The sequence below is a fragment of the Beta vulgaris genome, chromosome 9, assembly GCF_026745355.1.
Source record: "Beta vulgaris subsp. vulgaris cultivar EL10 chromosome 9, EL10.2, whole genome shotgun sequence".
NCBI classification, from domain to species: domain Eukaryota; kingdom Viridiplantae; phylum Streptophyta; class Magnoliopsida; order Caryophyllales; family Amaranthaceae; genus Beta; species Beta vulgaris.
In genome coordinates, this window is record NC_079210.1 from 31,267,390 (window position 1) to 31,407,524 (window position 140,135).

Genomic DNA, 140,135 nt, shown 5'->3' on the forward strand with positions numbered 1-140,135 from the left:
ACAGCCAAAACCTGCAAGGGTAAAGAAATGTGGGATTTCAACAACCAAATAACCATCGAAAATAAACAAGAACTCATTGCACACATCATTAAAATATGTAGCCTTGTTGGAAACTGATAAGCCTACCAATAGAATCTTTCCTAACATGAAATTTTTCACTAGAACCTGTATATTGTAAAAGTCAAATGAGAAAGCTCCATATACCCCTCTACGAACTATTGTGCTATTGCTATACATGTCAAAAGCAAGCTGCTCCCAAAAGATAGATTACATAATCACGCTCTCTTGGTTCTAAAAAATTGTGGTTTCCATCTAAAGAGAGTATAATTGATACTGACACTACTTGCTTTTGTGTTGAAGGAAGGGGATTAGAGGAGCAGCAAATCTTCAAGTAACTTGCAAGTCAACTCACAATTTCCAACTTCATAGAAAGTGGGAAGGATAGCATTTTGTCTTATGACAGTCAACAAGAACTACCAGTGGTGATTACATATTTGGTTTCTGGACGTCATGTACTCATGTACTCACAATTGAACATCATTTGTATATGTAAAAACCTAACCATGCCACCATCAATCTTGACAGTTAATTGAGCAGGGAGGGAGGTAAAAAACAAGAATTATCCCTGGAGCGCTAAATGAATAAAGTGGGAAGTCTGTATTCCCTAACTTATGGACGGGATAGGAAAAACCAAACTGCTCGTTACCCACCTGCACTCCTTCCCACTGCCACTGCCACTGCCCTACACAATCCTCCCCCCACTGCCCACTGCCACTCCCTGCACTCACTGCCTCCCTCTCCCTCAAACACCCCTCACTCACCCAACTGAACTCCCTGCACTCCACTCCCTACTCCCTGCACTCACTGCCTCCCTCTCCCTCAAACACCCTCACTCACCCAACTGAACTCCCTGCACTCCCTCCCACTGCCTGCACTCACTGCCTCCCCCTCCTTCACCCACCCTCACTCAGCCACCTACTTGTATTTTTAATAGTCTATTGTTGTATGTAGTATACTGGAACCATACTCTGTGTCCTTTTTTTAAAACTGAATGTCTATGACCTCTTTGTGCAGAAGCTAATCTCACATTAGACATTCAAGATGACAGATTATGAGAAATATAGAGAAAAGAGGATAGCGGAAAATAAATTGAAAATGCAAGAAATGGGGATTAATTCTGCCGCATATGAAACTCAATCAAAAAAGGGCACAAAACGCAAATGCAGGAGTAAGGAGGATGATATTGAGAATGATGATTTGGAGCGTGATGATGATGCCGAGTATGATCCAGAGATGGAGGAGGATAAAGGTGAGATGGAAGAGGATAAAGGTGAGGAGGAGACCGATACTACAACCCTTATACAAGAGGAGGATGAGACGGTGTCAGCTCCTCAAGCTCAAGGCTGCTTACAAGTGCGTACCGCAAGTGAAATTGTGAGTCACAATCCAAAAAAGACAAGAGGGCGACGTCCCACAAAAGGACTTAAAAACAAGGAACCTATGCACCTTGAATACGATAAATTTGGTCAACCATGTGGTAAGTGGCGTCATATGTATGGGCAACAAGTTGGACTTTGCATGCACAAACTTTCCATTTTGACAACATGGAAAGAGGTGACGGAGGGTATGAAGAAGGCATTGTGGGAAGATACAGTGGTAAGTGTATAAGAGTTCACAATTATTTGGCTGCATTTTGTAACATACTTTTTATGCAACTTTTTTGTTTTTCTTTTTGTAGAATTTATTTCATATTGAACCTGATGAAGCCAAGAAGGAAGTATTTTTATCAGCTGTTGCAGAGAGATTTAGAGACTTCAAGACAAAGCTAGTGAGTGGATGGATCACTTTAAGAAGAAAAAGAACCAAGTCTAAGAAGTTGACAGAAGGAATGGAAAAGGAGAATGAAGAAGGAAAGGAAAAGGAAAATGAGGAGGGAGGGGAAAATGAAAAGGCATCGGAAAAGCAGCAAGGACCGGTGGAGTTGCCTTATGAGATATGGGATCATATCACAAAAGAGGATTGGGAAGCATTTGTTGCCCAAAAAACTACTCCGAAAGCAGTTGTAAGTTTTTATCTCATATTTTCAACTCTGTTTAATAAGGTTTATAGTTAGAATTTCACCTCCAACATTAAGTCGCATATAAATAGTTTTGCCATAGAATCTCCATCAGGAAGCTGTTTAACATTTAAAAGATCTCCAATCCAAATGGTACATCCATCATGTACTGCTGTAGGCATAAGCAGTTTATGATCAATTGTTAAGCCTACCACTGACTAGCCTAATAAGTCAGATGTAAGATCCTACAGCTAGATTCTACACAATGGCTTTCACCTTATTGGCTCATTATTATTATTTTTCTGTTATGTAACCTGCTTAGGCTAACGAGTACAATTTCTTGAATTACTAAGCCAGTTTTGCAAAACATTAGCCTCATTATAAAATGATGTCTTAGAGAAGTGTCTTGATGTGTTTTGACTTTCAACATGGATTTGCTGTTGTGTTATGCATATAGTTGTTGTATCTTAGTGCTGCATCATGTTTTATGGTATGGTATCATTACAGGAAACACCAAGTATCATTAATTAATCGGTACTGCCACGACATGGACAAGTACCAAATTTTTCTTTGATGGAGGATTTTGGGTATACTATATTCTTTTTCTAGGTTGTAATTAATTAGTATATGAGCTTCTTTAGATAATCGGTGTTCATGGAAGAGTGGATATCAAAACAAAAGGAACCAATCACTAAGCTCTTCACTCAGGCTGTAAATTCTCCTATATTAAGTTCTTCAATTCATAGTTTTTCTTGTTTAATGAAACACATCAAACACTTATCAAAGAGAGAGAGTCTGATCTGTCTCAGAAAAAAAAACATGATTTTCTTGCCTACAATTGATGCCCTGAGCGTCCTTGAAGTTCATCAGTAAATAAAATGACATAGAAAGTATACTTATTCTCTTTCTGGACACAAGATTCACCACTTAAAAAATTACTTACAAACACTCTCCGTTTCCTTCTACTCTTCCTCACTAAACTCTGCAATCACTGAACTACATTGATGCAAACTTTCTAACAGATGGATTACCTCCCTCCACAGTCCACACACACACATCAAACACTTATCAAAGAGAGAGAGTCTGATCTGTCTCAGAAAAAAAAAAAACTGATTCTCACTAAACTACAAACACTCTCCGTTTTCTTCTACTCTTCCTCACTAAACTCTGCTACATTGATGCAAACTGTCTAACAGATGGATTACCTCCCTCCACAGTCCACACACACACATGAACCAAAAAAAAAAAGAGAGAGAGAAAGAGAATGAGAGAGAGGAACTAAAAGGCAAATTGTCTCTAGTGAGCAGATTAATTGCACTGTTTTTAATCATATATACTTGATTACAGCTTGGATGAATTGTGGTGGCATGTATATATAGTAGGTATTTCAGGCACTTAGCGTATTTCCACCCTCCTGCCAGCCCCCTGCCATCCCCACTGCCAGCCCCCCTTCCACCCTCCTGCCAGCCCCCTGCCAGCCCCCTTTCCACCCTCCTGCCAGCACCCCTGCCATCCCCACTGCCACCCTCCTGCTAGCCCTCATGCCAGCCCCCTTTCCACCCTCCTGCCAGCCCCCTGCCACCCCTGCCAACCCCCTTTTAACCCCTGCCACCCCCTTCCATCCCCCGTACATTTATGAAAATTGTGTTTGTTACCTTTTATTTATATATTTATATTGATCCTACAGGAAAAGCGCACTAAAGCTTATATAGTTCAAGCAAGAAGAAGTTTTATCATCATATGGGTCCTAAAACTTATGAGCAGAGTAGAAAGGGGTGGCTTCAAGTAGATGGTTTTTACCCGAGCATTAGCTCATCATCGGGGGGAACTTCTAGCTCTACAATTACGACAAAGAAGATTGATCGAGTTTCCGATTGGTATTGTTCACTTCATAGTCGAGATGCAAGTGGGAGAAGAACCATTTCTGATCCGGGAACGAAGAAGATAGCCGATGCTGTGATTAGTATTTAGTGTCACTTCATTTGAATTTAGTTTTCAGTTTACAACTAACCGTTTTCTTATGTGTTCTTTCTTTCACTAGCTTGGATGGAAGCACAAAGAGGTTGGAGGTGAGTTCGTTCCCAAAGCGAACAAGGATGCCTTATATATGGTACCAGGTAAGGATCATGATGGACGCGTGAAAGGGAAAGGAGGGGTACGACTAGGCTTGAAAAAAGCTTACGGTGAAGAGTACTCGGCAACAAGATCAAGCTCAATTTCTAATGCATCACAAGATATGGAGCGCAAAATGAAATCTGCAATAGAGGAGCTTGAGAAGAGGATGAAAAATCAATTCAATGCCATCTCGGAGCACATGGGATTACCTAGCTTTGACGAGCGCAACATCACTCCAGGAGACAAATTAAGCCAACAAGATCCTGAGACACCTAGAGAGACACCTAGAGAAGTACCTGGTTCGACACCTAATCCTCCACTACTTGATCCCCCGGTACCTAATTTAGAGGTAAATAAAGAATTACTTTTTCAGTTTCTTTTCTGACAATATATATTATATCATGTTGTTAAAGTTTGATTTAGTCATTATGGTTTAAATAGGAGGAGACACATTGTGATCTTTTACTTCCCAAATCAAAAGATGGTGAGTTGGTTGTGGTAGCTTATGGTCGGGCACAACCATCGAGAGTGGGCCAAACATCGCATTTGTTGCTGGTAGCAGATTTTTATTTTAATGTGTCCGTAGACACCATTATATATGGATTTGAAGATTTCCCTTTACCGGTCCCTAGGGCGGATTGGAGCCTCTTTGTTCTCAATGACGCAGAGGGTAGTTTTGTGATATGGCCACGTGCTTGGGTGCGATTTACAGATGAGGTAAAATATATGTGACTAAGCATGATGATAGTGATTTAAAAGTTTTGCCCAACTCAAAAATATATGCACATTATGGAGTTGATTTGTAGTTTTTTCCTTTATCTGTTCAATTTGTTGTTTATAATCATCATACGCTTTATAGCTATTTTATTTCCTCTCCTTTTCTCTTTACAATAAAACTGGCATGAAGACATACCAAATGATATTTTCAACTATGTTTTTTTGTCTTTTTCTAAATAGGCTACGCAGAAAACAAAAAAGGCAAAAAATGTGAAGAATTTGGATGTGAACAAAGAGGTTTCGCAAGGAAACCATTCAAAATCGAATGAGGTGGGCTCAAAAGCTAACAGTAACAAGGCGAAATCACAACCTATTCCTGCAATTGTAGGAAAGATTTCATCCAAGGGCTCATCTCCTGATGCGACACCAAAAGGAACGCCACTTGTGAGTGAGCAAGTGATCCAATCTCTTAGCAAGTCATGTCTTTGGCTACATGCTCGGGTTAGCAACTTGCCGGATTCTTCCCCAATAAAGGTGGATTTGGAGAAGTCTCAATTCCACTACCTAGGTGAAGATTCAGCTACTTGGGTATATAAAGTGGATATTCGGGAATTCCTCTGTGGAGCGATGTTAAATATATCTATATTACAAGTCTTCATGAGGTTATATATAATTAAAGTAACTACTTCAATATTTTATTAGTGGTTGATGGTTTTCATTCTAACTTTACTTGATTATTTTTTTAGTGCACTTTACGAAGATTTACTTGGATGTGATTCTGTTTCGAAAGTTGGGTGGTTATGCCCACAAGAGATTCGTGATGCCAATTGCTTGCACAACCATGCTGAAGCGAATGAGTACATTGAACGGAGTATTAGACAATGTGTTCGATCGAGAGATAAGTATATTATTGCTCCATACATTGAAGAGTATGTTTTAGTATCTAATTGATAATGTCTTTTCATAATAATGCTATTTTGGATAAATTCTATTGGTACAAATATGTATATATATATATATATATATAATTATATAAATATATTGTATTATATATATGTATATGTATATATATATATATATATATATAATATATATATATATATATATATGATATATATAATATATATATGTATATATATATATATATATATATGATAATATATATATATATATATATAATATGATTGTTGAATTTAAATTTTTATTATTAGTCTTCATTGGATGCTCTTGGTGATATCTCCTTCAAATAATACAATATACCATTTTGATTCTGTGCGTCGAGAACCACCCCGAAGCTTACTAGTCAAAAGCATATTGAATAGGTATTGTTATATTTTCATTTTCTTTTAGGTCTTCATTAACATGCATGACATTGTTGACACTATTATAAAATGTGGTGTTGTAGTGTGATGAAGAAACTGCGTGGTTCTGGTCCCAGAAGAGCCACACTTCCTCAATGGAAATCGGTGAAGGTAAGTAAATGATTTCGGTTGTTATCTATCTTTAAGTTATTAGTCTCCCTAGATTTATTGATCAGAATTTTGAGAATTATTTTTTGATTATATTTTTGAATTTAGTGTGCACAACAACATGACGGGGTTGCTTGCGGCTATTATGTGATGAGGTTTATGTACGATATAATTTCTTCTTGCACGGAATTTGATGATCTAGAGAAGGTTTGTAACATTTCATCCCCCCTTACAAACTATGACTTGGTTTTCTCCTAATTAGTCTTTAAACAACTTGTACCATAAATTGGCATTTACTTGCACAACATTGACCTAATAAATAAATTTTGACATATATATTATTGTCTTTGTTCTTAGATTTACAACTCGCCAAAGGAGGAGTCGTTCACTATTGAGGAAATCAATGAAGTTCGAGACAAGTTTGCTTCCTTCCTTACTGATAGTTGTCTTTGATTTTGATATTTAGTTACGTATGATGTAAACACATACTTTGAATTTAGAGTAGTATTTTGTAATTCAATTATACACTTCATATAATATAATTTTAATTTGAAAGTTAATTTGTTGGATTATTGAATTTTTGTGTGCAATTTGTTGGATATACTTTGGATGAATTTTGTATAGCAATGAGGAGGGCACGAGGTGGAGTATTGTCACAGAGCTGCTGTGCGTAATATATTTGTAACAGCTTTAGAAATAATATTGTAAACGGTGCTGATTTTTTTTAAAAAAAAAATTAACAAATGCTCCGGTTAAGCTAAAAAAACGGAGCCCTTGATACTCAAATGCTCCGGTTATCAGCCTAAAAACCGGAGCATTTGAGGAATTTTTAAGACAAAAAAACCACAAATGCTCCGGTTTTTCTTACAACCGGAGCATTTGTCAATTGTCCAATTGCTCGTATGGCTTTTGCTACGCGTTAAATACGGAGCATTTGATGGGTTTTTAACCGGAGCATTTGATGTTTTTTGTACTAGTGTGGGCACAAGTTTAACTTAGGCGCACAACATTAGAGTCTCTTAGGAGTTCCTAAATCAGTTTTAAGTCTTGTTTCCTAACCTTGTTCCTATAGTGCCAGATCTGTTCCTTTCATGGGAACAGAACCAAGTTCCTTTGAGAATTCACCACGAACTTTAATTAAGTTTTTACTTAACCTTAACATGAAGATAATAAATACCCTAATGTATTCTAATCTTCATTCCATGCTTGATTCTTCATCTCTCGAACATCTTTACTTCGATCTTGATTAATTCTCCGTTTTATCTTCAATCAAGTATTCTCTTAGCTCGAGCATGAATTACCTTGCAACAATATAATAAAATATACTAGTTTTTTGTGGTTAGGTCATCTTCAAAACTCAAGGGTCAACAATTTCCCCTTTTTGAAGATGACAACAAAAGGCAATAATATACTAAAATAATACACATAAGTCATATAAAAATAATTTTAACAAAGTATGTAACCAAGTTAAATTAATATTATAGACTCGTTATTTTATTTTGTAAAGAAGAAATATGAGAACATAACCATGACAAAAAATTTACTCTGATTGCCTTATCTTTCCCCCTTTGGCATCTTCAAAAACATAGTCCACGATTTCAAAAAGATGAATATTATCTACAAACACATCACACCACCAAACTTGTGAGAAAAATTTGGTTAGTATAAGCAAATAAAGCATTCAACTCTCAAAAACCACAATCCAAGAATATTAGCCATTCATTTAGACGCACACATGCAAAAAGATAAACTTAGAATTATCAAATTAACAGTTCCATTGTAGCATGATTAAGAGAGAAAGATAGAAAAGACAAATATTAAAAAGTTCATGTTCCACACACAAAAAAAAACAAACTAAAAGAAAAGTTTATGTTTAGGAGAGGGAGGTTGTCACTTCTTCCACCACATCATGAAGCTTAGCCATCACTTCTGATGATTTTCGGCCAATGATCATTCCCTTGAGCACACATCTTCCAACTTCAAAACCTAGAGTTCATTGCTTGAATGGAGGAAGAAAGTTCACCAAGTCGAGCCATGATCATTTGTTGTCCGTCCAAGGCTTTGTCAACTTTGTGCATTACCCCTTTTACTAACCCATTCAAATCCTTAGCTTCCGTAGCAAACTCCATCATTGCTTCCGAATGACCCATAACCAAGAGAACAAATAATCCAATCTTCTAGCATGAGCTAGATGTATTGTAGAACCAATGGTAGGATTTTGAGAAGACGAGGGAGCATTTGAGAAGGATTGGTGCGGCTGTTTGTTCCTTAGGTTTGGGAACAGCAGGTTGTTCCTCTGGAATGGGAACACACTGTTCCTTACTTTAGGAACAGAACAGGAGGGTTTTGAGGTAGAGGGAGGGATAGGATCATTTTGTGGTGCTAGGAGAGAGGTGAGGCAGATTTTGTGGAGATGGAGGAAAAGGAGGATTGGTTTCCATGGAACAGGAGTCGTTCCCTAGAAGGAGGTAGGTTAGATTCATAATCTTCCTATCAATCACCTAACTTCATCTTCCTCAAACTTTCCGTGTCAAGCAAAGGAAAATTAAGCACTTTCATGTTTTGAACTCTTTGACTATTCTAGTGCTTTTGTAACCGGTTTCACCACCTCTTCAACCACCTTCTTCCCTTTCTTCTTAGTTCTTCTTTTTCTTTTTCTTTTCTTTTCTTTTTCATTTTTCGTTTTCTCTCTTTAATTTCTTCTTCTTTCTTCTTCCACTCATCATATACTATCATCATCCTCATCATCATCAAGTTAGCCTCCTTGATACTTCTCCATTCACAACACAAACATTCAAGTTATTCAAGGCACGCACATTCAACATATTTCCCGTGGATACACAATGGCTGAGTTCCCGAAATTTTCAATACATTAAGAAGATTTCGGTTACTAAGCCCATAGCCAACAACAAATCCATTTTCAATCAATGACTAATGTTGAATCATTAAAGGGGAAAGTTTATGTGTTTTGAGAGGCTAAACAATGAATATAAATAAATCCAACATGCTAACTTGAGCACGTTTGAAAGACGAGGCAATAAGCTTTCTTAGGATGTGAAATAAAATTTTGTGTAGGGAGAAAGAAGATTATGATCAAGAAATGTTTTTCCCTTTTGACCACCATATTAACAATCAATTGATCAAAAAGATATCCGAAAATGGATAGGACCACTTGTTCTTTTAAATAAACATCAGTTCCTCTCACGGGAACACCAAGCATTTACCCAAATTTTAGCATTAAAATCAATTTGAGTTCCTTTACAAAGTGAACAATTTCCTTCTTCATCCATGGAAAAGTTTTCACAAAATTCATCATATTTAGGAATAAACTATTTCCATAACAATTTCACAAAAAGATTTCCCAACCTTGAAACTTATCATATTGAGCAATTGACGAAAATTTACTCTTTTCACCAAGAAACATCAATAAAAAGTCCATAACATACCTAGATGCCGTGGATTTTTTCGAGCAACTCTGTTGTTCCTCTCTCGGAACATCGATTCCCCCTCACTTGTTGCATGTGTTCTTCAACCTCCATTTCAACGTTTCTCATTTTCTTCCTTTTCCTTAGATTCTGTTGATGAATTGGGAGAAATATCCATGGGTAGGTGATTCAATTTGATGGAGGAAGGAGAGGGTTTTTCGGCTTTGTGGGAGGAGAGAGAGTGAGAAGTTTTTGGATCATATTTTGTGGAGTATTTTCGGTTTTATGAGAAGAAAAAAAAAAATTTGTTTTGGTTTAAGGAAAGAAAATAAAATATAAACCGTATTAGTACACGTTTTTGAAAAAAATCTTCTATCTAATTAAAAAAATATCTTCAACTAACTTGAGAGATATAGGAAAAAATCAGATTTTTAGGAAAAAAATCTGAACAGAATATTTTTGGTTTTTCGAATTTTGAAAAAAAAAAATCTAAACTTAAACGCTGGGAACAGCGTTTGGGAACAATGAATGGAAACAAGAAATTTTGCTACTTTGGAACACCATTAATTCTTTTAATCCTTTGTCATCACTTAAGGCATAGAATTGTCTTATGAACAATAAGGGGAATATTATTGGACATTGGTGAGCAGTTTTCAGACATTTTTACTTATATACATTGAAATAATCATATAAGATTGTGATGTATTTAAGCAAATAAAAACATGAATATGCACATCCAACATAATGCCAAAGAATTAACACAAAGGGGAATAATGTAGCAATCATTTCAACTTGATTAAGCCAAGTTCAAGTCTCAATTTCTCAAACCTATCTCTATTTAAGGCTTTGTCAAATGTTCTGCAATTTGACGTTCAGTCTCACAGAATTCCATTTTAATAAGACCCTTTTCAACATTATCTTTCAGAAAGTGATGCCTAATATGGATGTGTTTGACTCTTGAATGATGCACGGGATCTTTAGAAATACTAATAGCACTAGTATTATCACAATAGATGGGAACACATTCAAAGTAATTCCATAGTCACGTAGTTGTTGTTTTATCCATAGCATTTGGGAACAACATGCTGCTGCTGCAACATATTCAGCCTCGCTGTAGATAAAGCAACTGTGTTTTGCTTCTTGGTGCTCCAAGAAACTAAACTATGACTAAGGAACTGAACCATACCATGTCTTTCCTATTGACCAGATCTCCTGCATAGTCAGCATCCGCAAATCCTTTAATTCAAAGGTATCACTTCTCGAATAGAATAGGCTTAAATCATCTGTTCCCTTGAGGTATCTTAGGATTCTCTTCACAGCTGTGAGATGAGATTCCTTTGGATTGGCTTGAAACCTTGCACATAACCTTACACTGAAAGCAATATCAGGACGACTTGCAGTTAGATATAGTAATGAGCCAATCATACCTCGATACTTGGTTTGATCCACACTTGTTCCTATAGAATCTTCATCCAATCTGGTTGAATTCCCATAGGTGTATGATTTACTTTGGATGCTTCCAAACCATACTTTTTCAATAGTTCCTTTATGTATTTTGTTGATGGATGTAGATTCCTTCTTCTGTTTGCTTGATTTGCAACCCCAAGAAGAAGTTAGCTCACCCATCATACTCATTTCAAATTCTTTACTCATGAGATTAGCAAAGTCCTTGCACAAAGATTCATTAGTGGCACCAAATATAATATCATCAACATATATTTGAACAACTAATAAATGTTTTCCTTTTGATTTTAAAAACAAGGTTCGATCCAATTTTCCTCTTTTAAACTCATTTTCAAGAAGGAACTTAGAAAGTCTTTCATACCATGCTCTTGGAGCTTGCTTTAACCCATAAAGAGCTTTGTCAAGCTTAAAGACATGATTAGGAAATTCTTTATTTCAAAACCTGGAGGTTGTTCTACAAATACCTCCTCATTAAGATAACCATTTAGAAAAGCACATTTTACATCCATTTGATACAATTTAAAACCCATGAAGCAGCAAAAGCTATGAAATTCTAATTGCTTCCAATCTTGCAACTGGAGCAAAAGTTTCTTCATAATCAATGCCTTCCTGTTGATTGTATCCTTTCACAACTAACCTGGCCTTGTTTCTTATATGTTCCGAACTCATCAATTTGTTTCAAACACCCACTTTAAACCAATAACCTTGTTTGTTTAGGTTAGGTTCAAGGTGCCAAACTTTGTTTCTTTCAAATTGATGAAGTTCATCCTGCATGCTACGATCCAATCAGCATCAGTGAGAGCTTCTTCATGTTCCTAGGTTCCAACATAGAAAGAAAAGCATGAAAAGCACAAAATTTTTCAATTGAGATCTCGTTTGAGTTCCCTTTTTATGTCACTGATTATTAGTTCCACAGGATGGGAACGATGAGTTTTCCAAGGCTTTGGTTGGAAATCCTGGATGGAAACTTGGTTTCCTTGATCATCTTCATTTCCCTGTACTTGGGAACCAGGTTCAACAATGTGATTCATTCACTGTATGATCATCACTAGTTCTTCTTCTTCCTCATTGGGAACAGGAACAGGATGTTGTTCCCTTGGCTTTGTTCCCATGACTTCGTCTTCCAAAGTCTCATCAATAAGACTTAGATCTTTTGCAATCCTATTTCGAAGTCATCTTCAACCTGTGTGCTTGAATCACATTTATCTGTTTCATCAAAAATAACATGCACACTTTCTTCTACACACATAGACCTTTTATTATACACTCTATAAGCTTGCTACTAGAAGATATCCTAAGAATAAGCTTCTTCACTTCTAGCATCAAATTTTCCAAATTTTTGTTTCCCATTATTATGAACAAAACATTTACATCCAAATGTTCTAAAATATGTAATATTGGGCTTTTTACCAAAATACAGCTCATAGGGGGTTTTATTTAATAAAGGTCTTACCATGGCTCGATTTATAATATGACAAGCAGTATTCACAGCTTCTGCCCAAAAGTTTTAGGAAGACCACTAGCTATCAACATAGTCCTAGCCATTCTTCTATGTTCTATTCTTCCTTTCAACAACACCATTTTGTTGAGGTGTTCTAGGGGCGAGAAATTGTGATCTAACCATTGTCTCTCTAAAGTCATCGAACTTAAATTTTCAAATCTTTACCATGGTCGGATCTAAGGTGTAGAATTTTGACCACTCAAATTTTGACTTTCTTTGCAAAGACAAGGAACTCATCATAAGTCTCGTCCTTGCTAGAAAGAAAAATAACCCAAGTAAATCTAGAGAAGTCATCTACAATTACAACACATATTTCTTTCCACTCCTACTTTGTATCCTCATAGGTCCACATAAATCCATATGATTAACTCTAAAGGTCTTGTGGTACTTACCACATTCTTGGACTTGAAAGAGGACCTAACATGCTACCTTTGCGCATGCATCACAACATGATCTAAATGAAACTTAGTAGAGGGTAAACCTAAAACTAGTTCTTTAGAACAGTTTGTCAAGCAAGAAAAGCTAGCATGACCTAGACGCTTGTGCCATAAAAATGAATCATCATCAATAACACTAAGGCATGTGAATTGTTTTTGGGAACAAGGTTGAGATCCACAACATATGTGTTCCCTTTCCTTGTTCCTTCCAAAATGATATCCTTTGTGCTATTGTTGACAATTAAACATTTTTCACTATTAAACTTCACACAGTTCCCTCTATCACAGAATTGGGAAATACTTAACAAGTTATGCTTTAATCCATCAACTAGAAAACATTTCTATGGAATGTGACGATGACTTACCAACTTTGCCCATGGCAACTATGTTACCTTTCTTGTTGTCACCAAAAGTCACACTTCCACCATTTAAGGCTGAGAGTGAGAGAAATCTTGATTTATCTCCAGTCATATGCTTAGAACAACCACTGTCTAGGTACCATGTGTTGTTCCCCCTCACTCCAACCTGCAAGAAAACTAATTGTTAGAGTTAGGAACCCAATCTTTCTTGGGTTCCTTTCCTTCAGGAACAATAGATTTCTTTTTCCAAATTACTCTACTTGTTTCCAAGTTCTCATTAATGCGACCAAGTCTTTTAGGACAAGAGTTCCTAAAATGACCAGTGTTCCCACAAAACATACAAACTTTATCACTTGGTAAATCAACTCTCTTTTTAGGTTTTTCAAATTTCTTTTTGTGATTAAAACCAAGACCTTCGTTCTTTTGTTTGAGGGTTCTTAATCCAGTTTGGAATAGGTAGCATTTTCTTTTCATTTCTCATTTGGTGCAGTTCCCCTACAAGTTCATTATTTTCAATTTCCAAAAATGAAACATGATTTTTCAATTCGTTTATTTCAGATTTGAAACTTTGCAAGGGAACTGACTTAATGTCAAATGAACTTACTTCAGGAACAAACTCTTTTAGTTGTGATAACTCAAGACTTAACAAGTAGTTCTCATTTTTAAGATTTTCGAAATCCTCTTTTAATTTAAGATTTTTGTCAAACTCGAAAAATCTTTTCTCAATATCAATTCGAACACTTTTAAGCCAAGAGGTATGTTCCTTTGCTACACTTAAAGCATGTTGACATTGTTTTAGTTTAATGGTCTCATCTTTGCAATCATTTACAGCGTCAACAATAAACTCAAATAATTTTTCTTTACTTAAAGAATTAAGACGAGTTTTGATGGTGTCTAGACTTGCCTCAAGAGATTCAATCTCTTCATCAGATTCGGAATTGTCAAGAGCCATAAGACAGAAGTTTGCAGTCTCCTCATTTGGTTGAGGATCATTTCTTCTTCGAGTCAGAGTCTCCCCATGCAGCAACCATAGCTTTCTTCATGTCAGATCGAGTATAGGATTTTTGTATTCTTGTTCCTATCTCTGCTTCGTTCCCTTCCTTTGCCTTTTTCTTGTTCCCATTGGGGACAATCCTTGATGAAGTGCTCAGAACTGCCACACTTATGACAAACAAGTTTGTTAGAATATTTCTTATTCTTACCTTTGTAATCTCCTTCTTCATGTTCCTAAACATTCTTTTGAATTTTCGGACCATGAGAGCGGATTCTTCTTCATCAGTTTTCTGAGTCTTCACTTTCATCAGCTTTTAAGGCAATCGATTTTGCTTGGACATGTCTCCATTCTCATTGTCCAATTGCAACTCATGAGTCATAAGGGAACCAGCAAGTTGTTCCAAATTGAACTTAGTAAAGTCCTTAGTTTCCTGTAAGGCAGTTACCTTAGCCATCCACGATCCCTAGGAAGGCTCCTTAGGACCTTTCGTACCTGTTCCTCAGATGTAATCACTTTACCAAGAGATGTTAGCTCATTAATAATATTAGTAAAGCGTGTAAACATGTCTTGGATAGACTCTTTTGATTTCATTTGAAAAAGTTCATATTGGTTCATCAAAAGATCTATTTTTGATCTCTTAACTTCACTCGTACCTTCATGAGTGACTTCAAGAAGATCCCAAATTTGTTTTGCGGTTTTACATCCCATGACACGATTGTGTTCATGAGGTCCAAGACCACAATGAAGCAGTTTTATAGCAAGAGCATTAATTTCCATCTTTTCGAAATCAGCTTTATCAAAATCAGATATAGATTTAGGAATTACCTCATTCTGTCATTAGTGGTAGTGACTTCAAAATCACCTACCTCTATGACTCTCCATACCTGGTAATTGTCGGCTTTGATAAAGATCTCCATTCTGTTCTTCCAGTAAGTGTAAAACTTACCATTGAACATTGGTGGCCTCTGCGTAGAGTACCCTTCTTCCAGTTTCTCTCTAGTATTCATATTTTTCAAGATCTTGAACTCAACAGGGTTTCCTGAATATTAGAGTTCCCGCTCTGATACCAATTGTTGTATAATATGAGCACTATAAGAGGGGGGTGAATTATAGTGAGAGAATAAGCTATACTTTTTGCGGAATTAAAAGTAAACTTGGGAACAAACAATGGGAACACGAGAGATTTTACGAGGAAAAACTTCCTAGGCCTAGTAGGAAGAAACAACCTCGACCACAAGGGATTTTAAACAACTTTCCACTATAATAGGCCAAAACAACTCTGATTACAACCTATTACTTTTCTCTCGATTCTCAACTTAAGTCACTCAACTCAAGTTCCCAACGACAGTTCCCACAACTGACGTTCCTCTTAAACTTCACTCGAAGTTCCTTTCTCTTTCTCTTGCTTCACTCAAAGCTTCTCACACTTACAAGAGTTCACTCAAACCCTTTTCTCAAAAATACACTTTGTAAAATAATGGAAGAGTAATAAACTCGATTAATGTAAGTATGAATTCTCTTAAGGAAAAGGCACTGACACTTTAGATAACTTAAGACAAATTAGCTAAGTCAGACACACATTTGGTGTGACTAATAAAAGTCAGACACACTTTTGTTCAAATGAATTAGGCGCCTATTTATAGACAATTAAGACAAGACATATCACCACTAAGTTAGACCATTATCCCATGATCTCCATGATGTTAATTAATTTAATTAAATATATTAAATATTCTATGTCAAATCCACTAATCCACTTTTTCACTCCATAAGGAAGCAGTAACATATTACGTGGTTTTACAAAACTTGAAGAATAATTAAACTCATTTAATTTAATTAAATACTTGGAGGATAATTAACTAAGCCACTAAATCCACTAACTACATAAATCGTGTAGTAGTAGGTTTAGGCGTGCAATCCAATTTTTAGGAAATCAATAAATTAAATACTTTAGCTAGTTTTTAGGAAAAATATCTTTTTCAAAATATCTTTAATAAAACGGAAAAATAGTTTTATATTTTTAACATCCGAAACATTTTAAAAACCGAAAATATATTTATTTTTAAAAACAAAATCTTTTAAATAAAATATAAAAGATAAAAGATAAAAGATAATATTTGAAAATCGTTAATTAAAATCAGAAAATCTTTTTAAAATCTTTTCCTAACAAACTTAAACTAAATTCCTAAAATAGTGGATCTTAGTTAAAACAACCCTAAAAACTCTAACAACTATATTGGGCACAAGTTTAACTTAGGCGCACAATATTAGAGTCTCTTAGGAGTTCCTAAATAGTTTTAAGTCTTGTTCCCTAACCTTGTTCCTATAGTGCCAGGTCTGTTCCTTTCATGGGAACAGAACCAAGTTCCTTTGAGAATTCACCACGAACTTAATTAAGCTTTTACTCAACCTTAACATGAAGATAATAAATACCCTAATGTATTCTAATCTTCATTCCATGCTTGATTCTTCATCTCTCGAACATCTTTACTTCGATCTTGATTAATTCTCCGTTTTAATCTTCAATCAAGTATTCTCTTAGCTCGAGCATGAATTACCTTGCAACAACATAAATAAAATATACTATGTCTTTTGTGGTTAGGTCATCTTCAAAACTCAAGGGTCAACACCATATTTCAGCAAGCGAATGCCAAGGAAATAATCTGCAACAGTTTGCGCAAGAATATTGGAAGGATTCTCAAACTCGGTTTTGGCATGATTCATGGCTCTCACCTTCCCCCCTAAAAATAAAATTTTCGAGATTATTCTCAATTTCAATTGACCCGAATGCAACAATGGCATCGCATGGATTTCGGGAAGGTTTTAACTGGGTTTGGAGTTTTACCTGGAAAAGAGCCCTAAGGCCTCAAGATGTTGTAGAAAAGGCGAATCTGGATAGAATGTTGCAGTAAGTATGTCCATCACAGTAGGACCAAGATCAATCAATTTGGGCCCACACCAAATCAGGTACATTCTCAACCAAATTTGTTACAATGGAACTTGACAAGCTTTGCCCTCCTCGCACCACGATGCAATCAAAAGTGTATGGGTGGGGCTCGTGCCTCGTAGAATTAAGGTATTTGTATGGCTTGCATTAATGGGGAAAATAAACACCCGCAATAAGTTAGCATCTCTCGGAATCATCCCCTCCGAAAACAACTTGTGTCCTCTATGGTTGCTTGAACCTGAAACGAGTGAACACCTTCTACTTCACTGCGTTATCTCATCTCAGATTTTGTCATGCTGGACTGATTTATGGCAGATTAGTTGGGTGTTCCCACTTAACCTTCGTGATGCTTTCATTCAGTGGCATTGGCCAAAAAAATCAACTTTCTTCAAAAAGGTTTGGTCAGCAGTTTTTCATCATAATGTGGTCTTTGTGGAAAGAGAGAAACCAACGTATCTTTACTAATAATTCTTAATCTGTCAAGGACTTGAAAGATATGGTATTGCTCAGATTAGGGTGGTGGATATCAGGTTGGAAAGAGGAATTCCCATATAAACATATTGACATTGTGCGCAATCCGTCATGCCTTCAATGGTCAAGCAAACCGGTTTTGAGTCCGACTAACCTCACCTTCAAAAATGCAGTTGTATGGTGTCCCTCATCTTCTCATACTATCAAATGGAACGTGGATGCTTCTGTCCATCCCTTTGATTCACGCTCCGCAATCGGAGGAGTTTTAAGGAACCATTTGGGGAATTTCATGTGCCTATTCTCCTCTCCCATTCCTTTCATGAAAATAAACAGTGCATAAATTCTTGCAATTCACAGGACCGTCAAGATAACCACATCGAATGAAGCATTAAAACGTGCAAAATTAATCCTCGAATATGACTCGGCGAATGCAGTCCTCTGGTGTAACAGTGACAATGGTGGGTCGTGGAACCTAAACTTTCAATTAAATTACATCAGAAATGTTCGCAAGAGAGGGGTCTCATAACCTTCTTTTCCTTACCTTTATAAAAAAATGTTCACAAGAGAGGTCTTGATATCTCAATAGTTCATCGAGGGCGCAGCGCAAATTTCGTAGTAGACTCAATGGCCAAACAAGGTCTCCATCGCCACTCTGAATTTTTATCATGGCTGTGAATCATCTTCGAAAATTCATGATCTGCACATCAAGTCTTGATGTGACTCAAGTAGTCTGTTGAGTTTGAATTGCAAGTGTACTGTATGTTTTTTGTTTTGATTGGGTTGATGTAAGTGGTTTTGAAAACCACCCTTTACTTGTATTCTAAACAATGAATGCATCAAGATATGTGTAGTAAAAGAAGTCTTTCCTCATAAGTCGGGTGTGCTCGGCACTATAAAAGTTTTGTTCCTTGTGAAGAGATACTTTGCTTGAGTTGAAACTCTTCTCTTTACGGTATGATTAATAAGAATGCAAGTTTAATTATCAAAAAAAAAAATATGTAATATGTGTTTCTCTAACTTTTCAATAGTAGCTTATCAATTTTATCCCACAATCCATTCATAAACTTTATAATAATTTGATTGAGAGTGACTTATTCAAGGTTTTGAGTGAGGAGAAGCGTAATATTGCAGTAGCATTGAAGGGTAAAAAGAACCCTAAATTGTTAAAATCTAAAACGTTACAAAACTTGACGCACCTTAAAAAAGAAATTTCAAATAATGTGCGCCCATGGTCACATAAAAATAATTGTATTAAATAAAATATTACATTAAATTAGAAAGTTATCTTTATAAATCAAACAAATAAAATATTAGAGTTGTAAACATTTCTCTTTCCCAAATTATGTTTTTTTGATAGATTCCCAAAAATTCTTATATGTGACTATATTTATAGGTGTGTCGTCCCACATGTAAAACCCTTCCTCTTCTTTCGTTCCGATTCTCGTGATTTTATTATCTCTTTCTACTCTATCTTATTTATCATGATTTTCCATTTTCTTCGTCACTCGAATGCTCGATAGCTTTGCCTAAGATTCAAGGGAAACACTCATTATTTGCTGCCCAGATTCATACAGAATTAAAGTGAACTTTGAAACCGTCTATCTCCTAGCATGCTTCGAGTTTTTCAGAGTTTATTGATCCTAAATTGCACTAGTCCAAGTATATCTTAATTTATTAAAATTTCATATTGGTTCAAATTGATTTGAAACGGTGTTGAAGTGAAAATTTGAAGTTGGAATGAAATTGCTGGAATTGGACCAATTTGAGTAAAATGATAACTGCAATCTATTGGGATTGAAAATTTGTGTAAAATTTTGACTAAGTTCTTATAACATTTGTATCTAGTTTATGTCAATATTTCATATGATTTTGGGTTGTTTTTGTCGAGATTCTCACATAATTAAGGTGAACTTTGAAACCTTCGTTCTCTTACCATATTTTGACCTTTTTAGAGTTTCTTAAGCCTAACATGTACTATTCCATGTATAGTTTAATGAGTTAAAATTTCATACAATTACAAGTTGATTTGATATAGTTTTGAAGCGGAAGTTTAAAGTGGTATGAAATAGCTGGAAACAGGACCCATTGGAGTAAAATGAAAATTGCGAGATTGAATTTTACGTGAAATGTTTAAAAAGTTCTTATAACATCTAGATATATTTTGTGTCAAAATTTCATAGGATTGAGAGTTGTTTTCGTCGAGTTATAGGAATCCTAACATTTGGTGGCATAAGGTATCATTTCCGTCGGATGTAGCTCTATGTCCAATGCAAATGGTGCCTCAATTGCGTCGCGTTTTCAAACGATGTGACCTGTAGTGTCGAACCCAAGTCCGACGCAAATGGGGATCCGGATCCAATGCATTGTAAGAATATAGATGTACATATATTAGAATTTCAGGAAATAATTTCCTAAATCATAGGATCACATACATATAACTAGAGGTTGGCATGGGACAGGGAAGCACTCCGACCGACCCGACCCCGCCCGTTGTCCGCTACGTGGGCCTACCATGGTCAAGAAATTTTATTTCAAGCCCATCCCGATACGAGCCCGCCTATCTGGCTTGTGGGCCGGCCCGCGAGGTGAATGCCCCTTTTATTTGTTTTTTAGTCTTAAAAACAAAAAAAATAACATAGAACACGGGTCAGGCCCGTCGGAGGCACGAGCCCGGCCCGCGGGGCCGTGAACAGTCCCGGCCCGGCCCATGCCCATGTCTTCATATAACATAAATATGAATCATAAGTTATGGAAAAGAATGTACAAGCTTTATATATAACGTATTTTCTACCAGATTGTTGTCCCTCTACTTAGTCCACGAGCACCAATTGTAGCGTGTTAGAGATCTAATAACACCAATCGTTGTCCCTCTAGTTAGTCCATGTTTTCTAGAACGGAAGAGGGTGACCATATATTACTCTATTGCTTTTTAAGGATGGTGGCCGAACTTTCCTAGATAGAAGAATAGGGTTTTTCTCTTTACTTTTCAGTTTTAATTTTACTGACTAACTCAAAGCTCCTAGACCCTATTATTATCACCTTTTATAATAATAGAAGACTAGGTTAAGTAAGAAATCAAGTCCAACCCTAATTTTCCTTTTTTGCCGATTGTCTTTCTTCAATTGGTTACTACAAAGTGTGACCTCATAGGACCAGATTAGCTTGGTTGTGGGTCCAATCAATATTGTCCTATTAACCAACATTTATTCTCCAACAAGTAAATGTGATTTCTAAACAAACATAATTAATTATTTCTATGAAAATTCTATTATGTTAAGTAATTACAGGAAATGTCTAACGACGTATTTTTCAGCTTCCTCCTACTATAAATATATCTTTCCAATAATATAACGATTAATACCCAAACAATAATTCATTGTCCAAGGAGTAACATGAGAGGGATAGAATGGTAGAATAAGTATTTGAGACTTGTTGTGAGTGTTTAAACTTCAGTATTCGATACTTGTTGGGAGTGTTTAAACTTCAGAAAAGCAAACCACTGGAATTTTACAAACTTTGCTCAACTTTTATATTTGGAAAAATTGGTCTCAACACCACAAATTATGACGCGGGTGCATCCAACACCACCAACTTTTACTAGTAGCCATAACATCACAAACTATTGGCTTGAGTGTAGTGAGTGTCATAAATGACGTCCAACCTACCTTTTCTCTACACATGTTCACATGACTTGGGTTTCTAATCAAAGAAAACATAGGATAAATGAAAGAAAAAGAAAAAAAAATAAGAAACCAAATTAACACGAATCCCTCGCCTTGGGTAATAATTAGCTTCGGTCTCATTTATGACACTCTTTGCACCCATGCCAATAGTTTAGGGTGTTTTGGTTAATAGTTAAAGTTGATGGTGCTGGGTGCACCCTTGCCATAATTTGTGGAGTTGAGGCTAATTTTACCTTTATATTTTTATTCCAAAAAAATCTATTCTAACCACATTTCTAGTTTAATTTTATGAAGGGACGATTTTGGACAAGTATCATGTAAGCAACGGTATATTGTACTCATATTTTACGTTGGATAATGTAGATTTTGTACCTTACTATTGCTTAAGTGGCTATCTTTTTTTTGATAAGGACATCAGACTTAGGCTGACCCTCTAGTCCGGGGGGCCAGCCTAAAACATCCTTTCGGATGATAAGGGAGAAATCCATACAGTACGGGAAACACCAGTATAATAATAACGCAGGGTAGCGATGCGCCTTCTTAGCCATAAAATCAGCAGCCTTATTTGCTTCCCCGAAGCAATGACGAAACTGACACTCCTCAACCGACGAGAATCCACACCTGCATCATTCCCAATGTTAGAAATCTCCCACGAAATAAGCCAGGAATTCTTCATAGAATTTATGACCACAATATTATCTCCTTCAATGATAATATGTGAGATGTTAAAGTTGAGATACAACATCTAGTCCATTCAACCCATTGAGAGCAAAAGCCCAACTTTATGAGAGTAACTAGGATATAATCCCACTCTAATTTGTCATAAGCTTTTTCCATATCAAGCTTGATAGCTAACCAACCCTCAGACCCAGATTTCTTACTGAAGGAATGAAACACCTCATGAGCTATTAGAATGTTATCTTGGATAAAGCGCTCCGGAAGAAAAGCACCTTGAAGGGGGTGGATAATTTTCCCTAGTACCGATTTTAAATGATTAGTAATAACTTTAGAAATTATCTTATAAATGGTGGAACATAAGCTAATAGGCCTAAAATGATTAGCACTAGAAGGATTATCTATTTTACGAATAAGGGCCAAGAAGGTGTGATTAATTTCCTTCACAATATTCCTAGAATGACAAAAAGGCTTTCACCGCTCTAATAACTGAATTTCCTACTAGGGACCAGTACTTTTGAAAAAGAAAGGAGGAAGTCCATCAGGTCCAGGGGACTCATCAGGAGCAAAATAAAAAACAGCTTCTTTAATTTCTTCGGGAGAAACAATAGCTACAAGCAATTCATTATCTTCGTTGGAAATAATAGGAGAAAGAAGGCTAAAATCAACATCCTCATTAAAAGAACAACTTGGGTTTAAGAGAAACCTTTTCGCAAATTCCTTCGAAATTTCGCTAGTGATAAGAGGTTTTTAGTGTGTCGTTAAGGCACCAAAAACCGCTTTTCAAGCAATACTTTTAAAACCTAACAAGCAATTACTAAGAAAATAGTAAGGGCAAGTCAAGAGTCGATCCACAGGGAAAATGGGATTAATTAAAGTCTATCAAGTCCAGACTACCTAATTGAATGGTATTTGGGGGTTTGAAAAGGTTTGGTGACAATTATGACTAGCTAAAAACCAGAACTAGCAAATAACAAGAGTTTAAATATCAAATAGGAAAACACTAGAGTTAAGGTTACTAGTATGAATAAGAATGGACAATGATTGTTGATGCGATTGTGAAGAAATGGAGATGATCATGCAAGGTTTAGTTTCCCTCTAAAATACTCGAGTCCTCTCTCCAATGGTCCTCAAGAATAATCACTTAATCAATCAACTAAATCCTCTCTCGAATGGTCTTTAGTTAATTGACTAAGAGATTCAATAAATTCGGTAAACCCCTAATAAAGGATCCCCTTAATTTCTACCCAATATTTCGGCATAGAAATTAAGTTGATTCTTGGGGATGATGAAAGAGTTCAAATTTCGATTTAAGAATTTCTGAGTTCAAAATACCAAAGTATAAATGTGACCAATATCTATCCTAAGGTTTCAAAACACCAAGATCAATGCATAACTTCTTTAGAACATCACAATCTCATCAACAAAACATTTAAAACCCTAATTCATACTTTCACCCTAACCCTAGATATGAAACTACTCACTAATCATGGATTCCGTACAATTAAACATAAAATCTATAACTAATCTAAGGCTAAACATGATTAAAAGATAATTAAACTAATAGAAATTCCAATTATAAGAATATGAGAATGAAGATCTAAAATAAACTAAAAGCAAGAACAAACACGAAGGGAATGAAATAAAAACTGAAACTTCAAATTAAATTCAATGAAAAGTACCATTAATGTTAACGGAATCACAAACTATGATTAATGATCTTAAATTTCCATCAAATTCAAGTGTTTTCTCTCTAGTATAAACCCTAAAATACTCTCTAAAAACTATAATAAAGCATAAGTTTTTTACAAAATCAAAACTCGTTTGATGAAGCCACGAGCTTCATTTTCTGGAAACGACGGGTGCGGGCGCACCATTATGAGGTGCGGGCGCACCTACCTCTTCTGCCTCAGCATTTGCAGCTTCGTCAAATGGTGCGGGCACACCTTCATAAGGGTGAGGGCGCACCAAAGTGGTCCGGGCGCACCTTATGCTTGGTGCGGGTGCACCAATGTGGTATGTCCCTTTTGTGTTATGAATCTGCTGAGGTGCGGGCACACCGCCTGTATGTGCGGGCGCCCCATTGTGTGCGGGCGTCTCCAAGCGTACCATAAGCTCCATCGCATTCTCTAGCTCGTCCCCTTAAGCCATGTCTCGCATTATTCGGCCCCGAAAAGGGTCATACCTGCAATAAAAACATGAGAAAACATGGTGAAAGCATATGTGCTAGAAATTCGATCAAAATAGATCGAAAATCTAGCAAAATGTCATTTTGATCAAGTATGCTCAAGTGAATGAAATAGAAGAGAAAAGTGAGAAGAAAGAGGGAAGAAGGGAATAAGGGGGACCAAAACAAGCCAAAAGGAGGTCATAAAGTGCGTTAGAAACGCACTTATCAGCTAGCAATAATTTCCGGAGAGGAGGTAACTTGATCCGATTCGGTTGTGAAACTCTTAATTTGATTCTTATTTCTTCTAATAGTCGCATGAGTATGATAATATCTAGTATTAGATCCCCAAGATGAAGAAATTAGTCTTACTTTTTTGTTTCTAGAACTCATGACTAAGAGAAAGCAGTTTTTCTCTTTTCAGAAGAAAACGATCTTGCTGTAATTTAAGTGAAGGACACACTAAAAGCCGATCTTGAATAATTTACAGTTTAGCATCAACAATTCTAAGCTGACTTAAAATATTCCCAAATTACGACCTGTTCCATTTCTTTGATTCTGGCTTTAGTAATTTACATTTCTTTACAAGATTAAACATATGAGAGCCGTTATAACGAGTACGCCATATTTTCTTAACCAAAGTATAATAATCTTTTCGCTGGAACCACATTAAATGGAGGTGATTTTTAATCCTATGCTCTGTTAGATCAAGGGAGACTTGAAAGTGATCCGACGATGTGAAAGGATGATGAATTAGTTTGGCCTGAGGGAACCAACTAAGCCACATAGGACTAGCAACCCCTCTATCAGTACGCTCCACTATATTATTTGGACCAGCTCTTTTTTTCCGCCAAGTATAACGAGACCCCAGAAAAGGAAGTTCAAAAGAAGAAATACTAGATAAAATATTTTTCATATTACGAAGACGATTAGAGTTAAAAGAAGCACCTTCTAATTTATCTTGCGCACACCCTATGTCATTAAAATCACCAAATATATCAAAAGGGGACAATAACGAATTAACATAGGCAAAAACCTCATCACAAAATTTTGCCTTATGTTCATTTTTGGGAGGAGCATATACAAATATAATCACAAAAGATAGATTCTCATTTAGAAGAGTAACTGAACAAGCAATAGATCGAGAAGCTTTATTCAATACTACTAGATTAAAAAGAGACTGATTACAATCCTTCCAAAACAACCAGATTCCACCTGTTAATCCCATATTGGGCACATAATAAAAATACTGAAATCCACATTGGGTTGCTGTAATCAGGATGGGGGGCCTTTGGACTTGATTTCACAAACCATGAATACACTAATATGATTACTAGAACAAAAATCTTCGATTTCAGGAAGAGAGTTCTTTTTTAACACACCTCTTACGTTCCATAACCCAACAATCATAATGGAATAATAACCAAAACAGATGTTGGCTAGCAGCCAAAGACTAAGGAAGACACTAGATTGAGTAACAATTTGAGAAGAGAAATGGAACTCAACATTAACACTATACAATGCTTGAAGTTTTTCAAAAATCATACAATAAAGAAGATTAAAAAACCTGAAACTAGAACCACAATAACACCAGAAAATACAAAATAGGCACCAAAAAATAGTGCACTGCAACCTTAATCTAACAACTAATAATACACAACAAGAGATAGAATTCAAGGGCTTTATAACCGTTAGCAACAAAATAGTGATAAAGATTTCATTAATCATAAGAAACTGAATGCCATCAAATGAACCTTGGGAGGGGATACAATAATATATGAGAAACTAACCCTATTATTCCTTCACATACCATTACAATAACATTTTTATTTACATAACAAAAGGATTTAGCATCTTCTAATGCATTCTTTTTCTTCAGATCCCTACTATTCCAAAAGCCCAAGGATATTAAAATCCATAACTTAACAAGCATCCTAAAAAATCATCATCCATTAGCAAATACTTGCACTCTGGAGCTCTTTAGAACTGATGAAGTTGAATCATCCTCACTATTACCTTTCCTTCTCTTGGCAACACTAGAGAGTAGAGAGGTGGGTTCCATAAGGGGCTCTTGCTCAACACCCATGGCATTAAAAGCGCCACCAGATTTCTCATCATCATGAATCACCATAGTATCATTTTCAACATCAGATTCAAAAAAAGAATACCCACCATAGATTTGATCAGCGAAATGAGCAAGAGGGCCAAACTTATTACCTTAGAAGTAGTCCTCAGGATAAATGACTTAAATAGGAACATGATATACCTCAACTTCAGATGCGAAAAATGGAGCGAGAGCATGCCTTACACCCTCACCTTGCTCACTGTGAGAGTAATCAAGCAAAGCAGCTTGAAAGCAAGCATTGGAAGGTAACTTGGGGGGCAGCCACATTATCACATTCATCAGAGTCACTCACATTACCAAACTGAGGGGCAGCAACAAACACAACAACTTTACCTTTTCCTTTCCCATATACAGGGATAACAACTTTACTAGGAAGGACATTGGGATGTTCTTTAATTACTAGAACCAGATTCCTTTCTCTTATCAGAGTTAGCGACAGACTTAGAGTGATTCCCAGACTTATTATGCACAAAATTCTTATTAGCAGAGGTTCTATATACTAACATAGGCTTAGCTCGCACTACATTGGCTTCCATAGCCCTGATAGCAAGATGTTCTTGCCTAGTAGCCAGTAAGAGACTTATTATGCACAAAATTCTTATTACCAGAGGTTCTATATACTAACTTAGGCTTAGCTCGCATCACATTGGCTTCCATAGCCCTGATAGCAAGATGTTCTTGCCTAGTAGCCAGTAAGAGAATCTCAGCCAAATTCTTGTATTTGGGACTTTTCAGAAGGGAAATAGATATTTCTTTTTTCGGGGCATGCAACAAAGAGCAAGCATCAATAATATGCTCCTCAGACCCACAAAAGGAACAACCTGAATTGAAATCTTCATACCAGATAATATACCCACAGACTTCCCCACCAGCACGAGATAATTCAGCATATTCAAGAAGAGGCTCAGTAATATCAACAAGAATACAAACTCTAGCAAAATGGATCTTATTTCTCAAAAGAGAATTAGAGTCCAGATTGATTAATATCCCCACATTATTAGCAGCAAATAAATTTGCAAGAGACTCAAAGTTAAGCAACACAGTAGGGAACCAGGGTATACGAACCCATAGATCAACCCACTTGATCTCCTCAAGAAAAGGGTCTAAAGTAGGTCTCCAAGCTTGTAAAACAAAAGTTTCACCTTGAACATGCCAAGGCCTTTCAGAACAGACTAAAAACAAATCATTAGGATTAGCAAACTTGAGTAAAATACAGTGATTACCCATATCAAGAAATTCAATATCACCCTTCACAAACTTACATTTAGCTTTAGTACGTGAAATAATGGTACGCACATCTAATGGCTCACCCAACATCTTACCTATCAAACATGAATTATAGAGCTCCTGGATATCTCTCTAGACTTACGAGAGCTCATCTACTATAACAACTTCAGGAAAGGCTGCATCAGGGGGGATCTTTGACACAATCAACAATAGAATTAGCATCAGTAACCACCATAGGAGGGAAGCTCTCAGCAGGAGCCCTGCCAGACTCATGAGGGTTAGCCTCATTCATTTGAGAGGACCCAGAAACAAGGACAACGTCATTAAAATTCATGAAAAACAAAATAGGGTTAACACTTTTGCAACTGAAAAGGAAGCCAAAAAGAAAGAGACTAAAGACCACAGACAAACGAGAGGGAAGAAGATGAGGTGATAAGAAGAAAACAACCTTCCAGCCTTCATATAGGAACTAGAACGCATACGATCATCAAAGTAAACAATCTTCGTAACAAAATTATTAATGATACTTACCATCACCATATATAAATGCTAGCTTTCATTCTGTAAAATGCCTCTGAAAAATTGATGAACATCATGCCCAAATTCGACGAGATTTAAGAAAGAGACCACACCAGCAAGGAATGACAACACAACAAATTAATAATCTCTGACACACTCCACTCTAGTTCTCTGCCACTCTATCAATGTTAGAAAAACCAACACCCAATAGAAAGCCCCAAAACTCGGAGAAAACCCTAGCTCAAATTCATTACACTGCAAAAGCGGTACCAAATTATGGTACCAGCCTGGAAACCATCACAAAACGCTACAAAGAGTAGCTTTAATTGAGAACTAACCCTACTTTGATAAGGTAGGATCAAATGATTATTATTGTTATTAACCCATGCTTTAATAACCCTAATCCAGACTAAAGTAGAACTAAAACAACACGAAAATTGAATTGTACTATGGAAGCAACACCAAAGAAAATTAATTTGGGATTTCTGAAAGATTTGCAGAGACTACCTTAGAGAGATGGTAGTTGAAGATATTTTTTAGAATGGTCTAGGGTTTCTCGAATAATCTTAGGGGGCTTCTCCCCTCTTTCTTTCTCTTTCTCTTTCTAGCTTTCTCTCTCATCTTTTTACTATGATCACAAGCGATTTGTTGCTTCAGTGGCTATTATTGTGTGGTTCTTCTTTTTCTTTCTATTTTTTTTGGTATTCCATTACAAGAAGGGTTAAGAGGAGGGATCTTTTTTATAAGGGATGAAAATTGAACCCATATCACTAGAGTGAAATAATGTCTCACATGACAAGACTAAATTTGATCTTTTTCTATTATTATTATTATTATTATTATTATTATTATTATTATTATTATTATTATTATTATTATTATTATTATTATTATTATTATTATTATTATTATTATTATTATTATTTTATATTATTATTATTATTATTATTTTATTATTATTATTATTATTATTATTATTATTATTATTATTATTATTATTATTATTATTATTATATTATTATTATTATTATTATTATTATTATTATTATTATTATTATTATTATTATTATTATTATTATTATTATTATTATTATTATTATTATTATTATTATTATTATTATTATTATTATTATTATATTATTATTATTATTATTATTATTATTATTATTATTATTATTATTATTATTATTATTATTATTGCTTTATTCTACAAAACTCGACTTCTAGAATATATTTCAATCGACGTATATACACAAAAAATTGATATAGAAATAATACACAAGTTCAATTTTTTGAGTTTGGCTTCTCAATAGTCAATACTGCCAGAATACACAAAAAAATTGATTGTTTTTCCGAACTACTACATGCGTTTCAAAATAATCTACGCACTCACTTTGGGGGAAAACAAAGGAGAAAGTGCAAAAGTGTGAAAGATAAACTAAAAAGGTAGAGAGAGAAACCGAAAAGAGAGAGAGAGAAACTGAAAATTGAGTTAAAATATTAAAAAATGGGTTAAAATATTAAAAAATAGATGACATCGGTGGAAAAAGAGCAGAAAGTAGATGTGTCATGTTATCAAAAATAGAAAAAAAATAACACTGTGTATATTGAAAAGAAAAAGACTAAAAAAGAAAGTGGATAGATTAATTTGAAATGGAGGTAGTATATGCGTAGGAGAAAAATCAAAAAAGATTTCCAAAATCTCATAGCAAGTGTGTCTACTTGGGCCACTTGGTCGTTTGCAGCCACTCATCGTATTCTCCTAGAAAAAAGAAAAGAAAAAAAAGCATATGCATTTATTAAGATTTAAGACAAACTCAAGGAGACATCTTTGAAGAAAGTCTTCCCTCCTATTTCTCTTTTTATTTTTTCGGAAGAAACTTCCACACTCCAAAAATTGGTAAAATTATTTGTTTTGTAGGGAAAAAGACGAATTCAGATTCTCTAGAGTTTTAATAGAACTCTACAATTCAGACACAAAAAAGATATTCCCTCCGTCCTCTATTAGTTTACCCCTTATGGCACAGATTTTTAGGAGAAATAATAATGTTGTGGGTCATAGAAAGAAAGAGAAACTATTATTTTATATTAAAGTTGAATGTATGTGTGATGAAAAGTTTGTGGTCCCATTCCAAAAAAAAGGGGTAAACTAATAAGGGACACACATAAAAGGAATAAGGGTAAACTAATAGAGGACGGAGGGAGTATATTTGAATATATCACACTGTTATATCTGACTTTTATTTTTTGTATTAGGAAGTCGCTTAATTAAATCTTTCATACAAGCGAGATTAACATAGTCATACAAGGCATTATTTGACGACTAAATAATTCCAATAATGCAAAAGGTATATTTGAGGAAAAAAAGAAACAAATAGTGACTAGTGAGTAATGACTAATGAGTAGTAAATTTCTAATATTGTTAGTTAAACAACACTTTAACATTTGTACTATTTATACACCTTATTTTGACCGTATTTATTAACTATTATAGAAAGAAAAATGACATAAAATATATTTTGATTTATTTTATTGAATTTTTTCCTAATATTATATTTTATAACTTTTACAAATACATAATTAGATATATTAATGGTAAAGTTGTGCGTTGGCAAGCGTAAAAGTTCAACTATTATACATATCTAGAAATGGAGATTGTAGTTTTTTTTTTGGGCTCCCATTGGGGTGGTCCCCATACTAACATGAAGGCACGTATCAGATCGCCACCTCTAGCAGGTTAAGTTGACCTGGATTTGCGAGAAGACACTTTGAGATTGAGGGGATTGTAAGGAAAACTTTTTCCAGAAGTACCCCTTGCTTGATTCTTTCTTTATCACTAGGCACTAGGCCAAGCCTTGCTTGATTACGAAGGTTGTACTTGGTCATATTGGAGAAATCCTTCATTGAAAAATCTGTTTGACGTTCTTGCTTGAGAACCACAAAAGTTGCTGAATTTTCAACGCATAGAAAATTTTGCCTTCGTCCACACGGCGTAGAAATAGAAAATGTCACACAAATACAATCAACCCCTTAATAGCCACTATATTGACCCCAGAAGTCGGAGTGAAACACCTAACCGCAAGCAAGATGATTATTAAACGAACATGATTGAAGTTAGTTATAATATATACTTTCATAGTAGGAGTATCTTTCTATAGTTTTTTTGGCTTCTTAATGATACTTGGTCAACTAGATAAGGTTCGGAAAAAAGGAGATTGTAATAACTATATAAAGCTCAATTTGGCCTAAGCCCTAAAGTTTTCTTAGTGGGAACCTCATTATCAAAATAATCCACAGAAAGTATATATAAACAGGAGAAAAATGGCAAGATTTTTGAGAGCTGAAGATGGGGAGCACTTTCAGTTATTGGGAAGCTCCGGTGGGTTAGTATTGCTGATATGTTTGGTAGTCATGTCCATTTCAGTCATATCCATGCTATTATTTTCTTGTGCCGATGGTATTGATCAGCCAAATAAGCGCAGAGGTGCCTCTAGGCGGCATGTTCTTGTGCATAGCGCAACCGATGGCAACGTAGGTGGTTCTGGAGTGTATGGTGGTCATGGTGGTAGTGGTGGTGGCTATTATGGTGGAGGGGGATGTGGTGGTGGTGGTGGTGGTTGAAATGTATTATGTGTACCTCAATCTCTAGCTACTAGTTAGTCTTTGAAAGTTGTCCAATTTAATTTGTTGTTATGAGAATATAATTTCCTTGTTTTTTTTCCGGGCTACTCTCAAAATGAGATCTGTATAGTTTTGTATAATGTTCACAGCTACATGTTGGCTATATGTGTACCACTGATACAATTACACATCCTTGGATTTGTTGTCATCATCTTATTAAGGAAGTTTGAATTATTTTAGTTTCTTCCCCCTCCTATTTGTCGTAAGCTTTTACATAAATTATTGAATAGATAACCGGCCATGGCTATAAGATTAACTTTTTTATTTTTATTTTCCATGATTACAGAGGGTGACAATAACCCTTGCGAAGGAGATAGATTTAAAAAAGTCATAAATTCTTTTAGAGAACGTATTGTGTCGGACTCGTCCGACCATAATCTTTGGTCGGACGACTTTCAGGTGGTTCCAATTTTTCTCCAGTTAGTCTTAATTTTTTTTTCAGGTAGTCTTCATTTTTTTCAGGTAGTTTTCATTTTTTTTCAGTTAGTCCATTATTTCTTTCAGTTGGCCCATTCTTTCTTTCAGTTGGTCCATTTTTTGTTTCAGTTGGTCCATTATTTGTTTCAGTTGGTATACATATTACGAAACAAAGTCCAACTGAAAGAAAACAAAGTCCAACTGAAAGAAAACAAAGTCCAACTGAAAGAAAACAAAGTTCAACTGAAAGAAAACAAAGTCCAACTGAAAGAAAACAAAGTCCAACTCAAAAGAAAACAAAACACTAACCTCTGCTTTCTCTCACTTTCTCCTTCTTCTTCATTATTAAACAACCCTCATTCCCTTTTCACTTCAACAATTCTGACCACCAAAGACGTCCACGGGCACCTAAACCGTCCAACCAGGTGCGTCACCGCCGGCAAAATTAACCCGAGTAGTGGGCCACTTATCCGAAGTAACAGATAAGACATACAAAAAAAAATCAGCGTTCAACACACACTTGTTCTTGTCATTCTTGGTTTGTTTCAAAGTCCTCAACTTTTATCGTAAATCCTGATTATTATTCTATGAATGTACTTAATTTTGTGTTATCATAGCTTGTTTTAGATTTCTTTCGCATCAAAATTGAAACTATGATATCTATTGAGTTAGGACATATATTGGCAGGTTGCAGAATTAGGTAGAATTTTGTTTGAGAGGTGTATTTGGGTGCGTAAATGGTGTTTGTGGGATGCGACGGAGTTAGTGGTGGTTGAGTGAGAAGGAGGGAGGGGTAAAGGGAAAGAAGGGCGGCGAAGTCTGCATTCTCTTACTAAGGCCATTTGAGTATTGGGCTCAGCCCGTCTGACAGTCGTATTGGTCAGACGGTCTGACCCAATACTTCCACATTCTTTTAATGTAATAGGTGTCCAATTACAGAAAGAAGGTCTTTCGGTGGATATATATAATTGTCATTTTTACATATATAAACACTTATATAGTTATATTCTGTTTCTTTCGTCCTCGAAGACTAACCTCTTTATATAGATTATTTTCATCATTAATATAATTGAAGGACATATTAATCAAAAGTAGCAGATTTCAATTTATGAAATTATACATTGAGATTAATATAGTAAGAGTGAATTTATAGTCTTTTGATACTTCTTGTTTTGGCAACAAGAACAAATAGCACAAGAAAACGAGAATAAAAATCTAGGAAGGAATCAAGTCTCCTTTTCTTGCCTTAACGGCTAGGATATGAGCCTGATTCACATCATTCCTACCTAATTTTATTATTTCAATGTATTGCAATTGGAAGTTCTTACTATTTGAAATAATGTCTGTTATGATTTGAGATTGAACTCAAATAATGAAGATGATCAACATTATTATTCCAGAAACTCAGCTTAGAATAGAGAGAATTATATTCAGAAGGAGAGAAGAATTGTATTGAATTGAATTACTGTAAGAATATTACAAGTGAAGTATTTATAGTACAAAAGCTTAAATCTGATTGGCTAGGCTTATAACAAGCTAACAAACTAACTGACTTCATAACAAACTAACTAACAAACTGCCAGCTCATCATTCTGTTAACAAGCTTGTAGAGGAAGCTAATGCTGCTGTCAAGTAGGAGAAGTAGGAGGAGGATCCTCAACAGCCCCCCTCAAACTAGGTGTGGAAGAGACCAAACCTAGTTTGTGTAACAATAAATTATGCTGAGGAGAAGGTAAGATCTTAGTGAAAATGTCAGCAAGTTGGCTAGATGTAGGGAGATAAGTCAGCTGAAGCAACCCTTCTAGGACCTTGTCCCTAGTGAAGTGGCAATCAATGTCTATGTGCTTTGTGCGCTCATGGAAGACTGGGTTCTTGGCTATGTAAATAGCACTTTGGTTGTCACAGTGCAAGGTGACAGGAGTCAACTTATCCAAACCAATTTCTTGAAGAAGTCGAACAAGCCAAGTAACTTCACTGGCAGCTGAGGCCATAGCTCTATATTCTGCCTCACTAGAGGATTTGGAGACAGTACATTGTTTCTTAGACTTCCAACTGATAGGAGAAGTACCAAGCATCATAATGTAACCAGTGATAGACCTTCTGCTATCAGGACAAGACCCCCAATCGGAGTCAGAATAGGCCTGTAGAACTGGATCAGAACAACCATTGAGTAAGATGCCTTTTGTACCAGTAGAAGAGATGTACCTCAAAGTGTGAAACAAGGCTTGTAAATGAGGATCTCTAGGAAGATGCATGAACTGGCTGAGGTACTGGACTGTATAGGCAAGATCAGGCCTGGTATGAGTAAGAAAATTAAGTTTACCAACCATCTTCCTATAGAACTCAGGATCAGTGCAGGGAGCTCCTTCATGAGCAGATAACTTGAGATTGAGGGGGAGAGGAGTGACTGCAGACTTGCAAGAGGAAAGACCTGAAGCTTGGAGTAACTCTTTGGTGAATTTATGTTGAGATAAGCAAATTCCAGAAGAAAGGTAAGTGATTTCAATACCCAGGAAGTAGTGAAGCTTCCCTAAATCTTTGATACTAAAAAGTATCATGTAGATGAGACTTGAGAGAGGAGATACTGATAGGATCATTACCAGTGATGATAATATCATCCACATACACAGCAACAAGAGTGATTTTATCAAGAGAGTGCTTGAGAAATAGACTATAATCATTTTTGGATTGATAATAGCCTAGATGAAGCAATTCAGTGACTAACTTGGCAAACCATTGCCTAGAAGCCTGTTTTAGGCCATAGAGTGATTTTTTGAGCAAACAAACTGTGTTGGGAGGTGTAGGTAATCCAGCAGGAGGAGTCATGTACACTTCCTCTAACAAATCACCATGAAGGAAGGCATTATTGATGTCCAATTGCCAAAGATCCCACCCTTTAGAAGCTGCTAAGGCTATGATGCACCTAACAGTGGACATTTTAATAACTGGGGAGAAAGTTTCTTGGTAATCTATCCCTTCCTTTTGGTTGTAGCCTTTGGCTACCAACCTAGCCTTATATCTTTCTAAAGATCCATCAGCATGAAGCTTAACTTTGAAGACCCACTTAGAGCCAATAGGTTTCTTCCCCTTGGGAAGAGGAACTAGCTGCCATGTATTGTTGTGAGCAAGAGCAGTTAATTCTTTGTCCATTGCACTGACCCAATGTGGATGCTGTGAAGCTTCTTTGTAAGTAGAAGGCTCATCATATACACCCAATGTAGAAGAGAGAGCAGAAGAGAGAGTAACTAGATTGCAAAAGGAAACATTAGTGCAAACATAGTCTTGAAAATGAGTAGGTGTTTTATGAGATCTGAGAGATCTTCTAAGAGGAGGAGGGACTGTAGAAGAAGAAAGAATAGGAGATGATGATACTGAAGTAGGAGAAGAAGGTGAGTGTGAAGCTGAAGTAGATAAATTAGGGAATGAGAGAGTAGAAAGATCAGTAACAACATTGGATTGAGAGAGAATAGGAGGGGCAGAATCATCAAAGAATGGTTGAATAGGTGTAGCAACAGGAAGAAATATTTGTGGAGCAGGTTTTGTGGGAGAAAAATGATAGGGAAAATGTTTTTCATGAAAAACAACATCCCTGGAAACTGAGTGTTTGTGAGTAGTAAGATTGTAGACTTTATAGCCCTTTTGAGAAGAAGAGTATCCAAGAAACACACAAGGATCAGCCCTTGAATCAAACTTTGATCGACCTTGTTTTAATGTGGAAGAGTAACAAAGGCACCCAAAGACTCTGAGATGATGAACATTAGGTGGAACTCCATACAACTTCTCATAGGGTGTGACAAAATTAAGAGTAGCAAGTGGCATTCTGTTGATAAGATGGGCAGCACAAAGCACACAATCACCCCAGAAAGAAGCAGGCACCTTAGATTGAAAATAAAGTGCCCTAGCAGTCTCAAGCAAGTGTCTATGCTTGCGTTCAACCACACCATTCTGTTGTGGTGTGTCAGAACAACTTGTTTGATGAGTGATGCCATGTTGAAGAAGAAACTGCTTCATGTTACCTTCACAAAACTCAAGGGCATTATCTGATCTTACACCAAGTATAGAGGTTTGAAACTGAGTTTTAACAAACATGAAAAAATCTTGAAAGATTTTAGGAACTGCAGATTTGTATTTAAGAAGGAAAATCCAAGTAACTCTTGTATAATCATCAACCACAGTAAGAAACATAGTACTTCCATTGTAGGTGGCAGTTTTATAGGGCCCCCATACATCTAGATGAACTAATTGAAAAGGATGGGTTGATTTGATACTACTATGTGTAAAAGGAAGTCTAGGTTGTCTTGCAGTGTGACAAACCTGACAAAAACAAGAAGCTATACAATCTTTTACATCAACAAAAGGACAAAGTTTATTCAAATGCTTAAAAGACATGTGACCAAGCCTGAGATGCCATAGTTTGGCCTGATCAATAGCAGATTTGTTGTGTGACAGACTGGGACAAGCAGTAGAAACTGATTGAATGGCATCAGATGTGTTTGAAGGAGAATGCTCTAAGCAGTACAGACCATGCTTGAGCTTACCAAGAACCTGTGGCTTTTTCAGAAAATGGTCCTGAATATAGCAAGAGTTAGATGAAAAAAACACTTCACAGTTCAAGTCATAAGTCAACTTAGGAATAGAAATTAAGTTGAACTTGAAATCAGGTATGTGAAGAACATTTTTAAGGATAATGTTTGGTCCTAGCTGGACTGAGCCTTTATGATGAACTGTAGCATTACTTCCATTAGGTATAGTGATAGTATGATGATGATGCAGGACATTCTGATAATCAGTGAACATAGTAAGATCATGACACATGTGATCTGAGGCTCCACTATCAAGAATCCAATTAGAACAACTTGTAAGAGAAAACAAACAAGTACCTGCTAGCATGGCAGTGTGAGGAAGATCATCAATATTAGATTCAATTGCATCAGGTTGTGATGTTTTGCCAATGAGAGATAGAATGTGATTATAATGTTCCATAGTGAGAGGAGCACTAGGATCCATAGTAGGTGTTGCAACAGCAGCAACATGAGAATTGGAAGCTTGATTATGAGCTGGAGTAGTACCAGGCTTATTCTTCCAATTATCCTTGGGTGGATAACCATAGATCTTGTAACATTTATCTATAGTATGGCCAAGCATTTTGCAATGCTCACAGAAAGGTCGCTTTCCTTGATTATTCCCCCTGTGATTGAACTGATTTGAAGGTGGTTTGTTGTATGAACTATGCCTCTGATTATAGTGATATTCTGAGAATTTCTTCTTGTTTACAGCAGCAAAGGCCATAGGCTCAGTAGACTCATTATCACTAGTGGAATGAACAGAAGCATAGACCTCTCTATGTCGTTCTTCTTGAACAACTAGCCTATAGGCATGTGAAATGTTTGGAAGAGGAGACTGCATTAAAATTGTACCTCTGACTTGTCTATAGGCAGGTTTAAGTTTCATCAGAAACTGAGTTAATCTTTGATCCTCTTGAAGCTTAAGAATCCTTTTAGTGACATCACATGTGCAATTTGCACAAGTACAGATAGGAAGAGGATTTGAGGCATCAAATTCATCCCATAACATCTTCAATTTTGTATAATATTCAGACACATTGTCTTCACCTTGTTCTATTTCAGCAATTTGCTGTTGAATATTATAGATCTGAGTTCCTGATGTATGTCCAAACCTCTCCTCCAAATTGCACCATATCTCATGTATAGAATCATAATACAGAATACTACGAGCAATAGTAGTATCTAAGGCTTGTATGAACCAAGAAATCAAGGTATTATTACACCTATCCCAAGCTTTACAAAGAGGTGAATCTGGTTTTGGTTTCTCAATAGATCCATCAATGAAACCTAATTTATTTTCAGTAGACAAGCCTATTATGACTGACCTCTTCCAATCATTGTATCCAGATCCACTAAATTTTACAGAAACAAGCTTAAATTGCGAATCACTAGGATGAATGTAATAAGGTGAAGTTGGATCTTGAGCAGGATCAACACTAGTTTCAGTTTCAGGCATTTTGAGATTGAATTTCAAAGATTTTCACAAGATTTTAAGAAGGAAATGCTGAATTTCAAGAATATTCAGTAATTATAGCTGAATTACAGGAAAAGGTGAGAAGAATTTGAGAAGAATTTGAATCTTACTGAGGTTTTGCAGAAATTTCAGAGGTTTGATGAAGAATCTGATTGAATATCACAGCAAACAATTAATCGATGAAGAATTTGATTGATCTTTCAACAATTCAGAGATGATTGCGGAAAAATTTTGAGCAGGATCAAATGCTGCTCTGATACCATGTTATGATTTGAGATTGAACTCAAATAATGAAGATGATCAACATTATTATTCCAGAAACTCAGCTTAGAATAGAGAGAATTATATTCAGAAGGAGAGAAGAATTGTATTGAATTGAATTACTGTAAGAATATTACAAGTGAAGTATTTATAGTACAAAAGCTTAAATCTGATTGGCTAGGCTTATAACAAGCTAACAAACTAACTGACTTCATAACAAACTAACTAACAAACTGCCAGCTCATCATTCTGTTAACAAGCTTGTAGAGGAAGCTAATGCTGCTGTCAAGTAGGAGAAGTAGGAGGAGGATCCTCAACAATGTCCTGAACTAAACTAGCAATGATGAAAGGAGCGGAACCTCTTAGTAGCGACTCTAGGAGCTCAGACGAATCGGTAGCAATGCTGATGGAATTAAAACCAACTGAGCTTGCTTTGATGATACCTTTAAGTAAAGCATAAGCCACAACTTGAAGAGTGGAGGAAGCAAAGATCTTTTTACCACCTTCCAGAACCTTAAACCCATTGATAAAACCAACTCACCCAATTCCTGCTGAATGCATGGGATTCTTCTTTCCTCCCTTTTTCCAAGCCCCATCAACCATTATATGGCACATCGACCCACTGCAAACATCAAGTTTAAAGCACAACGAAATGGGGGGGGGGGGGTTGACCTTCCTCTCCGCTTGTTGAGAATCATCATCCCTTTTACTTCTTTGATCTTCAGACCTCTTGAAAACTGTGTTAAATCTGTGAACCCAGATGGACCATAGAGTGGCTATAAGCTCCTTTCCTCGAGCGGATTACACCCATCGTCAAAAGGAATTTGATAATGCTGCTGAACTCTAATTCCTAGATTTGAACCACTCCAGATCACCCTCGACGAAATCTTGTAGTCTTTGAAGAGATGTTTCTCGGACTCTTCTCCTAGATTGCATAGGTTGCAAAGCGGCTCCACTGGAACACTCCTTTTACGAAGATTTAAGTTAAGAGCGAGAGCTTTATTTAAAAGCCGCCAAAGGAAAAATTTCCATTTTGGGCGAATATCAACCCAAAGTTTATGCCAGAACTTAATATCTTCACTTGAAATACACATCCCACAACCTTCATTTGGAGGTTGCGTAAACCTCCTTGATTTTGATCTCACCTGTTGGAAGCACTCCAAACATAATCGTCTGTGACTATTTCAAATGGAATATGAGTCGCTAAAATTCTAACAACAGACTCACGCTTGAACATTTTCCATATGATGAAAGAGTTCTAACATTTTTCCTCTTTTAACATCAGGTCTTGAATAGACTCGAGGCGGAATGAGCCTAATTGTATCCCTTTCTTTACTACTAACGACGCTCCAGCAACCCATTTATCTTGAAGAATTCTGGTATGACAACCAGAGCCAATTCTTTTTTAAAACCCACCTCTGTAGTCTTAAACTGCTCTACAAAGACCTCTAAAGCCCCACGAAGCTCTATCCAACTTGTGATTGCTCAACACAAGATCAACAGGGGAATCCTTATATTTAGCACAAAGAACTTTGCTAATCAAGCTTTCTTTATTGTAATGAATTCTGACAGCTTGCTTAAGAAGAAGTGTGATGTTGAAGAAATGAACATTTCTGATTCCTAATCCACCTCCTCCTTTAGGGAGCTCTAGAATCTTCTTCCTCTTCCAAAAAACCGATCTAGCTTTGGAAGACCCTCCCCACAGGAAACGAGCAAACATGGAATTCAGCTTGTCAGCCAAAAGCATCAGGTGAAGGAATATTCCCAGCAGGGGGGGTTCATGGGTGGTTGACCGTCCCGAAACAATATTTCGGTTCGGCAACCGAAAGTTTCAGTACGCTCTTTTTGCGAACCGAACTGTAACCGTTTAAACTGGTTACCGCCTAAGCGGTTAGCTGTTTTTTTCGGTACGGTTTTTTGGTTAACCATTAACCGTTGTTTAAGTTATACTATTATGTTTTACTTAATGTACATATATATTTTCAATTTTTTTGTGCATATATTTTAATATTATATATACTCTAATATAAAATGTATTATAAAGTGGATAATAAATCAATTGAAAAACATAACTAACATTAAGAATTCACTTCATTTCCTAATTACAGAGTTTATATTAGTACTGGAGTTTCTAAATAATTACATACTTCCTCTAATTGTTGTAAGTTGGCAACAAATATTAGAATTAATGTAATTGTTTGAAAATGTTTCACAACAATTAAATAGAGAAAAAAAGATTTCGGTTAACCGTTTACTCAAAAATCATAACTGTAACCGTACCGTTTAACCGCTAATTTTTTCGGTTCGATAACCGTAACGTTCAAACTTTTTTTTGTCGGTATGGTAACCACCCATTTAGACCGGTTTTTCGGTATTTCGGTACGGCATTTCGGTTTCGGTTTTTTATGAACACCCCTAATTCCCAGGGTGTGCAAACAGAGGGATGTAAGGATACTATTAATGAAAAGGAGTTTACCAGCATGCGAACGAGCTAAGTTATGGTAGCTACTAACCGTAAGATCCCAAATTTTTTTACTATTTTATGAAATTTATTTTGTTATAATAAGATTTAATAAATATGAAATTCTGAACAATAAAATAAACTTATAATAACCAAATTTTTTTAATGGAAATTTGTTTTCTTTATAATAATACCAGTTTTTTACCCTTTAAAAATAAAATTTTCATAAATCTAATTTCGAAAATTTTAGTTTTGAAGGGTAAAAACCTGGAATTATTAAAAAAAACTAATTTCCATTAAATTTTTTTTGCTTATTATAAGTTTATTTTATTTTTCAGAATTTCATATTTATAAAATCTTATTATAAAAAATAAATTTCATAAAATAGTTATGAAAATTTGGGATATTACATCTACTCTCCCTTAAAAGAAAGTTCGTCCTCGAACTTTAACGTTAACTCTTGCTACTAATCTGCAAACAAAAAGATAGTATCACATTCTACCCTTCTTAAAGAGTTTCGTCCCAGAAACCCAAGCGCACCTGCTGAAAAAGTTTAGGATATCGGTTTTTTTATATCATCTTCGGCTTTCCATGTAGCCTCTTTCGAAGTTTGACTTGACCATAACACCTTGACTAATTTTACCACCTTATTTTAGGTACTTCTCGTTTTGGTATCAAAGATCCTAACTGGGTGTTGTTCAAAGGATAAAGTCTCATCTAGTTGAATGGCTTCAGGTGGAATGATATGGATAGGATCATGGGCATATTTTCGAAGCTGAGACACATGAAAGACGTTATGGACATTGGATAACTCGACTAATAAGGCTAATCTATAGGCTACTTCACCAATTCGCTCCAAGATCTCACATGGTCTAATGTAACGCGGACTCGACTTTCCTTTCCTACCAAATCTCATGACTCCCTTTGTTGGTGACACTTTCAGCAAAGCCTTCTCCCCAACCTCAAATTCCATCCCCCTTCTATTTTGATCTGCATAAGCCTTTTGTCGATCTTGAGCTGCTTTCATGTGCTCCTGAATAAGCCTAATTGATATAATATCCTTTGTAACTCCATGCAAGCTCACAAACTCTCGCACATATGCACTAGTCAACTGTTGCATACTCCAAGTATCCTTTATTGCTACTCTCATATAATACCATCATGTTCATCGTATGACTAATCTTCCTACTCAACGCATCATCAAATTTATTCGCTTTACCCTCATGATACAATATCTCCAAATCATAATCCATAATGAGTTCAAAGCATCTCCTCTGTCTCATGTTCAACTCCTTTTGAGTAAATATATACTTCAAATTTTTATGATCAGTGAAAATCTTACATGACACACCATACAAATAATGCCTCCAAATCTTCAATGCGAATACTTCAATAGCTAACTCTAAACCATGAGTAGGGTAATTCTATTCATAAGGCTTAACTTGTCTCAAAGCATATGCTACCACCTTATCTATGTTGCATCAATATACATCCTAACCCATTCTTAGAAGCGTCAATATACACCTCAAAACCTTGTAATCCATATGGTAACGTCAAAATCGGTGTTGAAGTAAGTCTTTGCTTCAATTCCTGAAAAGCTTTCTCACACTTCTCATCTCACTGATATCAAGTTGTTTTCTTCATCAAATTTATCAAAGGTTGAGCTACTTATGAGAAATCTCGCACAAACCTCCTATAGTAGCCAACAAGTCCTAAGAAACTTCTAATGCCTGTCACATTACTAGGTCTCGCCCATTCTGTTACTGCTTGTATCTTTGATGGATCTACATCAACACCTTCTTTTGAAATCACATGACCCAAAAATGCAACTTTCTCAAGCCAAAACTCACATTTTGATGACTTAGCATATAACTTTTTCTCTCGAAGTATCTCCAATACTTTCCGTAAATGACATTCATGCTCTTCTCAGTCCTTCGAATACACTAATATATCATCAATGAGCACTACCACAATTCTATCCATAAGGTCCATAAATGTTGCAGATGCATTTGTAAGTCCAAATAGCACCACTGTGAACTCATAATGCCCATACCTCGTACGAAACGTTGACTTTGGTATATCTTCCTCAGCAATTCTCAATTGGTGATACCCAGACCTCAAATTAATCTTAGAGAAAATTCCAGCACCCTTAAGTTGATCAAATAAATCCTCAATCCTAGGCAATGGGTACTTATTCTTTATTGTGACACTATTCAACTCTCTGTAACTAATACACAACCTCAAGGTTCTATCCTTCTTACGAATAAATAATACCGGTGCTCCCCAAGGTGAAACACTTGGCCTAATGTACCCTTTCTCCAACAATTCCTCCAATTGTACTTTCTGTTGTAGCCTAAAGATCAACGGCTCTAAAAAGGACACATGACTTCATCTATCCTCTACACATGTCACTTCCCTACTACAAGAAGTATAGGGTCCAAAAGGCATATGGCTGAAAGTACAACATACTGAATAAAGAGTTGTACTAGCCCACCTTTTTGGCCCAATTTGTACTTAGGCCCAGCATCTTTAAAGACAATAGTATAAAGTGGATGATGTGTACTCTCCAATCAATACTTGCCATGTGTTATAATTTCATTACTCAGCCAATCAAGTGCACCCAAATTAAGGTGACGTCAGGGTACAACGGTTATTTCAGACACTATAAATAGCCCTTGAAATCAGGAGAAAGGTACGTTTTTGAGGAGAAGGGTACTGTTATTCTATCATAAATTCTCTCTCTCTTCCTTTCTCTCTCTAAAAGTTTCCTTTTCTACTCCACCTGACTTAAGCTTCGGAGGGGGAACTACCACAAAAACCTCCAGGGTGTGTCCCTTTTTGTAGGTTTAGAAGCAGAGCTGAGGTTCGGGTTCAAATCCAGTTATTGTTGCACAAGTCTCCTATTTGAGAACCTATTGTTGGGGATAGTAGTATTTTACGGAGTTCTACATTACGTAACATTTGACGTCGTCTGTGGGAAGAGCAACAATAATTGATTGTCGCTCATCTAACGTTGCTAGAAACAGGAGTTTTGACATTCGAGTGGAAGATACAGTAGACGGTGAAAGGCCACCAAGAGGTAGAGATAGCCCCCGGCCGTTGTCAACCTCTCTGGACGAAGCAGGTTGCCTGTCATCAAGGAAACTCTTGAACATCCGGTGACAGCTGCCCATCTAGAAAACGTCTTGAATGATTTTCAGACTAGGATGGTTGTTGTCGTTGAGGAGCAAATTAAGAGTAACATTCTATTTTTCTAGTCAATCCAGATCTAGCTGCTGTAAATCTGCCGAAGGGACATTCCCAAGAGGGCTAGCCAGGGACAAGCAGGCCTCCTCGCCAAGAAGTGTTTAGACGGGTATCAAAAGGAAAGCAGCCGGCGGCAAGTGAGCAGCGGAGGAAAATGGACTGGAAGTTGGTGGTCTGACCAAGGGACAATTTACATCCTAGTGGTCATAAGATGGAAACAGACGCTAGGGAGTATCTAGAGGCAAAAAGGCAGCGGCTCTACAACGCTCAGCATTAGGGTCCACCCCCTACATGAGAGATCCTCCATTGAGGTTGCCATCCAAAACTGCAGGAAGAAGTCTAGGACCATCTGCTGTCTAACCAAGGCAAGAAAAAATTGTATTACAACCTATGGTGTATAGGCATCCAGGCCTGGCAAACACCTATTCTAATCCTGTGCTAAGGGAACATCGTTGGGGCACATACCCATCGAGGGACCGTCAGGGGCACTCAAGATTAACTGACCGACTCCATTCTCGGTCAGGATAATGGAGTCTCCATTTCCAAAGGTTAAGCTACCCACGATAGAACCCTTTGATGGAACTACTGATCCAGACGATCACCTGTCGGCATACAAACATCAAATGTATGTTCAGGCATTTGATGATGCTACTTGGTGTAAGAATTTTCCAACAACTTTGAAAGGGGTTGTAACAGGCTTGTTTTTAAAAGCGTTTATTAAAAACTAATTAAATTTATTAAGTTAATTATGTTCCGAAATTTTTTTTTAGTTTATTTGAGTTGGAGTAATTGTCGTGTTTGTAATATATTTATTAAATTAATTTCATGCGGTTATTATTGCTATTATTATTATTATTATTATTATTATTATTATTATTATTTTATATTTTGGATCTAAGTGTAATTTGTTGTAGAGTATTTGCCCAAAATAGAAACCCAAACCCAAATTACTTTTGTCGGTTATTTTTCAAAGTAACAAAACAACGCCCCTTTCCTATTTGTTTTGTCGATTTAAGGATGTAACCAACCAACCCCCCCCCCCCTTGTTATTTTGTCGGGCCATGAAACAAAACCCCAACTCCCTCCCTTATCTCGTCATTTCCTCACAAATCCCCAAACCTGTGAAACCCAAAACCCCAACCTCCAAACCCTGAAAACCTGAAACCCCAGTCTTCTCTCTCTCCTTGTCGTTCTCGTCAGAACCCCAAGCTCGCCGGAGCTTCGACGTGCTGCCGTTTTTCCCCTCCCTCGCGCGATACTGCTATGGTTTTATTGTCGCGTCTTCTTCCTTCTTCCTGTGGTGGTGCTATTGTCGGTCTTCGCAATTAGTCCGGTCGTGTTGTTTGTGTCCCGCCGTGAAATTGTTATTGTTGTGTCGTTGTTGGTGGCTGTTGCTGCTGGGTTGCCGTGGCTGGAGACCACATTTCTCCCTCCTCTACCGCTATTCTGTTCTTCCTCCTCTGTTCGTGTTATGTTGTTACGATGCTGCTCGTGTGCCACCGCAGTGCTGCTGATGTTTATGGTTGTTGGCGCCGCCGTGGTTTGTTGCTGCCAACACCTTGCTGTTGGTGGTTGAGGCAAAGTACAAAAGGTACTTTCCCTTGTGTTCAGAATTGTCGTTGGTTGTTATCGTTGCGGTGATATTGTTGATATTAATAAGTTGTTGATTGTTGGTGTTCTTCTGTTATGTTGTTGTATTGTTGCTATGTTATTGTTGTTGTCATGGTTAAGATTCTTTTACAAGCTTAATCAAATTTTATCTCAAATTAGTTGATCTACAAATAGAATCATGTGAAGAATTAGGTTACTTTTACTATGCTTAGTTAGGTTGCTAATGTGCAAGTATCGGTTAATGATTGGATTTGTCTTAGTTGATGCGGGATTATCTAAATGACTCACTTAGTATTCAATTAGAATTTGGTTTAAGGTTCTTGGAAGTTTATTGAGTTTAAGAACGGACATTATTCGTGTACTTCAGTTAAGTATTAGCAAAACAAGGTGAAATAGTTTCTATAGTAATGAGTCAATCAAGTTAAGTTTCTTTATTTGAAATTATGGTAATTTAGTATTATTGTTGTATATGGAGCTCTAGTTGAGTTATTATTACTTTATGCTTTAAGTGATGGTTGTTAGTGGTTACAGATAAGTTAAATATCGAATATATTAATGTAGGATATTGATCAAGTTCTTATCTTTGCTTCTCAAATTCCTGGAATCTATATTAATGGTGGGTTATGAGTTTTGGAGTATAGAATATTTAGTATAAAGTAGGAATAAGAACTATGAGTTGTTAAATTGTGAATGTCTTTATTATTGTAATATGTGAATTGCGTGGGTAATCTTTTGATAATGATTTACTCATAACTAGAATGATCTTCTACTATTAGTTTAGTAAAGCCCTAAGAAAGTGTCATTTCGATGAAAGCTTACAATAAGATGTATTAAAGGATTAAAATAATTAGTTTCGAAAATAGCAGAGTATCTGATTAGAATTGTTCAATGAGTTGAGTATCTTATGAATTAGACTTTAAAAGTGGATTGAATTAATTAGTAATATCACATGAAGTTAGAGAGAGGTTTAACTAATTACTAGTAATAGTATCAAGAGTACGAAAGTTAGATTACTTAACCATGGAGTAGATCAGTGAAGATGTGTTTGATAATGTATTTTAATTGGATAACTATAAATAGAATAATATAAAAAAAGTGATGTTGAATTATTAGAATTCGGAGGACTAAGTTGGTTTATGAGATTACTTAAATAAATGCAAGTTTGTGCATTACTTCAAAGTAGTTTGAGTTATATAATTAAATGACCTCTAATTAGAAGGGAGGTTGACTCGCCATACTAAGTAAGAACTTACGAGAAAACATGTCCCATAATTGATTAGGTCTAATCAACCTTTGTTTCATGAATCTCGAGTTGTCGAATCTATGCTAACTCTCTATAGTTAATTCTAAGAGAGAGATTTATTGAAATCGTTGATGGTGTTTGATAACGGTTATTATCATTGTTGAGATAAGTGTTAATTGATAACAAGGAAGTATAAAAGAGTATAAACAATCTATATGCGAAGGTATGCGTTGTATGGAATTAGTTTAGTAACTCTCGTTAGTTAATTCTAGCTGAGAGCTCATTTGCTTTTGTTGTTGGTATTGACCAGATATGATTGCTTATGAGTTGTGGTAATTTATAAGTTTATGATTGGATTGAGTTGAACTGAAATGCATATATATATATATATATATATATATATATATAATATAATTATATATATATATATATATATATATATATATATATATATATATATATATATAGAACTTCAAATACGTATGAAAGAACTATGACATGTGATTTATAGTTCTCTAATGTGAAGTCTCCTAGTAAGGTTGGTTGTGCAAAATTGCTAAGAATTACAAAGGTTATTGGATGAGTTATATGAAGAATCTGCTTGAGTTATGAACGGAAATGGAAAGAATCTAAAAGGGGAAAGTAGCCTTGTCTTAGTCGACGGATGAGGTAAGACGAAGAGTGCCCCATGGACTGTGAACCTTGGGGGCCCCACAAGGAAACCTGCCCATTGCTCTATGGGGCAATAATTGGGCGTTATATCAGGTAATATGAAACCTGTGGATGGCTGATTGAATCAGCGGAAAAATGTACTCCGCACTAGTCGCGGTTATTGGCCAAAAGTAAAGTGAATGGTTGGGTGACGACCCCTACTGTCGGAGTGTAAGCTTTGTCTCATTCGCCGTGTTCTCTTTCCCCCCTTGGTTAAAACGAATGTTATCGCAAAGTATGGAAATTCTTTCGATAATGGATTCCCGATAAGGAATCATATGGTGGTAAGTTATTTCGATATTGGATTCCCGATAAGGAATCATATCAGGTAAGTAATGAATGTTTATTCAGTATGTGACTATGAATATCTATATTGATTTCCAGATAAGGAGCCATATCTTGGTAAGCGATACTAATGTTGGATTCCCGATAAGGAATCGTATCTTGTTGTGTGGTTCTTGATAAGGAATCGTTAGAGTGAAAGTTGTTATGATATTTATTGCCTGATAAGAGGTTGTTTATAAAGTATAAGAAAGTGATTGATAGAGCATGAAAGCATAAGTGTGAATTTTCATTAAGAAATCGACTAAAGGAAATGAAGATATTGTTTACATCAAAGTTGGTGACCTCAAATTCCTAATATGGAATCGTGGTAAGTTGAAAGGTTGATTAAATGAGAATATATGAAACATGTTATTATTGGGAGTCACCTTATCGTGTTTATTACTATGCGATTAGTGATGTATTGTGAAACGAGGAATTGGATAGAAATATAATATGTACGTTCAACAAGAATTTTGCTGTTAAGCATGCTATGATGGATGTGATTGTTGAACTTATGTTGATTGCGTGAGAGTCGTTTTCAAGTAAAAGCCACCAAAGCATGTGTTACTCTTGTTTACAGGTTAGTACTCAACTTTGCTAATGTGTGTACGTTGTTTTGTCATTTCTATGGCCTGTCACTTGGTGGGTGGCAGTATTTTAAATGTTTCAGGTTAAAGCCGAAAGTAAAATTTTTGCAAGTTGAAGCTAATACAAGCTGGAGCAGAATTGTAGTTGTTATCGAAGTGAGGACGCTTGACTTTGTAATAGTTAGTCGTTTATTATTTATAATATATCTATCCATTTAAGAGTCATTAGTGCTCCTGATTCTCTGTTGGTTGTTGGTCCGCGAAAGCGTTGAGGTTTTTGAGCTTTGAGATTCGAAAATATTTTATAAATTGAATTTGCAAACAAGTTCAAATTTTTTCTCGCTTTAGCGTTGTCCTATTTTCAAAGGAAACTTTGTTGGATTTTCCATAGAAATTTATGAGAATAAAGTCTGAGAATCAGAGTGTTGGTGTAATAGCTAATCAATTTGAATAAGATTGGGAATTGAGTCCCACACTCTCCGATGTAGTTTGGTGAGTGTGATGGTAATAGTCCGGGTTATCTCGACTAGAGTCTCTTTCGCTGTGCTTAATCCTTTGTAAGCTGGTCGGGGAAATCTGGGTTGTTACAGGGGTAGGGCAAAAGTGGTTCAATAATCTTCCTCCAAACTCAGTGAGTAACTTCATGGAGCTTAGCTATCTGTTCACTAGCCATTTTCTAGCAAATCGGCAGGAGCAGAAAACAAGAATGCATTTGAGGAAGGTTGTCCAAGGACCAAAAAAGGCTTTAAGAAGTTTTGCAAGAGATTCAATCTAGAGGCATTCCAGATTCTGGATCCTAATGCGGGAGTGGCCTTTGATGCCTTTATTAGGGGATTAAGGCCAGGAAGTTTCAAGTTTGATCTAGTAAAGAAAAATATCACCACTCTAGCTGAAGCCCTTCGGGAAGCTAAACCGTTTATCAACGCAACAAAAGTATGTGCAGAGGTAAAGCACCCAGAAGCAAAAAAGGCTGAAGAGTCAGTTCAGCCAAAGAAGAATAATCCCAAGAAAGCTGAAACTTGGGAATTGACTTCTATGACGACCTCGTCAAGGAGAAGTAAAAGAAGTGAACCGGCAACGTCGATGGAACCTATAGGATTCAGTAAAGATCAATACTCCATTCTTATGGAGATAAAAGATCAACATGAATTAAAGGCGCCAGTTGGAATGAAAGCTCCTTATAGGAATAGGGACAAGAGCAAATATTGCCACTTTCATAGAGATTGTGGCCATGAAACAAATGAATGCAAACATTTGAAGAGAGCTCTGCAAGATTTGGCTCAAAAAGGGAAGATGAATTCATACCTGCCCCAATGGGGAAGAAAGTTTCAGAAAAGAGATGATTGTCAAAGCAAGAGAAAAGAAAGTGATAGTACTGACGAAGATGTAGTACTTGCGTATCTGGAGGTTTTGCAGCTGGAGGTCCAACCAACCGGGGACATAAAAATTACCTAAGGGAACTCAGCCAGATCATGCTTACAATCAAGCAGAGTATGACCCATTTCCTAAGGTAGTCGTCAATGAGCTGGATCGTGGGAAATTGAGAACCCCTCATGACGAACCCTTGGTCGTTGAGATGAAAATTGCCAATTTGAGAGTAAGAAGAATTTTGATTGACACTGGAAGCTCGACGGATATCAGAAGTGCGGACTGTTTGTTAAGGCTGAAGTTCAATGACGGCGATTTAGTCCCAGTACATCATCCCATAATTGGGTTTGGAGTAGGCATATGGGAACCGTTACCTTGTCTGTCAGAGTAGGGGATAAGGAAGCATCCAGAACGTTGTTCGTTAAGTTCTTGGTTGTTTGAGATTTAACGACCTACAATGTCATTCTTGGACAGCCCACCTTGAACCACATCAAAGCAGTGATTGTTACTCATCTGATACTAATGAAATTCGAGTGTGATGGGGGAAGAATTGGATCTCTATATGGGGATCAACAAGCAGCTAGAGAATGCGACCTCACCACTCTGAAGCCTTCATCATGGAGGGGAGAAAAATTAGAGCAGCCAAAGGCAACTGATAATGAGGCGGTCGAGATTGTGAAAGGACAGATAGACGCTCTGAGAACTGTGGTAGAAAGATCTGAGGCGAAGGTCCCCCCAATGAGCAAACTGTTCAGCCTCTTGCCGAGCAAGAAGCGGAAGTTCATGGCCATCAAGGAAGAAGAAGCTTCGTCATAAGAAGTGATGGCCATCATGGGAATTGGGCTAGAATGGCCAGAGCATGTAGAAGTACCAATGGAGGTTTGCTTGGATGATAAACGTCCGAAAAGGACGCTGAAGATTGGGTATGTTCTAAATCCAAGGATAAAGGTCGAGTTAATCAAGCTGTTGAAAGAATTTGGAGATGTTTTTGCATATACTATAGAGGAAATGTCGGGAATTGATTCCGTAATTGTTGTGGAACATAGATCCTAATCAAAAGCCAATTCGGCAGAAGAAAAGACACTTGGATCCGGCCAGGAATCAAGCCGTCGACCAAGAGGTGCAGAAGTTGTTGACGTCCAGATATATTCGGGAGACTTATTACCCGGAGTGGATAGCAAATGTGGTTATGGTGCCTAAGCCAAATGGTACTTGGAGTATGTGTGTAGACTATACTAATCTAAATAAGGCTTGTCCCAAGGATAGTTTTCCCTTGCCAAAAATAGATCGGTTAGTCGATTCTACGGCTGGGCATGAACTATTAAGCTTTATGGTCGCTTACTCTGGTTTTCATCATATTCTGATGTGGCCAGAAGATCAAGATAAGACATCATTCATCACTGAGAAGGGGCTCTATGGTTGGTTGAGGATGCCATTCGGCCTCCGCAATGCACCGGCTACCTTCCAACAGCTAATAAACATTGTTTTTCAGCCTCAACTAGGGAGTAACATGGAATCTTATATTGATGACATGATCGTCAAGAGCCGGGAGGAGCCGAGTCATATTGATGATCTTCAAGAAACCTTTATAACCCTTAAAAAAATGCAAGATGAAGTTCAATCCTCAAAAGTGTGTGTTTAGAGGGGTCGTAGGAAAGTTCTTGGGATTCCTGGTCGACCAGAGAGGGATTGAAGCAAACCCTGACAAGATTCAAGCAATTTAGAGTATGACATCACCGTCCAGAGTCAAGGAAGTTCAACGTCTGACAGGGTTTTTCGCAGCCCTAGGATGATTTCTTTCTAAGTCTGGGGGACAAATGTCATAATTTCTTCTCAACTATCAAGAAAAAGGCGAAATTTGAGTGGATAGAAGAAGCGGAGCAAGCTCTTCAGCAAGTAAAATAGCATCTCTGACAGCTGCCTCGCTTAGTCAGCCCGACCGAAGGGGAGAAACCGTTCATATACTTGGCTGTCTCGCCTCAAGCAGTGAGCACAGTTCATATACTTGGCAGAAGGCATTGGACGCTTATGGTAGATAGATCTTCCACTATCAATGGTTGTGTGGTTGGGATAATTTTCCAATCACCATAAGAGGACAAGTTTGAGTATGCTCTCAGATTTAAATTCCAGGCATCAAATAACGAAGCTGAATATGAAGCAGTCTTAGCTAGCATTAGAATGTGCAAGGCGGTTGGAGCCTTGGAGATTAAGGCTAAAACAGATTCTCTGTTGGTCGTCAGTCAAGTGAATGGAGATTTTGAGTGCAACGAGGCCTCCATGAGTAAATATATGCAATTATTTCAAGAAGAAGTCAAAACTTTGAAGCGGTTTGTGCTCGACAGGTTCCAAGGTTCGAGAACCATCAGGCCGGTGCTCTTTCAAAACTGGCTAGCTCGGCCGAGGGGGATGTGCCACGAACTGTGTTTTGGGAAGTGAAACCAACGAAAAGCATTGATCAAGAAAAAGTCTTATTTCTTAGTTGGGGGAACGTCTGGATGGACCCTATCATTGAATTTAAGACAACAGGCCAGTTGCCTGCAGATCCGTTGGGGCCAAGTATGTGAAGGCCAGGTTCAAGTGGTTTGAACTACGGGATCAAACCCTATACAAAAAAAGCGATTAACCGACCTTTCCTCAAGTGTATCACTAAGGAGGACGGGTTGGAGGTTTTGAAAGAGTTGCATGAAGGAACTTGTGCCTCTCACATTGGGGGAAGAGCGTTAAGCGTTAAGGACTGGGTAATACTGGCCCACCTTAAAGGAAGATGCCCTTGCTTATGCTAAGAAATGTGATAGCTGCCAACTACATAGTAACATACACCAGAAGTTGTCCAACTATCAGACCCCAATTTTGTTCCCACTCCCCTTCGCCAAATGGGGCATGGACATTTTGGGACCATTTTCTGTGGCGGTCGGCCAAAAAAAGTTCGTGTTAGTAGCCGTGGAATACTTCACTAAATGGGTTGAAGCTGAGGCAATAAGAGGGATCACCACTAATGATGTAAAGGCTTTATTTGGAAGAACATCATAACAAGATTTGGCATGCCCCAGTCTATTGTCTTTGACAATGGGCCGCAATTTGAGACGCCTAAGCTCAAAGACTGGCTGGCCGAGCAAGAACTCAAGGCCCACTTCGCGGCCGTTTCCCATTCTCAGGCGAACGGGAAAGTGGAGGCATTCAACAAGATTCTCTCAAGCGACATAAAAAAGAAGCTAGACAATGCAAAAGGCTTATGGGTAGAAGAACTACAGTTGGTTCTATGGTCTATCAGAACCACGACTAAGAACTCAAATGGGGAGACCCTATTTATGCTCGTCTATGGTTCCGAGGCTGTCTTACCCATTGAGATACAAGAGCCCACTCTTAGAGTCATGATATACTCAGAGGAGGCCGACTAGGTTGCCCTACGCACGACATTAGACCAGGTTCCAAAAGTCAGGGGCAATGCTCTTTTACGGATGCAGTTATATAAGCTTCGAATGGCCCGAGAGTTTAACAAAAAAGTTGCCAGACGACCACTAAAAGTGGGGGACCTTGTTCTAAGGAAAATGGAAGCGAGGAAGAGGAGCATATTGAGGAAGAGGAACCCATAGAAGAGGAAGAACCACTGGAAGAAGAGGAACCCATAGAGGACGACGAGCCTAATGAGGATGAAGCTAACATGGAACAAGGAATAGAGGATCCTGAGTCAAATGATGAAGCTCGCCGCTATAGTCCATAGTTTCCTATGATCACATATTTAGGTTTAGAATATCGTTTTATTTTTGTCATATTTTTCTATTTATTTCAGTGTTAATAAGGCTTGCATGCCGAGCAGTGAGTTGCATGCCCTATCTCGAAGAGAAAAAGGAAAAAAGGCGTAGTCGAATAGCATCCTCACTCACATTGTTGATTTTCACTGTATCACTTTCTCCAAGAAACTTGCAATATGACTCACAGGGCATTCATTGGGTAACCCTGAAAATGAATCGTTAGAGATGAACTCAATGAATTAGGGCTTAAGTTTGAAATTTGCAGCATTGACGGCTGGTCGAACAATGCTCGATAATGCACCAGTTGTAGTATCTGGTACACCATACTCCCAAAGAGTTTTAGTTGCTTCTTCACCCATTACTTTCTTCTTATTCTTATTTCTTCTCTTTGTACTTCCTTGCTTGTCTGCAATGGCTTCGACTTCAGGTTCTAGAGGAATCAAATTCGGTGGACCTGTACGTCGAGTTTGCATGCAACAAAGAAAGAACTAAAAGCAATAGATCAGATAAAAAAGAAGTAATAGCCGAAGCAGCAAACTAAAAAAAAAAACTTAGCAAAAATAAAATCAAAAATATAACTAATTTAAATACCATTAGTCCTTAGCAACGACGCCAAAATTTAAAAGGCGTGTCGCGTACCTAACAAAAAATAACCTAACTGTTCGTCCCAACTAATGTAGTCAAGCAAGTAAGGGTCGAATCTCAAGAGACCAACTGATTCAAAGTAGTTAAATTGACTTAATGAATACTAAGCAAGTAATCAAAACAAGTGATGAACTAATCTAATTAACTAAAGCAAATGAAATTATCAAGTGTGAATCAAGAACTAAAGACATCTAGGTTTAAGTATCCCCACTAACACGAATTAATGCCACAAACCATTCCTTTTCCCTTAATTAACTAATAGATAACTCATAAGATGGACGCGCCCTAATGATACTAAGGATTTCTTTCGATCAATCAATAGCTTCCTTAACAATGCAATCATGCCTATTTTCATGGAGTCATGCAGATTAAGGACTTTAGACATAGCATCCTAACATCCTAATGAATTCCATCAACTACTTTCGTGATGATTTTCTTTATCTTAAATTAGGGTTCTAGATTCGATTAAGATTCAACTTTCGTTGCAAAAATGATCACATTCAATATATACTATTTCTAGTCATATATTGATAATTAAAACCAAGCCTAAAATAAATAAATCATAAATTAATCAAGGTTTGGGAATCGGGAATTAAACATGTATCAATTCATGTTAGGGTTCAACCTAACCCTAGATTAGAAAACTACTCACACATGATGATTGAATAAACAAAATAAAGATTAAAAGAAAGCATGATTAACAATAATAATAGAATAGAGAAGAAAACATAATACTTGAATTAATAGATGAAATTGCAAACTTGAATGTTGAAAACAAAGACTTGAGGATAAAAATGGAGAAATAGCGTGTGAGACGTCTAAGAAGCCAAGAAGAAACTCAAATCTCACGTGATACTCTCCAAAAATCACCCCTTCAATTTCTATCCAAAACCTATTTATATCTATCAAAATACAAGGAGTTCGACTAGGATTTAGATTCCTAAAATACTCTAAATCTAGGATTACGTAATATTGAAATTGGAGACCGCCATTGCCTTGCGCTAAGCTTGAAAGGACCGTCAAAGGGTGGCGGTTTATGCTGTTTCTATGTTCTCTTGCTATCAAAAGTCTAATTTGTAGCTTCTCAGGCGCGGTAATTAATGGTTACCAACGCCATGTTACAATAGGTCTTCAAACTCATCGCAGGATAGAGCTATAAATCCATCTGAATGCTCCGCAATCATCCAAGCTTTCATGTAAATTCCAATAAACTCCAATAAATGTCATAATCCTACAAAAACAAAACAAACACACCCGAGAAGAGCAATAACGAAAAGTAACGAATACAAGCCTTAAAAGATTAAATATATGGGAAAAATGTGATGGAAACACATAAATATATCACATAAAGACGAGTATATAAACATGTTATCAGTCTTCCTCTTATTGGCGACTTCAAAACAATTTTCAGTAGAAAACCTTTAATGTGGGTTAGCTAATACAAATACACACTCATCCCGCGTAGGCGTCTAGGCGATATAAAAACACGACTACAATATGAGACAGCGCATGTGTTTAGAGCTTATTGAGGACTATGACTTAGACATACAATACCATGAGGGTAAAGCAAACATTTTTGTTGATGTATTGAGTCGCAAATGTAGCCCTAGCCTGAACACCTTGGTAGTTGCCGACAAACTTTATGAGGAATTTTCTGAACTCGAATAGAAGTGGTTGATGAAGGGGAAGTGGAAAACTTATTAAGTGCCCTAACCATCCAGCCCAACTTTCTAGATGAAATAAGAGAGGGTCAGCCTGGGGATGTGAAACTTGAGCGAGAAAAAGCACACCTTAAGGAGGAAAGAGCGAAATTGATCTTCTTGAGAAACGTTCTCTCCAAATTTTCTCTCAGTGCACGTTAATGTGCGTGCATTGTCGCCATGGCAAGGAAGGCGGCGGGGAAATCTCAAGGTGGAGCTCAAGGCACGCAAAAGGAGAAAGAGAAAGGTCCTTTATCTGATTCTCAAGATCTCAGAACGAGGTCTATGGACGAGATACTGGGCATTGAAGCGGTTGATTTTGGGTTGGGTGTGGGAGATGTTCTTACTCCTATAACTTCCATTCAAGAACTGCAACAAAGATCAAAGATGAGGCATACTTTTAATGAATGGTTGCAATCGATTCATTCTCAACATCCTAAAGAAGGTATGGTTGCTATCTATCATCCGATAGAAAATTCATTGCAGCATAATGTCGAGCGGGTTGATGCTGATAATTTGGATAATGAAATTTTGAATGCTGAGAATCATGTTCACGAAATAGAAGTTGAACCTGTTCAGATTGGGTTAGAGGATATTCAGGATGAAATATTGTATTGGAGATCATCTATAATCTGTCATGTATTAGGAGCTAACCCTCCAATATAGGTTATGGAGGGATTTTTTCGGAGGATTTGGAAAAACATGAATGTAGATAAGGTTGCTATGATTAAGAAGGGGGTGTTCCTAGTGAGATTCCATGCAATGGATTCAATGGAGAAAGTATTGGAGGGTCATTATTTCTTTGATAAGAAACTAGTCATACTGAAGGCATGGTCACCTGATATGGGCTTTGCAAAGGAGGATATTAAAACCCTTCCTGTTTGGGTTCAGCTGAAGCTAGCTCTGAAGTATTGGGAGGAAAGTTCATTACATAAGATAGTGACGCAAATAGGAGACCCTATAAAACGAGATGATGCTAATTGTAATAGAGAGAAACTTCAATATGCACGCATTTTGGTGGAAATCAAAGTGGATCAAGACTTACCTGAGTTCATTTACTTCATGAATGAGCATGGCATCAAGGTGAGTGTTCCTGTGCACTTTGAATGGAGACTAGTAAGGTGTGAACATTGCAATAACTTTGGTCATGAAGGCAAAGTTTGTAAGCTGCAAAGAGGTAGACAAATTTGGAGGCCTAAACAAGTGGCACCTGTAGTTCAGGAACAAAATCCAGAACAAGTGCATCGGGAGGTTCATCCACATATATCAGGGGAGAAGCAACTAACTCAATCCTCAATGTTGGCCAAGGCAGTTGATCTAGAGGGCTTTCAGAGGGCCTTAAAACCCATAAAGGTGAGGAGTACATCTATTAAACACACCCCTACAGACAATGTGTTTAATTCATTACTTGATTTAGCTGCAGATGAAAATAATATTGCCAATGCTCTTAGTGTGATAAATGGGGTGAATATAGAGGGGAGGGGAACCTTCCCTATTGGCAATGTCCGAGGGATAAATAATATCAGGAAGCAAGCGTATGTGGAAGCCTGTGTTCACAGCTTGTCATTAGGTATTGTTTGTCTCTTGGAGACTAAGGTCAAGGCTGCTAACCTAGGTAGCCTTTACCAAAGAGTCTTTACTGGGTGGTGTTTTCTTCAAATACCAGTAGTTATGATGGAGGCAGAATAATTGTTGCATGGAGGCCTGGAAGTTTTACAGTTAACATTGTAAAACGTACTAGCCAGTTATTGCATTGCTATATCACACCTCTGAATGGTGCTTCTGGATTCTTTTGCACGTTTGTGTATGCTTTTAATGAGAGAGAAAAAAGGAGAATGTTATGGGAGGCTCTGAACTATTTGAAAACACAGGAGCCTTGGTTGTTATATGGAGATTTTAATTGTCTTACATTCAGATGAGAGGATAGGTTCCCTGGTGGAGAAGGGGAAATACAGGAGTTTGGGGCTTGTGTGGATGAATGTCACATAACTGACATAAAAAGTTCAGGGAATTTCTTCACCTTGAACAACAAGCAACAAGGGAAGGCTAGAGTATTCTCTAAACTTGATAAAATGCTTGCTAATCAAGCATGGATCACTAATCATGATACTGTAAAAGTTAATTTTCAGTGTGAGGGAAATTTTGATCACTCACCTGCATTACTCACTGTGTATAAACAAGATAGAGGAGGTAGGAGGCCTTTTAGATATTTCACAATGTGGAAATCTTCCCCACAATTTGCCAATCTTGTTAGGCAAGCTTGGAACACACCTATACAAGGCTCTAGGATGTTTCAAGTGGTCCAGAAGTTAAAGAAAGTAAGAGTTATACTGAAAGAATTGAATAAGACTGGGTTCACAGAGGTTCAAGTAGCAGATTTGAAGCACAAAAGAAAATGTTGGAAGCTCAGCAACTAATGCACCTCCATCTTGGGTGTAGTGAAATAGCTGAGCAAGAATTACAAGCAGACAAGGAGTATAAAGAGAAACATGGCATTTATATGTCTTTCCTGAAGTAGAAGGTTAAATTAGATTGGTTGAGAGATGGTGGTGAAAACACAAGCATATTTCACCAAAGTCTAAAAGCTAGAAGAATTCAGAATCAGATTTATAGCATACAAGATGAGCAAGGTACTTGGCAGGATACACCACAGACAGTTGGCATATTACAAGAATTTGTTGGGGGAGTAATATCACATCCTTAATGCTCCTTACACTGAAGCTGAAGTCAAGAATGCCCTCTTTTCCATTCCTGGGTGCAAGGCACCAGGGCCTGATGGTTTTGGATCATACTACTATAAGGATAGCTGGGACATAATACATTAGGATGTTATAGCTGCTGTAATGGAGACCCTTCAGAGTGGAAGGATATTAAAGGAGCTGAATAATACTACAATCACATTGGTGCCTAAAACTAGGTATCCAAAGAGTGTGACCGAGTATAGGCCCATATCATCCTGCAATACTTTATACAAATGCCTTTCAAAGGTAATTTGCAGCAGGCTAAGGCAAATTCTCCCTGATATAATCATTGAAAATCAAGGGGGGTTTGTTCATGGCAGATTTATTGTGCATAACATCATGGTCATTCAAGACCTTTTAAAGCACTATGGAAGGAAGAGACTGCAACCTGGTTGTTTACTGAAAATAGACCTCTAGAAGGCCTATGATACAGTAAATTGGAGTTTCATGCAAGAAATGTTGATGCATCTTGGTTTCCCTGCACATTTTACACAACTAGTTATGCATTTTGTTACAACAGTAATGTATTCTCTGATGATAAATGGCAGTTTAGAGGGGTATTTTAAAGCTGAAAGATAATTGAGACAGGAAGACCCTATGTCTCCCTTATTGTTTGTGATATGTATGGAATATCTTTCTCGCATCCTATACAAGTTATGTGAGATAGATTAATTTCATTTCCACCCTAGATGTACAAAAACTCAATTAACACATCTGTGTTTTACTGATAACCTCATATTGTGCTGCAAGGGAGAATACTCTTCTATTCTATTGCTGCTTCAAGCTTTTTTCAGACTCTTCAGGCTTGAAAGTTAATAGCAATAAATCAGCTATATATATAAGCGGAATGCAGGAGAGAGACATAGTCAGAATCACTGAAGCATCTGGTTTTCAGAGAAGTACACTGCCATTCAGGTATTTAGGGGTACCAATCTGTGCAAGGAAAATCTCTAAAGCTCAACGTGAGATAATAATAGAGAAGAAGACTGCAAGAATTAGGCTTTGGAGCTCAAGGAATCTATCCTATACAGGAAGAACTCAGTTAATCAACTCTGTCCTGGTCAGTTTACATAGGGATTGGGCACAAGTTTTCATTTTACCTAAGAATGTCGTAGATGAAGTTACAAGAATCTGTAGGGCTTTCTTATGGAGTGGTCAAGCTTACTCTCACAAGCCAGGATTGATAGCTTGGGAGAATTTGTGCTGGAGCAAAGCCAATGGAGGATTGGGCTTTAGCGAGGTGGTGAGTTGGAACATTGCTTGTTTAGGCAAGTACATATGGGTAATTTCTTCAAAGCAAGATAATGTGTGGGTTTGTTGGATACACTCTGTCTACATAAAGGGGGAGACTGATGGAGTTACTCTCCTAACAATAGAGCTAGTTGGTATTAGAAGAAGTTATGCCAAGTTAAAGAGCAGTTAAAAACTTTGTTTATAGAAAATGAATTGAGTACTATGCTTGTATACTATATTCAAAGAGTGTATGATAAGCTCAAAGGGGATAAAGAAGCAGCCATATGGGATAAAGTCATCTGGAATAGGCTTAATATTCTTAAACATCGATTTATAGCTTGGTTAGCCATTCAAGCTAAGCTACAGACAACAGAGAAACTAGCACAAATTGGTATTTCAAATACTAATAAGTGCTTAATGTGTGATGATGAGGTAGAAACACACAATCATTTGTTTTTCCAATGTCTATTTAGCACCAGGTGCTTGCAAGGAATCAAGAGCTGGCTGGGAATTTCAACGCCTACAAAAACATTACCATAGCTTATCAGATGGATCAGGAACAGTGGCAAAAGTAAGTTCTAGAAGCAGTATATGAATGTTGGAATTATAGCTCTAGTTTACTACATATGGCAAAGTAGGAACAAGAGTTTTTGGATGAGCTATATGCCTACTAATAGTGTTGTAACTAAACTGATTAAGCAGGCTGTTAGGAGCAGAATAGGAGTTGTTCTACCTAAAAAAATAAGTTGGAGAGATTATACATGGTTCATGAGCTTGTAATATGTCCATGGTTTTGTCATGTGTTAGTCCTTCCCTTGGTTTAGAGGGGTTCAACCTAGTTGGTTCGCTTGTGCCTTGGGAGAGGGTATGATGTAATTTGATGCTTTATGGAAAGAAATTTTCTTACTTAGCAAAAAAAAAAGGAGGAAAGAGCATAAGGGTTTGAAATTCATGAAAATGGGAGTATACGCTACAAGGGTCGATGGTGTGTACCGCAAAAATGTGAGGAGATGAAGCAAAAGATAATGAGTGAAGGACATAATACGAACTATTCCATCCACCCAAGGGGGGGGGGGATAAGTTATATAAGGACCTCAAAAAGATGTTCTGGTGGCCTGGAATAAAGAGGGCAATAGCCGAGTTTGTCAAATGCCTGACGTGTCAGAAAGTTGAGTGAACACAAGAGACCTCAAGGTAAAATCCAACCTCTAGACATTCAAACATGGAAGTAGGATTCGATATCCACGGACTTCGTCTTAGCCTTACCTAGGAGTCGGGAAAGCAATAACACAATATGGGTGATAGTGAACAAATTAACCAAGACTGCGAGGTTCATACCCATGAATGATACGTAGAGTATGGAAGCCTTAGCTAAAGCATAAGTTAGACATGTCATTCGATTGCATGGAGTACCCACGAGTACCCTATTCACTAGTCAACCAATTTTCCCCAATTTTTTTTTCTCTCTCCTCCTCTTTTCTCCTCCCTGCCACTTTCCCTCTCTCATGCGTTCTTTTTCTTCTCTCTCTTGCACTACTCTCCTCTCCCCTTCCCCGGAGCCGATACCAGTTTGTATGTCGTTCGGAGTTTGCGAGTTCTGCCAGAGGTCCGGTGACTAGTGGTGGGTCGTGTCGTACAAATTTGTGGTGTTGCTGCAAGGTATCATGCACGAGACTTGAGTGGCTCGAGTTTCTTTCTTTCCTACTTAATTTAATTGTAAATTCTGCTTTCATAATTCTTATGTATGTTTGACTAAATTTTTTGATTAGAAATAAAGTGTAGAATAAGTAAAAGAAATTAGATTTACAATTATATTTTTTAGTTCTTATGATGATTTTATTTCTCAATTCTGATTTTTATAATACTTAACTTTATTTTTGTTTAAGTTTTGTTGTTATAAACAAAGCATATTATAAATTAAAAGAAATCAGAATTATAATTATACTATTAGTTCTTATGATGATTTTATTCTCAATTCTGATTTTATAATACTTATATATACTAGTTTAGGTTTATGTTGTTATGAACAAGTATGATATAAGTTAAAAGAAACCAGTTTTACAAACACTACCTTATTATTGGTTCCGAAATATGTTAGTTTCAATAAATTTTATGAAAAGAAAGTTTAAACAACAAGAACGACGAGTATTTTTCTTATTCAAAACACCATATTTTACATAGTTAGATAAGCTGATTTTTTTACTAGTATCATGGACTTAGAACTGAAATACTTTTATTATTCGATTAGGTCCCAATTTCATAAGCGGAACGTTTTAACTAGTCAGAGAAGATTCTCCGTCACAAGGTACGTACGCGTACTAGTTCAAGTAGTTATCGTTAGTATCATGTTTAAGTTATGAATTGTTTCATTGGAACCTAGAATCATGATAGGGAACAATTATATGATTATGATTGATGAGATTGTTTGTATGGTTATGATAGGGAACAATTGTATGGTTATGATAGGTAACAGACTATCAATTGGAAATTTGTATATACTTCCTTGTTGTATGACTTGTGAATTGGAAAAGATTATATTTTTGGAATGCATAATTATATCGTATCACAAGCATGAAATGAGAATTGAATTGAAATCCTATGATTAATTGTTGTAGCAAGGATGTTACAAGAGGTTGCCTGAACTAAAGACTTGAGCAATGTACCTAATAAGGAGAATTAAATAATCAATGCTTAATGTTGTATGAATGAATATCATTAAGAAGGATAGTTGGCGATAAACTTGTAGTTGGAATCCCTACAAGTAGTGAACAATGAGGGGGAGTGTGGGACATGTTCTACACTCCTACGCAGGCCTACTGTGGCGATAGTAGAGTCCTTATAATTTTTGAAACTCAAGTAGACGGAAGGTTCCGTACGATCTTGGGGGTGTGCATACTAAGGTGAAGAGTGTGAAGTGGAACGAAACCACATTTATATTCCATCTAATAAACCAAGTTATCAATTAAGTAGTCCATATGATTCTAGAAAGATGGTGCTCGTTCGTTGCCAATTAAATTATAAAAGAAATGAAATGTAATATTCTTGAAGTATCATGTTTAGGAATGTTATTAGTCTGATTATGCTTAGTGTATTATTAACTGTTTAAGTACAATACTGAGCATAATTGTTTGTTATTTGTGTTTGCTTGTTGACATGTGATGAACCATTCATATTTCAATGGGGAGCAGTTTAGGTATACTGATGATGCTGCATGAGTTCAGGCATACATAGGATACTCTTTGGTTTTGAACTTTTAAAATGTTTTGGTTGAACCTTATAGCGTTTGTTTATGAATTATTTAGTTAATGGTTTAAATAAAAAGGGGGTCAATGGTGATTCTCGAGTTGTAGTTAAGTTAACATTTTTTTTTTCACTGCAATTTAGTTTTCATAAGTTAATTATTTATTTTCTAATAAGCCTTGCGTTTCAACGCGGCGGTAACAGTCCTAAAGCTGATGCAACATAGTTTAGACTTATGTGAATTTTGGGGGTGTTACATTCCTACTTGCAATCTTAGCAGTATTTATAAATACTTAGAATCTTCTAAATTAATTTTAACATATAGAAAAGAATTTTTATTAATAAATAAAAACAATCATGGAAAGTCTAATTCATCATAAAGTATACCGCAATAGTATTCAAAATTCTATTGTGCTCCCGGAAGCACGGTGCACACCATGCACCCAGTAAATTTGTTCCATTTCCGATAACTAAATGTTCTATTTCAACAAACGTTCATTTTAAGCATATTTTTCGACAAAAAAATATGTTCTAGTTTTCGTAAAAATTGTTCTATTTTCAATAAACAAATGTTCTATTTCAACAAATGTTCGTTTTAAGCTTATTTTTCAGCAAAAAATTATGTTTTATATTTTGTTGATCTGTTTTTATCTTTGATAAGCAAATGTTCAATTTTAAAAAATATTCTTTTAAAACTTATTTTCCACCAAAAAAAATATGTTCTATTTTCACTGAAAATATGTTCTATTTTCACTAAGCATATGTTCTATATTTAATAAGCATATGTTCTATTTAAGTAATTGAATTCTAGTAATGTTCCACTTCAACCAAAAATGTTCATTTTCGTATTTGGATTCTGGTAATGTTCCACTTCAACAGTAAAATGTTCTTTTTCATAAATGAATTCTTGTAATGTTCCATTTCAACAATAAAATGTTCGTTTTCTTAAATGAATTTTGTAACGTTCCACTTCAACAGTAAAATGTTCGTTTTCGTATTCGTAAATGTTATTTTTCATATTCGTAAATGTTCTATTTTGTATTGTGGGAGCACAGTTCTCATTGTGCTCCCGGGAGCACAATGCACGCATTACAATAGTATCAAAGTTCTATATTATTTTTACTAATGACATATATGCAAATCAAACTACAAACATCAACAAGGAATGAAGGAAGTAGTCAAAATATTTTTGTTAAAATTTGCTAAAAGTGTGTAACCAACTCTTCGTCCCTTTCTTTACCTGCGTCCTCCAAATTAATCAAACCTCGCTTCATCCTCAATGTTTTTTCAGGCCTGCATTGTGAACTCTAAAAGAAAGGAAAGAGGATTTGGGACCCAGTCCATCCAACTCCTGCCAAAAAAACTGGTTCAGGAATAGTCAAATTGACAGCAAAAAAAACCAGGCCACTCCAAAGCATCAAGTCACCCATCCACCAAAGCGTCAATGTAAATATTTGCTACATACACACTTCAAAATCAGATCCTGAACTGCATGGTTAATAAGAGAAAATACAGGAAATTTAACTCAAAAGATGATGAAAATTAATCATATCACAACATTATAATTGCAGAAAACCCAGTACCACAGCTTTTTTACATGATCACAAACTAAACGTACAAAGTTCCTTCAGCTGGAAAAGGAAAATTGACACAGAATCACAGGGATAAATTAAATAAACAAAAGAATCCCAATCAAAAACATAATGCTCCAGGGAAAAAAAATATAACTTTGAAATATAAGTTTTAAAGTTCTCAGATGTTACATTTTGCTTACAATCAGTTGATAACTTTGGATCTCAGGAATTAAATTCATAATGCTCCAGAAGACAAGGTTTTTCAATACTAATATAATAATCAACTCCTTTCCCAGCTTCAGGATCACCCATTATTATTTACAGAGGTGACGCATTGCTTAACATGCTCAGTGGATCTATCAGATTCAGCATTAGACCATGCTATCTTCCTACTTGTATGATATTGGACCAGACCTTGACACAGCAAACCTTGGAAGAGGACTAGGCCCTGTGCTTCCTGACGTTGATCCTTCATTGAACTTTACCTTACGATTTGAACCATAATCTAAAGGGCCAGAACCTCGAATATTTCTGTGTCTCCGATCATTGCTGTGGACACTCCCGCTATCAGCATCATATAATTGGCCTGAAGATTGTTTGAAATAACCTGACTGATCAGAATAAGGTTGACTTGAGTCACTCCTGACGTGTCGGAATGCAGGAGAAGAATGCATGAGAGAAACTCCGGGTGAGCTGCGAGGTGATTGCAGACTCCGTAAAGTCAATGGCATTGAGGAAGAGTTCCCGTAGTATTGATTATATAATGAGCGAATAACAGAATACGGAATACAGGCTTCCAGTGAACTTCTTGGGAGATGAGGAGAAATTTCACACAGCTGGTCCAGGAATACAAGCTTAGGTGCTAGATCAGATCTGCACAAGAAGCACAAGAAGCACGAGAAGTGCCAATCACTTAATCAACAATGTTTCAAAGTCTTAGTCAACTGAGTTGTATGAAAACTCTAATAAAACAGTGAAACTTTCTGCAAGCAGGTTTTAGAGGTTCACTACTGCCACCCGAAACATGAAATTTGATGATGATATGGCACAGCTTTTACATAGGAGTAAAATCAAAGTCCAAGCAAGCAGACTTTGCTGGATAACTGTACACAAGTGATCTATCGGTGTTTGGATCTTTTCTGAAGTCAATTGACTGGTCTGGCAACTCATAAAACAATAAATATTTTTGCAAGCAGGTTTGAGAGGTTCACCATTGCCATCCAAAACTTGAAATTTGACAATGATATGATAAAGCTTTTACATTTAGCAAGGTACTGGAACAATTTAGCATCTAATTGGTGGGACAAATTAAAATTACTTCCCTTCTTCCTCTAATTGTTTTTTTTTTTTTTTTTTTCTGGTTCCAAAGAAAGTAAAACTCCAGTCAGAATTTAGAAGTTCAGAAAACAGGTCTTTTGGTACAACCTCCTCCACACTTGTTAACCAGAGCTTATCAGAACCACTTTATTTTGAATCATGGTAGTACCATGGGCTTAAGTTGATCACTTAAAAATTTTATCTGTCTTAAAGCAAAGAAGTGCAAAGGAAAGTACTCTCAACCCAGGTCATACATTAATGGCTACAGTTCTGCTCACAAAGATCATGTTTCTGCAACTTCAGCAACGTAGAAGCATAGAATTATTTGAAGAGGTATCTTCTGTGATTGAGTACCTCACACAAATTTATGAATAGGTCTAGCTACAGTGAAAGAGTAAGGCCCAGAATCAATCAATATTAGAATTGCTTTGCACTTGAAATAAGATAAATGTATTAATGAAAATAAGGACTCAACCACAAGGTAGTATTACGACCAGACCTGTTAGCTTCGTTCCAGCAGTCCAGGATAATCCCAGTTGACATTTTTACAAAAAGCAGCAAAGTAGACTTTGCACTTGCTTCAGTTGTTAATGTGCTCTGCATTTGACTTTGCAAATTCTCATCAACATGGCCATTTGACAGCTGATTTTCCTTTTCCATTCTGACGTATTCATTTCCAGCAATCACTGCGTTTATGCATCTGTAAGCAAAGTAGCATAATTTAAGAAAGAGATCAATGCAGAATCTAATTGGCTTGCAATAAGAAGCTAATAACTCAAAATTGGATCGCTTTAGAATAATGATCTGTGTAGGGAAGAGGGACAGACTGATAGTGGTAACCATCAATCAGCAAAGAACTCCAAAAGCAACACTAATCGAAAGGATCCAATAAGCATGCGTGTTGTAAGGATAAAGAATCACCGTGAGAAAGAAAATCTTGAAATGATCAAAATAGAGGCAATTAATGCTTGGGTTAAGCATGAATACCTTGCCAAACAATGGATGTTATTGTTGAAACCCCCTGTATCAACATTGAACGTTGTTGCATTCCACACATTTGATGTCATGAAAGCAGAAAATAGATAAGGCAACAAGTTCCATGAATTATCATTTCCAACGCCTATGTCTTCCATAATTGCTCTGACAAATTCTGTATCATGATCATTCATGACGCCTATGCTATTGGCCACCTCTTTCGTTCTCGTGATGTCCTTCTTTTCTGGGACTTCCTTCGGTAAGTGTGGCACAAGACCTTCCAGCAAAGAGTATATCAAAGGAGCATCTTCCTTGAGAACATCACCAGCAGCCTTTGAAATAAGCAGATCAAAGGCCAGGGCTTGCCCTGCTTGAATACAAAATTCTACCACTGTGTCTAAGTCTACAATCTGCTTTGTGTTAACATCACTTTCTAAACGATCACCAGCGTGCAAGCTTGCTGCAATAGCCTCCAAGATATCACGATTTGACCGCAATGAAGTGCCAATACAATTTAAAAGTGCAGCAGTGTGCTCTTTCATCATTCGCTTCAACCTGTCGACTCCGTAGCCACCAAATAGACGGACAAAAGCCTGTAGTTCCTTCGTGTCACTCACAGACTCAGCAAAGTATCCACCTATGGGTCTTGTGCTTCTAAAACATTTGTGAGACGGCACAAAGAGGACGCCAGCACCTGATACATCTTTGACAATATTTTCAACGTACCAGTTGCACATGGTTTCAGTGGCTAATCCAGTATTTAGGTTGGTTGGTTTGTCAAACAAATGAAGGGAAGAGATCGGCCCAGTGAAGGATTCTGCAAGTAGAACTTCTCTGATACCCTGGGTCAGGTCCATGCTGACGTGCTGCTCTGCAAGATGGATAATATTCATTTGTCTGCGAACTAGAGATTCCAGGATCGAAGGACGCTGAAGGTCATTATCAGTCTTCAGCACTGAAAGCAGTCTCCTTCTGAAGTTCCCAAGGATACATTCCCTCATGTACTGCATTTTACGAGAATGACTTTAGATTTGAAGGACACCAAGACTCCACATAGGATGCACACACAACCATCATCAGTGAGGTATCCACCAAAGCAAGGAAAAGTCAGATTTGTGCAGATAATTTGTCTTCTAATATGTGATGTTTGTATTATTATATTCAGCATATTTTTTTTTAAATTTACTCATACTGAAGAGTCAAAAAGACCTTCCAAAGACACTTCTATTGTTTTCTCATGCACCCCATCTTATAAAGGAATGCAAGACCCCTGATATGTGCAAATTATTAGCTAAGACCTGGGTGCAGCTTCCTTGTAACAAAAACAAAACATAGAGATATTATATAAAAAACATGCAGGTGAGATGAAAAGAATATGCACGTGTGTCAAAAATAACATATAGCTACACTTAAAAGAACATGCAATCTACACTAAAAAGAACACGAAAGTGCACCAATAAGATTATGATAATATGTTAAAATGAGCATGGAGGTGTTCAATAAAAGTAAAAAAGAGATGTAATTAAGGAACATGAAGTGTAACGAGAACTAAGAGCACATGACCAACTTCGTCTATATGGTCCAAAATCTAGAATATAACGATTGATACTACCTCCGTTTCTTTTTTAACTACACAATTCGTGTTTTGGCACTATTCACAAACTTTACTTTGACCATCGTTTGTGATATATATAACGAAAATTATAGTCAGGTGGAATCTTGTCGGATTATATTTCCACATATTTACCAAATATCAGCTTTTTATAATTTTTATTTGTCCATAATTAAAGATATTAATGATCAAAGTTATGCATTGGCAAACATGAAAGTCAAACTGTGAACTAAGACTTTCAAAAAAGATAAAGGGTCCAATTTGAAAATAAAATGGAACATTGATATAGCCTGGTGCTCTTGCTTACTCTATGAACTAAGACTTTCAAAAACAAAAGAAAACATGGTGTATATCCTGTTCTAGGGTGTGTTCTCTTCCTGTAAACTTATCTCAACTGAACTTAGTAGACTTGATTAACCAGATTTTACTTTAAATTTGCACCTAATTGGACCTAATTTGGAGCTTATTTTTTAGGTGATAACACACCCGTAATCTATACCTACTATTCAAAAACGATTACACCCAATAACACGTCATTCGCACAAAAAATACTTCCCAATTTTGGTTTTTGAATAAAAACCAATAAGGAGAGTAATTATATCTACAATCATCTTTCATCTAACGTAATCCCCATACCATTGAGTAAAACCTTGCTACTTTGTCTTCATTAAGTTTCTAAATAAATCAAGCTAAGCATATAGATAAGGATATACGCAGAGGATTAAGTAAGACCTTAAATTATATTCCAAATATTCGTTTCATTGTCCGTAACTCTCCTTTGCGCTTCCCCTCTCAATTTACCTTTTTTCTCCTACCTCGAAGGGAGGAAGGGGAGGGTTTGAAATAATTAGAAGAGAATTAACATTCAAAATTTGGTTGTCCAAATCTTCCATAACCATTAATGATTTCTTTACCGATTTTTGTGAAACATTGAACAACACATGAATATTGAGCTCGACTACGCTGTTCGTCCTTAAAGTGTCTTCCTTTATTTAATAACTTTCCTATAGTTGTTTTGTTTCATTCACTTTTTGAATTTATACAAGGGGTAAACAAGTTCTCCATCTTTAATCAATAGGATTTAAGTTTTTCAGTGAATCTAATGGTGTTTCTTATGCATTTTGTAAATTTTAAACTAAATTTATGATGCATTCTGTCCTTTGCATGGTTAAGGATCTAGTCTAAACAGCACATGCTGTCTTCTCATACAAACTCACTAGTTTTAATTTTTAAAATTATAAAAAAACCAGTTCTAATTTCACACTCTTTCCCCACCCTAGGTTTTATGTCATTCCCTTCCTTTCACTTTCCCCTTGTTCACTATTACCCATCTCTCCACCTTCCCCCCTCCTTTACTATTGTGTCTTCTTCCTTCCCTTTTAGCTTCCCCTTTCTCTTTCTCTTCCGCTCCCAATTCCTCTTCCTCTAAGTAATGAGATGTTTTATTGTATATCTTAACATCAAACAATCACTCTGATCAGACAGAAAGAGGTAAGCTATCTAAGAAGTACATCAAACTAGAAATCAATGCTATTCAAAATTGCCGAATATATACAAGCTAACAAAATTCAACCAACATCGCCAATTGAATAAAACCAACCACATAAATCGAGAAAATAAACCATATCTATTAACATGTCAAATATATTATTATAACCTTTCATGGCCGAATAATATGATTGGAGTTTTGGCCACTTATAAATTTGGTTGCTTGGTAATTTTTAATTTTATGCTCTTTTTCCCATTTTCTTCGACTCAAATGATCTCAGAATTCAGCACTCAATAAGATTAGAATAAAATCTAATCAATTATGGCCGTGAATTGCTCCTTTCAAAAAAAAAAAAAAAAAATGGCAGTGAATTGCTGATGTTTTTGTTATTAGAAAAGAAAAGGCTAAATATTAGAGAAACAAGTTTCGTTACAAACAAAATCCACAGGGCGTATAGTTCAACCAGAATTATTGCACTTTCAAAAATGAATCCCATTATCAGGACAACATGCTAACCCAGCTCAAAATCCCATGCACAGAAACACTACTTCGACTTGCATTCAAATATATTCACATCAAAACAAACATTTTGAGTTTGAATTATTGCACTGAATGGAAAGATTTTATTAGAACATCCTACCCACAACCAGGCCCCATTGACTACCAAAAGGAACGGAATATCTTCATTCTTCCCTATAATTATTTTGCTCCATCCATACAAAACAAATTCAGGTGCTTTAGTACATTCACTTTATACATCAAGAAGCTGATTTGACACTATCTCCAAATTGGAAACATGAAATAGATAGCTTGCACATGCCAGGCGGTGGGGGAGAACTGCAATTTCTAGCATATAGAAAAGACAAGCACTATTGTGATGCCATAAGCAAGAAAGAACTGAAGGAGCAAGAACATGCCTCACCTCTCTTAACACAAATACATGGTTCAATACACATATGGGCTCCATATCATTCAGAACAGAGCAGAGATTTGTCAACCTCTGCATAGCAGCTTCTAACCTGAAGCAGAAGGGATTAGATTTCGAAGTGTCGTTAAGCATTAATAGTAACATATGAAAGAGACCTTACATCTTAATAGAATTATTATTTTCAGGATAGCTCTCATGACCAGGCATCCCAGATAAGCCTCTAGGCGATTTGCTTGCTGGAACAGAATGCATTGATGAAGAATTCAGGTAGACAGCTGCTTGCTCTGGAAGTAGCTGAAACATATATCCCAATCATTTTACAAGCAATTTTTTTAGCACAGTTTTAGAAAGATGAGTATATGGTACCAACCTGCACCTCTAGAGAACCCAATCCTCCTTCCGAATCAAGGATATTAATTAAACCTTCTAGTCCACCCATAATAGATTCAATCAGAGACTCAACATAGAGAACTGCATCTCGTCCAACTTTTGTAACCTGAAACCCAGAAAAAAATATTGTTAATTTATAACAAACGAATTCCTATTAACACTAACATCCACCCCAAGAGACTAGAGTCTAGAATCTAGATCTATGCTAGATGCACAAACTGGAAAAGTATAAAGGGCTTAAAAGGCCAAGAGTCCGCCACATGCTGAACTTATAATGTTTTCATACAACAAGAAATAACGGTCAAGAGATCGTACACACAGGATCCACACTTTTGACACATCCCATCCTGCACTGACGTGTACAAAGGGCTTGAAAAGTTGAATACTATGGGCTTAAAAGTTCAAAGGCCAAGAGTCCGCCACATGCTGAATTATAAGGAACTTGTAATATTTCATGCAACAAGGAAGAACGGTCAGGAGATCACATGCATAGGAATGCATACATTTGAACGATCCCATCCTGCACTGATGTAGACACCTCGGTCGCCCAGCCAGAGCAGGCTGGTTCACTCTGGTGCCAGTCCATTCATCCAGGGACCAAGACAAACACATGAGGCAAGAAAGCTTGGGTCCATTTGGTTTTGGTTCTATGAGGTCAAGAAACAGCCCACCAGGGACCAGGTTTGATCCAGATCAGTCTGGGTTGACTTCCACTTCTTGGTTGGATTCGGGATCCCGTCGAGTTCACACATTGTTCAAAAAAGCTCACCTGGTGGGGTTCTTTTGGTGTGAGCCAGGCTGGACCTTGGACTCCTACATCAGAAGGATGGACTGCCAGGGCTGGACTAATTTAGCCCACTGATCATGTTTGCCCTGAGGGTTATTCAGCACGAGACTGGTTTGTAGCCATTTCTGGGGACAGCTTGGGGGGATGTCCCAAGGATATCTCTTAAGGAGAGGAGATGACTAGTGGTTTCATGGGTACATTTTAAGGTGGAAGACTGGACTTGATGTGTGTCTCCACTCTCCAATCGTCAGACCTAAGATCTGTCAATGAGGTATAAACTCCAATAAACTGAGACGCGATACTGGGAGTTCTCTTCCGGGATCCAGGGCCCACTAGTTGGTGACTTTACTGACCGCCGGTAATATGCAACCCACTTTTCTGAGTACACCATTTGCTGTTCTCACTTCTCAATATCAAACGAAACTGAAAGTATTCCTAGATCATCCAAAATTTTAGAAAAAAGAATAACATCACGTCACTTGTAATTTGATACAAGAAACAAAATTTTCAATGTAATCTTCAGCCTGTAATACAGGTAAACAATTGAGAAACTCTTAAGACAGCCTCACGTTAACAAGGATAAAGAAACAAGCGGTAGAAAGACAATATTTAATTAACCTACGCCTAGTCAAACATGAAAACATCTTTTAAGGACCCAGCGGAAGACCAATTCAACTACATTAAGCACCTAATGCTATCCACCTTGAATACCACACTCTTGCTCCCCCTCCTAGTATCATCTACCACCTTGAAAATAAACAAGGCTGTTTCCAAATTTGACATCCCTTTGTAGAAGCACTTCATATAGAAGCAGGTTACTAGAGAGCAACATCCTAAATCTCTAGCAAAGTACTTTATTCCAAAGAAGTCTCACCGATATAGATCAACATCATATCCCTTATACATGCTGCAGATCTGCAGATTCACAAAGAATATGACAGTATTTTATACTTTTTGTGTCATAGGACAAGTTCTCAGTCAGTAGAATACCTCCTCAGGTACAATGTGAGAAGCACATTCTGGGAAACTGCTTGCAACACCTAACCATGCACAGCAGTGCTGAGGACGTCCTTCAGGACCAAACATTGTGTTCCTGAAAACCTATGGCAACAGCACATCAGTTACATTATTGCAAATAAGCTACATATCTAAATGAGATTGAACAAGCTGACCAAACAAGCTTCTAGTTTCTCCAAGAAAAAGGTTGTTATAACACATTTTTTATCAAAGGAAAAGCAGAATACTCACTGATGTGAGATGTTGATGATAAAAATACAGTTTCTTGAGGCTTCCATGCTTTGCAAGCTGTAATTCAAGTTCATCAACACATCTGCACAATGTAAGTAGATATATAAGATGTTAATGCACAATGAATACGTATAACTCCAGGACACCTGCATATGCTCCATCCTCAGTCATCCTTTGCTATTGGCAATGAATTTCACGGAAAAGACCCAGTGACATCTAAAAACAAGATGAACAGAAAAAAATATGTATAGAATCAGATCTCACTTCAGAACATATATGCACCACCAGATATATCATATATTTCACATCCAATATTGATCTCAAAAGTCAGTTACATGGTCTGAAAAGAAAGCCAAATAAAAAAAAAAAGGAAAAATTCACGGGAATAATCCTAATTGGCGGTCTTTTAAAATCCCAACTATGGTTTATTCTGGTATAATCCCAACTTAATGGTACCTCTTCCCAGAATGGTCCCATATGACCAGCTACCTGTTAAACAGGTTCAAAAGACAAATTTCTATTTTTTTTTCCTTTTTATGTCACCCTTCCTCTCTCTTCCTCTCTTACCCACCACCTGACCACCCCCTTCATCCAGCCACACCTGCACCACCTAGTGTAAAACCACCTAGACCGACGCCCTCACCTCCCCAAACCATCCTATTTGATTTTAAATGACTCCAAACCACCTCCACCACCTGAACCGTCTCAACCTCCGCCTGAAACCCATCCCTTATAAACCACCTGCACCAAAATCCACCCAAGCCCCCATATAAACAACCTTTGAATCCCCTGAAAACCACCATTCACAACCCAAAAACCACCACCACTAACCTGAGCACCGCTCCACCCAACAAAAATTCTAGAACCAACCCCACATAACCAACCCACCTCGTTGAACAACCTTGAAACAAAACCCTCCCCCATGAAAACCATCACCGTCCACCTAAGAACAACCTTTGACCGTCGATCACTATCCCTACCGGCCCGAAAATTAAACCAAACCACCTAAAAATCACCACCTCAGGCCAATAAACCACCACCAAATCTTCCTCCACCAATTGTATAGACACAATCACCAAAGTGCCAAATATTCCTCGATCCACCATACCACCACTGCCAAAAAAATAATACTTCCATCAGCACCCACCCAACCAGCAAAAATCAACCACTAAAGCCCAAAAAATAAAACAAGAGAGAGATACTCATTTGCATATTGCTTCAACAAAAGCTTAAATGGTCAAATTCGACCATAAAAACTCAAAAGTTGGAGTTTGTACGGGCAAAGTATACCATAAAAGTCCACAATTCGAGTGGTTGAGATGAGACGCGGCAATTATGCAGCGGTAGAGCAGAGAGAGGGGGAAAGTGGGTGATGAGAGGAAAGAGAGAGGAGGCGGTGATAGAAGGCGAAGGACGAGAAAAAACACGAAGGAAAGAGAGGGGGAGATGATGAAAAAGGGAAAAAAAATTAAAGAAAAACTAGTAGAGATTTCTACCAGTCACAATGTGCCACGTGGTCGTGGTCTTTTAACCTGTTAAATTGGTACCTAAAGGTAATAGGATCATTTTGGGAAGATATCTCCTAAAATTTGGATTGTACAAGAATAACCCATAGTTAGGATTAATATGGGAAGAACGACCATAATTGGGATTATTGGTATGAAAGTATCCTAAAAAAACTATTGTATCCTTTCAGAAGTCATTGTAACCAAATATGTATTTTTGTAGAGAAAGTCTCATGTCTATGCCCGTTGTAATGGAACTTTATCGCCAAACATGTGATTTCTTCACAAATTTCATTACCACTCAATACCACCTCTAAAGTGGTAATGGATAATTATGAAGAAAAGAGGTATTTGAAGCATTGTCAAATGGACATTGGGACGGAACTTTTTGTCACAAATTTACCTATAATTACATTGCCATTACCACCATCTATTACCGCCTAACAACCGGGTGGGTCATAACTACTGTTAGATAAACATATCTAAATCCTCCATTCGTTCTCAAATGGTATGGAACACCACCATAGAGTCGCAACTAAACTACAGTTAAGCAGAGGAGACTTGATGTCATAACAGCTATGCATGAAACAGTTTATGTATGCTTCTCTTTGCCTGATTTTTACCTATTAAAGAATATTACTTAGTAGAACTCATTTATTTTTGCTCATTTGTGGTTTTAGTAACCAGAACTTTTTACTTTTTTTTGAGAACTCGTTTTTTTTGAAAAAAAATCTTAAGGCAACAGGCATCGGTCTAGTAGCAAACGCAAACAAGAGCTCAACAACTTTTTGTGTGATTTATTTGGACGATAAGCAATATATAAATTTTCCATGGTTCTCTACATCGCCTTTAGTCTATGAGCTAACGGCCTTTTAGGTATCTACAACTGACGCTTCCCGGCCTAAGCTTTGTACACTACAACAAGTTAAGGGAACATAAGTTCTTTCCCAGCAGGGTAAAAGTAATCAAGAGTCTTCCCTTTAGATTCCACATATGCGGAGCTATATTGCAGTTAGCCCAAAAAGTTGGCACCACTGCATACCATAGTGGAATATTATGCCTTCAAAAAAGATTTAGTTGCTTGACAAAAATTCTTTTGCCATATTTTGTATGTGCATCCAAGGTCTTTAAATCTACATATCTGGAGCTGGCCAAGTGAATGTGAGCTATGAGCTAGAAAGACAAGAATATTGGCCACAGGTTTACCAAACAGATAACTGTCAGATGGTAATTTGATATCATGGTTAAAGTGCATGTATTATCAGAAAACAACTTGTGGCAGAGAAGGTTGAGTCTGATGACCAATCCCTGTGATTGGTACTCGTTATTAGTACTGTATATTATTCTGATAAGAGAGATTGCCATCTACGTTCCATATGGTGGGGTGTATATCTCCACATCAAATGTAAGCAAAAAGATGTATGTATGGTAAAGCTCTAGAACCTGTAAGAAGATACCTTGAAAGCAACGTCAATCTTCATGAGAATGGAATGGTATAGTACTATAGTTTCGAAGCAAAAGAAGTACATACAACCTAATTTGGTTACAGATACAAGTATCTTACAAAATTCATCAGTGGGCCCCACACTAAAGGGATTCTGGCAACAATAAATTACCATCCAAACTATAGTATTTTATCTTAAACAGTTGCACTGAAAATTTCAAGGTTCGAGATCATGGATGTGGTTCAGATGTATAAAAGGTCTTTCTGAAAAGTTTCCTTTCCCTTTTTGGAACAGAACCTTTACTCCACGCAAAGGAGGAAATGAATTTGGTATTAGCATTTTGCATATACCTGTTTCCCATATTTTTGGTTATTTCTCTGTCAGGTGGCCTATACATTAACTGATCATCTGTAATGAATCAACCTAGGGAGAGGGGAACGTTAGGAAATAGCTTTATAATATTAGTAGCTTGAAGAAGAAGATAGTTTGTTTGTAGAAACTCTATAAATAAGGTAGATTAGAGAGGACAGAAACATTTTGAATATTGATTAGAAAATTGGGTGAGCTCTTAGTAGTCAATGGGAGAGAACAAGCCTCTCCAAAGCTTGTAATTATCATCTTATTTTACTGTTTTTTCCAGAAATTATCAATCAAAGTTCATCTTAGTTATATATCAGTTTCTTAAATTCTGTCCAAGCTATGTCAGTTCATTACATCATCTCCAAATAATCAGTTTGGTAGATAGCAAAATTCTTAAGCAAACATAAAGTTAAAAAAAAGGGAAAGCATTTCTCGCAATCCTATCAAATAACTCATCATGTCTAATTGTTCGTTTTTTTACCATCACCGCATAATTTTTATACTTCCTCCGTTTCAAAATAGATGGTACATTGTGATTAAAACGGACTCCTAGGCAAAATTTCATAAGTATGTTTAAGTAGTATAAAGGGAGGTAGATTAATTCTGGTGGTCCCATGTGAAAAGGAGTGAGAAAAAAAAAGTTGGGGACCACATGTATTAATTAAGTAAAATGGTAAAAGTGTAAGGCAAAAGTTACTAAATAAGGAAAAAAAAAACAATGTATCATCTATTTTGAAACACCCATAAATAGACAATGTATCATCTATTTTGAAACGGAGGAAGTATATCACAAGTATTGGAACAAAGAGTTGCAGGATGAACAACAACCTGGACCAATTATATGCAGCATTCCCTTCTACTAATAAGCCTTCCTTGCCAGTGGAAACAGTAGCTTTTTCCAGATGTCTGATATTAATAGATGACCGAGAGGAAGTGACAATCATCAATACTGACAACCAATCTTTACGAAAATCCTGCACGAGAGAAAAAGAGCAGGTAAAGAAACAGAAAAGAAGTGGTGACAAAGACATCAGCATCAATCTATCAAGTATGCAAAATTGAATCCGTATCACAGGGAAGAAATGACATCATAGAACAAGCAGAATCTTTTTATAGAGCACATTTGGAAGCTGTTCAGATAAAGTACTGTCATGCAACTCCGTCCTCAGAAGTACTTTCTAGTGAGAAACAATATGTAGCATGCATCATATTGAACAAAAAAAGTTCATTATATCTTTGGAACAAAGTATTTTTATTTTTATTTTGAAGATACCATCAATCATACTCATTAAATATATAGAATGGAGGAATATTTTTCGTAAAGTAGCGATACATATATAAGGGACCAAGACATCTTAGACATAGATCTACAAAAAAACTGATTCCTTGATAGAAATAGCAATTATGATGAAAATGTGAATGAGCTCTAAGAATTATTTATAGCATAATCTGAAGAGAGTGAGGTCGCATTCTTTTACCCTGAAAATTCCTTATCGGAACTTGCCTGAAGTTCTTGAAATTTATTGTTTAAGGTGAAAAGAACAAGACCCAATAGCCTCACTAATAGAGCTATGTCACATGTATGGTATGGAGATCAAGATGAAAGGAAAAAGGCCCAACTTTAGAAAATTCATTTTTCTTACATCTTAAAATCCATGTAGTCATAAATTTTTTTGTAAGTTTTCGTGCTGTTTGTAAAACAATTTCAAAAGGCAAAGGCAATAGTTCTGTATTCGGATGGATTCGACCCAACCATCCCATATCTCAATATTAGAGGTTTCAATCCCTGAACTAGCTCAAAATCTCATTTGATGAAGTTCTATATAATAGAAGCAAAATATAGGATAGCTTGATATAGCTTCCTTGAACATTGCTTCATCTTTTAGGTGCAGAATATATAAACCAGCATAACACACAGACAACAAACTGACAATTGATTAAGAAAATCCATACATCCAGAGAAAACCAAGAGCCCTCTAACTCAGTTGACAGAAAACAAGAGAGTTCCTAACTACCAATCATGGTGTACATCATTTGTCAAGTCCAAAAAGATCCCAAAGCATGCTCCGAAGAGATACTAAATAAACAAGTGCCACATAGAGGCATGAATGGGATCATTGGTTCATTTGGGGTGCGTTTTCTTCAGCTAAATATAGTTGAACTCATCTCAGTTGCACTTATTTGAACTTATTATTGGAGCTCATCTGAACTTGTTGCAGCTTATTGAACTTATCTGCACTTATTGGAACTTGATGAAGCCTACTTATTAGAACTTATTCAAACTTATTAGAATCTTTTGAAGCTTATTTTATAACTTATTGCATTGGAACTTATCTAAACTATATGGAAATTATCAGATTTATTGGAACTTAAATAAACATAATTTTCCCATAAGCTTTTTCTTAAGATGAAGAGGACGCGACTATGCACCCTTACGATTGAATGAACTCAAGAAGAACAATGTTATGTGGTGAAGTGAAATTTGGGGAGCACACAATGTCTAGCTGTCAAAAAATAATCAGAAGATAAAGGAAGGACCGCCAGACACACCAGCAGCAGCATTCGATGGCCTGGTCATGGGTAATATAAATATATAAGGATAAGCATTACTCTTGTCAGAGGTTTAGCTAAGCACAAGATACTAAAATCAATAAGACGTGAGTTATATATTAAAGATTTAACACACTGAAGGAGAAAAGGCAAGAGTTGAGAGGAGGGGAAAAAGACAAATGAATCTAGCTTCTACGATTTCTTACAGATAAATCACAAGTGATCGCAGAGATATCTTCACCCTGTGGTTTGGGTATCTTCTCCAAATGCTGAAGAATCTTCTGAAGAAGTCCTTTTAAACTTGTATCAAGGTCAAGTGCCACCATTCCTGGAGTTCCCAGCAAAAAGCGAATTCTACCAGCACAGGATGACAAATAGGATAATGCATAACATCTGATTGCTGCATCCCAAAATGGACAAAACATTAAGATAATTAGATCAAAACAGTCATCAAAATGTCAAATCTAGACAACCTTTTGGAAACTTCTAAAACCCTTCATATGATACACCCTAGAATCAAGTTTCAAGAAAAGGATTACTTAGCAGAGCAACGCCAAACCAGAGATAAAGGAATATCCACAATGATCCTTTAGATATCTAAAAAACAATGCTTTTAAGAAAATAAAATCTACTTTTTTTATCATAGCTAATTCCAAATTCTCTCACAGATAATTTTTTTAGCAATCAGTATTGAATAACATAAAACTGAAGGTGGCCAACCTGCAATGTACTTGCGCACTAAGCAGCAAAGGCGGTCCATCCCGTCCAATAAGAATCCAATAGTTGGATCACTTGGGTCCTGAAATAAAAGTTACATTTTAAGTGCCAAGGAGAAACATATTCAGAAGTGTAGAATCTTGCCAAACAAAATATTCCAGGCAAAATTAACATTTTGGAGCAATAGCAGACTATGTTGTTATCTTCAAAGCTCTGAGATAGTTTAACTATCATTGCTACCCAGATCTAAAATGTAGAACTCTTGAAACATGAGAAGGGAGGGGAGGGATTCTGCTTACTATTTCCACAGGCAGTGTATGAGTAGTAGCTCTTGACTTTGATGACATAATTCCTACATGCTGAAAGTACCATGTCACCTCCGACTGAGCTAATGCCAAAGCTGAAAATACCATCTTAGGGATTACAGAGAAAGCACTGTCAGTTAGGCCGCTAGTGCCAAAGCGGCATCTAATATATATTTACGAGAAAATGAACAACTGAAGACTCTTAATGTGAAAAGGGTGCAAGGATTCATGTGCATCATGAAAACAAAGTTCAGGTTTAGAACAATTCTTATATCAGAATCTAAGAACAGTAGAAAAGCAATCCATTCTAGTAAATATAATCCTTTATTAAAACGTACTCCTACATACATTGTTAAGTTACTAACTTACTTAGCACAAAGTGGGGATTTATGTACAGGCGGTACAGCTACAGACAGGATTCAAGACAATAAAAAAAGAAGAAGATATATTTAGTTCCACCCCAAGTTCATAGGGAGAGGCGACAAAGCTAAAGCCTAAAAATTAACCTCTATATACCTAAATGGTGGTTTAATTTATGAATCTACAACACGTATCATTGTTAGGCAGCTGACAATGTTGAAGGTTCATGACCAGTCTGGTTCAATTCTGGCAAACAGTAAAGTTGCTAAAGTCCTCAATATTCCTATAGAGAACTACAAACTACCTTAAGGCTTAGGGTCATCGAAGCAACTGTGCTCTGTAATATTTCTGTCTGCTGGAGTATACCTGAATATTGGGAGCCAGTAAACTAGGCTGATCGGTGAAAAAAAGAACCATTCTTCCAATCTCTTGCTTTAGTAGTATTCTCCTTTCATGGTGTATAGCATCACAGCATAGCAATGCTTGTTCATGCACTTCACTGGAAAAAGAATGAAACAGTTATGACAAATTTCCCACCATGCCAAAAAAAATCAGAAAACTATCAGTTAAGCTTACTAGTAGACAATATAAAGATAAAAGAAGAGATTGTATGAGTGTCTATAGTTACTATAATCCTAAGTTCTGAGATAAAAAAAAAAACTCTTTAACCTTCATCTACAGGTTGTAAATATGATGAGATCAAAAGGAGGGGAAAATCCTAACAAGCAGGAGTCCTGTCTTCCTTGTGTTTTGATGTACAGCCAACATTATCACAGAAAGTTACCACGATGCCAAATAAGCTTGTGAAAAACTAACTCCCTCCCCCAGAAAAAATGGAGGACTTGGAACCTTCAATATATTTTTCTTTTTTAATTTAGAATTTCATACCCTTATAAAAACAAATTCAGCAGAAAAAGAGTAACCTGGAAAGTGATGGAGCGGATCTGGGCCATCTGGCTGGTAATAGGTCAACCCATTTGGTTAATGCACTCCAACAAGGTGCATACTCACTTGAACAAAATGCTAAATGAAAAGGGGGAAAAAACTTAAAACTGATCCCATCATTTTCTTTCATTTTCCATACCATCTACTCATCTACATTTTGTCACCTCTTTACTCCCTTCCTATAACCTATGAAGAGTACATTTTCTGCTCCACCACTCTCTTGGCAACAAGTGCTCAGTTATCACTCCACATCAATGACTGAACTTTTCCATATCTCTTCTAAACTTATGTATTCATGATGTTTGTTGAGGTTTATACTTCTGTAAGTATTGATGATTAATGTTTAACAACATATTTTTAGGAGCCACCACAACAAGAAAAGCTGAACCAGTGAGAGAGCAATAATGTCTCTTTTACCTAATGTAAGAAGATTTATTACTACTCATATATAGCATAAAATGTACATCATATAGTTCTAGAATGGCATGTGTACTTCAGAGAAAAAACACCATCATAAGGAAAAAAAAATTAAGGCAGGAGTCTTTCAGAAAGTATGAAAGAAGATAGCAGAACTTTAATCTCATACTGCATCTAATTAGAAAATAAAATTCGATGAAGAGACCAAATAATATGGATGTAAAGCAATGCTAGATTCACCATTTTGTCCCACAGGGAGGAACTACAAGACAGCTAATTGGAAATCCTATTGATTATGTCCAGCATAACAGCAAATATAACCAGCATCTTCTGCCTCCTATTACTTCCCAAAATCCCCATAATATATCAGCAAATGCTTCAAATTGGTAGCAGGAGTGCAGGATTCACCAACCACACCCCAGCTACACCAATGTGCTGCTTCTACATATAAATGCCATTGACAGCAAAATTAGGCAGCCCATCCCACCCTCAACAAAATACACAAATTAGGAAACAAGATCATAATAGGTTGATGAACCTGCAGCCAAAATCATTGATATTAAGTTCTTCTGGCAGCGTAGACAGAAGGTTTGACTTTATTAGGTACCTTATTTTTCGAAATCTGAGTAGCTGGAGGAAGAAGACAGAGTGCAATGCCCTTTAATAGATATTTGTACAAAGAATATATCTAAGTTAAGATCTGTCCTTCAGTAATAGCTCATTCCAAGCTAAAGACCAAAAAACTTACGAATTCTGAAATGAACCAATGGAAAAACTGGTTAAAATTGAAAAATAATTATCAATACGAATTACCTCAGATAAAATGGTCTCGATTAGGCTGTAAGAGAACAAACTAATAGCATCGACTAACAAAAACTCTATCATCAGATTAGCTAGTTCATCCAACTCCTGATCTAGAGGACTCCTCTTGAAATGATAGTTCCATGAGATAAACCTAGTCCTTTCAAGCAAAAACAAAAAACAGAGAGGTGCACAATGGACACTGAACAGAAGATAAACATTAGAGGGGCTAAGAATAGATAAGGTTGCTTCTAACCCAATAGTTCCTCCAAGAAGACCCTTATTATGTATCATCAAACTGAAAAAGATAAGACCAGACAAACGAATTTCTTAGGCTACAATAGGGAACATGAGTCCTTGCTGGTGCATCTCATACATTTCTCTTGAGATCTTACCTGCATTTGCCGTTTATCACTCTGAACAAGAGGGATTAAGTTTTAAACAAGATTCATTTACCAGCTAAATCTATTTTCTTAGAACCAAATTACTGAAAGCCAGACCTTGCCTTTCTCTGGGCTTAAGAACAATCCCAACTGACTCAGTGATTTCTCCACCCTCCCTCAACCCCTAAGAATAGGAGATCCCTCATGATCCTCTCCAGAACTCTGAGTGACAACCACCAAAAGTCTTAGAAGGGAAAGACATTAAGAAGTCAAGATACTGAACAACATGAATTTGGATTGACTGTTAACTTGTCTCCTACTTATGAATAATTTGACCCCTATACTGTTCTTCGGTTTTTCAGATCTCTAGCTCTGATTTCCCAGCAATCAGCTGCGCTTCCACCTCACCTTGATGTTCTAGTTAGTTCCTGAACTTTATTTGGTCTGAATTTGGAGACAAGCTGACTGTATCACACTGAAGACAATTGATCCACATATCAAATAGGTTAATTCTCACTACATATTTACCACTCTGCCTAATACTTATAAGTGTTGACCACATTGTCTAATGAAAGAGTCAGCAAATTGAAAGCAATTACACAGATTATTCGAATATTATTCTTCAGACACAAAAAGAGGGAAAAAGATACAAACATCAGAGAGAAAAATATATGGACACATATAAACCAAAAATATCAACATGATCAAGTAAGACGAAAAACAAAAAAACAAGAATAATAAGAAACCTCTGAACTTAATTTTCTGAAGGGATAAAACCAATGCCAATCAGGAACCAGCTTTTCAGATTCTCAAATTAGAGTTATGTTTGCTTTTAGAACTGTTTTAACTAATAAGTTCTCTTTCTTCCCTTTTTGAGACTTCAGTCGAAAGAGGGTGCCAGCAAATTCACTTAGGTCAAGATGGCCACATAGAATCAACGTGATTTACTTGTTCAAGTGCCAAATACTGCTAAATCTTTAATCCTACTTTCCAGTGTCCATAAAGAAGCAAGTTCACTTTTTCTCCTTCATTACCAAATTGCTGAATATTAACGGACTAAACTAGAGAGCAAATATGATAATCAAACTTTCCCCTGTAGGCCTGTACTATCATGTATCACGTGCCAATCAAGCATGATACGTATGAACAATGCAGCTGATTTGTTTTAAGGGCAATAATGTAATAACTACTAAGTATCTTTTCTCATGTCCGAGCACCATGTTTGGCAATACTTAGAGCGACCTGTATTCAGTTCTTAGATTGCTCATTGTGAATAGAGGAGTTCTGGTTCCATCGGAAATGTTTCAACTTTGGTTTACAGCAGACTAAATCTGATATCTTGCTAGACGGTCCTTTAGGCTTTGCTTCCGAGTGCATTGGAAGTAATAGAACATGTAACTTTTAGGTATAGAAAGCAAAGGAAGACTCTCAATTGCTTTGCAACACTATACTCAAATCTGCTCCTCTGCTATTGTTCTACCTCATCCTGTTCTTACTGAGGTTTTGAGACTGAAAGTTCATTTGGAGATTCAACATGAAAACATAAGTACGTGGATTTCTGAGGTCTGGTTCAGCTTTTTTGACAAGTAAAGATTAAAAGAAGATGAACAGCCTCCTAAGGTGTACACAAACTGCATAAGTATGAGTGCGTAGTAGAAACAAATTAAAGATTTAGAGATTGAGCAAAATAAATAGAATTGAAAATATGGCAAGAAAAGTAATAAAAGATAGACACGCAAATTAACGTGGGATAAATCTTCAAATAGAGGCAAAAAACCCACGGACGAGTACCCGAAAATCCACTATATAGAATAGGAGAGTACATGAATCCTAATCTTGTTAGGGTGAGTAATACAATTATTACTCTCACTGCATATTAACCTCACAAAGGAGTAATACAACGAAATAGTAGAATAATATATAGGTGGATTGTATACAAGGAGGGCTATAGAGAAAGGCTTGTAGGTATGGCTTCTTGTAGTTGGGTGTTTGGTAGATTATTTGTTGATTCTTCCCAACATGATCCCCATCATCCATATTTATAGGGTGGAATGCCGGTGTTTTAAGTCGGCAAGAGCAAGCTAGATTTCCCTAGTGTCATTCTCCAAATATTGAGCTAAACTAATTGCCGACATTAATGTATCTTCTAGATACTTCAGGCTCACCGATTGGCAAAGGATAGAACTATCTAGCACGTGATTTAACTGCAAAATGCTTATGAAATATGATAAGCATCGACTTCATCATGGGCTAACATTTGGGCCACACTAACCAAACAGTATAAATTAATGGGCACATATACTCACTCAGCAAATGTAACCAATTATTCCTGAAAATTACAAACATATTCACAACACAGACGTTTCTGCAGAAGAGAATAGGGACTACTGGAGGACTGGATGATTCAGCACATACTTCTAAGTTTTGAAAAAACATATTGCAAATAAATGAAATGCCACCTCTGTACCTGATCATTTTTTCAACTTGCTTTGCCACACTATACTCAAGATCTGCTTCTTTCTGCTTTGTACGGCCAGCTTTGGCAGTCTTCTTTGATTCCAATATGCGCGGCAAGACATACCGCTGATAGTCCTCATGCAACAGTATATGCTGCATATTGATAAGTATATCCTGATGAACTACCCACATAAACCTCCATCCTTAAAAGTTAGCAGATGAAATCCTCACCTCATCTCTGAACAATGTGAGAACCAAGTTTTCCTTCAGTACAACCTACAAATCACCATAATTTCGTCACAAAGAAAAACTAACGAGAAACAGTTGGATACAATTCAGCTTGAATCATAAAAGCCAAATTTACACAACCAAAAAGATTGTTAAGTTATCAAATGGTTTACAATAAATATGGTCACTCAATTCAAAATGACAGATAAGGGAGGAAAAAAGAGATTGTTTATTATGATAACTAAATCCCCTTCGAAAAAATATATATATATATGATCATTAGATCTTCTTTATATTCTTTTTCAATTCTTTTGTAAACTGGGGAAACTGGAAAGAACTCAGACGTTGAATGTACCAAAGCAATGTCAATGCTGGTCACACGCAGAAGTTCATCTGGACAAACAAGGTATCCAAGAAGCACCCACTCCCGATAGGAAGTCACGTTGGCTAGATCTTGAGCTCTCTGCAAAGAGTAGATAAGAAAGTGAAAGTCGATCCTTTATGCCGCATTAGGAGAAGACACTGATAGAATCTTAGATATAGCAGTAACAGAACGATGTGGTGCAAATGTCCACGCACACAACTTGTGGTCAAGCCCTTTGATGGAAACAAGAAGGCATTGTTTGATTAAATATCATATATCAATATAATCCACTAGTCCTTTCTTTTTGGATCCGGCCCTGGTGACTCTTTTATAAACGGGCAAGTGCGCTTACGCATTTCTCTCAGTGGATAAGAAAGCTTGGGAAAGTACAGCACCAGAGGATGCAGTATGCACACTTACCATAGGATGAGCAGAATTTGTAAGTATGTCTGGATATCGAGGATGGAAGGGACTCAAAAAGCCCTCATTTCGAAGCTTTCGAGTATCTGCTGATAAAAATATAACAGGCCCAACAGCCTCCAATACCTGAAAGCAATAGCAGACATTATTGGATCACATACAAAAAACTATCTATAGACACTAGCACATACCAACTACTCATCAAAAATTTAGGTAACTGAAATTCTTTCCCGGTGCAAAATGGAAATCGAACGAACTGCTATGCAGTATACTCATCAGTTGCACCTTTCAGTCAAACAGTTGAGTTTTTTCCACAATACAAATTTGTAATAATGTAATAAAGTATTAAACAATGTAAAGCACAAAACAGCAGCAGCACAAAACAGCAACAGCACAAAATAATAAATCAGGTTCATATGGAAGCATGCTGATCACACAGTATCACAGTTACAAAATTGCCTTCAGATACCCATGAGTGCATATAAGCATATCAATCAGACAGAGTGCATCCACGACCAAGAACAAGAAATCACCATATCCTATATACTTCCTCCGTCACAAAGTAAGTGGAACATAGAGAAAGTGCATGAAGACCAAGGCAATTTTGAGAGAGAAAGTTGGGGACCACATTTAAGAGAAATAGGCACTTGATTAAATGACTAATTAACACACTCAAGTCTCAACTAAATACCCACCCACCACCTATTATCCACCACCACCTATCATCCACCACCACCACCACCCTCGCCACCACCACCCCTGACCACAGCCACCCTGCAAAACATCCCACAGGTCTGCTCCACACTTCCCCACCTCCCCAAACACCCCTCAAGGCCAGAACACACTTCGTCCACCCCACAAAATGCCACCCAAGGCCGAAGCCACCATCCACCACCCCAGAAAATGCATCCCCCACCCACCCCACCCCAAATAACACCCTCTCAAGGCCGAAATCCCTAACACACAGCAACAAAACTAACCTCCTGTCTCAAAACCCCCCACCTAGACTCGAAGACCATGATCATTTTCAGGTTTGGGACTAAGGGTTTTGGGGATAAGGGGTAGGGGAAGAAGAGGAAGAGTTGAGGATGATGAGGTCTGGGGGTTAGGTTTTGAAGAGGAAGAGCTGGGGATGATGAGGTTTGGGGGGTTAGGTTTTGAAGAGGAAGTGTCGGTGGGTTTTGGAGAGGTGAATGGAGGAGAGAGAGAGAGAGAGGTGGTGGTGGGTTTTGGGAAGGTGAATGGAAGAGTGAGAGAGAAAGGTGGTGGTTGACCGTTGGTTGGCGCTGCGGGTGGCGCACGGGAGGAGCTGATGGACAGAAGGGGTTGTGGTGGTTTGGAGGGTCTTTGGGCTGCGTGAAAAACAGAGGAGAAGGGGGCGAAATAAAGGGATTTTGGGGGGTCATTGGGCTACATTTTCCGGCGAGATTAGAGGGTGATGCGGTGGGGCGTGGTTGCAGTGGTGTGGGTTCTAGAGAGGTGAATGGAGGAGAGAAAGAGGTGGTGATGGGGTTGCAGTGGTGGTGGGTTTTGGGGAGCCAGGGAGGTGAATGGAATAGAGAGGGGGGGGTTGTTAAAGATAGAGATATTAAGAGAATTTTCACTAGTTGAGTGTCAATTAGATTGGTGTGTAATAGTAATAATGGCAAAGCTGTAATAAAACTGGAAGCTTGGTGTCACTTATTTTGACATCTCCAATTTCCAAATAAGGGAAATGTGTCACTTACTTTTCTGACAGAGAAAGTATAAGTCAAAAGCAGATTTTTGTGACAAATTATACAATTAATTCTTTCCTAACACAATAAACATGTCATGAATTTGAGGCCTTGTTCTCAATAACCCTCCACATTCCACTCTGAAATGCTTCAGTATAGTTGTTGGACAGCAGCATCTCACACCAAACAACAAATTCCAATGAAACCAATAGCTTCAACATGTAGAAGAGGTAAATAACTCTGCCTCTCTGGTCCTTGCTTATATACTATGCATATATCCTTTACTTGGTAAGGAGTTACATCCTCTCATTACAAGTATCAAAATGAAAAACATTTATCTCAGTGGTATCTTGATGTTCAAAATATATTTTAAACCAGAAGACTGTCAGGATGGAGGTATTCAAAGCACTAATCCCTGTAAAAAATTTACTCCCAAGCCCCGCCATCTCATAATACTTTTATAGTTTCCTTTTGCACTGTCCCAATAAATTTCACACTTCCATTATAAGTTAACTTTTTCCTTTTCTCTTTCCGTCACATTAACCCTTTGTCTCTCTCTATTGCTACACTTTGTTTGTCATACATTTTTTTCTTTTTCTTATTCGTACATAGCAACTATCATACATATACATCAACCCCACATGAGTATAATTTTAAGGGGGAAAGCGTGAAATAATGCTATAGATGGAGTTGAAGAAAATAACCAAAAAGCAACTTTATCTTATGTTACTATGAGAAAAAATGAGAGTGAAATTTGTGGCATCTCCTACCTTCAAAAAAATACAGAAAATGAACCTCTTCAATTTTTTAAATATACAAAAAAAATTAAAAAGAAAAAAGGAAAGAAAAGACAAAAAACAAGAAAAGCTCCCCAATAAATCAACTCCATCCTATAATACTTCACCTCCAGCAATTAAGGAGCCAAAACCTAGTAAACCAAGGTAAGTTTCTGTATCACCCTGTCATAGGGATGCCTTGTAAGTAAAATCTCACATTATTAACATGTAAAGTGGAGACATGAGCATCATGTAGTATGGACCAGCTGCTCCCTCCAGACATGCTAACAAACTTCAATGCCATGACCATTCCAAATATTAAACCTAACAAACAGAGAAAAGACAGAATATACTATAAAAATAAATTTCCACGAGCAAGCATGTGTCACTCTTGTAGCACAAACAACATCCCACCCGTTTTGGAGTGACTTCATATTTCCTCTTCATAACATGCGGCCACAGGCAGATAGGAAAATGCCACAACCACTTTCGAACCAAAGCAATAATTTTAGAGACCAACCTTACAAGCCTAAACATTCTTTATATTTCACCCACGAAATTCCACTGCAGAAGATGGTCCCTTCTCTCAGTACCGACCTTCTACCACAGAAAGAATCACTTAAAAAATTGTGAATCTTATTAACTGCCCACCGATGGAAGTGTGGAACCTTAAAAGGTGAGAGGTACTATCGTCAAGTGATAAACGTGCAAGAGTGTAGCGAGGTAATCCTATCTAGTTAAAGAAAATAGACCTTCTTCCATCCATCATATCTTTTAGAAATTTATGTAATCAGAAATTCCCAGAAAAAAAATCTTAAGAGATCCCTACCCCAGTACCCCTCCATACAATGTACTATGAAATAGGATCATGGGAATCGGGAGCATAAGCTAAAGCATTAGTCTGGGGGAACATAAATGACAATGGCTACTCTCTATGACATGAAGGTACCCAAAATCCAAAGGTACCAGTTACCCCCATTCCTGACCATGTTATAGACCAAGGGAAACAAAAGGAAGGATATTAATGCCAAGAAACGAAGAAAAATGAGATTCTAAATGCAACTAACAGAGTCACTTCCCTGGTAAGTAAATGTTGTTAACAATCTATTAGGACTCGATCACACCTTGTCAGTCCTACAGACCACATCATCCCTAGCTATAGAAATTTGTTTCCTTTCTTACAAAGCGAATATAAGATTCTCGCCCGGCCTCCTCCAAGAATCTAGCCACCACTATATAAACTTAAACAAGGATAGATTATAGATTGAAGAATGTTTGTTCTAAACTTCCAAGACACTCTACAAAAAAAAAAATTCTAAAAGTGTCAACTAATAGGGTTTACCTCTATGTAAAAGTAAAGCTAGAGACTGATGATTCTTGAAGCATACTCACAAAACTGCTACTTCTTCAGGCTATTTTTCAATAGAGAATCTACTTCATTTAGAAATAAAAAATTGGTTGGATCCTTGGGGAGAATGGTAAGCTTGAAAGTGGACTTCAAAATTCTGTTCCCGGAACATCATTTAGCATGACAATATGACAGAACAATTTTATCAAGACCATGTAAAATTGGTTGTTGCAAATTAGAACAGCAATTATGCCCACAGTACACGCAAATACAAGCCTCCAATGAACTCCAGTGTCATAGGATTACTACACATCATATTTTTGATCAAAGGTGTTTGGTATGAGGAATCCATTTGATAGGCAGTAACTAAGTCAACAATTACTCTTGCATTCACACCTTTTGGCAAAACCTATTTCAGTTTATAGAGAAACTGCTGAAAAATTGTTTTTCCTTCCGTTATGGCACATGGAGAGACATTAATGCCCCTTATTTGTGTCTCCTCCAACTTCCTTTTTCCTTTCCCATCGAATTCCCTTCTTATCGAGTACTCCATCTCTCCTCTTTTTCAACTGCCAGAAAGATGAAACCCAAAATCTTATTCCTAGTCTGGTACCACTATTGGGTATGATGTTCCAATTACAATTAATCACAAAACTGGGGAGATTAATCAAATGTAACCCTAAATTGGAGTATCAAAAACCCTGAAATATGATGTAAGATCCCTAGATTCCAAATACTGTAAACTCGAATTTAGCGATTAGGTAAAATTAAAATACATTCAAATTCTGTCTTCCCAATAGCAACTCAATTACCATAAAAATAAAAACCACACATACTTGTAGATGACTAAAAAATTTCCTTCTTGTTGCTTATATCTTCAATTTGAATCTTTTTGACTGATTTTATGCTTGGAGCCTTGGAATCACAAATAAAGGAAAAGACATTTATATAAAGATGGATTTCATTCTGAAACATAAAGTAAACATCCTCTAGTGCCTAGAGAAAGACATTTATAATTTTTCTAATCTCCAGTCAATAGCTCATGAATACTTACAAGAAAGAGAACCAAAGAAAAGGAGCAGAGCAAAAACAGAAGAAAGAATCAAAATTGAGAAAGACAGAGGATGTAGAACATCATAGTCAACAGGAAACAATTAGTCTGAATTTATTAGTTCAGATATTTCCAGCAAAATGAAGAATATTAGGGTCAAATTAAGAAGGAAGACGTATGAAAGGAAAACGCTGAAATTTCTTGGGTTAATCAGGTTCGATCCATCAGCCCACATATGCAACGCAGTGTGAGCATGCTCCGGTCAATCCTTTTCTCTTTTTTAGTATGGAGATCTTTACTAAAGTTAAAAAAAGAAAAGGAAATACAGCATAAGAGGATAAGAAGTCGTTTGAGAAAGATCGGTAGAAGAAAATAGCATGCCAACCATGCTTTACATCATAAAAGAGAGAACCACGGAAAGACCTCCATGAAGCATTAGAGTAAAGCAAGCTAAACTAATTAATCAACTCCTCAAAAGACAAAGATCCAATTTAAAACTTGTCACTGGTGCTGATCCTTTGCAAAATAAACTCAAACAGCCCAATCATATTAATGTAGCCACTTGAAAATGGCAAGAAAAGATAATCTCTCATCTTACAGCTCTACAAGCAAAAACATAGACACTAGGATACATATAGATATTTGGTCACCAAATCTGTAATTTGTAGTTGGTGTTGAGAGCATTTCAAAGTCCAAATAAGTTGTGCACATAAAGGCATTTACCTTCTTTGGGACCTAGGTTTTTTAAAGTGCAGCTGCAAAAAAGATGCAGGTTGAAGTCTTTGCAAATGGTTATACAAAGAATACTCCCTAGTCATTATTTCTGCAGTTAGGGCAAAAGTAAACACCACAAGATGATTTTTGAATGCCTCTACCATGTATGCGTATTACCTCTGTAACAGCTAGAAATTTATTCCACCAAAAAAAACCGAAACAGCTACAAATTAACTCTTGACTAGATTAAGAGCTTCCCTTTGCAAAATAAATTAGGATAAGATTGTTTTATCACCTCTCCAATACGTGGACTGACAAAATTTAGGTCCTCTTGAAGTCCCTTGACTGGTGGATCATACGAGTCTATGAACTGAACCAGCCTGTAATCACAACAAACAAAAACAGAATTAGCTGCATGAAGTTGTTTGTTCAGATGACACAGCAAATACCACTACAGAACTGAATAAGTAAAATATTCTAATAACGTCCTTGTGAAGATATTTAGACTATACAGTATGCCTGTCAGTACACTAATTAGTCTTAAGTTTATGCCCAGATGATAAAGAATTAGGCAATCCAGGATCCATTAATGCATGAGACCCTAATTACAAAAGTAATCTATCACTTGAGAAAGGGCCTTTCAGTATTAAGTTTGTAAAAGCTTTGTTTTTGTTAGAAAAATATGGGAGACGCATATATTTACTCCCTTTGTCTTTGAAGTTCTTCCTAATTTCCGTTTTTCGAAATTCTTCCTAGTTACATTATATTCCTTAGTTGGTAAATGATTTCTCCCTTTCTATCTTCCCTTGCCCAGTTCTGGACCCGCTCAAATCCACAAACTCTTTAGCCATATCCTTCTTCCTATCCAAAAAGCAAATCAGGACCCAATTTCATACACTTTCACCTCCCTTCCTTGGTTTCTGCTGTTGCAGTAACTCGGAAAATCTTTTAGAAACGAGGCAAGTTTCAACTTCATACTGAAGCATCTCCCTCAACCAGAGGCAACTCATCATTATCTCCATAATTGTGGAATTATATTTTCCATTTTTTGAAAAAGGTTCACCATTTATATTATAGTCTATTATATAGAAGAAACAAAAATCTCAAAAAAAAAAAAAAATCAGATTTGTCTTTAGGTATATAGTGTGAGAACTCTTAGTCCTGTTATTGCTGAAAGAACTTCATTCATCTTCAATGAAATTCTACTAGTTATATAAAAAGATAAAGGAAACAAAAATTACCCAAACAAAATCCTCACCCTTAAGAAATAATCTTTTGCACCAGCACGCCTACATTACTTTTTTATGCCTAGCTCAGAAGTAAGAAATAGTGCATGAAAGATTCGATAAGCTACCTCAGTACATTTATATTATCACCTAGGTAGCGATGGATCAAACTATATCTGACTTCCACATGAAATGGAACAAACTCAATGATGAAATAAACAAGAAGACCAGGACCTTCGACTAGATAAGTAAAGATTACAAGAGTCCTACCTATGGTAAAAATCACAATCACGGTCATTTCTCAAGATTCCATGTAAAAGGTTATACATCTGCAGCATCATCTTCCCAGGGATCTGAGGTGAAAGCAGCAACTTTTTAGTACTGACACAGTGACTTTAGACGCACCTATAAGAATCATATCGCAAAGGTCCATAACTAAGAGAAATCTATTGCATGAAGCGCATATAGAGCAATAACTTTTTGGAAAGAAAAGATACAATATGGAGTACTTGCCTTTTCAGAGAAAAGATTTACACGAACAAACGAGCAAAATAGATCCATGAATGCATGCAGTATAAACGAGTTCTGATGAGGCTGCAAGAGAAGTTGGTCAATCAATTAGAGTTTGATTAGAATAAGTCTTCATTTCTTTCCAAGCTTCTCCATGAATCCATATTTCTCTCGACTCGGTAGATGAGTTGTTCAAAGCAGAATAGATTTGGATACAACAAGTATTCAATAGTGCTAGAGAAGACACATACACCAACATCAACCTTGATATGTAAGATTGTCAGCTTCACTTACATTCCTTATAACAATAATTGCCTTTTTTGCAGAAAAGAACTAATCGTCAAAAAAGCCTGACAATATATATATACAGGGTATGAATCCTGGGTGGCATGCGCCCCATCAAAATATATAACTCTTTTTTATTTCAACGCACTATATAAAAAAAATAAAGAAAACTTCCATGCGCTTCCTTTACACATCCAATACGTAGCTTTAGTGGTCTTTACTTGTCTTAAGAATGCAAGCTAGCTTCTGGTGGGTCACTAAGCAGATCTCTCCAACATCAAAGTTGACCTGGCTTGTTCTTTCTTTTAACAAAAATCAATATTCAATAATTCTTAAAATTCTATTTTCTTCAATTAATTTTTTTAAAGAACAATCATCTATTCATCTCTATATTCCATCCAACTCTAAACACAGTGTTTTATTAGTTATAAAAATTCTTAAAATTTAATATCATGAAAGCGAATTTTAACAAATGACTATAGCATTAAATTTGCAGATTTTCCACAAATCAGAAAAGGTTTGTGTGATATAGCCATATAGGTCATTATTATATCACGTGCCCCTCCAGATTTAAAATCATGGATCTGCCTCTATATATAATTGTACTCTATTTACACAGTTACATGTTAAGACTACTTGGCAAATTCATTAACTAGGATAAACCAACTTGCAGGTTCGAGCTCATTCCGAATCAACTTGCACCAAATAAGCCAGCTGAAATCGGGAAGTCAACCTAAACAGACAAAAGAACCTCCAATACAAAACGCTAACAGAAACAAGAAAAAAATGTAGAGGTACAATGTTGAGACGCTAAAATTACACAGAGCAAGACGGCCCTAACATCTGTCACACTAGCACCCCGAAAGAGCTGCATAATCCTACTCCTCGACAAACCCACCCAAGCCCCAAAGCCCCTTTCCAAAGAAATGAAGAACAAAAAATAAAAGAGGTATACATAGGAGCAGCCGAAGAAACAAATTCAATACTCACCAACAGGGTAATCACTGTGCTGCTTAAATCCAGTAGAAGTCGCAATGCTTGCTCTCGGAATGCCATCAAATCAAGAAGCAGCTGAGGAGACCAAATGAAGCCAGTCATCAGGTGCACCATTTACATTATGACTTTTCAAGAATTCTATTTTATAAAATTGTTTATAGCAACATCTAAGTAGCCATCGCTAACCACAAGGCAAGTTACATTTTTAGAATGCATCATATCAGAAACACGTGAAGGTGTTACAGAGGCTATGCCTTCGCAACAAATTGCACGCACACTAATTGCATACCCATCGATGGAGCAAAAACTTACTACTCTTGACTTTGGCTTGAAATAGTTTAGATAAAAAATAACTAAAGAAACTATTCTTATGAGAATATCCCCTCCGGTACTGCAAGGGTAAGGCTATGTACATCAAACCCTATGAGCCCTAAGACGGATTAAAGAAGAGTGGGGAACCTCTCGCTGGTTTTTGGAATTCGACATCAGGAAGTGTTTTCACACCATCGACCGACATCGACTCATCCCAATCTTTAAGGAAGAGATCGACGATCCCAAGTTCTTTTACTCGATTCAGAACTTGCCCTCCACTAGAACCTCTTTGAGGGCATTGCGATAATGTTGATGTAGTCTTAAGTATACTAAATGCATGCGCACATATAAGAGCCTAGCAAAGTGAGAAATGAAAACCAAACAAGATAATGAATGAAGTTCAGACCTGAACCCACGGCTCCAAATTTTGGAGATAAACTTCTGCCCCATCCGTTAATGAATCAAGAGCAAACTTGTCAACCTGCATTCATTGCAATCCAAACAAACACCATCAATGGCCAAACATTCACATGAAGAAGCAATAAATAGAAATAAGTGAGGCTGATGCTTACGCGCTCAAGTTGTAATTTGCCAGTATGCTCTGGGAACTTTCTTGAGACCAACGTACATATCTTCGGAAAACTAGGAATCACACCAGCTTTCCAAAAAGACTCGGAGAACACATGATTGACAGGATCCGGATGATCTAATATCTGATTGAGTCTATACATTTTGGCCATAAGACCTTCCCCAACCTCAGTCAGTTGTACAACATATTGAATATTTAAACCCTTGATAGACCCTCCAGAACTCTGCTGAGGGTGACCTTCAGGACCCATACTCTTATAGCTTCTCAACGCCATTGGAGAAGCCATATCAGAAGTGTATAGTCGATTAGTCGTATACTGCAATAGGATCAGGTCTTAGGATTTGAATATGATCAGGTCGACCTTGAAATTCTACCAAGTGCATAAATTGAAGAAAATAAATCAGGCATTGCAACAAAGTCCGGAATTATTGTTCTAAGAAAAAATTCAATAATATCACATTGACAGATAATGAGTTAACATCCAGAAATTGGAGGTTTCCGAAACAATTATACAACGAATAAAATAAAGTAACAAACGCACTGCTTTTCGCTATTGCAATTTATGAATCAGGCAATAGAGAAGAATATGCGGATCAACGAATATACATTCATCTGTTTACCACTTCAAGTAATTTCAGGTAGGTCTACAATTCAATTCAAAACAAAAATTACTTCAATTCAGAAATTGAAGCAAATTTAAGATTAACTAAAGAGATGTTGCAAGTGAAAGAGCAAAAAAAATACCTCAGATTACAACAAAAAATTCAAAGAACTTGATCAAATGAGTCAATTTAGCTGAAATTAGCAAGAAAGTAAATTGAATTGAAAATTGAAATTGCAAGTAGTAGTTTGAGTAACATACATTTCACAATGTGGCACTAATAAAAGTGATTGACGGGATGAAGAACAATGGCGGAAGAGCCTGGCAGATTTGAGTAAGTGGGAGTAAATTGAGCACCAAAAAGCAGCTGCGAAATTCGTTGATTTGTTTGATTAAGCTTCAAGATTTCGCAGCGTTCGTGCTAGTAGTTGAAGGATTTGTTAGAGAGCTGGTATTAAATTTCGGTATTCCACTTTACCTACCATTGTTAAAAATAGTAGAGGAAAATAGGAATGATTAACTTCATTTTGAAAGAGGATTAAAAGAGAAGGGGTTTTTGTTGTGAGAAATATATATATAGGAATGTTACTGATAGAAATTTATCGAAAGAGTGTATTGTATGTAAGTTGAGTGAATTCGCTTCTTACAAATGATAGTATTTATAAATACAAATTTCACTGTGTAATTTACAAAAAATCAACAATTGCAGCAATTGATAAGAAAAACTCACTGATACATTGAATGCATGTCAGGTGGACTTCACTGTGCTTAACAGTGGAATTTGCCATTCCACTGTTCTCGCAACACTCCCCCTTGAATGACCACTGATAACTCATAATAGACGTTGTCCCATTTAGAATTCTATTAGGAAAAACCATGTGGGAAAAATCCATAACTAGGGAAAAGGAGTACAACTATTATGTATCCTTATATGCTTAAAATTATTAGCCTCATTAAAAACCTTGTCAGGAAAAACCCGATGGGATAAAAACCTGATCGAAGGAAAAAGAGTGCAGCGCATATAATACTCCCCCTGAATCTAGCATATATCGCGAAGATGGCGCATTTCAATTTTTCGGACTAATTCTTCAAAGTTCTTCGCTGGAAGGGATTTGGTAAACAAATCTACAAGATTCTCGCATGAATGGATCTGTTGGATGCTTATCGTCCCTTCCTTTTGGAGGTCATGAGTGAACAAAAGCTTTGGTGATAAATGCTTAGTTCTGTCCCCTTTGATATACCCTTCACTTATTTGGGTAATACATGCAATATTATCTTCGTAGATGATAGTTGGATTTGTTGTTATAGTTTCCATTCCACACTCTTCTTGGATATTCTTGATCATTGACCTTAGCCATACACATTCCCAGCTTCATAAAGAGCAATTAATTCTGGATGATTCGATGATGTAGCAGTCAAGGCCTGCTTTGTGGATTTCCAAGATATTGCAGTACCTCCATAAGTGAACATATATTCGCATTGAGACTTAGCCTTTTGTGGGTCTGATAGGTAGCCAGCATCTACATATCCAATGAGTGACACATTTGGTTTCGACTGATAGAATAATCCAAGATCTTGTGTTCTTCAAAGATAACATAATAAGTGTCTGACTCCATTTCAATGTCTCTTTGTTGGTGCATTGTTGTATCTAGCTAACAAGTTTACTGAAAAAGCTATGTCAGGTCGAGTATTGTTAGCCAAGTACATTAAAGCGCCCATTGCACTTAGATATCGTACTTCAAGACCAAGAATTTCTTCGTTTTCTTCTCATGGTCTGAATGGATCATCTTTCTCATTAAGGGAACGCACTATCATTGGAGAACTTATTGGGTGGGCTTTGTCCATGAAAAAACGTTTCAGAATTTTTTCTATATAGTTTGATTGATGGACCAAAATCCCATTTCTCAAATGTTCCATTTGCAAGCCCAGGCAAAATTTTGTCCTCCTGAGATCTTTCATCTCAAATTCTTTCATCAAGTACATTGTCGTCGCTTCAAGTTCTCTAGGAGTTCCGATAATGTTCAAATCATCGACATAGTCAGCAATGATGGTGAATCCTGATTTAGATCGCTTAATAAAAACACAGGGACTGATTTGATTGTTTTTGAATCCTTCTTTCAATAGGTATTCACTAAGACGGTTATACCACATTCTTCCAGACTGTTGTAACCCATAGAGTGATTTTTTCAATTTTATTGAAAACATCTCTTTGGGCATGTGATTTTCCGGTAGTTTTAGTCCATCAGGGACTTTCATATAAATATTTGCGTCAAGTGAGCCATAAAAATATGCGGTTATTACATCCATGAATCTCATTTGCAATCCTTTTGAAACTGATAAACTTACTAGAAATCTTAGTGTAGTTGCATCGAGAACTGGAAAATATGTCTTATCATAATCAATCTCTGGCATTTGCGAGAAGCCTTGGGCTACTAATCTTGCCTTATATCTAGTAACCTCATTTTTCTCATTTCGTTTTCTTACGAATACCCATTTGTACCCAACTGGTTTTACACCTTTTGGTATTTGGGTTATTTGACCGAATACTTCACGTTTTTCAAGTGATTCAATTCTGCTTGAATTGCTTCTTTCTATTTTGGCCAATCTTTTATGCGGCAACATTCATCAACTGTATTTGGTTCTACATCATTTTCATCATATGACCGCTATGGAGTAAGCAAAGATTTCATTCAAGACAACATCTTTTCGATTCCATTGTTTCTTTGTAGAAACATAATTAATTGAAGTTTCTTTAACACCCCGATAATTCTCTCTTTCCAGAAAATACTTTTATAACAAATCTAGAGAATTACCCATGCATTATCGCCCGTGTGATAACGTTTCGGCTTACTCAGAATTTTGCAGCGGAAAACTTACTAAAATAAAATCAACTTTATTAAACTTATGAAAATAAGAAACCAAACAATGTAACTACACCAACTTAAACTAATGTCTGAAAGATAACATCCTAGAAACAACTTAAATAATACTAATGTCACAAAAGCCTCTCCATTCCAGATTCCCCAATGGTATGCATCTTCGAACCTGTAATGTCAATGCTTTCTTGACTCTGCTCCCCGAAGGATCACCACAGGATCAATAGGCAAAGCCATGATCACAAACACAGACAAGCACGTAATCAGAAAAGCTGAGTACTACATATCAGACATTCATAACCCTAAGCATGATACTACAAAATAACTTGCAGGAATAAATAATAACAAGAGTAAATAATAATCTACATACAACTTTTACTGAACTAAACTTAACCCAACTTTTTATTACTTTAATGGAATAGTTATTGGACGAGTTGTCCTGCCAATAAAAATGAAATGGGGCACGACTCCGCATTTCAGAGTGACCTGCGATATCGAGGAACCTTTTGAATAAAGAGGGATGGTGATCAATCCATTCCTAGAAAAGCATGGGCTACCACCATGTACTCCAACCCTTAGTGTCCAACTCTAGACGTGCACTAGTCTAAAGTTTATAACTTATTCTCGTTTCACTTTACGTTAAATATATATTTTATTACTTGTGTTGACGCAACCAAGCAAATAACACAACAATTATAATCACAATCATAACGAATTCTTTTTATCTTTGGATTAACAAGTGTTCACAACTTATCAATCAAGACTCCTTTTATTTCTTTTTATCCTTTGTTGAACCTAGCCAACAGAATCCGTACCTTTACATAGGTATAACTCATACTTACCAAATAAGATCCACGGTTCTTATAAGATAAATAAATAATCTCAAGAATCTATGTAACACATGATTCCAACTTATTACTTAATTCACTCACGAATTAATACCAAAACTGAACTTATTGCTTGCATCAAACTTCCATACAAACAGTCATACTCATAATATTCTTAGTTTACATGTAGCACACAGGCAAGTAACATGTAAAACAATTTCAGTAAATCATATATTGAACAACAAGTCCTATACATGATACTAATAAATAAAAACATCCCTAAGGCATGTTTCTAAACCATATAGCACGTAGACTATGTACGTACCGTGTAAACGAACGGTAGGCCACTTTTATCTCTAAAAGTCCCCTACTATGAATTCTCCGCCTAGAAAATAAAATAACAAGTAAATACTTGAACTAAAAATTACAGCAACTTTAAAAACGTCCCAAACCCTTTTAAACGTCTTTAAAATCGTTTTTATGTATTAAACTTCGTTATTTTTAATCCCTAGTATAGTACAACTATTCTAGTGATTAAAAATCATTAAAAACCTTAAAATACATACTTTCTGAAATTCCAGCATTTATAAAATTTTTAAACCTTCTGAAAATATATTTAATGCATATAAAAATCATATTCTAATAAAATCTATTTATACTTTAAATATATAGTTTCTAGTGATTTAAAACCCTAAAAACTATATTTTCATAATAAAAACTAAAATAATAAATCTGAAATTATTATTACATATGAAAACCGAAAATATATTTTCATATAAAATAATAATTAAATCATAAACATGCATAATAAATAAATAATGTAAAAAATAATACTTTAATGGAATCTTAGAAGAAGAAGAAAGAAAACAACCACAACAAGAGGAGGAAAGGCGCCGGCAGCTGTGACAGCAGCAAGGGCGGGGCAGCAAGCTTTGGCTTCAAGAAAATATTTGTGACGTTTCTTGTTCAACAAGAAACGTTACTTAGCGAAGAAGAAACGATTTTTGAGGGAAATATGAACTCACGCACAAGAAGAGGAGGGAGAAAAATGTCGAGGAGAGGAGAAAAAAAGTTGAATGCGTGGAGAAAAATAATGTGTGGGATAAAATAATTGGGTTTTAGGATATTTAATAAAGGCTAATCCTTTTAGGTTTAGGAAAAGAGATAAGATTTAAAAAGATTTGATGACTAATAAGATGATCACTTAGGACTTTAATCATCAAAGACTCTTTTCCTTTTTATCTTTTGGAGTTTCGATTCCATTAAATTCTTTTTTCAAAATACTTTTAATATTAAATTTATTAAGACATGCTTAATTAAAACATTTTCTTTATTAAGCTATGAAAATATTTTTAGTTGACTTTTAAAATAGTCAACCCTTTTTAAAAGTCAAATCATTTTCCAAACTCATTTGGATTTAAATATAACTACATAAATACTTTAATATATTTATGAAAATCCTTTAAAAATGTGGGGATTACAGTCTACCCCCTTAAAAGAAGTTTCGTCCCGAAACTTAACACAAAACCCTCGTACTTTCAAAAGTTTGAACTAACATTTCGAAAACTTTTGGAGAAAAGGTAGTCCTCTCGTGCACTTTCCCATTTTTAAAACACTTGTGTTACTTATGAACACTTTTCTTATGCGGAGACTCTACTTCTTTTGCACTAACATGTGCAAATTGCCCAACATAGGCATACATATGCATGAAAATCTCATAAAAATAACAAAAAGCGCGAAATTTATCGCATTCTACCCCCTTAAAGAAAACGAGTTACGCCCTCGTAACTCACCTCAAGGAATAGGTCTGGATACTTTTCTTCATATCCTCTTCGGCTTCCCACGTTGCCTCTTCTGACTCGTGGTTAGACCAAAGAACTTTGACAATATGAACATCCTTGTTACGCGTACTACGCACTTTCCTGTCGAGAATCTTGACAGGTCTTTCCTCATAAGTGAGGCTACTATCTATCTGAACTGTTCAGGCTCTAACACATGGCGCTCATCAGGGATATAGCGCTTAAGTTGGGATATATGAAAACATCATGCATCTTTTCAAACTCCATTGGCAAGCCAATCTATAAGCTACTTTCCCAATGCGCTCCAAAATCTCATATGGGCCTACATATTTAGCACTCAGCTTGCCCTTTTTCCCAAATCTCATAACGCCTTTGGTGGGTGATACTTTCAGGAATACTTTATCACCTACAGCGAACTCATCTTCGCCGTTTTAAGTCTGCATAACTCTTCTGCCTATCTTGCGCAGCTTGAATTCGAGCCTGAATCAATCTAATTCTTGACGGTCTCCTCAATAAATTCGTCCCCAAAACTATATTCTCACTAGTCATTCCAGCAAATGGGACTTCTACATTCCGTCCATATAACGCCTCAAAAGGTGCCATCTTTATACTCGCATGGTAACTATTGTTGTAGGAAAACTCAATCAAATCTAATTGGTCCTCCCAACTTCCTTGAAAATCTATAGCACAAGCTCGCAACATATCCTCCATAGTTTGTTAGTCCTCTCAGTCTGACCATCGGTCGCAGGGTGAAAGGCGGTACTCATCTTTTGTTGTCCCAAGGTTTGATTGGACCTTTTTCCAAAACTTAGATAGAAATCTAGAGTCACGATCCGGTAATTGTCCTTTGGAACTCCGTGCAACTCACTACATGCTTGATATAGGTTGTAGCGAGTTGCTTCTTCTTCCATGTCTCCTTAATAGGTATGAAAACAGCGGACTTGGTCAGTCTATCCACATAACCCAAATGGTATCATTTCCACTCCTCGACTTGGGTAAGGCAGTCACAAAGTCCATAGAAATCGAATCCCACTTCCATCCAGGAACCTCTAGTTGTTGGACTTTCCCCATGGGTCTCTTATGGTCTATCTTCACTTTCTGACAGGTTAGACACTTAGACACATACTCAGCTACCTCTCGTTCATGTTCGGCCACCAATATCACCTTAAGTCCTTATACACTTGTCACCCCCAGGGTGCACAGAATACGGAGTATTATGCCCTCATCCATAAGACGTCTCTTAAGGTCATTGCACTTCTGTGGTACACACCACCTCCCTTTAAACCTTAGACTCCCATCATCATGAATCTTGAAGTCTACTTCCTTACCTTGCTTCATTTTCTCTTTAATCTTTCTAGATGCTCATCCCCGACTTGACCCTCAATAATCTCATCGAAAACTGACACTCCCAAAGAAAGATTACTAAGTCTAGCCTCACTTTCCCCAGGATTTAAAATTTCTAGGTTCAACCTTTGCATATCTCTACACAACTCCTCAGGGACTATCAAAGCACTCAAGCTATGACTCGATTTTCGACTCAAGGCGTCAGCAACCACATTTGCTTTCCCCTCATGATACTGGAGTTCTAGATCATAATCCTTAATCAACTCTAGCCATCTTCTTTGCCTCATATTCAAGTCTTTTTGGGTAAATATGTACTTCAAGCTCTTATGGTCTGTAAATATCTTGCAAGTTGCTCCATAAAGATAATGTCTCCAAATTTCAATGCAAACACTATGGCAGCTAACTCTAGATCATGGGTAGGGTAATTAGCCTCATAAGGTTTCAATTGACGCGACGCATAAGCTATTACCTTACCATTCTGTTGCAACACACAACCCAAACCATTCTTTGAAGCATCACTATAGACCTCAAATCCCTCATTCCCATCAGGTAGGGTTAAACAGGTGCAGTGGTTAAACGATCCTTCAAGATCTGAAAAGCTTCCTCACACTTCTCATTCCACTCAAACTTGGACTCCTTTTTCATCAAATTAGTCATAGGTCTTGCTATCTTCGAGAAATCTCTCACAAATCTCCTATAATAGCCAGCTAAACCCAAGAAACTCCTAATGTCGACACACTCTTTGGAGTTGGCCACTCACTCACAGCTTGAATCTTAGCAGGATCTACGAGACTCCTTCCTTAGACACAAAATGACCCAAGAATGCTACTTTCTCCAAACGAAACTCACACTTAGAGAACTTGGCATATAGTTGGTTCTTCCTCAAGGTTTCCAAGATAATCCTCAAATGTTCATCATGCTCGGTTTCATTCCTCGAATATATCAAAATGTCATCAATGAAAACCACTACGAACTTATCAAAAACTCATGAAAGATTCTATTCATCAAGTCCATAAATATAGCAGGAGCATTTGTTAACCCAAATGGCATTACAGTGAACTCGTAGTGACCATAACGGTTCTAAAGGCAGTCTTAGGTACATCCTTATCAGCTACCCTCAATTGATGATATCCTGAACGTAAGTCAATCTTCGAGAACACACTCGCTCCATTCAATTGATCGAATAGGTCATCTATTCTAGGCAAAGGGTACTTTTTTATGGTAACATTAGTTCAACTCCCTATAGTCATACATAATCTCATACTCCCATCCTTTTTCTTCACGAACAAAACAGGAGTCCCCAAGGCGATGCACTAGGTCTGATATAACCCTTATCCAAAAGTTCTTGCAATTGCGTCTTTAACTCACTCATCTCAGGAGGTGCCATTCTATAAGGTGCCTTAGATATAGGTGCAGTTCCAGGAACTAAGTCTATGGTAAACTCAACAGCTCTTGCAGGCGGCATACCTGAAATTTCACTCGGAAATACGTCCATAAACTCATTACTATTGGAACATCCTCAAGTTTTAACTCAACTTCCTTACTCACATCTTGCACGCTACAGAAAAACAGCTCACACCCCTTTCTCATCAACTTCTGCACTTGCATAGCAGAGATCACTCCAAAGTTCTTAGGTTTCCCAAATCGTCTATATGAGGTCAATTTTCCCGAAGGGTTTCTCAACACTACCTTTTGAACTTCACAATCCATCCTGGCCTTGTAATGACTCAACCAGTTCATCCCAAGAATCACATCTAGGTCTCCCAAATTGAATTCTATTAAGTCAGACGGAAAGACACAGCCTCCTATCTTCAAAGGCAGGTTTCTACACAACTTGGTACACCTTATGATTTCTCCAATAGGTATGCTAATAGGCAAATTCAACACTTCAAAATCTACTAAACCCCAATTGAATTTCCTCAATCAAAGCTTGCTCAAATCATGAGCCTTTAACTCCTCATGGCTATTACCTCAAGTGCAAATCTAGACAATGCTATAAACTTGCTATAATACTTAGAGATGTCATCTTCTCATCCTAAGGTTGATAAACTCTTGAGTTTTAGTTTCCTCATAAAAGAGGGTAAAATTTTCTCTTAAAGCAGCAATAAAGGATTCCCAAATAAACTCTTTCATAATACGAGTCTAGTCTCATTCTCTTTCTACTATAAGTCAGTCTCATCTTTCAGATACATATAACTTGACCTACTTTCACACTCTCAGGACAGTTCACAGCCCCAAAAATCTTTTCAAACGCCCTAATCCGACTCTCTAAGAGGATAGGGTCAGCTTACCCCTTAAGGTAGGGTTTAATCTTAGCTAGTCTCTCAAACATGCCCACAAATCGGGACTCTCAGCTTTCTTGGCGAATTCTCTGCCAATAGGCGAATAGCAGAAGCTAAGGCATCATTATTGTTTGACACTCTACTTCGCGACTGAAATTAACGTAACTCTACTTTGGTTCCAGCAAACTTACATGTCCATCTAATAAGGCAACATTTGATTTGATCATTAAAGATCGCATCAACAAACAATTTCACTAAGTTCCAACATGAAATGTTTCTCTAATAATCACATAATCGTTCATGTAAAATATATTCACATCAACGTGCAAGTAGAAACAAGCAAGAAGAATATAATCACATAATGAAAAATTAATAATAAAAATATTCCCATCACGTGCCCAGAATAAATTCTTACTCACTCATTAAATAAATAATAGCTTTATTCCTCAATCGATAAAAGAATTTTCTCAATCCAAAATAACCAACTTATTCCTCATATATAAAATACTCAATAAGGAAATTTAAACCATGTTAGCTTGACTACTTTCCAACAACTAATCTTAAACATAAATAAATACTCTATGGAATTACCCATCATTCTCATCCTTTCCTTTATACTGGAGTAAACATTTCATCTTCAAAGTCTCCAAGTTTCACTATAATAATAGTGTAACAATAATAACTTGAGTTCCTAGATCTAGTAATCTTCAAATCCTTTTGGATGATGTCCATTTCATCCATCTCTAAAACATTCACATCGCTCAAATAAGGTCTCCAAATAATATGTAGATGTCCTTTCAGGTTTGCACTCTAGTACAATCAAACTCTTAATTACTTCATATATCGCTAACAGGGATACCTACTTTTAACCCATAATGCATATGATCTCCAGGCTAATGTAACTATAACTTCAGGCTCATGACATCGAACATTCTCATCATCACTCAATATAATTGGGTTATGATGGCTTCCTACTCTATTAACTTGCCTGACAATTCTATTAACTTGCTGCAGACATGTTAGGATCTACAACAAATAAACCATAATGGTTTAGCACTCTCTCTAACGTGTTCCCACAAATAACAAGAGGTAAACAAAACAAAGGCATGAAAAATATAACACCTTGCAGGCAAGAATTATAAACAGTTAGCAAGGAAGAAAAAGAAACATTCATGCATCATTAGCAGGGAAGAAAAATAATAATGCACTTATTTGCAGGGAAGAAATAATGATGATGCTGAACTAACTTTTAATGCAGGCATATAATATTTCTATTCTATATGCCCTTCTTATACTACCCATTCTCACAATGCCATTCTATAAACCTCAAAGGCATGAAAATAATGCAGACACTTTTTATAAATAACATTACTTTTGTGCCTAAAATAATTTTTCGAAAAAAAAAAAAATTCGGACTCCAAGGTTACTCGAAAAAAAAATTTCACTCGAAATTTTTTTTTTTTTCGGACTCAGCACGTTTTTCGAAAAAGAAAACACAATTTTCGAACCCAAACTTCCGAGAAAAAAAAATTTCGGTTCTTAAAAATTTTTGATCCTCAAAATATTTTGTGTCTAACTTTTCGAAATGAAAACGTAGGAGCAAAACTAAGGTTTCCTTCAAATAACCCATAAGCTAGGTAACTTAAAAACTAAAGTCACTTAATAAGCTAGTCAGTTAGTTAGGCGCCTATAGTCTTAAACTAACCTAAAGCTCCCAGATACCATTTGTAACACCCCGATAATTCTCTCTTTTCTAAAAAATACTTTTATAACAAATCTAGAGAATTACCCATGCATTATCGCCCGTGTGATAACGTTTCGGCTTACTCAGAATTTTGCAGCGGAAAACTTACTAAAATAAAATCAACTTTATTAAACTTATGAAATAAGAACCAAACAATGTTTGAACTGAACACACCAACTTAAAACTAATGTCTGAAAAGATAAACTCCTAGAAACAACTTAAATAATACTAATGTCACAAAAACCTCTCCATTCCAGATTCCCCAATGGTATGCATCTTCGAACCTGTAATGTCAATGCTTTCTTGACTCTGCTCCCCCGAAGGATCACCACAGGATCAATAGGCAAAGCCATGATCACAAACACAGACAAGCACGTAATCAGCAAAGCTGAGTACTACATATCAGACATTCATAACCCTAAGCATGATACTACAAAATAACTTGCAGGAATAAATAATAACAAGAGTGAATAATAATCTACAGACAACTTTTACTGAACTAAACTTACCCCAATTTTTTATTACTTTAATGGAATAGTTATTGGACGAGTTGTCCTGCCAATAAAAATGAAATGGGGCGCGACTCCGCATTTCAGAGTGACCTGCGATATCGAGGAACCTTTTGAATAAAGAGGGATGGTGATCAATCCATTCCCAGAAAAGCCATGGGCTACCACCATGTACTCCAACCCTTAGTGTCCAACTCTAGACGTGCACTAGTCTAAAGTCTATAACTTATTCTCGTTTCACTTTACGTTAAATATATATATTATTACTTGTGTTGACGCAACCAAGCAAATAACACATAATTAATAATCACACAATCATAACAGAATTCTTTTTATCTTTGGATTAACAAGTGTTCACAACTTATCAATCAAGACTCCTTTTATTTCTTTTTATCCTTTGTTGAACCTAGCCAACAGAAATTCGTACCTTTACATAGGTATAACTCATACTTACCAACTAAGATCCACGGTTCTTATAAGATAAATAAATAATCTCAAAGAATCTATGTAACACATGATTCCAACTTACTTACATTAATTCACTCACGAATTAATACCAAAACTGAACTTATCTGCTTGCATCAAATTTCCATACAAACAGTCATACTCATAAATATTCTTAGTTTACATGTAGCACACAGGCAAGTAACATGTAAAACAATTTCAGTAAATCATATATATGAACAACAAAGTCCTATACATGATACTAATAAATAAAAACATCCCTAAGGCATGTTTCTAAATCATATAGCACGTAGACTATGTACGTACCTTGTGTAAACGAAACGGTAGGCCACTTTTACTCTCTAAAAGTCCCCTATTATGAATTCTCCGCCTAGAAAATAAAATAACAAAGTAAATACTTTGAATAAAAAATTTACAGCAACTTTAAAAACGTCCCAAACCCTTTTAAACGTCTTTAAAATCGTTTTTATGTATTAAACTTTCGTTATTTTTAATCCCTAGTATAGTACAACTATTCTAGTGATTAAAAATCATTAAAAACCCTTAAAATACATACTTTCTGAAATTCCAGCACTTATAAAAATTTATAAACCTTCTGAAAATATATTTAATGCATATAAAAATCATATTCTAATCAAAACTCATATTTATAGTTTAAATATATAGTTTCTAGTGATTAAAAACCCTAAAAACTATATTTTTCATAATAAAAACTGAAAATAATAAATCTGAAATTATTATTTTTACACACATATGAAAACCGAAAATATATTCTTCATATAAAATAATAATTAAAAACATAAACATGCTAATAAGTAATAAAATAATGTAAAAACTAATACTTTAATGGAATCTTAGAGAAGAAGAAAAGAAAACAACCACAACAAGGAGGAGGAAAAAGGCGCCGGCAGCTTGTGACAGCAGCAAGGGCGGCGGCAGCAAGGATCTTGGCTCAAGAAAATATTTGTGACGTTTCTTGTTCAACAAGAAACGTTACTTAGCGAAGAAGAAACGATTTTTGGGAGGAATATGGAACTCACGGCACAAAGGAAGAGGAGGGCGAAAAAATGTCGAAGGAGGAGGAAGAAAAAAAAGTGAATGGCGTGATGTATATAAAATAATTGTGTGGGATAAAATAATTGGGTTTTAGGATATTTACATAAAGGCTAATCCTTTTAGGTTTAGGAAAAGAGATAAGATTTAAAAAGATTTGATGACTAATAAGATGATCAACTTAGGACTTTAATCATCAACAGGACTCTTTTCCTTTTTATCTTTTTAGGAGTTTCGATTCCATTAAACTTCTTTTTCAAAAATACTTTTAATATTTAAACTTTTATTAAGACATGCTTAATTAAAACATTTTCAATTTTATTAAGCTATGAAAATATTTTTAGTTGACTTTTTTAAAAATAGTCAACCCTTTTTAAAAGTCAAATCATATTCCAAACTCATTTGGATTTAAATATAACTACATAAATACTTTAATATATTTATGAAAATCCTTTAAAAATGTGGGGGATTACAGTTTCATTGTTGTCGATGCTTTCATGTTCCTTTTCTTCTGGAACATGTTTGCTTTCATTAGAGTATTGATTTTAGTTTATATTGATTATTTTAGGCGAAGAATATTCAGTAGGTGGCTTTTAAGGAATTAAAGGTGGCCTATCAACTGGTTTACACAAGGTACGTACATACCTATATGCTATGTGATATAGTATCATGATTTAAGAAGGAAAAGTTGTAGTATCATGTATAGGAACTTTATAAGTTCATATGTGATTTCTAGTATGATTGGATTTTACATGTATTATGCTTGTGTGCAAGCATGTTACTTATGAGATCAATTATGAGTTAAAGATTATCATGTTTATATGGAATTGTTGATGCAAGCATGTGGATGAGAACTTTAGTTATTAATTCACAAGGGGGAATTAATATATTATTGAGATTGAATCATGTTTATTCATGTGTTCCTTTATAGTATTATTTTCACTACTTTATAACTGTGGGCCTTTATGGTAAGTTGATAAGTTATGCTTTTGAAAGGTAAGATTGATTGTTGGCTAGGCTCAACAAAATAAGAAAGATTGAAATTATAGAAAGTAATCTTGGATTGTAAGTTGTGTGATCACTAATTAATTCCTAAGATAAAAGAGAAGTTCTAGTTGTGAATGTTTGTGAATGTTTGTTTTGATATTTTTGTGTTACTTGTATGTGTCATAACATTTAGGAGTTGGAGTACATGGTGGTAGCCCTGCCTTTTTCTGGGAGATGGATTGATCACCATCCCTATTATTTTTCAAAGGTTCCTCGATATCGCAGGTCATTCTGAAATACGAAGTAGCGCCCGTATTTCGTCTTCCTAGATGAAGACAAGTTTAGATAAGACAACTCAAGTCCAATAACTATCCCATTAAAGTAATAAGAAGATGTTTAAAGTTTAGTTCGGCTGAAGTTATTTGCATAATGTTATATTGTTATATTATTATTTATCCCTGCATGTTATTTATTAGTATCATGTCAGGAATGTTTATGTAATATTAAGTAGTACTCAGCTTTGCTGATTACGTGCTTTGTTTGTGATCATTGATCATGGCTTTGTCTTATTAATCCTGGGAGGACCCATTTTGGTGAGCAGATTCTTTAGAGCATTGACATTTACAGGTTCGCAAATGTTGTATGATTGGGAATCTGGGAATGGAGAGCTTGTGTAATCTATTACTTCCTCCGTTTCAATTTAGTTGTGACAATTTTAAAATCATGGACTCCTAAGCAATTTCTGGAGAGGAGAGAGATAGAGAAAGAAAATAAAAGGGTCTCATGTGATAGGAGAGATATAGAGAGAAGTTATTACCCAAAATGAAAGTGTCACAACTACATTGAAACTTCCTAAAATAGAAAGTGTCACAACCAAATTGAAACAGAGGAAGTATTATATTTACTGCTTTGGTAGGAACATATTATTATAAGTTGGTTTGAGTAGACATTTATAGAGTAGTTGGTTTTAAGTACTTATTTATTTATTAAAGTATGAAGTTTAGTTATATGTTTTCCGCTGCAAAATAATCGAATAAGTCGATACGGTATCACACGGGAGATAATGGTTTGGTAATTCTCTATGTTTTATGTTGAAAAGGTATTTCTGAAAAGAGATTATCGGGGTGCTATAGAGAGAGAGAGAGAGAGAGAGAGAGAGAGAGAGAGAGAGAAAGAGAGAGTGTTTGCGATTTGGAGGCTACGTGTTTAAGAGGCACTTGGAAGGTAGGTTTATTTTTACCCTTACCCTACTAAGGCGGTATATGGGGGGAGTGTAAAGAGACTTACCATCTACAACACAAGCTCCTCATTTAAGGGTTCTCAACTTTTGAAACTTATTGTTGGTTTTAATTACGTTACTTATACTCATACTTTAAGGACTCTTTCTCGTGAAAATTAGTATCATATAGTAATATTATAGATAATAACGAATATGTGTATTTTATAATTACGCATAATGCTTTTAATTTTAAGGAGTAATGTTAATAATTAGCATAGTGCCCCAAACCTTTTTAAGATGACTTTACCCACACCTTCAAGGTGTCTAGGCTCCAACTAAGTTATAAGTACCTTGTGAATATAGGATTCAATATTCTTTGAGAGTGAGAAATAGCTCAGTGGTTAGATCATCTCTCCTTGTAGTAGCCTGAATTTTTAAGCAGGTTCACATATTTTGTTAGCTATATTAAGTCTTCATCAGGCTTTGGTCCTTTAAGTAGTTAGAATTCTCTCCAACATCATTCCTAGTAGTGGTTAAGAAAGTAAGTGGATAAGAACTAACATTCTTAGTGGTTAAGAAAGCTTGTGGATAAGCACTATCATTCTTAATAATTAAGAAAGATTAAAGAGGATAAGCACTATCATTATTAGTGGTTAAGAAAGCTTTGAGAACCAATAGATAAGTTAGAAATCCTTTGAGAGCCTATTCCTTAAGATTGTGAAAATCGTTTGGAGATTGTTTTATCGGGTAACGATGAACTTCTAGTTAAAGAGCCATTCGGGGTTGAATCCGAGCTCAGAACCTAACCAAACTTGATATATGACATGCTTGAGATGTCTTAAGGTTAAAATGATCATTTATGTTCATGAATTGTGTGGCTCAATAAGGTAAATTGCGTACATAGTAAAAACTGGCCAGCTGAAATTACAACTTAGACCTATGCTCAAAGAAAGCTGCTTAGCAACTACTTAAGTGTCGATCTCTCAAAATCCTTTGTATGCATGTAAGCCAACACCTAAGGCTAAAACCTCAAGCAAGAACCTCTCAGAAATACCCAGAAACGACCTTGCCCAGAACCCATTTCCCTCCTCCCTGGGTACCGCCAGAACAGACTATAAAAGCATGTTCTGGATTTTTGTCTCTTTTCTCTTATTTCTTCCTCTTGGACACCCACTTTTCTTTACATACAACTCTTTTAGACATCCATATCAAGTAGTTCAGCTTTGTTTTCAATCTTTAGACCTTAAACTCATATAGAAAACCTTGCTGAAAGATCACATAAGTTGTTATAAGTTCAACAGATTACACCTCTTGTGTTTAAGCTTAGTTTTTCATATCTAATAGCTTGTTTAAACTAATCTTTAGCATTTTTACATATTTAGGGGAAGCTTTAGGAGTAGATAATCAATTGGATGAAGAAGTTTCATTGAGTTAATCATCTTTAATAAAGGTACACACTTGGTTTAGTTTCAACCTAGAGATTTCCCTACCTATATATAGTTAGGTGATTGTTTCTTTCTAGTGTAAAACATGTTTATGAAATGAATTTACTTATGATGTGTATTTTATTATATGTATATTCAGTATATAACATAGATGTAGCATGTTGAGGTTCACTGGAGATGTTTTATTTGACCTAAACAACACTTATACACTAAGTCATTACGATTATGCTTCTAAATGGAATGTGTTTAGTACATGGACTTGTGTAGTAATGGATAATTAGTAATCTCTTTCTAAAATGTATGTCTAAGTATTATTTAAGTATCTAAGCCATAATTGGTTAAGTTCAATTAGTTATTACGTTAAAAACTAGTTTCAAGTATGAAAACCCTAAATCTTCTCAAGTATCAAAGTAAGGATAATTGAAAGGAGTTGATAAGAGTTCTGACGGCTTGTTTGTTAGTTGGTCATAAATGGTGGTAATGGGAATGAATTTGTGTGTAAATTTGTGAAAAATATTATTGTCCATTCCCATGGTAATGCTAATTTATCCTAAAGTGTCCACTTTCCTTCTTGAATTTTCATTCCCATCCAATACCACCTTGTAGGTGGTAATGGGTGGTAATGAAAATTGCTTTCCCTTGGAGACCAAAACACAAGTTTAGGGGTGAGATTACTTTGCCTATGGAGAAAAAATGTATCTCGCTTCATGGAGATTTTAAGGGTGCTTCCCTAATAAAATTACATTTAAAATTCATTCCTATTACCGCAATTTATTAACGACTACCAAACGGGCCTTGAGTATTAAGGATGAGTTGATAAGAATTTTGAGTATTGAGGATTAAAGTATGAATCATTAAATATCTTAAATTATAAATATGAAAGTGAGGCGTGAACATGCACTCGAGTTAGGGCGGGTAGAGACCCTAACTGTTGCCTTCCAGGAAGGGCGAATTCCTGGCATTATAGGATATGTCCGGTTAAGTCTTGCAAGCAGAACAGTGAAAAGGTGGGGTGACGACCCTCCACTACTACAAAAAAGGCCAAGGAGACCATCTATAGGAGACTGATTAAGGTTACTAACACAATTCTTTAACATAGTAAACCAATAGTTATCCAAAACCAGTCTCTTAAGTTTAATTATTTGACTCATTGAGAAAGGTGTAGGAGACTGTTTGTCAATAAAACCGATTTTCTTGAATATTTTAATTTTTAATTCAATTTCTTTTCAACATAACACTAATATATGTGCCATGTATTTTTCATGTTGTAAGATAAAAGACCATAAATAAAACCGGTTTCCTTGAATATTTTTATTCTTTTAATACAATTTCTTTTTAAATGTGAAATTCTTTTATTTTTAGAATTCTTATCCTTTTTCAAAGATAAGAATCATTCATGAAAAACGAAAAACGAAAAAAAAACTACGTAGCACACGTACTGTAGCAGACTTCTCTGTAAAAGTTAAAACATGCTTTTAGAAGTTCTATCAATCCCGCGAGGAGCAGCCATCACTTAAACCTTAAACCACAAAAATCCAAATTCCTCCAACTTCATAAACCGCTTCTTTTTGCATATCACAATTCTACATAATTTACTCAATCCAATTCGCAATTGAGAAATCGGAATTTAAAAATTTCCTTAACCACCATTCACAATCACCAGCGACCGTGGTTACTCGCGACCGCTTTCTTGATTCGTAATCACCAGCGACTAAGCTTGCTAGATGTCGTTCTTCTGCTTTCTTCGTCACTGGCGGGAGCTAACATCCACCGGGGAGCAGTCATCGTGCCTCCCTCTCTTAGAGTTGGTTATTTTCTCTTCTTTAATATACTATGCATTGTAGTCCCAACCAAAATTGAATTGTCGAAAGGAGTAGGTTTTTTTTTTCGTGTGGCTAATTAGTTTCGTTTTGGTGTAATTGATTTAATATTTTCTCATGATGAATTTTAATTTTCCTATTGTTTTCTTCATGCTCTCTTTTGCAATTATGAGAGCTAATTAGCTCAATATTGTTCATGCAATAGGAATTGCTCTAAAAAGTCATAAATTTAGTGAAGTTAAAAGCATTGGAAAATTGTTCTATGATGGTGAGTGAATCGAATTCCTGGAAACAATTTAGTGAGAGAGAAGATTGGACGATCGCTGTTCTTTTTACCTTAATAGCGCAGGACAGTAATGAAATATAGCAAATGAAATAATCTAGTTTACATGTAATAAAGATTGGTTGACTATAACTGGGATCATCTAAAAGAAGCAACCTCAATGATATTCTCAATGATGTTGTGGCATGGCTCGTTTTGGCCCATAATAGGGTGTCTGCTACTGCCCTAAATTGTTTTCCTAAAAATAAATCTGTAAGTTGACTTTTTTGTTTGGGAATAATTCTCTACTTGTCTGTATTCTGTAGTCACTCTTGCATGTTGATTATGTGACTGTCATACTCAAAGAATGGTCTTTTTCCTTGTGAGAAACAGGAGCATTTAACATCTCAATAGCTCTATAAGAAAGGACAGGACCCTCCTTAATTACAGGTAGATCAATCATGGGATATAAGTGAGCTATGTTACCCATGAGAGATTGAGAAATGGACTATGACAATCAACCTATTAGCGAGTATATATTGCCCTTAGGTATGAAAACCCTCTAACTCGACTCCCTCATCTCTTTGATACTGTTTATGATTTTATTTTTTGCTGTTGGTAATTAAAACAGAAACTTGGACTACCTTTACTACTTTCTTAGCATCATTATAGCAGTTTGTGTACAGGTTACTTGCATCAGGTTCAATACAATGATATACAGTTTGGGTATAGTATTGTACACTTTCTTAGATAAGTTATGAAGCTTTCTAGTTTGATAAAATAAGATCAATGAATTAGAGTAATGAAATCTTATATAGGATTCAGGATCTTGGTTTTCCTTAAATCTTTAGAGCAATGTTCACTTATCAAACACTAGCCTAAACCACCCAGACGAGTGTAACGGAGTTTAAGCCCAAACAGTAGAAGTATAAGTGTATAACGTAGTTCAATCATGCAACACAATCAACCCACCATTACCGCTTTATGCTCCCAAAAGTCATCTTCACTTTGTAATCGTTTCAATCTAATTTAATTTCTAAATCATCTTTCAACAGAGAGAAAAAGAAAAAACTTCTAATTAAGAATTGGATTTTATGATCAAAGAAAAACTAAAACTGTGCAAGCAACTAATAGTTTCAAGAATCACAAGGTCTATCTTTATTTAACATAGCCTGTTTTAAACACATCAATGAAAATTTTGAGTTCTATCAATATGACAGAGGCAATGCTTTGCCCTATCAATGGAAGCAGCCTTGCTTACAGGATACCTGGTTAGTGGAGGTTAGAATTCAGTAGCATTACATCTTTTCCCATACTCTTTGCTTGTATCCAAGTTCTTGTTAGCGACCTATATTTTATTCCTCTTATGTATCCTTGTGTGTTTGAAGATTGAATATATGCCAAGCGTTCCATTATCATAGTGACCCTTGATTCAACATGTTCAAAAGTTGCGAATGGCCAGTTATCAAAAGATTGATCCACTCACGAATTCGACATGGATGACCAAGCTAAAGTGTCTAGCTGTGGGTTAAGCAAAATAAAAAGTCTTTGTTCTTCCATCATGATTCGTATGACAGCGATCCATCAAATTTTGGGAATTCAAACAGAGTGGCAAGTGCAACAAATGATATAGGTTGGCATCGCAACAGATTCAACCTTTGGATTGGACCAGCTTAGGGTAAGTATAGATATTTGTTGTTGTTGAATCGTTATTTTGATCCCCATTGTTTTTTTTCTTTTGCATATCTAAGTTTTGTTTCCATAGAAAGATAACTGGTTATCCTTTAATCATGGTACTTATATATGCTACTGCTTTTATGCAGTAACCTTTGTCCACGCTTCTTGTGCTTGATTCAAGACAGCATACACTCATTAATGTTCTGTTCCAAAACATGATTTACTCTCTCTAAGCTCATATTTACAGTGTGTGATTAGTGGATCCAATCCTTCACACAAAGTTCTCACATTTCGTGCACGTTGCTCGTACCAAGTATGCAGGTTGCCAAGGTTTTTCCCTATTCTTTATCTTCTTTCATCTCTCAGTGTGTCTTAATAACAAACTTGTCTCGTACATTTTAATCCTTGACAAAAGTCTTGTTACTGTTTCATTATCTCTGAAAGTTCAGCGCGTCTCTCACAGCAGGTCTTACCGGGTCAGGATGATGATTGATAAAATGTGGCAACTTTACAAAGTGAGGCACCCTCTCCACCCTCTACTAACTGTTAATTAGTTTAGCCCTTAATATTTATAATTGGATGTATGTATGCCTGGATTTATTTATTGTTGAAGAAAAAGACATTTAGGGGATTTTGGTTGTTTTTTAATGATTAGAAACTGAAACCTTCATTTGAATAGTATATATGTATCTAATTCTGGATTATGAGGTTGTTCATGTGAACATTTTAGTGTTTAGGGCCTTAGGGGGACTCTTTGTTAAATTGGTTAAGGAGGCTCTATATACCAATATGCATCTTTACTTTACTTAGTCATGGGAGTAGGCTTACATGTTTTAGGTGTTGCTGATAGGGTCCTTTTGGGATGGAGCATAACAATCTCTAGGGGAGAGTTAGGGAGAGGATATTTTTAATGGAATATTTATGGTTGAGATTAATATGATCTAATCGATTTGTTATTTATGAGTTTGTATATAAGAAAACTTATAAAATATATATATATCCTAGTTCTTAATATAATTATCTGAAATTATTTTTGTAGCGTACTTTCTTGGGATTCCTAGACTTATTCGCAAGAGGTGATTGACGAGCTAAACCAAACACAAGACAATGGAGATTGAAGCCGATGGTCACGTTTGAATTGTACATTTTATTTAATTATTTTAGAATTTTAGTTTTAGTCGATAGCATTAGATTATAGAAACTTTATTTTTAAGACATTGGAAGAAATATATTTTTGAGTGAAATTGGTTTTGTATATGAATTAAATGATGCAAAGATTTATTTTGACATGATGAATAAAGCAAAAAGGAACTTCTATTTAATAATATTGTTGTAAATAAAAAAAAGCGTATATATAAGGAGCCGTAAATACAGAAGCAGTTACAGGATAATGTATATGTATACTTTAACATTCTATTTTTTTTTTAGAAAAGATTTGTAATACACCTAAGAAACTGGTTGTGGTCAATAACTAGTTTCAAAGGGTAAGGTAAAGAGACTGGTTATAAATGTTAACTAGTCTCCTAACCTCTTTACATATTATATGTACACTTATCTAAGAGACTGGTTTTATCTATCAATTGGTCTCTTAAAGAATCAAAGAAACCAGGCATTATAACCGATCTCCTAACCTAGGACACCTGTGAGATGGAGACGTGTTGTAGTCCAATTTCCTAGGCCGTTTCAACCGGTTTACTAGGCCTTTTTTTGTAGTAGTGCTCAATAATTTGGAGATAGCTGGTACTGCGTGGTACCCCTCTCCATTCGCGTTCATGCCAAACGATTTGATTTTGTGAAACTATAGTAATTGAGTTGAATGTGATTATTTGTTATTATAACTATGTGTTAGTTTTCAAAATACACCTAAACTTGTATTTTCTATTATACAGTGTGCACTCAGCTTTGCTAATAGTGTTGTCATTTCGATGGCCTGTCACTTGGTAGGTGGCAGAGTCAAACTTTGTCGCAGGATTGTGTTGGAAGCCAGAATCGAGTTGAGAGCAAAGTTATGATTCGAATTGTGTATTATGGGATAAAGTTCGAGGTTTAACTTTGTGTAGAGAAGAGTTTATTTAGAATTACTTACAATATAGATTATTCTTTTGCCATGGAATTTGAGATTGAATGACTATATAATTGAAGTCTTATATAAAGGATTTTCTTCTGTGGGCCCATAACCACATGTCCAGGATCGATTTGTAAGGTTATGTTTCCGCTGCGAGTAAATATTTAATTCGAGGTTTTATAAGCGTTGATTGTGATTAGTGAATCTTAAGTGTGTTTAGCTAGCAGCTCGGGAATCGGGCTGTTACACTCCTGGTTCCAAGAAGTCTTGAATCGGAATTGATTCTCATCCTTGGCAATTTAAGATCCCCTTTATTTCCTTGCACCTTATCAAGGTTTCTCCTTACCAAAAAAAAAAAAAATTGAAAAAAAAATTGAAAAAAAATTGACTTCGACCCAATTCTAATTTCATCATAAAAACTCGTACTTTTTCAATGGAACTTTATGTTGTGAAATTAAAATTTAGTCTCCTACTCAGAACAACACTAGTATAACTAAGTCTAAATGAGACATATATAAATACCTCTTAAGAGAGCTTATGAATTCCTAAAGTTCGAATTACATAATTGGGAGTGAAAAAAATGGTGAGGTACTTGAATCATGCTAACAAGTGAGCATCATTTGTATGGAGGTGATGGTTTTTCCTTCTTGGTAGCTGGTTTAGTTGTCATGTCCATTTATTTTTTTTGACATCAGAAAAACCTGCATCAATAAAAATCGAATTACATCCTAGAGAGCATACTACTATACATAAGTAATTCATCATAAACAAGATTAGCTACTTAAATATGGGGGGATGGGGTATAACATATCTTCCTACAAGGGTAGCAGATGTCCTCAGTAAAGCATGATGGACTTTTCTTGGATCCAATATGCACACTGCAAAACCAAGGGTTAGAAAAAGAGGAACTTCGACGCTTTACCGCATTATGTTCCTTTTGATTCTGGTGCAAACGAGATTAAATTTTAATCTTGCTGGTAGAAAGATTGGTGACCCATGAAGTAGACTTCGTTGGCGAGCAAAAGGTGGTGCTTGGACGTACTAACAAAGAGATACAAGACAACTTTTGTGCATCCATACTTTAGCCTGAACTTCAGGGCCTAAATTTGGAGCTTGTTTATACTGCTCATACCCTTCAAAGGGAGTCTCTCATCTCCATGGGCGTATGGTAATCTATAGTCGTGTTGCAATCCATCCTTTGTGATGGATTTAGAGTTCGTATGCTGATCATTTGTTTTTAGGAAGAGAAACAGTAATGCAAAGTTCTCCTTGCTGACATCACCTTGTACATTGAGGGGGTGATATGCAAATAGGTATCATGCGCTTTCCGATTTGAAAACAGAAAATTAAATCCTACATAGTTCGTTTTTTTCTCCGAAGTAGACTCCGGGTCTGCATTACTATCTTTAATGTTGTGATCAGTTTCAGCAACATTCATTTTCACCTTCTCTAATAAGGTTTGATTCTTCTCTACTTTGATAGTGGTGGTACCTTGGTAGGATTTCCTTTCTCCTATCTTTCTCCTTCTTTCCAAGGAGTGAAGATTTACAAAACACTTCATCTTCACCGACTACTTAAGTAGTAGTATCAACAAAATTTGAAGACAATCCTAACAATGACGATACTTCATTTAGTTTTTGTTGAAATTCTCTATTATTTGGGTGAAATTTAAGAGCTTGGCTAAGATCTATAAATGCTAAGTCTAGTTTGCTAAGTTCCAATTGTTGTTCTAGTATGAACACTAAGCCAATTACAAGGGGGAGGGTGAATTGTAGTTGAGGGGAAGTTTTCGAATTTATAAAGCGGAATAGAAATAACTTTAACACTTAAGAGAAAAGACACACAAATTTTTACAAGGAAAACTTCCTAGGCCTAATAGGAAGAAAAATCTTGACCCCAAGGGATTTTAATAACAAATTTCTTTAATGAAATAGGCCAAAAGAATTTCTCTTTACAACCTAACAAGGACCTTCTCTGTTCCTCTAGGAACTTGTTCCCAGTCACTCAGTTCCCCCCTGAATTGATGACACTCACTTTGACTTCACTAGAAGTCTTCTCTTTTCTCTCGTTCTTTTTCTCTTTTTATCTCGAGGATATTCTCTGAATTTTTTTCTCACCCAAATACTTAGAATATTACAAGGAATAGTGGAAGAAGAAAAATGCAAAAAAATTGCTAAATAGTAATTAACTTTTAGAGATACAAAATTATATGTTTTTCTTCGACAAATCTTCTTCGTATATAGCTGTTGAAATCGACCGTTTTCTTTCGTTTAAATTTAACTGCTCCATGATCTCCTAATTTCATGCTTGTAAGATCGTGTGAAACATGGCCTAAATTTGCTGTGCATGTCCCACAAGTATAGCAACAGTAACATCGCAGTTCCCACTATCTGTAAGTGGAGAGAAATTCCAACAAGTAGTTGCTTCTGCTTAGCCGGTTGTTATGAAGGTTAGAGATCTTCAAGGAAGTGGTTCCTCCTTTTAAGCGCCACTTCATCTAACTAACTTGTCGAGTATCGTTTTACTCCAACGCGAGTTTTAACTGCATTTCAACAATAACAACAGCCAAATCTAATAACTAAGAATCTTTAATAAAAAGATTCTAAGTTAATGAATAGATCATTAAATAAACCTTATATTTTCATGTGAATAAAAGTAATATCTTGACTTAGATTATAAAATCTTTCTCTACAAGATACATAAAATAAACATGATAATATTTTTGGTGTTTTATAATTTTCTAAAGTAACATAATATTTTTACCTAAATATTTGTCATCGTCAAAACATCTAATGAAATTATGAGACAGTAAGTATGTTCCGTTTGATCTAAGGAACAATGTTCTATCAACCTTGCCTCTAATGAAATTATGAGAAAGTAAGAATTTTGACAACATTTCATACCAAAATCTAGGGGCTTATTTCATCCCATAAAGAGCCTTGTCAAGTTTATAGTTTGATTTGGAAGGTCTGAATTTTCAAACCCAGGAGGTTGTTCCACATAGACGTCTTCAAGTAAAAATCAATTTAAAAATGCACATTTTACGTCTATTTGGTACAACTTGAATCCCATAAATGCAATTAAGATTCTTATTGCTTATATTCTAGCAACAGGAGCAAAGGTTTCATTGAAATTAATACCTTCTTGTTGGTTGTACCCTTTGGCTACAAGTATGGCCTCGTTCCTTACCATTATTATGTACAAATCATTTACGCCCTTATGTACAAAGCATTTACATCCAAAAACTCGAAAGTAAGAAATATTTGGTTTTCTTCCTTTGAGCAGCTCATAGGGAGTCTTCAATGTAATTGGTTTTAACATGACTCTATTGATGATGTAGCATGTTGTGTTTACTACTTCCGCCCAAAAAATTATTTCGAAGGCTACTTGCAATTAACATTGTCCTTGCCATATCTTCTAGGGTCCGGTTCTTCCTTTCTACTACACCATTTTGTTGTGGTGTTCATGGGGCTAAGAAGTTGTGATCTAGACCCTCATTGCTATAAAATTCATCAAACATTTTCTTTGATTTGAATGAGGATCTCACTTGCTTCCCTTTAGCACATGGATCACAAACACCATGCATGGTTCGTGAACTTAATTGTTGGTAATCTAACTACTAAATCATTCCCATTTAGTTTGTTTAGTAGGGACATGCCGGCATGACCGCAACGCTTGTGCCACAAGAGGGGATCTTCTTCAATCACGCTTAAACATGTGAGATTATTCCTAGGAACAAGTTTGAGATCGACAATGTAGGTATTTCCTTCCTTTGTTCCTTCAAGTATATATCTTGGTTCCTGTACTCTTATTGCTAACAACACTCATTTGTAAACTTCACTATATTTCCTTTATCACAAAACTGAGAAGTATTGAGTATACTATACTTTAATCCCTCGACTAAGAATACGTTATCTATAGAGTGTGACAAAGACTTACCAATCTTACCTACAGCTACAATATAACCAGTTAGGTTATCTCTGAAGGTCACTTTTCCTCCATGGTATGATGAAATTGAGAGAAACTTGGACTGATACCAGTCATATGCTTGGAACACCCGCTATCGAGAAACCACAGGTTATTCCCCCTCGCTTCAGCCTGTACCCTGAGAAACTAGTTGGTAGGAACCCAATCTTGCTTGGGTTCCTTTTGTGGACTTAAATCATCCTTTGCTTTTCATACCTGTTTTACTAGGTATATATTTTTCTCTATATGTTTCCGTGGTGGAACAGTAAGAAACTATGCGTCCACTGTTCCCACAGTAGGAACGTATCTTGCTACTAGGCAAATCAACATATATTTTCTTTTTATTTTTATTCTCGTGATTAAAGCCTACTCATCTCTTCCTTTGTTTTGATACTTTTATTTCCAACTTACAGGGTCAGACAGTTTGTTCCTAGAGAAACCTAGTTCCTTCTTTGGTAGTTGATTTTCACTTCAAGCATGTTCATAACCAGACTTTAGTTTTTGAACATATGTCCTGGTACTAGTTGAAGGAATTGATCCTTCAGGAACAAAGAGTTTCAACTATGCCAGTTCAATGTTTAAAAAATAATTCTCATTTTGAACCATTTGGAAAGCTTCTTGTATACTTCGATTTTTATCAAAAAGATCAAAAAACCGTTTTTCAGTATCGGTTTTTAAAGAATAAGGCCAATTTGAATGTTTCTTAGTGACTTTTAAGGTGTCCTCTAGTTGATCCTTTTTAACACACATAGCCTTAAAATCATCTAAGCTTTCGAGAAGTAATTTCACAAGTTGGCTTTTGTTAAGTTTTGTATGCTCTTCTTCTATAGTGTTAGAACATATCTTGGTGTTAGATGACTCTCCTTCATCTTTAGTTTTGGCCATGAGACATAGGTGAGCAGTTTCTTCTTCTACCTGTTCATGTTTCTCCCCAGAATTAGATTATCCCCATACAGCAATCATGACTCTCTTCATTTTTGTGTTTGGAAAAGGTTTTGGTTGATCCTTCTTCCTTTCTTTGAATTTGCCTTTACCCTTCTCGGTATCCTATTGAGGACACTCTTTGGTAAATGGTCTGCAGTTCCACACTTGTGACAACTTAATTTTCTAGGCTTCCGTGTGACCTTCCCTTTATAGTTCTTGTTAAAGAACTTCTTGAATCTTCGTACTAACATAGCAGCTTCTTCGTCGTATGTCTCTGACTCTTCTTGATAATCTATTTTGAGAGACATAGCCTTAAGTCTCACAACATCTAGTTCAAGTTCTTAGATGCAATTCATGGGTCATCAAGGAACCTGCCAACTGCTCTACATTGAATGTAGTGAAATCTTTGGTTCCTAATAAAGCAGTTACTTTAGCCATCCACTTCTCATCTTGGGAAAGACTCCTTAAAACCTTTCGAACTTGTTCCTCTCGAGTAATGATTTTTCTAAGAGACTCAAGTTCATTTATGATGTTCGAGAAGCGAGTTAACTTTCTTGAACATGCTCTTTTAGTTTCATTTGAAACAATTCATACTTATGCATGAGCATGTCGATCTTTAATCTTTTCACCTTGCTTGTTCCTTCATGCATAACTTGAAGGAGTTCCCCCATCTGATTTGAAGTCTTGCACCCTATGATTATGTTATGCTCATGAGGACCAAGGTCACAATGGAGTAGCTTTTTAGCTAAGTTGTTCATCTCCATTTTGTCAAATTCTTCTTTATCAAATTCTTCTAGGAGTTTTGGGATCAACTCCCCTTTATCATTCTTCTTAGTAACTTCGAAGTCACCAATCTCAAGTACTCTCCATACTTGATAGTTTTCTGCTTTTATAAAAATCTCCATACCATTTTTCCAGTATGGATAGTGCTTCCTGTTGAACATGGGAGGACACTGAGTAGAATATCCGTCATCAACTTTTTCACCTATAGTGTTCATGGTGCCAGGTAAGCAACTTAAGGTTAGCTGATTTTTGGAGGTATTAGGCTCTGATATCAATTTTTGTTCTAGTATGAACACTAAGCCAACTACAAGAGGGGGGGGGGGGTTGAATTGTAGTTGAGGGGAAATTTTCGAATTTATAAAGCGGAAGTGAAATAACTTTAACACTTAAGAGAAAAGACACACGAAATCTTACAAGGAAAACTTCCTAGGCCTAATAGGAAAAAAAAATCTTGACCCCAAGGGATTTTAATCACACCTTTCTTTAATGAGATAGGCCAAAATAATTTCTCTTTAGAACCTAATAAGGACCTTCTCTGTTCCTCTAGAAACTTGTTCCCAGTCACTCAGTTCCCCTTGAACTGACGACACTCACTTTGACTTCACTAGAAGTCTTCTCTTTTCTCTCTTTCTTTTTCTCTTTTTATCTCAAGGATATTCTCTAAATTTTTTTTTCTCACCCTAGCACTTAGAATGTTACAAGGAATAGTGGAAGAAGAAAAATACTAAAAAACATTCTAAATAATAATTGACTTTTAGAGCTAGAAAGTTATATGTTTTTCTTCGACATATCTTCTTCTAATATAGTTGTTGAAATCGACCATTTTCTTCTAAAATTTTACTGCTCCATGATCTCCTAATTTCATGCTTATAAGATCGTGTGAATCATGGCCTAAATTTGCTGTGCATGTCCCAAAAGTATAGCAACGGTAAAATCAAAGCTCCCACTATTTGTTAATGGAGAGAAATTCCAGCAAGTAGTTGCTTGTGCTTAGCCGGTTGTTATGATGGTTAGAGCTCTTCAACGGAGTGGTTCCTCATTTTAAGCACCACTTCATCCAACTAACTTGCCGAGTATCATTTTACTCGAACGCGAGTTTTAACTGCACTTCAACAATAACAACAACCATATCTAATACTCCCTCTGTCCCAATTTAGTTGCTACATTTGCTTTATCACAGTTTACTAGATGCAACTTCAAACACCAATATTTTGAGTTGCATATATGAAAAAATTATAAAAATTAACTCACTTATGTTAACACATATATATATACAAAAGTGAGTTACTATGAGAATGCATACTTACGTGAGAAATGAGAATGAATTTTATGTGCTATAACTCTCATGAATAAGTGATGTAACTCTAATGAAAAAGTGATGTAACTCCAAAAAAAAAAGAATATTAGAAAAAAAAATCTTTTTCGGGATCAAAATTTTTTAGGGGGGTATAACTCTAATGAACAAGTGTTGTAACTATAATCCAATCGTGTGGTTGAGGTTCATTCTCATTTCTCATGTGATCTCCCCGACCAGACAGCTCATACCTCGGCTTAATTCATTGCAGCAACCACCTTCGCAGAATCTTCCTCCTTTAAAGAGGCCAGAATACTCAGGGCTATCTCACAGGCTCCCTGAAAAGTCGAAGCACTCGAACTTGGGACATGTGTCCTCACTTTAGGATCCATTATCTTGATGTACCTTTTTACACACTCATCTTTGGTAGGCACAACTGTGGTAGCGATCCTGGATACCTTGGTGAACTTGTCATTGTTCTCCTGAACACTCCGAATACCATGTGATAGAGCTCGGTGAACTTATCATTGTACCCCTAAACACTTAGAGTACCCTATGATAGAGCTCGGTGAATTTGTTACTGCCAAGGGAGCTCGTCAGGATAAAACCTTCCTTCATCTTAACTCCGAAATGAGCCCATCCAAAACCCAGTATAGCCATGCAGCTTGCACGAATAGTATTCCACCAATTATCAGCTTCCAGCTTCAGATAGTAGGTACGAATAAGCAGCATTTCAGCGTAGGGCAACCAATAGCAGCAAACAATTTCTCCAACTCCCTGATTCACCTGTCCAACATAACTGGATCAGAATTCGCGCTTAAAGTAGGCGGACAGTGACGATCGAATCGATCAAAGACACATTGCCCCATTAGATGGCGCAATAGATCGATTAGCTATGGCTATGAGAGCATTCTCAAGTTCTTGACGCCACTTTTCGGCAGCCTCTTTTCTAGCAATAGTTAACCGCGTGGTGGCATTTTACATACAAAGTTAAACATTCATTACTTAACACATCATTAGTTGTAAATAACAACTTTAACACATAGATGTAAGAAAATATTTCCCCATAGTACCTACCCAAGTCACCTTCTCAATTTTACTTTTCTTGAAGGCTAAGTTTAATACCCTAACAATTATCTATTTGTCAAAATACGTTTTAATATAAACCTTAGAAAATTATCAAATCATTGTCGCCCATGTGATAACGTAACAGCTTATTCACAATTTTACAGAAGAAGTAATAATTAACTTTGAAAACATAATTAATTTAGTCAACCATAAAGTCAACTCCAAACCAAACAAAAAGTGAAACCAAGTTAAAACTCAAATATTGAAACCATAAATAGAAGTCAACTATAAAAGTACTAAAGCTAAAAACAAGTTCTCCACAAATCTCAAACCCATGATAATCATCTTCAACCTTGAAGACTCAATGTGCCATTAATCCTGAGAGATTGCTCACCAAAAGGGTCATCACAAGATCAATAAGGCACAACCATGATCGACATACACACAAAGTACGTAATCAGTAAAGCTAAGTACTACATAATAAATAAACATAAAACCTAACATGATACTAATAGATATTAGAGTAGAGATAAATAATAATACAATAACATGACAGACTAACTATATTGAACTTGACTCCACAATCAATAAGTTAATTAAATTTAGATTGAATAGGCAATACAAAGAGTTGTCCAAACCAAACCAGTCTTCAATTTAGAAGACGAAGTACGGGTGTGACTCGTACTCCCATGACCAACAATATCGAGGTACTAATTAAATTAAATAGAGCATGGTGATCAATCCGGTCCCAAGAAAAGCCATGGGCCACCACCATGTACTCCAACTCATACTAGTCCAACACTTCAGATGTGCACAAGTCTAAAGCTTATTGCTATTCACTTTCCACTTTAAGTGATCAATATATTATTTACTTGTTATGACTCACAGGTAAGACAAGCAATATAATCATCAAGGATACATGAAACTTCGATTTTTATCTTTCGATCAAATAAGGTAATAAAAAACTTAACTATCAACGAATAATCCATTACTAGTTCCATAACAATTATTTATTTGTTGATCTAAGTCAACAATCAACCAACCTTTCATAGGTGAATAACCAACTTATCAAATAAGGCCCTCGGTCCTCATAAAGTAAAAAAAATCCAAAGGGAACAACATGATCAAATTCATGATCTAACAACAACATAATTTAAAACCTCACGTGAATCAATAAAATAAAGTTTTCTATCCCATATGCTTGCATCAATCATCCACACAAACATAATATAACCAACGTAGGCAATGTGCTTCACACAACCTCATACTCTTTGATAACTTACTCGCTCCATTCAAGTGTTCGACCATGTCATCTATCGTAGGCCAAGCATAGTTGTTCTTAATGGTCACATTGGTCAACTCCCTATAGTCAATGCACAACCTCATACTTCCATCTTTCTTCTTCACAAAAAACACAAAAGCTCCCCAAGGTGACGCACTAAGCCTAATATAACCTTTATCGAACAGTTCTTCAACTGCGTCTTCAACTCGCTCATCTCAGGAGGTGTCATTTTATATGGTGCCTTAAAAATAGGTGCAGTATGAGGAAATAAGTCTATGGTGAGCTCTACGATTCTTTTAGGCGGCATACCAAAAATCTCACTTGGAAACACATCCATGAACTCATTCACAATTGGTACGTCCTCAATCTTCAATACAACCTCTTTACTTATATCTTGCACACTACAAAAAAATAACTCTCATCCCTTCTTTATCAACTTCTTCACTTGCATTGCAAAAATGGCCCCAAAGTTCTTAGGCTTCCCAAAACGTCGATATGAAGTTATCTTCCCCAAAGGGTTTCTCAACACTACCTTCTAAGCTTCACAGTCTATCTTGGCCTTATAAAACTTAAGCAATTCATCCCCACAATAACATCTAGGTCTCCTAGATTTAACTCTATAAGATTAGAAGGAAAAAAGCAGTCTCCTATCTTCAGAGGCAAGTCTCTGAACAACTTGGTACACCTTATGACTTCTCCAGTAGGTATACTAATAGGCGGGTCAATTAATTCAAAGTATAATATCCCCAAACTTTTAATAACGGACGACGAAATGAGCAAATAGGTTGCCCCAGAATCAAATGACGCTTGAACGAGAACGGAGTTAATAGAAAAAGTACTAGAAATTATGTCGGTAGTTATGACAGGTCACTAGATCTCCTTTACAGTCTCCACCAGGTGGTTCTTATTGCACTTCTTACATTTGTAACTCATCTTAGACTGGACCTTATCATTAAAGACTTGACCATTCCTCCATTTGAAATTCCCATTCCCATTTCTATTCTTCTTAAAGTTCCCCTGACTTCCTCTAGCATTGAAATCTTTTCTTTTGTCACCAACTATAACATTCTTCTTATCACGCCTCGACTGAAGACCATAAATATGGGCGGTTCTCCCATAAACAACATCTAAGGACGCAAAGGTCTCACCACCTAATCCCAATTGGTTTCCTTAGTCAAACCTTGCCCACATCTTTGAGCCTTTAGCTCTTCAGTAGCTACAACCTCAGGTGCAAACCTAGACAATGCTGAACTTGCTATAATACTTAGAAATTGTCATGCTTCCCCATCCTAAGGTTTATAAACTCCCGAGCCTTTTGCTCTCTCATAAAAGTCGGATAAAAATTTCCTCTTAAAGCAGCAATAAAGGAATCCTAATTAAACCCTTCCACAATACTAAGTCTTTTTGTTTTATTTTCCCCACCATAAGTCAGCCTCATCTTTCAAGTATAACACAACATGACCTACTTTCATAGCCTCATGAAAATTCATAGCCCCAAAAATCTTTTCAAACCCCCTAACCCAACTCTCTAAGAATGTAGGGTTAGCTTGCCCCTTTAAGTATGGTGGCTTAATCTTAGCTAGTCTTTCAAACATGTCCCTTGCAGAATCGGGATGCTCAACTCTTTCTTAAGTCAATTTCTCCGCTAATAGGCGAATAGTAGAGGTTAAGGTGTTATCGTTGTTTGTCATTCTACATTGTGATCTGAACTTAATGTAGATCTACTTTAGGTTTCGTTTCGCAACTACATGTCCTTTACTATGAAGGCATCAATTCAACTTGATCATATAAGTCACATCACAATAATATTCTATGGAATTATCTTATTGCCAATTTCAATCACTTCAGAGCATAATAAACCACATATACCCCTTCATGAATAGTATTCAAACCAATAATATACATGAGGACTAAATAAAAATTTAATCACACAACAATATAATAAAATATTCCCCATTTGCGTACTAAAATAAATTATTAGTCAACTTGAATAGCTAAATAATCACTTTTATTCCTCAAATGATGATAATAATATTTTTCCAATCCATTATAATCAAACTTATTCTTTAACAAAGTAAAGATGCTAAAGAAAGAAAATTTAAACCATTGTAGCTTAGCCACTTATTCAACAACTAATCTTAGAGAATAAATATTATATAAAGTTACATTATCACTCCTATCCTTATTTTCTTTATATCACTAGTGGAAAAATAAGGAAGGGTTGCGCTTTTTGACAGCAGCCCTTTCAATAGCACCCTTCACTTTTTAAGTAGGGCTGCGCTTTTCAAGCGTAGCCTTTCACAACGAAGGGCTGTGCTTTTACCTAAAAAGCGCTGCCCTTCAAGCTTAGAAGGGTTGCGCTTTTTAGGTAGCAGCCCTTCCTACCAAAAAAAATTTAAAAAAATTTTTTTTTTGACATTTTTTTATCAAACAGCATGATTATATGTATAAACAACATGTTGTTGATAACCCTCAAACCACTCTCATTCAAACAGATGAAACAAGACTAACATATTCCACAATAAACCAAAAACACCATACTTGTCCTTCTGAAATTACATAAATTCATCAAAACAAAGTTCAACAAAAATGAACATAAATGAAAAAAAATGAACAAAAATGAAACGAGAACAATCCCGAACGACGCCGTATTGGACTCTTCTCGACTCTTCTCGCTGGAGAATATCGGCGAATAACTGGCATCGGTGGTTTCCGGTTGACAATTTTCTGACGATCGCATTTAGTAGGAGAGAGATTTGCGGCTGAACTCGACGGCGATAAAGACGAAACTGGAGATGGTGAAACAGATGATGATGTTGATGAAGACTTCTGAGGAGAGAGAATTGCTTTGATTTTCTTCTCTTTTCTGGAAATTAACGACGCTTTTTCATACTCATCGATAAAATTAGCGAGATCATCGTTGGATTTCATCGTTACAAGAACGTCAAGATCTTCACCTGGTAACTGACATTGAAGATTGACTGGATAACCGCATAAATTCTCGAGCTTCGACATTAATTCTGTAATTCGAACAAAAAACAGCTTAATTAATAAATTCCAAAACTTAAAAATCAATACACGAGAACAGCGCAATTTTGATTTTTATCCAAACTTATACAACTTTACAACGAACGAAATAAAAAATGAAAAAAAATCAGGGAAAGAAATGCAAGTAAAACAAACGAAACCCTAATTAAAAATACAAAACCCTAAATAACAAAAATGAAAGCAATCAAAAGTTAAACTCTAAAATTACAAACAAAAATAAGAAAATGGAACGAAAACAACAATAAAAAAAATAAAAATAAACCCAACCCTAGATCCGATTTATTCTTTTGCAGGCTTTGTCGGTTTTCACCTTTGCAAATCAGGCAGGTCTGGACATGCTCAAAACGACCTTGGTTGCCCCATTTCACTGGAGAAAATCTTAGATGACCATGGACGAAAAACTCTGCTCAGAATTCCCCCAGATTCTTCAACAGGTCTTGATAAATCGGTTTACCAACCTTTGAAAAATAACCAATTCAACTCAGAAATATATGTTTGCATGTTGATGCTGATGCTATCATACAATTGTGCAGGGTTTTGCTTGCCTTCAAGAGAAGAGGGAGGGTGAGAGAGAAGAGAGAGAAGAGGGAGGGTGAGAGAGAAGCGTGAGAGAGAGAGAGAGAGAGGCGTGAGAGAGAGAGGATAGAGTTCGTTTAAATTGTGAGGCGCTTAATTCTTTTTTTTTTAAAAAGCACATAGAAGGGCAGTGCTTGTTTAAAAAGCGAAGTCCTACTGTTACAGAAGGGCTGCGCTTTTTAAAAAAGCGTAGCCCTTCTGTAACAGTAGGGCTGTGCTTTTTAAAAAAGCGCAACCCTTCTATAACAGTAGGGCTGCGCTTGTTTAAAAAGCGCAACCCTTCTATAACAGTAGGGCTGCGCTTTTTAAACAAGCGTAGCCCTTCACAAAATAGGACTGCGCTTTTCTATTAAAACGCAGCCCTACTTTAACGAAGGGCTGCGTTTTATTTAAAAGCGGAGCCCTACTGTATAGAAGGGCTGCGTAATGAAGAAAGCACAGTCCTTTCGGCGCAACCCTTCCATTTTTTTTCCCTAGTGATACTTCTCTAAAGTAAACATTTCATCTTCAAAGTCTTCAATGTGTCACTATCATAGTAGAAGCAGCATGAATTTCTAGCTCTATTAGATCTTCGAATCTTCTTGGGTTGAGGCTCATCCTCTTCTGACTTAACCCCCATGGTAGATGTCCTTCTAGTCCGCCCTCTAGTATCAGGGTTGCCTACTTAATCTTTGACACATGACACATGATGACATCTAGATTAGTGTTACTCTTGTTATCAGAACCTCCACCATACTCATAATTACTCAATACAATTAGGTTGGAGTAGCTTCCTACACGAGTAACCTCTCTATCAGTCATATCTAAGAGTCCATTAACTGATGAACACGACATCTAGAAACAAAAAATACCTTCACTTAGCGTATATTCCCAACAATAATCAATAAGTAAGAACTGAAAAAATAATTTAAAGCTAGGAATAACATTAAATAGTTAAGCAAGGGAAAAAAACATAAACATGCTAAACTAAATATTTAAATGCATATATATAATATTTCTATCCTATATGCCCTTCCTATACTACCCATCTCTCAGAAAATTAATAAAATATAAGCTAAGAGTACTAAAATAAATAACTAATATATAATATAAAATTTTTGAAAATATGCGAAAGACTTGAAAATAAAATTAAAATAAATTTTAGACTAAAAAAAATATTTCAAACCAAATAACAAAAAATTTGAACCTACAAAAAAATATTTTCGGATCCTTTTTGAAATGAAAAAATTATTTTTTATAAGTTAACAATTACGCGTTCTTCTTAAAATAAGTCGACCTTTCGATTAACTATGAATGAGTTAACCTTGTATCTACTTTTGCTATAACTGAGTTAAATCATAATGTCATCCTATTAAAATGTGACACATATCATAATTTCAACGTTAATGACTTGTTTATAGCGGAATTAGATACCAGGTTAACTTATTCTAAGATAATCAAAAGATTGACTCATTTTGAGAAGATCAACCAAAAGGTAGATTCATTAAAAACAAATTTTCCTTTTGAAGTTGAAGCATGTTTCCAGAAGCGATTTAAGCACAACGAATAAGTAGGAGCATGTTTTCTATGAAATTCATTTTACGTAACTAGGCGCCTAAAAAATTAAGGTTGGCACGAAGACCAATAAAAACCTAAGCTCGAAGATACCCCTTGTAACACCCCGACAATTCTCTATATTTCATAATACATTTTTAAATATAAACCTTAGAGAATTACCAAAATATTATAGCCCGTGTGAAACGTATCGGCTTATTCAGAATTTTGTAGCGAAAATATTAAATAAACATAATTAATTAACTTAGTCAAGCATAAAGTCAACTCCAAACCAAATAAAACCAAAAGTCAAATCAACCTAAAAGTCAAATACTTAAACCATAAATAAAAGTCAACTATAAAAGAATTAAAGCTAAACACAAGCTCTCCACAAATCCCGAACCCTTGATGCATCATATTCAAACCTGGAATGGTTGATGCGCTATTGATCATGAGAGACCACCAAAAGGGTCATCGTCACAGGATCAATAAGGCACAACCATGATCGACATACACACAAAGCACGTAATCTGCAAAGCTGAGTACTAAATAATAAATATAAAACCTAACATGGTACTAATAAATATTAAAGCAGAGATAAATAATAAAATAATAACATGACAAACTATCTATACTGAACTTGACTCCACAAGAAATAATTTAATTAAATTTAGATTGAATATGCAATGAAAAGAGTTGTCCAAACCAAAACAGTCTTCAATTTAGACGACGAAGTACGGGTGCGACTCGTACTCCCATGACCGAAGATATCAAGGCACTAATTAAATATAATAAGACATGGTGATAAATCCGGTCCCAAGAAAAGCCATGGGCCACCACCATATACTCCAACTCATACTAATCCAACACTTGAGACGTGCACAAGTCTAAAGCTTATTGTTATTCACTTTCCACTTTGACTGATTAATAAATTATTTACTTGTTATGACTCACAAGTACGACAAGCAATATAATCATCAAAGATACATGAAATTTCTACTTTTATCTTAGGATTAGATAAGGTGTTCAACAACTTAACTATCAAAGAATAATTCATTAATAGTTGTATAACCATTATTTATTTGTTGATCTAAGTCAACAATCAACCAACCTTTCATAGGTGAATAACCAACTTATCAAATAAGGTCCTCAGTCCTCATGAAGTAAAAATAAAAATCCAAAGGGAACAACATGATCCAACAATAACATAATTATTAATCCCTCATGTGAATTAATAAATTTTTTAATCCCATATGCTTGCATCAATCATCCATACAAACATAATATAACCAACATAGGCAACATGCTTCACACATCGACATAAAACATGTAATTCCACTTGAATATGAATCACATACGAACTATAAATAGTTCCCTATACATGATACATCAATCCTAATCTTAGGACATGATACTAGTCTACCAACACATAGGTATGTACGTACCTTGTGTAGACAATATGCGAGGCCATTTTAACAACCTTAGAAGTTGCCTAAAGAGAATTCTCTGCCTACCAAATATGAATACAACCACATACAGACATGTAGCTCTAACATGTTATCTCATAATATTAGCCATCCAAGCATTCCAAGAGTAAGAAAAGCAGGAACAAGCATAACAAAGCATAAGTATATCAAGAACAAAGTTTAAATGATCAAAAGATAAGAAGATGAATTTCATAAAAGACAATCATATATTGTTCATAATTTTTTGTGATACCACAAGAAGAAGCAAAATAAGGTGAGATGCAATTGTTCAAAAATTTATACAAGCAGAAAACAAACTGAAATATTATAGTCTTAATTAAGAGGGATTGGGATCAAGGAAGTTCATGGATGGGAAAGGAGACAAAAATAGAATCAATCTTGGTGCAAATGATGGAGGATCCCTTGTTGATAGCTTGAAGAAGATGATCATGTTCAACATCTTGATGAGCAGTCTGAGCCTCTAAGGCTTGCACCCTTGTTCCCAGCAATGCAATGGAAGCTTAAATCTCCTTCAACAATCCATGAATACCAGCAGTAGATAGGAGAGGAAAATCCACAACTTGAGAAGTTACTGCTTGAGGAACTAGATCCTCATCCAAGTTTATCATGATGCCACTGAACTGGTTCCTCCCGGGTTCTGCCAGCCTCGGACTCTTCCTGACCGATTGTTTGACCCCAGAACCTAGTTCATCTTCTCTCTTCCTCTTTCTAGCAGTTTCAACATCGTTTTCCACCTTCACCTTTACTTCATTAACATCATACCCTAGCACACCCCCTTGGACTCTCAAGCTAAGTCTTGAGAGGGTATCTTTTGTTAAATAGTTCTCAGGTTCCAGTTCAAAAGATGGTTTAGAAGGGAGTTTAATCTTACATTTTCTTAAGATTATGGAAATGAGGTTTCCATAACCAATCTGGTTTTTGTGTGTAATGCAGTGGGTAAGGTCAGTTATGATCAATGCAGGGAGGTTGATATGAATGTTATTGGCTAGATAATACATGAGACAAAGATCAAGAAGGTTGGCTTGGGTTCTTTTGTAGGTACGAGAAACAACAAACCGCCAAACTAATTGAAAGAGGAACTTATGAAATGGTTTGAGGTCTTTTTGATCCATAGAAAGATCAGAAGGGTGGCCACCAAATTTTTTTAGAATTTTCCCATATGTTGCCCCTTCCACATTTAGTTTTGATTTTCCCTTTACATATTCTTTGTACCCAACAACATGTACATTGAACCAATCACTCAGTTTATTTTCATCAAACTTCACTAAATTTCCCCCGACAACACTAATGCACAATCCATTAGAATTTTCAAACTTAGAACATAATTCAATCATTTCTTCCACATATAAACCCTCATCTATGCACAAATATGCGACCATTTTTGAAATTTTACAATATCAAGAAATTTGGTCCATTTAGTTTTCTTGCACCACCCCAGATCAACGCAAAACCCAATAAAAAACTTAGATGATTTTGATTTCTTACCGCCCTTTGTAGGAATTTTAAGTGCCTTTTCGACATCTTCCTCTTCCTCATTTTCTTCTTCCATTTTCTTGGAAGAATGCTCAATTTCCGGTGTTTGTTCTTTGCATGCCGAAGATTCTTGGATGGAAAGCTCTATTTTGTTGTCATTTTCTTCGCATTCGACAAGGGGAGATGGTTTCTCACTATGAAGATTGATGCTTTCGGTGCTAGATCTTTTGGGAGCCATTGAAATTAGGGTTTTTTGTTAAGAGAAAAAGAAGATGAGAAGTTTTGTGAGGTTTGATGGTTTGGAGTGAATATTAAGCGTGAGTAATGATGTGATGGTAGGGGGTTTTTAAGAGGGAAGCTTTATGCGTGTGTAAGAGGAGTTTTTTTTAATGTGATGCTTTCCCCTTTTCTTAGACATTTAATTTTCAATTTCAATGGGCATGCATTTAAAACATTTTGAACCAATGCAATGAATGAAATGTAAATAGAAAAGAGAAATTCGGAAAAATAAAGAAAGAGAAATATAAACTTTGAAGGAAGATAAAAAAAGAATGAAAAATATTTGAACTCATGCTTATGATAACTTCAAGCTAAGCTGTACAAGTACCTTTTTTATTTACTCAAATTACTAGTGAGGACACTAAGGGGAATATTATAAGACATATGTGAGTCCTTGATATTGACGAAGGCGTATGAAAAAATACATGAAAGTTGCAGGACACACTTAGTAACGAATATTACTTAAGGAGTTGATTATAAAGACATTTTCATACTATTCTGATCATCCCTAGTTCCAAACGAATCTTTTCAAATCTTTCTCTAGAAAGAGGTTTGGTCAAGATATCTACAATTTCATATTCAGTAGGAAAAAACTCAACCTTAACTAAGCCTTTTTCAATATATATAGTCCTTCAAGAAATGATGTCTAATATGAATATGCTTGACCCTAGAATGATGTACTAGATCCTTGGAAATACATATAGCACTTGTGTTATCACAAAAAATAGTAACACACTTGTACTCAATTCCAAAGTCACGTACCTGTTGTTTGATCCACAATACCTAGGAACAACAAGCAGCTACTGCTACATACTCAACTTCAACTGTCGAGAGAACAACAATGTTTTGTTTCTTTGAAATCCAAGAAAGTAAGCTTGTTCCTAGGACTGAGCAATTCCAGAAGTGCTTTTTGCGATTTACCAAGTCCCTAGCATATTCAGCATCAAAGTAGCTAACTAGATCAAAGATGTCACTTCGAGGATAAAACAAACAAAGATCATTATTTCCTTTCAAATACCTAAGAATTCTTTTGACTGTTGTCAAATGAGATTCCTTCGTATTTGATTGTAATCCAACACATAATCCAACACTAAAAGAAATGTCAATTCTACTAGCAGTTAGATAAAGTAAACATCCAATCATAACTCTGTATTTTTTCTGATCTACAACTTTACCACTTTGATCCTCATCGAACCTTGTTCTTATTCCTATAGGAGTGTGGTTGATCTTTTTTGTTCAAGTCCATACTTCTTCAGTAGTTCCTTCACATATTTTTGTTGATGGATTATTGTTCCTCTTTCAGTTTGCTTCATTTGCAATCAAAGAAAGAATTTCAATTCTCCCATCATGCTCATTTCAAATTCAGTACTCGTTAGATCAACAAATTCCTTTCATAGAGATTCATTAGTAGCACCATTAGTAGCACGAAAGATTATATCATCAACATAAATTTGTACTACCATAATGTATGTTCCCTTAGATCGAAGGAACAAGGTCCTATCAAATTTACCTCTAATAAACTCATGTGAAAGTAAGAATTTTGAAAGTCTTTCATACCAAGATCTAGGAGCTTCTTTCATTCCATAAAGAGCTTTATCTAGCTTATAGACTTAGTTTGGAAGATCAAAATTTTCAAATCGGAGAGGTGTTCCACATAGACGTCTTCCATTAAATATCCATTTAAGAAAGCATATTTGACGTTCATTTGGTACAACCTAAAGCCCATAAATGCAGCAAATGCAATCAAAATTCTAATAGCTTCTATTCTAGCAACAGGAGCAAAAGTTTCATCGAAATCAATACCTTCTTGTTGATTATACCCTTTAGCCAGAAGTCCTTATGTTCCATGTTCATCTAATTTGTTCCTGAAAACCCATTTCAGTCCAACTACCTTTTGGTTCTTAGGCTTGGCCTCAAGATGCCAGACCTTATTCCTCTAGAACTCATTCAATTCCTCTTGCATGATATTTATCCAGTTAGACTCAAGTAGGGCTTCATTATGATCTCGAGGTTCTGTCATAAATAGAAAAGCATGGAATGCACAAAAGTTTTTGAGTTGAGATCTTATCTGAGTTCCCTTATTAATATCACTTATGATTAACTCCAATGGATAGGAGTTTTGGTGCTTCCAAGGTCTTGGTTTAAATCTCCTTGTTCCTGTTCCTTCTATATATTTGAGGTCTTGTTGATTCATTCTCTGGATTCAATTCTTCTGTATGTGTTCCTCCATCAAGAGTTCCTTCATCTACATTTTCTCCTGAGGATCAGGTTCGGGAACAGTCATCTCTTCTTCAGGAATATGCTTTCTATTAGAACCTACAAGAGTTAGTTCCTCATAAAAGTTGATTGACTCTTTAGATCAAGTCAATCCTATTTCAAATTTATTGTCATAACATTGTTCATGCAGAGATTGAGTTTCATCAACGATAGTATGGACACTTTCCTTAACACACATTGTTCTTTTGTTATACACTCTATAAGCTTTACTATTTGTAGCATATCTAATGAGAAAAGCTTCATCCCTTCTAGCATCAAATTTTCCTAAGTTATCTTTACAATTGTTGTGTACAAAAGCATCTACATTCAAAGACTCGAAAGTAAGAGATGTTAGGTTTTCTTCCTTTGAGAAGCTCATAAGGGGTTTTCAAGGTAATAAGTCTCAACATGACCCTATTAATGATGTAGCAAGCTGTGTTTATTGCCTCTGCCCAAATGTTCTTTGGAAGGTTGCTGGCTA

At 36.2% G+C, this 140,135-nt stretch overlaps 6 protein-coding genes and 2 long non-coding RNA genes across 16 annotated transcripts; 6 read left to right on the forward strand and 2 right to left on the reverse strand.

The window, feature by feature from the left end:
- Positions 1–1,058: 1,058 nt before the first annotated feature.
- Positions 1,059–4,027, forward strand: LOC104889590 (uncharacterized). Its single transcript, XM_057392237.1, has 3 exons — positions 1,059–1,656; positions 1,739–2,062; positions 3,821–4,027. The coding sequence occupies exons 1-3, from the start codon at positions 1,102–1,104 to the stop codon at positions 4,025–4,027; spliced, it is 1,086 nt and encodes a 361-aa protein (XP_057248220.1). The 5' UTR covers positions 1,059–1,101.
- A 96-nt stretch (positions 4,028–4,123) lies between these two features.
- On the forward strand, positions 4,124–5,082 carry LOC125493390 (uncharacterized). Its single transcript, XM_048636701.2, has 2 exons — positions 4,124–4,520; positions 4,613–5,082. Exons 1-2 carry the CDS (start codon positions 4,164–4,166, stop codon positions 4,901–4,903), a joined length of 648 nt encoding a protein of 215 aa, XP_048492658.1. The 5' UTR covers positions 4,124–4,163; the 3' UTR covers positions 4,904–5,082.
- Positions 4,910–5,839, forward strand: LOC125493596 (uncharacterized). The gene is made up of 3 exons (XM_048637065.1): positions 4,910–4,918; positions 5,129–5,550; positions 5,635–5,839. Exons 1-3 carry the CDS (start codon positions 4,910–4,912, stop codon positions 5,837–5,839), a joined length of 636 nt encoding a protein of 211 aa, XP_048493022.1.
- Positions 5,840–41,862: 36,023 nt separating this feature from the next.
- LOC104883282 (uncharacterized) lies at positions 41,863–42,360 on the reverse strand. The gene has a single exon (XM_010667771.2). The coding sequence runs from the start codon at positions 42,358–42,360 to the stop codon at positions 41,863–41,865; it is 498 nt and encodes a 165-aa protein (XP_010666073.2).
- A 3,146-nt stretch (positions 42,361–45,506) lies between these two features.
- On the forward strand, positions 45,507–49,157 carry LOC125493346 (uncharacterized). The gene is made up of 2 exons (XR_007269901.2): positions 45,507–46,047; positions 48,999–49,157. It is a non-coding gene; the product is annotated as an uncharacterized LOC125493346 (long non-coding RNA).
- A 172-nt stretch (positions 49,158–49,329) lies between these two features.
- On the forward strand, positions 49,330–51,116 carry LOC125493597 (uncharacterized). Its single transcript, XM_048637066.1, has 4 exons — positions 49,330–49,362; positions 49,602–50,354; positions 50,443–50,625; positions 50,775–51,116. The coding sequence occupies exons 1-4, from the start codon at positions 49,330–49,332 to the stop codon at positions 51,114–51,116; spliced, it is 1,311 nt and encodes a 436-aa protein (XP_048493023.1).
- Positions 51,117–65,324: 14,208 nt separating this feature from the next.
- On the reverse strand, positions 65,325–97,860 carry LOC104903499 (protein NAP1). Of its 2 annotated transcripts, XM_010691538.4 has the most exons (24): positions 97,573–97,860; positions 96,694–97,080; positions 96,528–96,602; positions 95,804–95,884; positions 94,532–94,612; positions 94,289–94,371; positions 93,088–93,172; positions 87,189–87,314; positions 86,760–86,867; positions 86,408–86,452; positions 86,187–86,329; positions 81,540–81,672; positions 80,808–80,921; positions 80,512–80,590; positions 79,998–80,191; positions 78,070–78,215; positions 73,932–74,013; positions 73,674–73,784; positions 71,877–72,002; positions 71,667–71,800; positions 71,501–71,597; positions 67,490–68,481; positions 67,002–67,202; positions 65,325–66,058 (listed from the first exon to the last, which is right to left on the reverse strand). In XM_010691538.4, exons 2-24 carry the CDS (start codon positions 96,994–96,996, stop codon positions 65,575–65,577), a joined length of 4,023 nt encoding a protein of 1,340 aa, XP_010689840.2. In that variant the 5' UTR covers positions 96,997–97,080; positions 97,573–97,860; the 3' UTR covers positions 65,325–65,574. The 2 variants fall into 2 exon arrangements, with proteins under 2 accessions (XP_010689840.2, XP_048492820.1); XM_048636863.2 differs by lacking the exons at positions 95,804–95,884; positions 96,528–96,602; positions 96,694–97,080; positions 97,573–97,860 and having other exon boundaries at positions 94,289–94,423; positions 94,532–94,586.
- Positions 97,861–115,255: 17,395 nt separating this feature from the next.
- On the forward strand, positions 115,256–118,945 carry LOC109136057 (uncharacterized). Of its 8 annotated transcripts, XR_007269829.2 has the most exons (6): positions 115,263–116,492; positions 117,164–117,224; positions 117,332–117,621; positions 117,767–117,950; positions 118,065–118,135; positions 118,660–118,945. It is a non-coding gene; the product is annotated as an uncharacterized LOC109136057 (long non-coding RNA). The 8 variants fall into 8 exon arrangements; XR_007269830.2 differs by having other exon boundaries at positions 115,256–115,669; positions 116,337–117,621; XR_007269832.2 differs by having other exon boundaries at positions 115,256–115,665; positions 116,337–117,621.
- The last annotated feature ends 21,190 nt before the right edge of the window (positions 118,946–140,135 follow it).

Coding starts and splice junctions, on each gene's coding strand:
- LOC104883282 (XM_010667771.2), bottom strand. CDS start 42,360: ATGAGAGTAGCAATAAAGGATACTTGGAGTATGCAACAGTTGACTAGT.
- LOC125493596 (XM_048637065.1), top strand. Junction 5,551..5,634: donor ATATTACAAGTCTTCATGAG/GTTATATATAAT, acceptor TTATTTTTTTAG/TGCACTTTACGAAGATTTAC.
- LOC125493597 (XM_048637066.1), top strand. CDS start 49,330: ATGAGAATAAAGTCTGAGAATCAGAGTGTTGGT. Junction 50,355..50,442: donor TGGAGGTTTTGCAGCTGGAG/GTCCAACCAACC, acceptor CCATTTCCTAAG/GTAGTCGTCAATGAGCTGGA. Junction 50,626..50,774: donor ATGACGGCGATTTAGTCCCA/GTACATCATCCC, acceptor ATTCTTGGACAG/CCCACCTTGAACCACATCAA.
- LOC104889590 (XM_057392237.1), top strand. CDS start 1,102: ATGACAGATTATGAGAAATATAGAGAAAAGAGGATAGCGGAAAATAAA. Junction 1,657..1,738: donor CATTGTGGGAAGATACAGTG/GTAAGTGTATAA, acceptor TTCTTTTTGTAG/AATTTATTTCATATTGAACC. Junction 2,063..3,820: donor AAACTACTCCGAAAGCAGTT/GTAAGTTTTTAT, acceptor ACTTATGAGCAG/AGTAGAAAGGGGTGGCTTCA.
- LOC125493390 (XM_048636701.2), top strand. CDS start 4,164: ATGGTACCAGGTAAGGATCATGATGGACGCGTGAAAGGGAAAGGAGGG. Junction 4,521..4,612: donor CCCCGGTACCTAATTTAGAG/GTAAATAAAGAA, acceptor TGGTTTAAATAG/GAGGAGACACATTGTGATCT.
- LOC104903499 (XM_010691538.4), bottom strand. CDS start 96,996: ATGGCTTCTCCAATGGCGTTGAGAAGCTATAAGAGTATGGGTCCTGAA. Junction 86,330..86,407: donor TCACATTGTTCAGAGATGAG/GTGAGGATTTCA, acceptor ATCAATATGCAG/CATATACTGTTGCATGAGGA. Junction 73,785..73,931: donor ATCATCAACATCTCACATCA/GTGAGTATTCTG, acceptor CTGTTGCCATAG/GTTTTCAGGAACACAATGTT.